Consider the following 144,179-nt stretch of genomic DNA (forward strand, 5'->3'; position numbering starts at 1 on the left):
CATTTCCTAGAGCTGCAAAATCAATATTACATTCTAATTAAATAATGCCTAAAAAAACCTAAGCTCCATGGACTTAATTTATTACGGTAATAACAATAGCTAGAGTATCATTACTTGCCCATGTTCCCCGAGCTTTTGTTCTTAACAGGGCAGCACAAAGAAGACCAGGGATACCTGCATATGGAATGGGATGATTTACAGGGAAGGATCCAACTAGCTTAGGGAACCCAAAACTTTTTAATGGGCAGCAAGGCTGCCCAACATTTGCCCTGGAGAAAAGCAGTGTCCTTATACTGTTCTTTCCTTGAAAAGACACAATTAGTGCCTGTTGCAAGACATGCAGAAATGCAAAAGACCCTTTAACAATAGTCACCTAACACAGTCAAACAACGATAGATATGTAGCGTGAGTGAGAATTAAATTCTCATTATTGTGTGCCTCTGAGATTTGGGACTTATTTATTACCCCATAGTCTAGCATAATCTAGGCTATTCTGAATAGTATATCTATATCTGTTGATTTTATAGAAATATAGACATGAAATTTAGAAATTCCTTAAACTTCCAGAACTATAAGGAAAAATTGCACATATGTAAAAAGCACATATAAACACATTTTTCTTTAGCTAGAAAGCTTGTGACACATTTATGAGATTTTAAAGAGTCTATAACCCGAACAATTCTAAAATAGGCCAACAATGTTTTTATAGCTCCCATGTATAGATATTTCGAATTTCTATTAATGTCTAAGCAGAAAGAGAGTATTTGTTTAAAAACACAAAAGGAAATATACATATATGTGCCAGGAAGATGGAAAGTCCAGAAAGAAAATTGTACTTTTCCTAGTAATAAAAATATTATTTTCTGAGTATAATACTTGATATGATATAAGAATATTCTCTTATATCCAAGAAACCCCCCAAAAGTTTAGATGTTGTGTTTGGAATATGAATGTTTCTTCAACCTCTTACATAATATTTGCTTGGACTGTATTTTTCTCTATCTAAAATGTTTGAGATCACACACATTGCTTATAAAATAAAATGATTGAAACAGAAATGTAAGCCAGTTATTCTTTATATTCATACAAGACAACCAACTTTATCTTAAATTTTCTTGAATTACAGTCAAATTTCTCACTGAAATGGCACTGAGTAGAAGGATTTCTCTTTAAATCTGGAAGTATTTCAATCAAATTAAGAAGTCAAATAATAGCATAAGGTAAATATATGTGGTTAATAAATGCTTTTCCTTACTGACCTTCAATTTAGAATTGAGATGTGTGTGTGTGCATGTGTGTATGTGTGTGTGAGAGAGAAAGAGAGAGAAGGAGAGAGAGATTAAGAGAACACATTTTAAACTCTTAAGTCAAAAAGAGAAAATTTACTTATTAGTGTGTTAGTGCTCCAGGCTCCAGTGGTAGTCAAGTCATCTAAATCAGGGATTGAGTTAAGAAGGCCAACAATTAGGAGAGGGGCAAACAACAGAGTGAATCTCAGAGTTAAAGGGACAAGTCAAGTCAAAGTTTATTAGAAAATGCGGAGACTGAAATTCCATACAGACATGCATTAAGTGAAGATGAAGGGCCAGAGGGAAGACTGACATCAGGGTAACCAGGCAAGCTTTAGCTCCCACTGTCTTCAGGTAGATGGTTTGGAGCTAGGGCAGTGACTGCCTCTGGGAAGAGAGACCAGAGTTGTTTTCTAAAACAGCCCTTGACTCTAGTTCTTAACCCTTCTGCTGAGTGGGTTTAGCCCTCATTTTGAAGCAGCAAAACCATGGAAATTGGGGTAGATCAGGAGTCCTTAATATGGAGTCTTAGAATTTGGAAAAATATTTACTTTTATAAATTTCTAACTGAAATTGAGCATTTTATTCGATATAAATGTAGGCAAAAACCATAAAAGCATTAGTATTAACTGTAATGGTGTCTTTATTAGCAGGAGAAATCAGATATTTTTGTATCACATTGTAGTTGTTGCATCTATTTTGAAATATCTTTTATATTCACGACTACATCCTAATACCTTTTATGATGGATTTTCTTTGTAACTTTGCAATATTTCATTTTACTAATTTAACACTTACATTCTAAGAAGAGGCTTATGGCCTCACTAGACTGTCAATGGGATGGGAGATTCAAAAAAAAAAAAAAAAAAACGGTTAAGAATCTTTTATATAGATGTGTGAAGTTTCAGACTGTTCAAAAGTGTTGATAGTTTTGGAAGTGGGATTGTTTTACCTTCTTAATGCATAAGAAAAAGCATCTACATAGTCATTAATAGTTTAAAATTAACTGCATTCTGGTAAATGTTGAAAATTCTGAATTTATCTTTTGTCAAAGGAACATGTTATTTTTGTGTATGCACAAATATATCAGTAATGACAATTTCAAAATCAATGACAATGTGCACAGTGCCCATAATTATATCAGTATCAGGGATGGGAAGAACTTTGGATCAGGAATTCAGTCTTCAGCAGGCCTCACACTACCTATGACAAACTCATTCTGTAAGCCTGATTCTTCACCTGAGTCAACTGGGCTGCATTATCTCCAAGAAGTCTTTCAGTTCTGTTATTTAGTGATTTTAATATACACTAAATAAGTCATTTGTGATTTAATTAATAACACAATGCATTTAAAAATAATTAAAAAGCTTTCAACTTGATGTAAAATAGTTTGATTCAAAGAGGAAAAATATATATACACATACATTGTTTGACGAGTATCAATGTATAGCTGCAAAGACTGACAAATTTTTAACTATATACTCAACTTATAGGCTGCTTTAAGTGCTATATTGTGTCATTTCATAAAGACCAGCAGCTTTACCAAGACTACCTTTCCTTTGTAAAGATAGACAATCTCTTTAAGACAGACCTCTTCAAAACTTAATGCTTCACTGAATAAGTACTGTTGTTCACATATGTCAAATAGACATTTCCTGGAGTCACAAGATTAATATGGCATTCTAATTATATAATGCCTAAAAAATAATGCCCATAATGTCTCCATGGGAAAAACCTGATTGAAGACTCTGCTAAACGTTATCTATTACCTGAAATTTAAGAATTCCGTGACAATGAAAAACTGCATCTCAGATCAGTAAGTCAGGTCTCTCTCACACCAGATTCTCGATGTTGTTAAATTAAAAATTGCTTCTCAGAAATGCCATGATACAGAATACTTGTAGATTGACCTAGATGAGCAATCAAAATCATCAAAGAAAGGATGAAAAAAGAATTTTAGGAAAACATTTGAAACATTTTCTTTCTAAAATTGACAAAAATCCATTTCATCCAAATGAAAGGCCTCAAAATCTGTTAGCAAAGAAGAGTGGAGTGAAATGCAGTAAATGTATCTGAAATTATAAAATTGTTTTTAAAAGTGCCTTTCTCATTACATCAAAATGCAATTTTCAAGATAGAGACATTGTAACATGACTCTGTGTGCTGTGCTGTGTGTACAATAAAGAAAGCAAAATTAATCCCTTCCCCTGACAACCTCTAGAAATGAAAACCCATTACAGTAATAATATTTGTACTTAGGTCTTGATGTTTTTGTGCTGAATTTGAATGCCATGAAATGATTATATATAGTGGTTGATGGGGACATATGTGCAGATAATTACATAAGTAATCTTCTTTACTTAGGGACAAGGTAACTTTTTAGATTGGATAAAACTAGTTGTAACCTAATAAAACTCTTTAATACTTTTCCGTACTGCTGAAGCTTGAATTTTAGTATCCCAAAGATCAATTAGGGATATTTCACTTTTCACTGGGATCCAAGGACAGAATAAGCCCTGCAACTTCATGACCATTGGCCAGATGCCTATCCTCAAGATACAAGCATCTACTTGACTCATTAGCATCCTTAAAACTGTCAGGGATCTTATAGTGTTGCTCTGCTCTGAAAAGGAAGGTAACCTACAAAATTAAGAAGACAGCCTTTACAAAACTAGTGTTTAAAAATCAGGGTACGTGTCTCACATATAAGAAAGAATTCTCCCTGGAACTGAAATACTAAACTATCCTTGTTGACCCACCTAAGTTATCCTTCCATTTTTCTTTAGCTATGATGACTTTGATTTCGATCTGTGAAATGAAAGTTTCTTAAGACTTTTCACACAATATGTAGAAAAATCTACTACCTTGTTGCCTTCATTTTCTTCATTGTTCCTTCTTTTTATCTCTCTGCAAATTAGCTTGTATGCCTTCATTTGTCAGGAATGCTTACTTTAAAAGTCACCAATTAGTTTCTTAGTAGGATACACTGTCTTAGTATGATTCATTAGCAGGATACATTAGTCTACTTGGCAGCTATTTGCATGTAAATTTCTCACTTTCTTAAAATTAAATAGTTATTTGTTGAATGAATAAATGAATGAATGCTTATACTCTCCTCCTTTACCTTCTCTGTTTTTAAGTGCTTCTTCTCTGCCACCTGATGCATACACATAGTTTTATTTTCTGCCTTTCTAGATGATGCTTAGTTATCTTACTGTTTTCTCTACAGTACTCTTTCCCAAATTCTAGATCTTGATGTTCAAATGTCTGTTAAAAATTCCCTAAACAATTTCATCACCAATAGATTAAATTCAGTATGCCTCCTGATCATCACATTTTCTATTTTTGTTTATGTCACTTATATCTCAGTCATTCAAGCTCAACATCTCAGTTTTTGTCAAAACTTCTCACTTGCCAATTAGACATGGAGTCTTGAAGTTTCTGCCTCTGTATTTTGTTTTGTGTTTTCTTCACTGATAACACTATGGTTCACACCAACAGTGCATTTTCTCTGAGCCTTTTAAGCATGAAATTACAGGCTTAGTTTTCCCCTGAATCCCTGATGCAAAACACGATGTATAGCATACTGTAATTGTTCCATAGACAGTGTATAAAACTAGTAAATTTTCCTACAAAATCTCACCCCTTTCCAAACCACCTTTAATGAATTTTTCTTACTGAAAAGAAGTTTTGAAAATACCCTACTCCAGCTAAAATGAAAACAGAACATTGCAATAATTCTGCATTACTTAATGAACAAAATCCCAAACTCTTTTGTCTAATACACCACAATTTTTCCAACACTAACGTTCTTTTCTGAACCCTAATCCCATTTGTTTTGCTCCTCATTCTGGAATTCTGCTATTAGCTTATTTAATATTTCAGTCCTTACTAAGACTAGAACTCTTACCTAAGTCTTGCCAATCTCCTTTCCAGAGATTAGAACTTTGATTCTGTCTCTAAGGCAGTGAGTTAGAGTTGTACAATTCCTAAGAAAAAAATGCACTGCTAGAATGAACTCCCTAAAAAACAATGGGCATTCCTGTTATCTCCCTTTGCAAATTTCTTTCTTTTCATATGCATCATGACAAGAAGTTACCATAAATTTTGAACATCAAAGTGTATTTGTTCACAAATTGAAATTTGTTTTCAATAAGAGGAATGGGCTTCCCCCAAGAAGGTGAATCTAATACCAGATCTAACCTCTACTCTGCTTACTGTTATTGACAATGTCTGCAGATAATTTTTCTGTTAAAATATTCTAGAATATGTTTCATTTTATTCTTATAACAAATATGGCAAGCTTCCATGTGTTAATTGTTATCTATTTCTTATAAACCCATGGGACTATGACCTTATTAAGGAAAAGGAGTATGTTTTATATTTTATTGAATAATTCACTATAATTTGTACATTAGTTCATATAAAGAGGGTACTCAAATATTTATCAAATGAGTTTTATACTCCACTCATTATCCCTTTTTACCTCATGACACCACAAGAGGGTTGCTACTGTCTTTTTGGCTCTTGACTTAAAGAGAAATTAGGGACAGCTATTCTGGTCATGATTGGTTCATAACTGAAAATATGTCCTAAAATAACCTGATATTAAAAAATGAAGATTCAGAGTTCTTGAAGGTCACAGAGAAGATTGAGAATTATTGATAAACTTTAACATTTTGGTCAATTTTAAGAATAAATTTGTGTTTTATTGGACATTGCTCAATAATGTATTTTAAATTGGGGAGATTTTTATGCATGTGCAAACACAATGAACAAATTGTCCATTTATCTTGAAAAACAAGAATCATGAAATTTTAGAAGCAGAATAATATTTTGCAATAAAAGCTCAAACTTTTCATTTTGCCAAAGAGAAAATTAACACAGAGAAATTTGCACTCCCAAGACCAAAAAAAGCCAGAATTTCAATAGCTGTAAGGGGAACTGAGTGGGATTCCTAGTCAGAAGGGAAAGCACTTTGAGAGAAGTCCTTGAAATACGTATTGCTAATTTCTCCCAGATTGCCATTCTTCTGTTTTTCCTACTAGTTGCACATGATCACTCATCTAAAGACTAGATTTTGAAGCATCCTTTAAAATAAGTATGGCAATGAGATTAAATTGGTTGGGCTTCTTTTCTTCCTGTTTTCATACCTTCCCACCACTTGGGATCCAGATCTAGTTTAAACTGAAAAGGTTAAGCAGAGTTTCCCAATCCCTGGGCTGTGAATCAGTGCCTGTCTGTGGTCTGTTAGGAACTGAACCATACAGCAGGAGGGGAGCAGACAGCAAGGCAACATCACCTCCTGTCATTAGATTCTCATAGGAGCACCAACCCTACTGTGAATTGCGCATGTGAGGGATCTACCTAATGCCTGATGATACAGGATGGAACAGTTTCATCCTCAAACCATGCCCATCCCACCTCCACCACCCTGTCCATGGAAAAATTGTCTTCCATGAAACCAGTCCCTGGTGCCAAGAGGGTTGGGCACAACTGGGTTAAAACAACAATATAGAAGGAAACAGGGAGCCTCTATGAGCTTATGGAGGATAGCTACCTACTTGCCTGAATTGCTTTCTTACACCTGGATTATTGCATAAGGAATAATATTCTGAATGCTTGAAATATTGTATTTTTGGATGTCTTTTGATTGCAGTGTAGTCTGTGCCCTAATATGCCCTCAGGCCAGCTATCCGGATACATAGAACACAGAATTTTAGTGGTAAATGAGCCCTTAAAGAATTCCTGATCCAACCACTTATCTGCTTGCTGATAGATATACAATTAGGCAATTTCATTGAGTACTTGCAAATTCATTGAATACTTCCAAGAGAAATATCTTGCCGACTATTTATCTTGTCATTAACTTACCAAGCTTTCCTCCACTAAAGCATCATGTTAAAAATATATGCCTGTGAGAGCAGCAAATGAAAGTGTACATCACTTAGAGAGAAATTTATGCTGTAGCACTACGTACTGGTCCTCTGAAGCATATATAACTTTCTTCTCCAAAATTAACTTATGTCTTATGTTCTTATAACTGTTTGTTCAAACATGGGATCACAAACAGTTAATGAGTAACTAATTGCTACATAACAGGAACCATGCTTGGACAATATTCTTGTCCTCATGTTTGATTTAAAAAAAACAAAAGTTATTAAAAACAATTAAATTAGCAAGTCTAGTCAACATTACTAAGGCAAAGCACATACTTGTGTTGGGATGTTAAACAGGAGGACCTAACATAATTTGGTGTTGAGAATTCTGAACTTTTTGTTTTGAACTTATTTTTATATGTAAGCTGTTATAGTGGTAAAATACTATTAATTTTGGCTGATCAATGAAATTTTGAGGGCACGAGGAGGAGTGTAAATCAAGACATCATTTTTCATGGTGTAGTGAAAATAATCCTAGTGATAGAGAAAAATAACAAAAGAACTTCATGCACCCTCTTTATGTGTAAGACAGAATGGGGAGGAATCATCGAACCACAACCAGAAGTGAAACAGAAGAACACACAAAAGAAGTTTTTGACTGTCGATCCAGAAAATAATGCCTCTTTCCAAATGGCCCTATCTAAGTTAAGTAAGCAGAACTATATAACTATGTAATGCTTTGAGTGTGTGATTGTCATAACTTTGAGTTTTAGGGTCATTGAAACAATAAAATATTGCGTGTATGTGTGTGTGTGAATGAATCTTATATAGGATGTATCCATTATGATATAGAAAACTCATTTTTATAGATTAAAAATTGATTTCAATAATTTGAAATAACTTATAATAATGAGTTTCATATTACTAGATGTGAGAATTCAGTGAAGGCACTGAATTAGAATGTGACTAAAGGCATATATTGCCTACATGTTTGTTTGAACATTGCAACTCTACCTATTGCTAAGGCAATAGCAATAACAATGATAATAAAGCAGAGAGGAAGAAACAAGTCATTAGTCCTTCATGGTTATCCCTTTAAAGTCATGATATCTGTACTGTAGGATGGTCTGTAAAAATGAAAGAGAGGACAGATGGCAAGGCAGAACCCAGCATAAGTTTGGATGGTATCCACCAGGAGGAAAATGCTTTATAATTGGTAAATACTATAATGAAATATGTTAATTCACATTACAAGGATTTAGAAGTCAAGGCCCATCTGTGTGAAACAAATATCGCCAATAAAGATGTTTTCCCACTTGTGTTATCAAAGGATCAAATAGTAATTTCAATCACAGTTCAGAGACAAGCCATATGTTAAAAGGTCTCTCACATCTCAAAGGCAATAGTGTGTTATGTGGTCATATTTTCAGAAATAATAGGGAAGTTGCTTTCAAGCAATTCTTCATTATTTCCTATTTTCTTTTTCACAGTCTTTTAACTGATCTTATGTGTGTGGTTCTATCTGTTAGTTCACCACAGATTCAGAGGTACCATTGAATCTCTCCAGAATGCCATTGTTAGTTCATAGTTTCTGATTTATAAAGAGTGCAAATGGGATTGATATATTCTGCCCCCACATCAGCCTCTGCCCTTTTTCATTTCCCTTTAAAACATTTCTGGAAGCCTATGAAATCTACAATTATTTCTCTTTGGGCACTTTGCAATACAACTGAAAGTATATTTTGAAACACAGCATTGCTCATGCAAGCATTGCTATTGATTATGCAAAACAAATCTGCCTGTTATGGTGCACGTATTGAAAAAAAAAAAAAAAAAAAAGCTATATTATGTGGACTGTGTTCTCTGTTGATGAAAAACATGTACCTGCTCACAGCTCTGATTCCAAAGGCCCAATTTACTAAAAATTAGTGATCCATCAGATTAATGGGCATAAAGCAATCTGCACTGTTGGCGCCTTGAAATTTCTTGCATCAGTCACCAGATCATGATTTACTAATAGGATTTCAGATCTTACAAAATAGCACAAATCTAACCACATATTAATATTTAATCTGGCATTTTAAGTGCACCTAACAAAAGACCCTAGAGCTGCTGACAGGACCCTAAATTGTGAATTTCTTAAAAGGGAATTGAGCAGGTCCATAGTGATTTCATCAAAAAAAAGAATAAAAAGGAAAAGGAAAATAAATGTGTTTCTAGATTTCATATGTAGACCTCACAAGCCTGGGCTCTCATTTTTCTTAAAAGTATTTATCATGCATTTTTAGGTGCTTTATTAGAGAATCACAAGACTGGATCTAGCGGTTGGCTGCAAAATGTACAATTTGATGACAGCCAATGCATTTTGGTTAATAAATTTTATATTAGACAATTTGTTCCTAAAATAATTCATTGGCACTTCCAAAATGTTGCTAAATGAGAGATGATACAGCCTATAAATCACTTGAATCACCTTATTTCTTGCTTCTAAGTAACTAAATCTGTTCTGTAGTAGTGAGTTGAAGCTTCTTAGTAGGCAAGTGTGTTTGCTTTGCAATCTTAGGTTTACAGCTCTAGATTAACATCAATGCCAAATTCCAGAGATATCCAGATCCATTTCAAATCAGAAAGTGCAAAAGAAGGGAGAGTGACTTTACCTGCTGATGTTATCAATTATATACAATTGTTATATTTAACGAATATGATGAGTATACCAAATAGGTGTTGCATTACTTCCATTTGTTGAAAAAAATCATAATTTATGAAAGATATTTCTGTAATAACAGGATGCCACCTGTAATAACAGAATGTTTATTAGTGCACAAATGAGGGTTATAAATGATGTTGCTTATCTATGAAAAAAACACAAAAGACAACTTATTAGCCAAAGATAAATTGCTCAGCACACTCTCAATGAGATGTTAGGTTTGTCATGAAAAAAAAAAAAAAAAAAAAAAAAAGCCTTTTTATTTGCACAGACCAATGCCTTTACAATCCATTTAAAATAATATACTTGCCACTAGGTGGCTATTTCTGATCAGATCATTTTACCATTTTAATTACATTTTTAATATCCTGGCTGCATAAACAAAGATAAATTACAAACCCTGCACAATCTGGCTGCTAGCTCAGGCATAGTCAGTAATAATATCAGCTTTTGTTTGTGCCTCCTCTAATTAGATTCTGAAATCTAGGCTTTGTCAATCAATAATTTTAATTTTAGAATCGCTTTTTGATCTTGCATTTCATGTTTGTTTGGGAAAATGATCAGTAGGACAAAGCTGATAATTTATGCAGAAACAATCCCTCAGCAGAGCTACATGCACATTCCTCGCCATCAACAGAAGCCTGCAGACTAAGCTTGACACAGGTCTAATTAGCATGCAGATATGTCGCCTCATTGGCAATTCAAATTGCTTTTTTATAATGTACCTCAAATTGTGCTACTCAAACATTGTATTTGATTTCCAAAGCCCCCTGGGCATCCCATAATGTCTCCCTTCATCCTGGGTATGAAGCATTTATTGAACAGTCTGCTGAGACTGGCTGTCTTTTCGAAAACACCCAAACATCGTATTCCTGGGACCAGCTTTTCTTCTTGTCAGAGAGCAACTTGTTCTTCTGCGGAATTCCTTGTGCCACATTTGTAGGTTTAGAGATGACATGCTACCTCATGAGTTGCTTCTCCCACGTGGTTGATCTATAGAGGGCTTCACTCCTGTGCCACTCATTTTTAAAGTGGGGGAGAATGTCTGGTAAGCACACATTAATATGCAGCACATAACCACATCTCTGAATGCCAGTCCTCCATTCTTCATTAAACAAAAATGGCTGGATTGCAGGGATTGTTTTTCCTTTCTCCCACATACTTATGCACACATGCTCACATTTGCTTTCTTGGGCACACCTACATGCACACAACTACATCACGCGCATCTACACACCTATGCAAGATACCCACAGCACATGATTGTCAGGATGGAGTTATGTGTGAAAGTTGTCTGCTGCACACATGACAAATAAGGGGATTCCAGCATACACTGGGGCTTTTTAAAAATTCCTTTTTTTTTTAACCATGCAGCAACAAGTGGCAGAATCAATGGTGTACAGTTATTCAGCAATGTAATTCATTTCACTGGCTTTGGCTCTTAGCCAGATCCGCCATCTGTCTCTAGCTCTCTCTCTCCCCCGCTCTCTCCCTCTCCCTCTCTTTCGCTTGAATTTGTCCTACATTTCGTAATGTTACGTGCCTGCCATCCTTATCCTATGCCAGAGATACAACACCAGTCTCACCCCCATTCCAGCGTGGAATTCTCTGAGTTCGGTGGCACTTGGGATATTCCACTTCAGTGCCATGGGAAGAAAATGGTAAGCAAAAAGCAAAAGGAATAATGCAAAAAAAAAAAAAAAAAAAAAAAAAAAATTTATAATGTTCTGGTATCCAATTGCTCCTGCTTCAGCCTTTTATCGAAAGCCTTGAGATGGATCTGCCTCATCCAGGAAGTTTTCCTGCTTCGTTAGAGTATCTTCGTTTTCTTTATCAGACGCTGGCTGGCACTCCACGCCAGTGCACGGCTCCATGGAATGCCTGCTGTTGGACACTTGCAGAGCTCTGCCACCAAGCAACCTCCTGCATTGGAAATCGGGGGACTACTCCAGGATCTTATGCGTGCTTGCTGTTTGAAGCTGCAGAAAAGTGAATAATCAATTAAGTATTGATTTCTTGTAAGATTTGGTAAATTTCAAAGGCAAGACAAAGAGGATGGCTTAAGGAAACACTGCAGGGACTTGGCGTAAATTAGACAACTAACGGAAGTGCAGAATAAAATAACACCTCAACTGAAGATTTCCTTGGAAGAATTAGCACTAGCTATTGGAAGGCAATGGTGGATTTAATCAAAACAGCAGGCATGCAAGAATTTTACCCGTGAACCAGAAAAAGGAGCTAATTATAACCACCTTTTTAATGGAGCTAATTTGACTGAATGGATGCAAATGTGCTTTATTTATGGATGAAGAAGCAAGCCTTACTGCATGATCTTGGGATCATCGGATCTGCTAAGCTTTGCAGCTCCTGTTACCTTCAGTACATTTTTTTTTTATTTCCGGAGAAGGTATTTATATGTAAACAACAGCTAACCATGCAAAAGATTCATCGGAACAAGATACTGTAGTATATGAGATATAATCATAATTTTGCAGGCTCTCAGGATTTCCTCTAACTTGGAGGTTTTGCAACCTTTGTGTGCAATGGGTTATGGTAAACAATAAATGAATGATGCTAAAGTGTTGTGATTTTTCAATGTGTAGTTTATTAATTTTAGCTTTCTTAACATGTTGATTCTGAATTATTTGCAATAAATCCATATGAAAGAAAGGGAATTGTTGGGTGGGGTTTTTTAATGCATTTGCAGTCTTCTTAGAGATCGGAATGTGTAGGTCCCACCAGCCCATGAGCTCTGTAATTATAAAAGAATGGTAAAAAATTTGACAATTTGAAGAATTGGTTTTATAATGGGAACAATGTGTTACAATCAGTAAAAGGAGACTTGTTATGTTTTCTGTCTGTGTAGAATGTTCTTGAGTGGTTAACTCCTCTGTTGCTGATGAGAAGTAAATATCAGGACTGGCAATAAGCAGAGATTGTAATGACAATGCTTTGTTCCTACGCATCCTCATATTTCAAGCTAAAGTGCATTTTAAGCATTTCCTTCTATTTCTATTATTTTCCTTTCCATTTTTGTTCTTTTCATCATTTTTTCTGTCTTGCAATCTACGTTCCCTGAGCAACCATAGGAACCAAGTTACATTAAGCTTCAACACAAAGACCTTGTAAGAATAATGAATCCTCATTTGCATCGACATTTGTATTCAGATTTGCCAGGCTATAAACTTGGCAGATCAAGCGGAATATTAAGTAGAGGCTTCCATGGTAAATTGTGGCTCTTGAAATTGCTAACTACCCCCTCCCCTTTTTTTCTCTCTCTATCTGTGATGGCAGGTGAAGTCTCATGACTACTTGCTTCTTAAGAAGCGTATTGGCTCCTTCATCTTTCATTATATGATGTCAGTTTCAAGCAGAAGACGGGCAAAGCCAGTAGTAGGTGTTCTAGTTGAAGGTACAAAATGACATGGGACTGGAGCATTAATTCTAGAGTCCATATATCACAAGAGGTGTCTTTAAGTAGTTGAAGCTGTAAGAAAACTAATTCTCATGTGTGGGCTAAGGTTTGATCTTTCTGGTATGTTCAAAATGCATTAACCTCATGAAAGTTCACACTCATTTTTTAAAGCTTCTAAAGGTTGGAGGAGGACCAAGGTAGCTCTTTACTCACAAAATAATTCAGTTACACCATTCTGAGTCATCCTCACTGATCTGCTCATGCCCATTCTTGAAATATTTCAAATGCCTCATTCTATTAAGCCTCCATGGATTGACTGACTTAATCCTGAGTCTTGCTTGATTCTGAAATGGTAAAGTAGGAATAGTTACACTTACTGCAAGCAAACTTTTAAATTCAGCAATATGACCTATAAGGTCATTTCTACAACACAGCCAACAATGGGGTGAAAAATGTAGACTTTAATTTTCATGCTTGGTCCACCCTATGTGATGCCAAACAAGTGAGTAATCGGAAACATTTGTGCATAACTTAATTTTTCATGCATTACCCCAGTGTTTCAGATTTCTGTAAACAGAGCCTAAATCTATGACCTATTAACAAACTCTCACTTCTTGCCATCCCTTTTTCTCTCTAGAACCTTTCGCTAGTGGGGAGCAATAAAACATATTAGAACTAATAAACTTACAATGGACATTTAATCGTGATTTTTCTTTTTATTCTATTTTTTAAAATGTAAATAGAGTAAATGATAACATGTAGACTGAATTTATCATAAAGACATTTTCTTATGGTATATTGCAAGGAACTATGAACTTGTAGTAACTACTATAAGCAACTGACAAGTAACTCTTACTCTAGGTTGAGGTAAAGTTTAATTGTATATGGAAAAAAAATGGAGAATGTTTCATGAAAGATGCTAGAGTTTTTTTTGAAAAACATACCAGCAAATATGTAGAATGAGGAGTCATACTTTATAAGCTCCCATAAACTTGTAAAAATATGTATAATAATCTTTCCATAGTGTACACTGGTATGATATTAATAAATCACAATGCAGCACATTTTAAAGTAGGGTTTTAGCTATTTTTCTTAGTATCAGGGTTTTAAATCTGAGAAGAAAAATGTAAATTATGACTTTTTGGGAAACTATATGCTTGTATTCCACAATCGAACTTTTAAAGAAAATAAACTATTAGATAGTTTGGTACTAAGTACCCCTGTACTGAAAAACAAGAGTATTGCCACTACCTGGCAATATTGTACTTTTATATCTACTCTTTTATGTGAAAAAGGTGGAAGCATGATAACTAGCATCAAGTTGCCTTGATCTAATAATAAAAGTAATCTCTGATTACTATCAGAATTAGAAACAATATTTACATGGAACTCTTTTTCTAGGGTATCTGATGACGAAGTGTAACCATCAGCTTGAAAACACAATGCAAACAAAGATTAGAGACTGACATATTAGTTTGAAACAATGTTGTTTATACATGTGAAACAAAGACATGACTGCATCATTTTTAACCTATATTTGCTGTTTCATATAAATCTGAAATTCAATTGATTAGGCTTCAAAACAATATTGTTTTCTAATAGATGGTATTGATCATTTTATTTTAAAAAAGTAAGAATACATTTGGTCATATTCAAAGAATATATTTTGGTTGTCATTCAAATAAAATTTAGAAAGGAAAAGATTTACATTTATACGTTTCTTCAGCACTGCCCATCAATTTGAAACTGTCTTCTTTAATAAATGCTAATGATTTGGTTGATTACGTTTGTGCATGTACTTACCAAGCAGTTTTGGGAGTCAACACACTGATGAACCTCTATCAAGAAGAGAAATTATAGCATTAGCTCATTTGCTTTCTAAATAGCAGGAGTGAAAATTCTATCCAAAATAATATTAATGATACTGTTTTAGCATCCGCACAGAAAAGCATGTACAATTTCTTATCAGTGTTTTGTAGATATGGTTCATATTTATTGGCTATTATCTCTTCCTTCTGTGTAGGAATACAACTGGGTACATATTTTAAACCAGAAAATCAAAACCAAAACCAAAAACAAACTAAAATGCCCACTTAAAATTGAAGTGTCTCATCCAGGTTTGAGAAGGGAGCAAGCCTATTTGTGCCCCTTGCATAGGAAAATAGCACGATGACATAAGTTCAGGGCAATTTCTCTGTGTTGTCTTTCTGTTTCTATTAGAGGATTTTTTACTAACTGGTCAAAATGCACATTACCATTACATTTTTCCCACCATACCTTATGTAGCCACTGTTATACTAACTAGTAAGGTTGTTAGCCAGAGGAACAACACCCAGAAAACAGGGCGGGGCATTCCAGGGCCAGTAAGTCCTTGTCCTGTATAGATTAGAGAAGTGGAGCCCCATGTGTGTTAAACCGAGAACTTGAGCCTTGCTGAATTTAACATTAATGTGTTTTGTTGGTCTTTTTAGTAGGGTAGCTGAGGGCTTTGCCGTATTTATAAAGCACTCAGAATTGTAAGACTTAGGCCACAACATTTAGAACACATTCATCACTTGACCGTTAAAGTCAGTTTAATATTTTCACTTTTACTAAGAAGGAAATAATCAACAGCACTGTTTTGATTACATTTTCTTCATTTTCTTCTACCCAAATAATGAAGGGGAAATTTCTAGACCTATAAGAATATACATGCATATATCTTTGAATATATAAAATTATAAAAATAAACATATTTATTTAAGTAGTTATATATGAACTATATAAATATATAAAATATTTATGTATAAACAGGATAGATATACAAAATAGGGTAGTTTATTCTCAACTATAGGAAGATATGTAGACAGATATAGATAGATACATATCTATATACATATAGATATTTATATGATGTCAATCTCAAGTAGAAGAAAGGAAAGCCAGTAGTAGGTGCTCTAGTTGAAGATACAAAATGACATGCGACTGGAGTATTAATTCTAGAGGCCATATAAAGATATTTATATCTATATGTGGATAGATAGATACAGATATAATTGCTTTCCTCTCAGATTTTAAATTGTATATACATCATTGCTACTTAGAGAACTATTAACAGTTCATCACTACAAATTCTTTCAATTAAGAATAGAAAATGTGTGTGTACTTATATGGTATATGTATTTGTGTACATATACATGACCAAATGTGTTTGATGGTAAAAATGGATGATATATATATACACACACACACACACACACACACACACAGACCCCAAGACATGAAGAAATCAAAGTAGAAGATAGAAAAAATCCCCAAAGCATAGGATCAAATAAAAATTATTCTCACTTTTGGTATCACCTGACAGTCTCTATAATTAAATAAAAACACAGGCTAAATTTTTATGTTTAAATACTTAGTCTGATCCTTTTATAATTCATAGAAGAGGCCATTCCAGGAATAAATAGAAAGACTTACTAATATTTCAGTAATTTTGAGATCATATGGAATATTGTACTTCAATCAAGAAGAAAAATTCTATGACGATTACAATGACATGAAATAATTAAATTAATGTGTATTTAATTCTTTGTCTTAAGAGTTCCTTTTAAATACTAATTACTTAAAAATTAATTGGAGCAAGATTTTATATGTCATATCTACTTTGTGTTACCATTTGTTACTGTAAAATAATTTTAAATAATCATTCAAATCTTTTTTATAATAGTCTTATTTCTAAATATACTGAAAATTGTTAAGTATAATGATCCTCATCTAGGTAGCTGTATGAAAACAGTAAAAATTCTTATTTTTATTTCAACTACTATCTTCATCAAACTAGACTACATTCTTTCCCAGACACCTGAGACATAAATCAGACATCCCTCCCTCTTTTCTCTCTACAAGGACTTACCTACATCCACTTCAATTTTTTTTTCAATAAAATATTCACCGATTGACTACTGTCTCACCTATTGGACATTCTGACATTAGTAGGCAAGTCCCAATTTCAGGACCCAACTTGAAATGGACAGCCTCTCAGAAAAACATTTTTTTCTAATTTTCTAATTTTGATTAATCTTCCAAGACAGTGGGCTAGGTTAGTCAGCTGTAATGTGGGAAGGGCTTCCTGCCCTAAATTTTAAAATATCACCCAACGAACTTCACAGTTTCCTCTGAAGGTACTACTCATTCTCCGTTTGTTCATATAGGTAATCACATCTCAGCTGAGTCAGTTTCACATCTTCAATCAATGACTGTGTTCTTTACTCCTTAGTTCTCTTTCAAAATGAATTTACCTTCTTCCTCCTTCACTAAACTATTTATCATTTTGAATATTTTATACTGTCCCCTAACCTGTTCTTTTCATTGCTATTAATGCTGAAAAGTGCCCTTTACTTTAGGAATCTGACCTCTTTCATGAAGCTTTACTGAAGAAGTAGCTATAAAATAAAACTATTTCTCCCATTTTCAAACAGCAAAATGTACAGCAATCATGAATTACATGTACATGATATATATTCATTCATTGTCATCTTCCCATATCATCATATAAGCTATTATATATATATATATATATATATATATATATAAAACAATGCAACACAGATGCGTGGAGCCTCTGTTTTGTGTCATGCACTTTTATAGAAGCTTTATGACTATAAAGGTGAGCTAGACAGAGAAGGTAAGCAAACTGTTAAAGTAGTAAACAATATGAAAATCTACTAAGGAAGATATACACAATCTTACAGTTAGACATTTTGTTCATTCTTATGCACATATGGAAGGTCTTTGGGAATTCAAATGACAATTCAAAATGCTACCTAAATAAATCATAAACTTTCTATTCTATTTCCATTTGGTAACCGTGTGGTGGTTCAACTATCCTTAGCAATGACAGCTTAGAACAGACAACTTTACACTATTAAAAATCACTGAGATTATAACAGCTTTTGTTTATGCAGATTATAGTTAATAACATCTATCATATTATAAAATAAAACAGAAATTATATTTTAAAATTATTCCTCCATTAATTTAAAATAACAACTATAAACACATTAAATGTTAACATAAACAGTATACTATACTAAAACAATGATATTTTTCAAAATAGAAAAGCAAGGAAAATGTCACTGTATTATACTTTAGCAAATCTTTTTAACATGGCTTAATACAAGATGCTGAATTATAATATCTGTTGTTACATTTAGTCTTGCAAAATGTTATTTGGGTTGTGGTTATGAAGAAAATACACATTTCCACAAATATATAATTGAAAAAAATGAAGGACATTTTAGCAAACTTTTCAGTTAATTGTAGATTACATCAAACATCAACAAGTAGTCATTTCTTAAAAGTTAGTTGCAACAGGCAATGAGAAACCGTATCAATGAATACTTCACTCTTAGGTTAAAATCTATCATCTATCTTGCATTTTTAATGGATCTTTGACCCATGTATAATTTTGTAGCATCATGAATTGGTCTTCTATTAAATATTGGTTCACTGAGTTATGCAAATTTTGATACATTTCATTCTCTAGTATCAAACAATAATCACATGTATTAATATAACTTCTAGGATCTTATCAGAAATATCATTAAGTATTGGCAATCTGTCATGCTCATGGTGGCAGGTATAAATTCTCCAAAATTCTAATTCTCCTTGAATGTTAAAATCTTATCATTGACAACAAACACTGTGAGTTGTTTCACTTGTTGTAGATATTCAAGTAGATATTTGTATAAAAGGGGCTATTTCAGCTCAAACTGAATTACACAACTCCTTTACCTCAAAGTAGCCATCACAGTTAGTACTTCAGTGTGTAGCACAAGTTCTTTATGGGCACTTCCCATTTTGTCACATAAAGTATTAAAAACATACATAACTAAGAGAAAACATTTAATTAAAGTAGTTGCTTCTTCAAAGAGCAATAACATTATTATTATTTTTGTTTAAGTGGAAGTGTATCATCTTTGCCCAAAATGAAGAATACAATGATTTCTAGCAAAGTTTGGTGCTGTTGATTCATGCTAAAAGGTCAAGACTACTAAGGTTCTAGCACTGCAAGCAAATTTCAACCCAATGAAAAAAAGTAAATAATAAAAGTATTGATATAAAAGTGATTTTGGACCTCAAGGACTCCTTAAAAATATGTCAGGGCTCCTCAGAGGTCTGGGCCTATGCTTTGATATATACATATATACACATATACATCATATGTATATATGTACATATATGTACATATATACATTATACGTATATATGTATATATACACATATAAGGTTCTCATAGTGTACATACTTGTTTATATGTATACATATACATTTTGTTTAATCCTTTCAAAAATTCAATGCACTATCACCATTTTTTAAAAAGAGAACATTACAGCTGCCTTTAATGACTTTTTCAAGGTCAAAAGACCTATAAATGGCAGAATCCAGATTTATATCCAGATTTTCTGAAGTTTAATGTTCTCATTTTACCATAGATGTTAAAAATAACTCTTTCACAGCCTCCTCTAATTTAAGGAACAGTGAACAAGTCCTGTACCGTCAGCTTGTTAGCAAGTCTCTATTTAAACACTATGAGAAAATGATATGTATATGTATAAATCTTATTTCAAATCCTTTATGGCATGGCAGTCCCACATTATATCTATTTCATCCCTGTTCAAAATTGCACTATAATCATGTGATATTCCTCATCATGCCTAGTTTTCTTAACTGCCATAATGATTGATAGCTGATTTGGTCATTATATTGGCTAAAATATCACCAACCAGTTCATGGTCCAGTTATTTCAACATTCAAAATGATAATTTCAAATCAGTGTTGTGATCTGTTCAACTGCATACAGGTCAGCTTTAACTGTGTTGACTAAGAAAAACTTACCTAAATCTTAGGGGTTACAGGAATACAGGAAACAGAAGTTTAAAAAATAATTTCTGCAATTTATGAAGTGCTCTTGCATAAAACTTTTCATGTAAAGGCAACAGAAGCCCTGAATACTAGCCTTGATGCTAACTAGTTAGCTATGTTAAAAAAAAATATTTACCATGGGCCGGGCGCGATGGCTCATGCCTGTAATCCCAGCAGTTTGGGAGGCTGAGCCGGGTGGATCACGAGGTCAGGAGATCGAGACCATCCTGGCTAACACGGTGAAAACCCATCTCTAACAAAAACAATTGCCAGGTGGGGTGGCAGGTGCCTGTAGTCCCAGCGACCTGGGAGGCTGAGGCAGGAAAATGGAGTGAACCTGGGAGGTAGAGCTTGCAGTGAGCCAATATTGCGCCACTGCACTCCAGCCTGGGCGACAGAGCAAGACTCTGTCTCAAAAAACAAACAAACGGCCGGGCGCGGTGGCTCAAGCCTGTAATCCCAGCACTTTGGGAGGCCGAGACGGGCGGATCACGAGGTCAGGAGATCGAGACCATCCTGGCTAATACGGTGAAACCCCGTCTCTACTAAAAAATACAAAAAACCAGCCGGGCGACGAGGCGGGCGCCTGTAGTCCCAGCTACTCGGGAGGCTGAGACAGGAGAATGGCGTCAACCCGGGAGGCGGAGCTTGCAGTGAGCTGAGAGCCAGCCACTGCACTCCAGCCTGGGCGGCAGAGCAAGACTCCGTCTCAAAAAAAAAAAAAAAAAAAAAAAGTATTTACCATCACCAAGCCTTGGTTTCCTTGTCCATATGATGAGAGAGAATTACTACATGATGTTTCTCTTCTATTTTAATATTGTATAATTGTGCATAGAAAAAAGTACACCTCCCCTTGCGCATTCATGATTTTCTTAATTTAAAGTAAGTATTCTTTTCATGCCAGTCTGACTTCACACTCTATAGTGAAATCTTTAAAATCCAATTAATTGCCCAGATTTACAAGTGAAAGTTTTATAGAAGCACTTTATCGGCCTCTTAAACCTCCTTAAAGTATGATGTTTAAAAAAATATACTCAGACACTCTCTGTTTTCTTTCTCTAAATAAAAATGAAATTGTTTTTATAATTGTTTTATAATATTTATTATAAATTTGATAAATGGAGATTGATTTCCTCTTTTAAAGATGAAGGATAATCCATCCTGAAATATTAATAAGAAATCTTCAGAGCAATGTTAGGGTGGGGAGAGGCAGATAGGCAAGTTTTTTGTTTGTTTGCAATTATTGAAATTATAGAGGCAGAATCCTTCCAGAGACAGAAATATAATCACAATTATCTGGTCTGTAAAGAAATTGTTTTTATTTCTGTAGCCAAAGGACAGCAAATTATAGGTATTGGGAGTCCTTTTTATAGAGAACCTTATTTTGTGTATATATAGTATTTGTTATTTACAACATTTCCCCCTTCTATCTAATATTGGAATCAGAGACATCCTATTAGCAACTAGAATGTGTTTTAAAATTAGACTGTGCTCTGAAACCTGGGCTTTGCTGCTTGCAAACTACGGGAGTGTGATCCGGTGTTTTGCCCTTGCTAAATCTTAATGGAAGACAATAAACCAGTTCTCTCTAAGCTACTGAGAGACATGCAGGCAGTATCTTCATGGTCAGGTCACTGCTGTGCCTTCCATACAGCTTACGCTACCTCTGGATGGTGAGAAGGTGGGATGGCACATCGTAGGCAATCAATGCACAGCGGTTTCCCTAGGCTGTTCATGCTATCCCTGAAGCTAAACTGTGAACTTGTAAAACATGGAAATGGCACCTTGATTTGTGGAGTAATGTGGGGACATGGTTATAAAAATATTAACTGAAGATAGCAAGCAAAAGTTTTATAGCCATTATTTCAACTGTATACACAAAACAAGCACTGGGGAGAGGCCATTGTATGTTTCTCATTAGGTGACTGTTCAAATAAGTTAAGGTACATCCAAACAATAAAATACGATGTAGCAATTAAAATAATAATGTAGTACTTTAATGCGTTTATACGGAATAATTTCCAAGATACGTTAAATAAAAAAGCAAGGTGTAGAAGAATGTATATAATATACTCCTATGTATGTAAAGATATGTAGAGTAAGGCTGGGTGCAGTGACTCACGCCTGTAATCCCAACACTTCAGGAGGTTGAAGCATGCGAATCTTCTCATAACAGGAGTTCAAGACCAGCCTGGTCAACATGGGGAAACTTCTTCTATACTAAAAATACAAAAATTAGCTGGGCACACTGGTTCACGCCTATAATCTCAGCTACTTAGGAGGCTGAGGCAGGAGAATCACCTGAACCCGGGAGGCGGAGGTTGCAGTGAGCCGAGATCATGCCACAGCACTCCAGCGTGGGTGACTGAGCGAGACTCAGTCTCAAAAAAAAAAAAAAAAAAAAAAAAAATACGTGTGTGTGTGTGTGTGTGTATGTATATGTATATACATATAGCAGTATCCCTATCTTCCAGGGCACTTTCCAAGACACTGCAGTGGATGCCTGAAACCTTGGATAACACTGACCCCTGTATATCCTATGTGCTTTTTTCCTGTACTTACATACCTATGATAAAGTTTAATTTATAAATTAGGTAGAGTAAAAGATTAACAATCATAAAATAGAAAAACTATAAAAATATACTGTAAAAAATAGTCATGTGAATATGTTCTTTCTCAGTTTCTCTCAAAATGCTGTAATATATTTGGACCTTGAGCTGAAATCACAGAAAGCAAAACCATGAATAAAGGGGAACTACTGTACATGCATTTAATGGAATATGTAAATAACAATGCAAGGATCACAAACTAATAAAAACAGTTGTCTCTGTAGGAAAGAGCTTAATTTTCACTGCATATGCTTTTGCATAGTTTGTTGCTTTTTAAACATGAGTACACTAATTTTAAGATAGAGAATAGTAAATGTTTTGATGTAAAATAGAGATGATTTATGTATTTATAAGGCAAATCCTTGATATACTCTCCACCCAAAAACAAAACAAAAGTTGTCAAAAGATCAATTTGTCATGAATTGCTTATATCTTATAAAACCAAAGAAAAGTTATTTTTAAAAATTTCAACCAACGAATGCATTAATTTAAAACAGACAGAGCTATAAATGCAGAACAGACAGAGTCAAAGTATACTGTCAAAAGGATTGCCAGATAAGATATAGTATTTTTATTTTCTAACTCGGTCAATGCTAATTGCTGGAAGGTGAAAAGTGTTCTCAATTCTTAAGATTATAGAGGCCATTTTATACATACATATATATACACACACACAGAATTATATATATAAATCTTAATGTTTGCATTGAATATATATAATCATTATTTACATAATTACATATAATGTAATATAATATATATATTTGCCATTTATATTTATATGAATGGCATATATATGTCATTTGCCATTGTGTATATATATATATAATGGCTACTTATTTGGCCATTATTTGCCATTATATATATATATATGCCATTTATTTGGTCATATATTTATATTTTATATATATACACACACATATATAATGGCTATACATATATCTATAAAATGGAAATATATATTCAATGTCAAACACATATAGAATACATTGAATATATAATTGAATATATATTGAATACATATATAGACTATATATTTATATATAGTCTATATATATTTAATGTACATTGAACATATACATTGAATATATATAGCCATTATATATCTTTATAATGACTACGTATATATTCAATGTCAAACATTAAGATATTTTCAGGGAGTCCATTTTCTATTATTGTTTAGGTGAAATACAGTATGCTATTTTATTTGGAGTTTTTAAATGATGTTTTCGAAGTTAGACAAAAATAATAATAAAAGATCCTCCCAGGTTTAAGGTATTAAAAGTTTATGCAACATGTAATCTGGCTCCAATCTATCTTTTCAAATTTATATTCCCATACTTTCTTGTTATCCCACTATGTTGCCAACAAATTAATTCTTCCTATGGTTTAGCAAACATGCCTTACCTGCTGAATACTCATTCAGCACTGACTTTTATACCTTTCTACCAATGTTAAAGGGGCTCATGGATCTGAAATGTCAAGAGGCATTTTACTCTAACTGCTTCAGTTAAAAGGTTCTTTTCCTTCTGTGATCTCATTTGCAGAGTGCTTGTTTTACAATACATTCTATTACCAGAATGTGTGCACTTGTCAGTGTCCCTAATGGATAAATAGAAACACCATGAAAGTAGGAAGCAATCATTTCATCCAAATCTTTAATTGCTGCGTGTGCTCCAGCAGCCTGGCCTAGTATCTTCACAGAGGTTATAACCAACAGAGTTCAATAGATGTGTGCGTGAATGGTAATGGATAGTTCAGTTCCTCTGAAGGTTAAATTCCAATCAACTTTGAATCTTTCAAGAAATAGCCACCTCGACTCAACATATAGTAATACCGATTTATAGTTTAAAATAGCCTTTATATTGATCTTCAACCATATTCTTTCCAGGCTAAAGTAAAAATTAAATTCCAAGTGCTTTACTTAATATTTCTATTTTATTTTCTAATTCCTTAATACTCCTTGCATTGCTTTTACTAGCCCCCAACTTCTTCAATTGTTCTTTAGGCTATGGAGTGCAGAGGGAGTATTATATTCTAGTGAATTAAGTCAGTGATGAATGATTTAATTCTTCATGTTCAATGACTTTTGAGTTTTCTCTGACTTTTATATCTTAAAGTATTTCTCTCATATACTGGGTAACAGATGGTAGTAATTATTTTTTAACTAAAACTAAAACATTGGACACTTTATGCCAGACCCTTCTTTGATTTTTAAAAATATTCTTCGGTGGAATATTTGGGAAACCACTAAGTTAACAGTATCCATAGAAGTTGTAATAAGAATAGCTAACACCTGAAAGTTAATTAGTATGTGCAAAGGATTGCTCACAGAACTTTAGCTATATAAATTCAACGTAACATCTCTTTGAGAAGCTTCCATTTAATATGGTTTAGCTCTGTGTCCCCACTCAAGTCTCATGTTGACTGTAATCCCCAGTTTCAGGGGAGGGACCGGGCGGGAGGTGTTTGCCTCATGCGGGAGGACTTCCCCTCCTTGCTTTTCTCATCGTAATGAGTCAGTTCTCACGAGATCTGGTTGTTTGAAAGGGTGTAGCGTTTCCCCCATTACTCTCTCTTTCTTCAGTCAGCCATGTGAAAATGTGCTTGCTTTCCTTCAACTTTCTGCCATGATTGTAGGTTTTCTGAGATGTCCCCAGAAGCAGAAGCCTGCAGAGTCCACAGAAACGTGAGCCCGTTAGAACTATTTTCTTTGTAAATTACCTAGTCTCAGGTATGTCTTTATAGCAGTGTGAGAACAGACTAATACACCATTATTATTCAGATGTTCATGATGAGAAAACTGAAATATAGAGAAGTTAAAAAACACATCAAAAGTCACACAACTGCTGCATGAGGGAGCTGGAATTAACACAGGAAAAGTCCTTCAGAGCTCATGCTCCTAACTTTTGTGCTAACTGGAAACTCATGTTAGATATTAAGCCATTTTTGGCCGGGTGCGGTGGCTCAAGCCTGTAATCCCAGCACTTTGAGAGGCCGAGACGGGCGGATCACGAGGTCAGGAGATCGAGACTATCCTGGCTAACACGGTGAAAACCCGTCTCTACTAAAAAATCCAAAAAGAAACTAGCCGGGCGACGTGGCGGGCGCCTGTAGTCCCAGCTACTCGGGAGGCTGAGGCAGGAGAATGGCGTGAACCCAGGAGGCGGAGCTTGCAGTGAGCTGAGATACGGCCACTGCACTCCAGCCTGGGCGGCAGAGCGAGACTCCGTCTCAAAAAAATAAAAAAAGATATTAAGCCATTTTTATGCCCTGATACTAAAACTGAGCTGTTAAACTCCTTTAATTCTACCACATAGACATTTGATAATGTTTTCCTACACTTTTTTCATATTTTCAAGTCTTTGAGGTAGGATAGAATCTAAAGTCACAATAGATTTCAACCAGTGTTCCTAATGAACACATTTCCCTCACATCATGTAGAATTCTCTCACTTCTGGCACTGCATGTTGATTTTTAAAATAATTCCTCTGGGAGTTCTCTCAATGTACAAGAAACAGAACTGCAACTAGTCTGTGGAAAATGAGAAGTTTATCCTAGGGCCCTAAAATTTAGAGCATATAAGCTTTTAAAATAACAATTTTAAAATGTTACCATATCATTAGCAGAGGTCATGAATTAAAATAGGAGCATTAGTGCCACATCAAAGATGACTGAGCAGCTCCACCTCCAATGTAAGCACAGAATATAAAGATATAATTAATAAAAAAAAATTAAGCAAGCTAAAAAGAAAAAGTCAGTGCTAGGAAATAAAAATAAGAAACTCACAGCCAGAGTTGTAAGTAACCAAGCTCCTATCCTTGGGGTCAAGGAGGATCCTATTAGATTTAGGCTCTAACACACAATGATTGTTATTTTAATGGTCATGTAGGGATAAAAGAGAAAAAATCTTGAGTCTGGGGTGAGGCGGGGAGCATAAAGCTGGAACCTTTGTAGTCTGGATCCATTATCATTCTAGAAAATTAGTAGCTCAGGGAAGTAGATGGGGACCTATCTCTGCGTGGGACCCTGTATGGAATTAAAAAATAAAGTCATTTGAAAATAAACTAAAATGCAAAGCCTATACCATACAAATATGTGGAGTTTGAATTTATATTGCTCAAAATATGGTTATCTCAAACTGAGAAATTAAGATAAAACTGCCATCAAAATATGAAAGCTATTCTTCATTCGGGCCTTAAGCATTAACCATCAACGTCTTATTCCAAGGGACTTAGGGTGGGAAGGGTGAATGAATCAACTCTAATAGAAAATGAATTCATAATAAAAAGAATCACAAACTATACAATAAAATAGACTTATAATAATGAGACAAATAATTTGAAAGATGATACTATACAAATATTAATGAAAGAAACAAAATTGCAATAGAAACCTTAATAACAGTTCACTCTGAAGAATAGAACATCTACAAAAAAATACTGAAATTTAAAATTCAATGATTGGTTTAAACGCCATATTAAATACAGCTAAAAAGTTAATTTGTGCTGGAAGCTTTAGCTGTGAAATTTACCTAGAATGACATATGAAAACTTTGAGAAAATTCGAGGTTATGAAGGAAAGAATAAGTAAAATAGATGGCTGAAAATAAGTAAATATAAAAGATGTGAGAGGAGGCCAAGTGCAGTGGCTCACGCCTGTTATCTCAGCACTTTGGGAGGTCGAGGTGGGTGGATCACTTGAGGCTAGGTGTTCAAGACCAGCCTGGGCAACATGGCAAAACCCCATATCTACTAAAAATACAAAAAAATTAGCCAGGTGTGGTGGCACGCCCCTGTAATCCCAGCTGCTTGAGAGACTGAGGCGCAAGAATTGCTTGAACCCAGGAGGCAGATGTTTCAGTGAGCTGATATTATACCACAGCACTCCAGCTGGGTGACAGAGTGACACTGTCTCAAAAAATAAAATAAATAAAATAAAATAAAATAGAGGAAATATTCAAAGACACAGCACTTTAGATTTCCACACAGATAGAATCATACCAATCCATGTGTTAGATAAGTAAAAACAAATCTACATTCAGATATGTCTAGAGAAACTGAACAAAACAAAGATACTCATCATCAATAGCAGAAGCAATAACAGAAAAACAGTTTTGGCCGGTCATGCCAGATACTCGGGAAGCTGAGATGGGAGGATACTTTCAGCCCAGGGTTTTGAGAACAGCTTGGGCAACACAGTGAGTCCCTATTTCAAAAAAAGGAAAGATAATATAAAGTAAAAAGACATAATAATTTTAAACTCGCAAGAGCAAATGACTACCAAATAATAACTTTACACCCAGATAGACCACCATTCAAAGTTAAAAACATTTTCATACAAAGGGAACAATTTTCTACTCATACCATCACTAAAATTACTAACATATGTACCTCATTAATTTAAAGGGAAAAAAACAGAAGGGGCGGGATGTATGCTGCTTTACTGAGCAAAAACCAAAGCTAAATCTAAATAAACATGGATAAAAAAGTAAAAATCATAAAAATAAAAATCAGATATTTTTAAAATTTAAAGAGTTGAAACTATATAACAATGAGATGAAAGATGGAATAGGAGTAGAGGTATTAAATTTATGGTCCTTTTGTTGCGTTCTCTGTTTTTTCACTGCTGTGTTCTCAGTACCAAGGACACAGTAGATGCTCAATAAATATCTTTTGAATAGATCACTGAACCAAAATTCCATAGTTAAAGGTGACTATAGACAAGATCTTCAACTGCATTCCTCAGACTCTGAGCGCAGCATGCGGTTTGCTCAGGGATCATCTAGGGTGTACCCATGCATGTGGTCTTTGTAGGCAACTGAATTCCTAAAAGTGTGGTGGCCCTTGAGGTTAATCACTCTGATCTGCCTTGAAGGGAACATGCTGCACCTGCAGAATCAACTGGCGACCTCCAGCTGCTGCCGGTTCTGATCACCTGTAGCTTTAACACTGGGAGCAGGTGCTCCCAGTCATGACTGAGCACAGCAAGTGGAGGTCCCACAGCATGGCAGATCTGCCCAAGGCAGAACTCCTCAAATGGGAAACTTTGCTGTGGGACATCCCCACAACCTGGCCAAGCTTTTCTGAACCTCACTATAGACCCAGGCTCTTTCTACCTGATCCTTCTTCTTTCCCTCTCCTCTCAAAGGTATTTTGAGGAGTATTAGACATGCTTTGATGTCTGAGAGCTCTCTCTGCCTTCTCTTTCCTCTTCCAACTCCCTTTTAGTCTTCACAGTGACGTCTACCGGTAAATCTCTTTTATAACCACGTTTGTCTTGATATCTGTGTGCATCTAGGAGGATCCACACTGACATATAAGGCAGAAGGGTTTCTTCTCTGGAGACAGAGGGGACCAGGATGAGGAGGATGGTCCCTTCATCTGAAGGAATAGCAGTCACGAATAAACTGGGTGCACTCAGGGTGTAGACTTCCTGGGGTGGGAAACCTGTGGCATACCTCTTGCACATGCTTTATACCTTGACATTAGCAGAGCTGAGACATCCTGATAAACAACGAAGTTTCAGGGCTATGACTTTCTTATGTATTCAGTCTGTGTTCTAACTTGGGAAGGTGGTTCAGGCCTAAGAACTTTAAAGTCAATTATCATTCTACTTTATGGCAATACGCTATATTACCTGAAAACTCTCATAGACTGACATCCTTCTCACTTTCTAAGATTATTGGAAACAGGTCAGATTTTCTGTTCTTTTCTAAACCTTGCCATCCTTTTGGTGAAATCATATTTGTGAGTCACCCATAAATCACAGTAATCATAAATTACTAAATTTCATGAACCTTACACACTGATACAGTCATTCAGTGCTGTGGTTACATTTGGACCACACAGTATCTCTGATACTTTCAATTCAAATTTCCCATTTCTGAACACAACCTCTGATACCTTCAGCTTGCATCATAACATCTTTATGTCACTGAACCTGTTTTTGTCTTTTTATTACTTCTTGCCATGCACTCTTCTATATTCATTCTACGTATCCACTCCCTACTATCCTCACTTCCCAGTATATCCAGCTTATATGCTATGATAGATCATTTTTATATTTTTAATTCTTTATTTCCTTGAAACATACTGTAAACAACCAACAGAGTAATGAAGTAACACAATGTCAGTAGACAGAGCTACAAAAATATGGGATTTTGGGGGGGATTTTTTTTCTTATTACAATGAGACCCAGCATCGTAGTAAGCATTTAGTGGATCGTAACAGTCACCAGCATAGGTCTCATCCTTTATACAAATAAATGATTATTTGTTGTTGTTCACTACTCTAAGCAATATTATTTTGTTGCATGTATATTTATATGTTGCATTTACACTTATCTTTATTGAAAGACTATTATAAAGTGGACTGTATCAAAATATAGAGTCTAGTGAATAGTCGCATGGAAAAAAGTCTTCAAGTTGTTTCTAAGTTGTAATTTGCTTAAATATTTTTAGCAGTTCTTTTAATTCTTGATTTTTCTATCTACTGTGTGATAATATGCCCGCTTTAGTTTTAAATTTTTAACTCAATCTTTAGTAAAGACTGAATTAGTTGAAATAAATCACTGAAAAGCTCAGCTTTTTTTTTTTAATCGTTCTTTCTTTCACACACTTTGTTAAAGTACCAAAAGTTGTTTTGACATTTTTATAGTTTTATTTCTCTCTGGTGCATTACTGGAGCCGCAAGGATTGAAAAACTGTGAGTAAAGATCTCTCTCGTACTATTTCTTATATGACAAAGATAAGAACATTATCCAAGATAATTCAATATTAATTCATATACATTTCTAAACTAGTTCAGAAAACATGAGAAAACCATAGAAAATGTGTGGTTACTAAAGCTGCTCATCTTAACTTCTTTAAGGTTATTTCATCACATGTAGATGCACATCATTGCTGCAGTTATTAATAAAAATCAGTTTCCTAAAGTCAAGATAACCTAACAATGGAATGATTTTAGGTACATAAATTATCCGGAATTTATGAACTATGGAAACCAGACCTTTCTGCTCTGCCTTTTCTGGCTAATTCACAACAAATAGAGTATCTATTGCTCTGGCTCGTTATGTCCCCAGCCTAGTCTTAAGTAGCTAGCCTGGGAATTAGAAGACTATTTATTTTATATCAATGTCAGAAAATTCTATTTTTTTGGTCTACAAATTATAAAGTTAGTCTAATAACTTTTATAAAGATTATTTGGTAGCACTAATATATACATGAAAACTTTTTTATTTTATTCACGAAGAGTGTATACATGGCAGAAAGAACTAGTAACAGTTTAGAAATAAGAAGAAAATAACAATTTTAATATTTGCTTTGGTAACTTAGTGATTTTTTTTTTTCAAATCTTCCTTTAGGAGAGGAATTATATCCTTATTAAATAAAATAAAGCTGGGGCTCATAGTCAAAGGCAAAACTCCTTACATAAAGAAGGTTACATACACATACAAAAGAAACACTTAAAAGATCAAGTCTTATTCCAAGTTGGTTAGCCAAGAAACATGTGGAACCCAGACTCTAATTTATAAATTAATTCATAGTCTCCTTTGATTCTCATGCCCCAAATCACCCATTTTTAAAGAAGAAAAAGTATTCATTCTGTTGCATTTTCTTCACTATTTGATAGATAACTAAAATAATGTATTAAAAATAGATATTAAGTAAAACCTGTCACTGAAATGTAGTTATTACATATGCAAAAAAAAAAAAAAAAGAAAAATAAAGGAATTCTGTTATCCCAAATAACTGTCTGAGTGGCGTGATGGACTGTGAATAATTTGAGGCCCAAAGAACACACGCACATTCTTTTTCCACTTCTACAACATTTTTATTTTCAAATGCACAGAGTGAATCCCTGCTCAGAGAATCACCAGTGCAGAGTACACAAAACCCAGATGTACTTACCACATAAACCTACTCCTGACTCTGGACGTGTTATTGTAGTCGCAAAATAAATAAACTCAAAGTCTCTCTATTGCAAAAACCTGACAGAGTCATGTCTGAAGAGCCTAAAAAATGATCACTAGACTTAAGAAAAGTGGTAGATCATATGGTGTTTGGCTAATATAAGTAACAATGTGAGTGTGTGTGTCTGTGTGTGTGTATGTGTGCGCGAGCACGCATGTGTGAGAAATCCTCAGAAGCAGCAATTATAAAAGCAAAAGTTTTAAAATGCAGTTATGGGCACATGCATTTCTAGAGTAATTATGTCTTCTATATATATGAAAATCTAAACTTATGTGAGCAGGTTAACAATACGTTTAGTAAATTTTCAAAAATTTTCTAGAGAAAAATATGTGAGAAAATTCTTGTACTTTCTAGTTTGTAAGTTTAGCATGGTATATTTAAACTTTTGCTTCACCATTTTGTCACCTAAAAAATGAGACAATTATGAGTTAATTTTATCTAGTACAAATTAGTTTATAAATATGAGTGGGAGCGTATACATAAACATATGTATAAATAGCCACATCATGCTTGATATGAATTACCTTTTCCCTGTTTCATAAAAATTATTCTCTCATACTATATAAAATCCAGCTGGAAAGTCAGTCTGAGATTTCAGTGACCAGGTAATCTCAACAGAGTATCACCCAGAGACAGTGAGTAACTTTGCGCCAAAAATAGCTCTTGATCTCCTGCTTCTGTGTCCATCAACCTTGTCCCCGGCTATTATTAACCCATTTATGCCCGAGGTTGCCATTTTTTGAACTTTTACATGAGTGAAAAAATCAGACCTTGGTGATAACCTTGAGCAGCAGGATATAAAAAATTCCCACATGCTCAGCGCTCCAATAATGGAACACTAGGCATAAGTGGGTCAATTCTTCCTAAACTTTACCTTATCACTTATTTTCTTTTCGCTAAATGTGAACCTAAGTTAGTAAATGGGTAAGTTGCCGTGTTTAGTGGTAGATACAGACTTTGGATTGTTAACTAGATGTATGGGGAGCTGGTTTTAATCAAGGAAGGGGACACATTTCATAAATATGACTGATATTAATTTAAGCTAAAGGTTAGTAAATAATACTAGTAGGTGCTATGTAAATATTTGCTATATGCTATGTGCTGTCATAAGTGTTCTGCCTGTATCAACTAATTTAATACCTCAACTATGAGGTAGATAATATTACCGCCATCTGAAGATGAGGAAATAGTACAGAGAGAGCAAGTAAGTTGAGTAAGAACCCCCAGCAAACAGTGAATCTTGAAATTAAACACAAGCAGACCAACTCTAGAATCCATGCTCTTAACTATACTATACTGTCTCTCAAAATGAAACATCCATGGAGGTTTTCAGCATAAAAGCTTTCAGAGAAAGTTCTTGGTGGATTTATGGCTCAAAAATATTATAGTAAATTAAATTTTTGACACCCCTAGCCATCCAGTCTCTGATTCCTAGGCACCACCTCGGTCTTCTTGACATTCTGAATGCCTCTGGACCTAAATAGGGACCAATTCAGATAGAAACAGACTGTACCCTCCCTTACCCAAGAAACACCTGTAGCCCTAAGTGAATCCACATGTTTCCTATGATTATGGAATTCAATTCCAGGTTTTCTCTCCTATTTATTTTTCTATAATCCATCTCAATTTTAAAAGGTAAAATGGGACTGGAATAGAGGCAAATACTCAAATGCACAACTAGCTTGTTATCACTGTATTTAAAGACTTAAAACTTTGCAAATTATCATTAGCATTTCCTTTTAAAGTTCTAGAGGAAAACAATACAAACTTTGGGGGAAATACATGAAATTTATATTGAGCAAAGTTCTCTATTCCTATGATTTGCCCAGCTATTTTATTTAAAAATATTTTGGGATAATTATAATATTTTGACATTTACAGGTTTATTATGCGTAGTAGCTTAAAAGTAGTGTTTTCCATAATTAATCAATTAGTTTTGGTTTTATTTGGAAAGCCATTTTGCCTAGTTCTATGTTTTATATTTTTCTGTATCACAAATAAAGTCACACTATCTCTTCCTATATATTATCTGAATTAATACCATATTGACATGTCATGACAAACATGAGACATCGTGAAGCACTGTTTCTACAAAAAAGAAAAAAAAAAAATTTAAATTAGCTGGGCATGGTGAGTGCACCTTGTGGTCCCACCTACATGGGTGGCTGAGATGGAAGGATTGCTGGAACCCAGGAAGGAGAGGCTGCACAGTGAGCCATGTTCATGCCACTGCACTCCATCCTGAGTGACAGAGTGAGATGCTGTCTTGAAACAAACAAAATAGACCTAACCCAGCCTTTAAGATCTTTACTATATAATGGAGAAAGAGGATAAAGTGAGTATTTTGGAGTTTGAACAGCAAGTAGAAATCAGCCATAATTCACCTATTAGGTTTGCTGTGGAGAAAGGGCAAAAGCTCATAACTAATTACCAGATGATGTGGAAGGAAAAATTCTGGTTCAGGTTGCTTATTTCAGACATCTGGGAGGAACCATCCCCACCTTAGAGCTTTTCCTGAGATTTAATATGGCCCCTGTGGCAAGTGCATTACAATTCGCCTTCTCCCTCCACACCTTGCTTCCTAATTCCTCACAGGAATTGTTCCCCAGATCACTTTCCAAAAAAACATCCTGCATGCATTTCTCAGTCTGTTTCCCAGGGAATCTGAACTATGACAGAGGTATTCCTATATAAAATAATAAACACATAATGAAATAAAATATTTAGTTTTTCTGTTTGTTTCTTCACATGCATTCCATGAAGTATTTGAAGCAGTTAGGAAATGTTGGATAAACAACTATGTCAACGACATAGATTTTAAGATTTGGAAACTGTTAGAGAGACTCAGATCAGAATTCTTTAGTCACTGTCCCCTCTCCACCCCAATCTGTGCGTGCACACACATACACACCACCCTCTGTATGGCAGCCAGAAATCAACCCAGTTAAAAAATCTAAAAGACAAAATTAGGTCAAAGATATAATTTTCTTTCTGACTTGCTCTTCAACTTTCATTGCAACTATTAGCGTTGAACAGTTGATTATTTAAGAGGAAATTGAGCTGCAACAAATATTTAAATGTGTGGAAATCATTATCCAAATGCATTCCAAATCCATTTCATAAAATGACAAGCTTAAAATTATAGCTGTACATGAACTCAAACTTAGTGTATGAGAATGCTATGAATTATTATGTGATACGATTATATTGTTGTTACTAACATTGATATTGTCATTCTCTGTTTCACTTCTTTTTTTTTTTTTTTTTTTATTATACTCTAAGTTCTAGGGTACATGTGCATAACGTGCAGGTTTGTTGCATATGTATACTTATGCCATGCTGGTGTGCTGCACCCATCAACTCGCCAGCACCCATCAATTCATCATTTATATCATGTATAACTCCCCAATGCAATCCCTCCCTCCTCCCCCCTCCCCCCTCCCCATGATAGACCCCAGTGTGTGACATTCCCCTTCCCGAGTCCAAGTGATCTCATTGTTCAGTTCCCACCTATGAGTGAGAACATGCGGTGTTTGGTTTTCTCTTCTTGTGATAGTTTGCTAAGAATGATGGTTTCCAGCTGCATCCATGTCCCTACAAAGGACGCAAACTCATCCTTTTTTATGGCTGCATAGTATTCCATGGTGTATATGTGCCACATTTTCTTAATCCAGTCTGTCACAGATGGACATTTGGGTTGATTCCAAGTCTTTGCTATTGTGAATAGTGCCGCAATAAACATACGTGTACAACCAAGTTCATTTACATGGCTAAAGCTTGCCGGTAGGTGGGCAAGATTCTTTTGCTAATATTAATTGTGACTGTCAATTTCAAAAAGTGTGATTATTCTTTAAAAATCTGCAGGTCCAAATCCCTGGATTTTTAAGCAAATTTAAAAAAAAAAATTATTTTATCTTATTTTAAGTTCCAGGATACATGTGCAGGATGTACAGGTTTGTTACATAGGTAAACATGTGTCATGGTGGTTTGCTGCACTTAACCCATCCCCTACATATTAAGCTCCACATGTGTTAGCTATTTATTCTAATGCTCTCCCTCCCACAAGAATCCCCCTCCCGACAGGCCCCAGCATATGCTGTTACCCTCTCCATGTCCATGTGTTCTCATTGTTCAACTCCCATTTATAAGTAAGAACATGTACTGTTTGGTTTTCTGTTCCTGTGTTAGTTTGCTGAGGATAATGGCTTCCAGTTCCATCCACATCCCTGCAAAGGACATGATCTCATTTTTTATGGCTGCGTAGTATTCCATGGTGTACATGTACCACATTTTCTTTATGCAGTCCATCATCGATGGGCATTTGGGTTGATTCCATGTCTTTCCTATTGTGAATAATCTTGCAATGAACATACGTGTGAATGTATCTTTATAACCGAATGATTTCTGTTCCTTTGGGTAAATACCCAAAAATGGGATTGCTGGATTAAATGGTATTTCTGGTTCTAGGTCTCTGAGGAATTGCCACATTGTCTTCCACAATGGTTGAACTAATTTACATTCCCACCAAGGGTGTAAAAGCATTCCTATTTCTCAACAGCCTCATCAGCATCCATTGTTTCTTGACTTTTTAATAATCATCATTTCTGACTAGTATGAGATGGTATCTCATTGTGGTTTTGATTTGCATTTCTCCAATGATCAGTGATATTGAGCTCTTTTTCATATTTGTTGGTCACATGTATGTCTTCTTTGAGAAGTGTCTGTTCATATCATTCACCCACTTTTTAATGGGGCTGCTTTTTTTTTTTTTTTTTTTTTTTTTTGTACATTTGCTTAAGTTCCTTGTAGATTCTGGATATTAGACCTTTGTCAGATGGATAGATTGCAAAAATTTTCTCCCATTCTATATGTTGCCTGTTCACTCTGATGACAGTTTCTTTTGCTGTGCAGAAGATTTTTAGTTTAATTAGATCCCATTTGTCAATTTGGGCTTTTGTTGCAATTGCTTTTGGTGTTTTAGTTATGAAGTCTTTGCCCATGCCTATGTCCTGAATGGTATTGCCTAGGTTTTCTTCTAGGGTTATTATTTTAAGTTTTAGATTTTACATTTAAATATTTTAGGTTTTAGGTTTTACATTTAAATATTCAATCTATCTTGAGTTAATTTTTGTATAAGGTGTAAGGAAGGGGTCCAGTTTCAATTTTTTGGATATGGCTAGCCAGTTTTCCCTCCATCATTTATTAAATAGGAATCCTTTCCCCATTGCTTGTTTTTGCCATGTTTATCAAAGATCATGTGCTTGTAAATGTGTGGTCTTATTTCTGAGATCTCTATTCTGTTCCATTGGTTTGTGTGTCTGTTTTTGTACCAGTACCATGCTGTTTTGGTTACTGTAGCCTTGTGGTAAAGTGTGAAATCAGATAGTATGATGCCTCCAGCTTTGTTCTTTTTGTTTAGAATTGTCTTTGCTTTACAAGCTCTTTTTTGGTTCCATATGAATTTTAACAGAATGTTAAACATTTAACATTTAACAAGAATGTTTAATGGGAATAGCATTGAATCTACAAATTATTTTGGGCAGTATGGCCATTTTCACAATATTGATTCTTCCTATCCATGAGCATGAAGTACTTTTCCATTTGTTTGTTTTCTCTTATTTCCATGAGCAGTGGTTCGTTCTCCTTGAAGAGATCTTTCACTTCCCTTGTTACATGTATTCCTAAGTATTTTATGCTCTTTGTAGCAATTGTGAATGGAAGTTCATTCATGATTTGTCTCTCTGCTTGTCTAATGTTAGTATATAGGAATGCGTGTGATTTTTGCACATTGATTTTGTATCCTGAGACTGCTGAGGTTGTTTATCGACTTAAGAAGTTTTTGGGCTGAGATGATGGGGTTTTCTAGATATAGGATCATATCATCTACAAACAGAGACAGTTTGACTTCCTCAGTTCCTATTTGAATACACTTTATTTCTGTCTCGTCCCTGATTGTCCTGGCCAGAACGTCCAATAGTATATTGGATAGGAGTGGTGAAAGAGGGCACCCTTGTCTTGTGCCAATTTTCAAGGGGAATTAAGCAAAATTTTTCCTAGCCTCCTCTTTTTACTTTTTCATGAATTTTCATATGAAATATTCATATAAAAAGTAAGATAATGTATTTAACTACACTCCAGATAATAATAAAGGGGAAGCTTTAAGAGATGCTAAGAAGATCACCTTTACTATGGAAATCTAAATCTACTGTTGAAAATTTCTCACCATGCAATCAGTTGGATTGTTGCCAAGTTGGGCCAGTTGAATAATTAAGAGAACTTTAAACGGTGTCTCATACTTTGGTGATTTAATAGTAAAAATAAGATCAAATATACTATACTGTAAATGATTGCTCAAAATTTAGCAATTTGGTTGCTTGGGAGTAAAAAACAAAAACAAGGAAAATAATAACAATAGTTACAATAATAATAAGCAAAACCCTGATCTTAATTGAATTTTACTAGACCAGCACTAAGTGACAAAATATCAACATCTTTACTGATATTGTATATATTTGCCCATAAACATTGACTAAGTATCTGCTATCTGCCAGATATTTTAATAGGCAATGAGAGACAAAAAGTCTAATAAGACAATTTCTAGCTTCTGATAAATGATACCATAGAAATTTACAGAAATTTATGTCACCACATAACGATGTCAGTGGGGGCAAGTGCACGGGGTTCACAGATGAGAGACTAACACAGCTTAGGAGAGTTGAAAAGCAGATTTGAGTAGGATGAGTAAGACTTTGTCAGATGAACTGAGAGGGTAGGAATTTCAGCCTACAAAGAAGTGTTCAAAAAGGCAGATTTTTGAAAGTGTGTCAGAGAATATAGGGCAAGGAAGAAGCATGGATAGATATTTTGGAGTAAATTTATGAAAGACTTGATGTGCCTTGCTAAGAGACTTAGAGTTTATGTTGCAGACAACAAGGTGACTCATAAAACTTAAATGAGCTAGGGATATTTAGTGACTACTGAGTCTAGGTGAGAAAGCCAAAAGATGAAAAATAAACAAAATTTTATAGGGTCTGCACAGTAAGGAGAAAGAAAGAAATTTTAAAAAGGAAGGAAGGAGGAAAAAAGAGAAAGAAGGAAACAAGGATGATCCTAGGACTATACAGTCATTACATAAAATTGTGGAATAAAGAAATATACTTCTGTATATAATATAAATCTATCATGTGTATCATGTGTAAAATAAAATATAGATCACATATATTAATAAATGCCTGACATGCACATAGTTCTTTTTTTTTTGGTTGTTTTTTGTGTTTCTTTTTTTGTCCCCATTCCACTGGGATATATAGCTCTTTACAGTTTACAATACATGTTTATGTTTATAACTTTATTTAATTATTAGAGCCATCACAAAGAAAGGCAGTATCTCCATGTAGGTCTAAAAGTTAGACAACTCATGTGGAGCAACTAAAAACTACAAGCACTGGATTCTAAACCCAGCTCTTAGCCCCCAATGCCAGTGTCCTTGCAATTAAAGCAGCAATTTATACACAGAGTGAATGTATTCGAGCAAATTGGACATGTGCATAAATTCAGATTTAGTTTATACATTCAAATATCAAGCAACCTGAGCACAAAGCTTAAGTAAAAGAAGGAGCAAAACCAGACATGAGTACTTCAGTAAACAGAGCAAACAATTCAGAGGTCTGCATGTTGTTTGTTAGGACTCACCTTCTTTGTGGGAATAAAATTGATTCTTCTCTCTTTTTACTTCTCCCTAATTCCAACTTCTCTACACCACGCTTCTTCAGTCCAAACTGATGAAACTTTAGTCCACCAGCACTGCCTCAAAAACAGGACATGCTAAAACACACACACACACACACACACACACACACACACACACACACGAGAAAGATAGCTGAAAGAGTCTCATAGGTTAACTTGACCACCATTTCTTTGATATAATTTAAAGCATGAAGTTCAGGGAGCCTAATGGCTTCACAAATGTGGTACCCTAATTGGCGGGAGTGTTGAGTGTGAACCCCAGGCTCACTAACCTTCCATCCGTGGAGGTTTCCACAGCCTCCAGCCAAGAATCATAGGATATATTCTGCCAAGAAGAAAACTGAAAGAAGGAGAGACTCCCAGCAATGCCCATCTGTGACTCGAAAGGGGGAGGAAGCCGGCCTACTGCAATGTTTCCCAGACTTTTAGATTTCATGGAGCAACAACATTTCAAATAAATATATAAGTTCCATCATTGGGCTGCCAATATTTTAATTTTGCCAAGATAAGACATTTTAAAACAAACAAAGGCAATAGAAATATAAATAACTTTCACCACAATTTCACCTAAAAACAGACATTGCCATATCAAAGTTTAGGACACTCTTACTATGGAATGAAGTCTGCTCTATGGAAAATTCACCTTATTGTGGCCTTTTTTTCTATTTAGCTGAGGATTAATGTATGCTTTATCCTGCACCAGCACTGGGCTGATGGCCAAGATTTAGGAACTACCGTAATATGGGAATAAGCCCTAAACTAAGTATTAGAGGACCAGGCTTTAGTCACTCAGTATCACTCAAAGACTGTGCAACATGGGCCCCAGCTCTGAATATCAGACTAGCTCATTTAGATTTCCAACCAGCTCTAGAATTCTAGCATTCTAGGAAGAGTTAAATATCTAAATCAGACCAACCCTACAGATGCCACCTGAGAACCCAGGGATTTCAGAAAGCTCCTGTTTCCCAGGTCTTGTCCTCTCAAGCCTCAGGGGAAAATTTGGGCAGGTGGGAAATAATAGCTGCTCAACCTAGCATGAAACACTTCACGTAAGTCCACTAGTAGCTTTAAAATCACAGCACAGGAGACAAAAATCAGGCTGATCAGAACTGTTGATATTTAAATTCTCAATTGCCCTGTGCCTTTTTTTCCTGTGGTAACTATGATTTCTGACATCATATTGCTCCTATCTTTGTAGGAAAAAACAGCAACAGAAGAAGGAAAGAGGAAAGAATGGGGAGCAGACACTAAGGTGTAGTAAAAGGAGGGAAATGAAGGCTAAATCTAATGATGTGAATCCTCTTTGAAAGTAAGCCGCGTCAGACACTGCTCTTTACAAAGAGTCTCCAATCTCAGTCTCTGCTGGTACATTCAACCCCTTGTGTGTCCATAACTAAAAAATATAAGTAGGGGGATGGAACAGAACTTTGCAATTCATCAACAGAGGAATCCTATTTCATCCTTCTTGTCCAGGGGCCTGCAGAGGGAGGACTGAAAACCTGCACATTCAGTTAAATCTTAATGAGGCCTTTAAAAGTTACTTTGGATCAAATACAGAGTGAAAGTGCAGAGATGAAACCACAGGAAACCTAGAAACAACAAGGTGGAAGCAGATTTAACTAAGAATTTCCTTCCCTCAGTCTCTTTTAGTCACATCCATAATATAATTACAGCCTAGCATTTGCATTTAATTATATAGTGTTGAGAAACACTCTGAATTTTATAGCAAAGCTGAACCAAAAAGCTTTATTGCCAATAGGTTTTGTAGTTCCAATGCGGGGAAGGAATTGCAGAACAGGCAAATACAAATCTTGGCTAAATAGAACAGAATGAAGATGTTTATGGTCATGCCAAGCATAGACATATTTGCACAAAGTATGGTACAAATAAACAAATGTTACAAATTTGCTTAGGCAAATAGAAAACTCTCAGTAAATGTTAGGTGTTATCATCATCATATTTGCAAAAAATGATTCAAGAATTTTTTTTTTTTAACTTCCATGCCAATAAAATAAAATCTACAGAAGAGTTACTGTAAGGCCTTCGAGCTACCTTTTTAAGGAAAACCCACAGCATTGAGTTGAGCCATATACACCTTCTTTGGTGTTATTCCACTTCCTTTTCTTCCATCCTAAACTCCAGAGGTGTTAAAAAGAGGGTAAGGTCTTTCCTTGGGGTGGATTTTGTGGTACCAACCACAGGAATTTCGCATGACTTTAGTGCCTAAGTAATTGCTATCATGAAAATTCCTGATTTTTCAAAAATAAATGATGCATAAAAGGCACATAAAAGTTCAGTTAATAAGTCCCAACGCGTTCAAGAACATATCATAGCTCAGCCAATGGAACTAGTTTTTTATTCAGTGGAGACCTCTTAAATGCATTGCCTCAGTGCACAGTAAATCTATTCTTTTAGCAGGTTTATTCCTTTATCTGGTAGTCAATTAAATGGCCTTTCATGAAATGTAGCAATGACATACATTTGTGGAGGGAGGTATATTCTTATAACTTGTCTGATTATCTTCAGGCTTTAGCATGTATTATTTATGAGTGTTATTTCTTGAGCAGGTTTATGTTTTCATCAAGCAATCATGAACACATTTTAAGTATAAATATGAGTCGATAGCAACTGGAAACCACCATGGTTTTAACCAGGTTCATTCTTGCACAAATATCTCATTCAATTTTGAAGAAATTGTATTTTGAGAATAAAATTTATTTTGTCATTTTCCCTCCTCACTTTTCAAATTGTAATACCTCTACTACAAAGAAAAGCAATCATCACTGTTGCATGCATTCAACTAAATATTTCTAGCTATAGAAATGCCATCAGCTTATTTCATACATCTAAGATGAACTGAGAGAAAGCTTTTAAAATGCAACAGCATCTATGGTAATTCTTCAACCGAAGAGGAACTTTGCAGAATAAATGTCAGAAAAATGTATCGACACACTTTTGTGGGTGATAGAATATAATCAGATTTTTAATGTTTGGTTGTTAGATTTTGGTTGTTGCTTGTTTTTGTTAAAATTTTAATCTGACCAATGAATCACTTTTTCTGAAATGGTTAAAAACTGAAAGTTATTATTATTCTATTTTTAAAGATGGAATCTTTAACTAGATATTTAAAAATTTATTTCATTCATGAAATGATTGAAATATAAGATGAATCAAGAATTATAATTTTGTCTCTAATCTTATTATTAAACCAGCATTTTAGGCAACCATCCTGTGTTTAATTAAATATTTTTTGAATCATCATTATTTTGGAAATAATTAAAGTAGCAACATGGTTGGCTGGCATTATTTCCTATACTACTATAATCTTTAAGTGTAGGAATTAGCTGGTCTTGAATTAAGGAATATTATGATCCAGTAATGGTATGACATTCTTTTTTATGACTATAGTTCGGGTTATAATGTGACAAGGAAAAGAATGTAATGTTTCCAAAATGACAGTTTCTTAGATTTGTGTTGCCTGAGGTAGTTCAGCTGAACAATAAACTATAATTTGATTGATGGAAAATTGAAGTGGTCCATCTAATCTGCCAGTCTAGCCTACCTCGGCTTGGTTTTGCATGTATGATGATGTATCACACTTTTAGAGATAATGTTGTTTGTATTAGACAGGAGATTTTTTTTCTCCCACATAAAAAAGAAGGACTTTATTTCACAAAAATGATCAAAATATTATGCCATAGATTAACATGGAATCCAATTTGTTGGAGTATAATTTAAATGTAGAAGACTAAATGATATAAATAAAGCCTCAGAATACAGTTATTGGTTGGAGATAAATTAGCCATGTACTGATGGTAGAATTATTAAGTCTGGGGAAAGGTGACATCTGCACGTAGAAAAGCAATCAGACTATAGCTAGTCCACCTTTTTTAAAAAATAAATGCTGCCTTAATCAAGAGAAATCTTATAGGCATGAATTATATTAAGACTCCTAAGCTCTAGAGTAAAAAACGTATTCTTTTGTATTATACTTTAAGTTCCGGTTTACATGTGCAGAACGTGCAGTTTTGTTACATAGGTACCACATGCCATGGTGGTTTGCTGCACCCATCAACCCGTCATCTACATTAGATATTTCTCCTAATGTTATCTCTCCCCTGACCCCCCACCCTGCAACAGGCGCCAGTGTGTGATGTTCCCCTCTCTGTCTCCATGTGTTATCATTGTTCAACTCCCACTTATGAGTGAGAACATGTAGTGTTTGGTTTTCTGATCTTGTGATAGTTTGTTGAGAATGATGGTTTCCAGCTTCATCCATGTCCCTGCAAAGGACATGAACTCATCCTTTGTTATGGCTGTATAGTATTTCATGGTGTATATGTGCCACATTTTCTTAATCCAGTCTGCCATTGATGGACATTTGGGTTGATTCCAAGTCTTTGCTATTGTGAATAGTGCCACAATAAACATACATGTGCATGTGTCTTTATGTTAGAATGATTTATAATCTTTTGGGTATATACCCAGTAATGGGATTGCTGGGTCAAATGGTATTTCCAGTTCTAGATCCTTGAGGAATCACCACACGGTCTTCCACAATGGTTGAACTAAGTTACACTCCTACCAACAGTGTAAAAGCATTCCTAATTTTCCACAACCCCTCCAGCATCTGTTGTTTCCTGACTTTTTAATGATCGCCATTCTAACTGGAGTGAGATGGTATTTCATTGTGGTTTTGATTTGCTTTTCTCTAATGACAAGTGATGATAAGCATTTTTTCATATGTCTGTTGGCTGCATAAATGTCTTCTTTTGAGAAGTGTCTGTTCTTATCCTTTGCCCATTTTTTGATGAGGTTGTTTGCTTTTTTCTTGGAAATTTGTTTAAGTTCTTTGTAGATTCTGGATAGTAGCCCTTTGTCAGATGATTGATTGCAAAAATTTTCACTCATTCTGTAGGTGCTGTTCACTCTGGTGATAGTTTCTTTTGCTGTGCAGAAGCTCTTTAGTTTAATTAGACCCCATTTGTCAATTTTGGCTTTTGTTGCCATTGCTTTTGGTGTTTTAGACATGAAGTCTTTGCCCATGCCTATGTCCTGAATGGTATTGCAGAGGTTTTCTTCTAGGATTTTTATGGTGCTAGCCCTTATATTTAAGTCTTTGACCCATCCTGAGTTGATTTTTGTATAAGGTATAAGGAAGCGGTCCACTTTCAATTTTCTGCATATGGACAGCCAGTTTTCCCAACACCATTTATTAAGTAGGGAATCTTTTCTCCATTGCTTGTGTGTGTCAGATTTCTCAAAGATCAGAGAGTGGTAGATGTGTGGTGTTATGTCTGAGGCCTCTGTTCTGTTCCATTGGTCTATGTATCTATTTTGGTACCAGTACCATGCTCTTTTGATTACTGTGGCCTTGTAGTAAAGTTTGAAGTCAGGTAGCATGATGCCTCCAGCTTTGTTCTTCTTACCCAGCATTATCTTGGCAATGCAGGCTCTTTTTTGGTTCCATACGAAGTTTAAAGTAGTTTTTTCCAATTCTGTGAAGAAAGCCAGTGGTAGCTTGATGGGGATAGCGTCGAATCTATAAATTATTTGGGGCATTATGGCCATTTTCATGATATTGATTCTTCCTATCCATGAGCATGGAATGTTTTTCCATTTGTTAGTGTCCTCTCTTATTTCCTTGAGCAGTGTTTGTAGTTCTCCTTGAAGAGGCCCTTCACATCGCTTGTAAGTTGTATTTCTAGGTATTTTATTCTCTTAGTAGCAATTGTGAATGGGAGATCACTCATGATTTGGCTCTCTGTTTGTCTGCTATTGGTATATAACAATGCTTGTGATTTTTGCACATTGATTTTGTATCCTGAGACTTTGCTGAAGTTGCTTATCAACTTAAGGAGATTTTGGGCTGCGATGATGGGGTTTTCTAAATATACAATAATGTCATCTGCAAACAGAAACAATTTGACTTCCTCTCTTCCTATTTGAATACCCTTTATTGCTTTCTCTTGCCTGATTGCCTTGGCCAAACTTCCAATACTATGTTGAATAGGAGTGGTGAGAAAGGGCATCCTTGTCTTGTGCCTGTTTTCAAAGGGAATGCTTCCAGTTTTTGCCCATTCAGTATGATATTGGCTGTGAGTCTGTCATAAATAGCTCTTATTATGTTGAGATATGTTCCTTTGATACCTTGGTTATTTAGAGATTTTACAATGAAAGGCTGTTTAATTTTGTTGAAGGCCTTTTCTGCATCTATTGAGATTATCATGTGATTTTTGTCATTGGTTCTGTTTATGTACTGGATTATGTTTATTGATTTGTGTATATTGAACCAGCTTTGCATCCCAGGGATGAAGCCGACTTGATTGTGGTGGATAAGTTTTTTGATGTGCTGCTGCATTTGGTTTGACAGTATTTTATTGAGGATTTTTGCATCGATGTTCATCGGGGATATTGGCCTAAAATTCTCTTTTTTTGTTGTGTTTCTGCCAGGTTTTGGTAACAAGATGATGCTGGCCTCATAAAATGAGTTAGGGAGGATTCCTTCTTTTTCTATTGATCAGAATAGCTTCAGAGAAAACAGTACCAGCTCCTCTTTGTACCTCTGGTAAAATTCGGCTGTGAACCCACTTGTTCCTGGACCTTTTTTGGTTGTTAGGCTATTAATTACTGCCTCAATTTCAGAATCTGTTATTGGCCTATTCAGAAATTCAACTTCTTCCTGGTTTAGTCTTGGGAGGGTGTATGTGTCCAGGAATTTATCCATTTCCTCTAGATTTTCTAGTTTATTCGCATAGAGGTGTTTATAGCATTCTCTGATGGAGTTTTTATTTCTGTGGGATCAGTAGTGATATCCCCTGTATCATTGTTTTAATTGTGCCTATTTGTTTCTTCTCTCGTTTCTTCTTTATTAGTCTTGCTAGGGGTTTATTTTGTTGATCTTTTCAAAAAACCATCTGCTGGTTTCATTGATTTTTTTGAAGGTTTTTTTTGTTTGTTTGTTTCTCTGTCTCCTTCAGTTCTACTCCGATCTTAGTTATTTCTTATCTTCTGCTAGCTTTTGAATTTGTGTGCTCTTGCTTCTCTAGTTCTTTTAATTGTGATGTTAAGGTGTCAGTTTTAGATCTCTCCTGCTTTCTCTTGTGGGAATTTAGTGCTATAAATTTCCCTCTACACACTGCTTTAAATGTGTCCCAGAGATTCTGGTACATTGTTTCTTTGTTCTCATTGGTTTCAAAGAGCTTCTTTATTTCTGCCTTTGTTTCGTTATTTACCCAGTAGTAATTCAGGAGCAGGTTGTTCAGTTTCCATGTAGTTGTGAGGTTTTGAGTGAGAATCTTAGTCCTGAATTCTAATTTGATTTCGCCGTGATCTGAGAGACTGTTTGTTATGATTTCTGTTCTTTTGTATTTGCTGAATAGTGTTTTACTTCCAATTATGTGGTCAATTTTAGAATAAGTGTGATGTGCTGCTGAGAAGAATGTATATTCTGTTGATTTGCGCTGGAGAGTTCCGTAGATGTCTATTAGGTCTGCTTGGTCCAGAGCTGAGTTCAAGTGCTGGATATCCTTATTGATTTTCTGTATCATTGATCTGTCTAATATTGACGATGGAGTGCTAAAGTCTCCCATTATTATTGTGTGGGAATCTAAGTCTCTTTGTAGGTCTCTGAGAACTTACTTTATGAATCTGAGTGCTACTGTATTAGGTGCATATATGTTTAGAATAGTTAGCTCTTCTCATTTAATTGATCCTTTACCATTATGTAATGACCTTCTTTGTCTCTTTTGATCTTTGTTGGTTTAAAGTCTGTTTTATCAGAGACTAGAATTGCAACCCCTGCTTTTTTTTTTTTTTTTTTTTTTTTTTTTTTTTTTTTTTTTTTGCTTTTCATTTGCTGGGTGGATCTTTCTCCATCCCTTTATTTTGAGCCTATGTGTATCTTTGCACATGAGATGAGTCTCCTGAGTACAGCACACTGATGGATCTTGAATCTTTATCCAATTTGCCAGTCTGTGTCTTTTAATTGGGGCATTCAGCTCATTTACATTTAAGGTTAATATTGTTATGTGTGAATTTGATACTGTAATTATGATGCTAACTGGTTATTTTGCCTGTTAATTGATGCAGTTTCTTCATAGCATTGATGGTCTTTACCATTTGGCGTGTTTTTCCAGTGGCTGGTACCAGTTGTTCCTAAACCAGTTGTTTAGTGCTTCCTTCAGGAGCCCTTGTAAGGCAGGCCTAGTGGTGACTAAATCTCTCACATTTGCCTGTCTATAAAAGATTTTATTACTTCTTCACTTATAAAGCTTAGTTTGGCTGCATATGAAATTCTGGGTTGAAAATTCTTTTCTTTAAGAATGTTGAATGTTGGCCCCCACTCTCTTCTGGTGTGTAGGGTTTCTGCAGAGAAATTCACTGTTAGTCTGATGGGCTTCCCTTTGTGGGTAACCCGACCTTTCTTTCTGGCTGCCCTTAGCATTTTTTCCTTTATTTCAACCTTGGTGAATCTGACAATTATGTGTCTTGGGGTTGCTCTTCTTGAGGAGTATCTTTGTGGTGTTCTCTGTATTTCCTGAATTTGAATATTGCCTGCCTTGCTAGGTTGGGAAAATTCTCCTGGATAATATCCTGAAGAATGTTTTCTAACTTGGTTCCATTCTCCCCGTCACTTTCAGGTACACCAATCAAATGTAAATTTGGTCTTTTCACACAGTCCCATATTTCTTGGAGGTTTTGTTCATTTCTTTTCACTCTTTTTTTTCCTCTAATCTTGTCTTCTCACTTTATTTCATTAATTTTATATTCAATCACTGGTATCCTTTCTTCCGCTTGATCGAATTGGCTATTGAAACTTGTCTATGCTTCATGAAGTTCTCGTACTGTGGTTTTCAACTCCATCGGGTCCTTTAAAGTCTTCTCTGCACTGGTTATTCTAGTTACCCATTCGTCTAATTTTTTTTCAAGGTTTTTAGCTTCCATGCGATGCATTAGAACATGCTCCTTTGGTTCAGAGAAGTTTGTTATTACCAACCTGCTGTTATTACCAACTTGTCAAATTCATTCTCCATCCAGTTTTGTTCCCTTGCTGGTGAGGAGTTGTGTTCCTTTGGAGGAGAAGAGGCATTCTAGTTTTGGCAATTTTTGGCCTTTCTGCTCTGGTTTCTCCCCATCTTTGTGGTTTTATTTACCTTTGGTCTTTGCTGGTGGTGACCTACAGAAGGGGTTTTGTTGTAGATGTCCTTTTTGTTGATGTTGATGCTATTCCTTTCTGATTGTTAGTTTTCCTTCTAACAGACAGGCCTCTCAGCTGCAGGTCTGTTGGAATTTGCTGGAGGTTCACTGTTTGCCTGAGTATCACCATCGGAGGCTACAGAACAGCAAGTATTGCTGCCTGATCCTTCCTCTGAAAGCTTTGTCCAGAGGGTCACCCACCCGTATGAGGTGTCTCTCAGCCCCTAGTGGAAAGTGTCTCCCAGTCAGGCTACAAGGGGGTCAGGGACCCACTTGAGGAGGCAGTCTGTCCATTATCAAAGCTCGAACATCATGCTGGGAGAACCACTACTCTCTTCAGAGCTATCTGGAAGGGATGTTTAAGTCTGGAGAAGCTGTCTGCTGCCTTTTGTTCAGATATGCCCTGCCCCCAGAGGCAGAATCTAGAGAGGCAGTAGGCCTTGCTGAGCTGCTGTGGGCTCTTCCCAGTTTGAGTTTCCCTGCTGCTTTGTTTACACTGTGAGCATAGAATTGCCTACACAAGCCTCAGCAATGGTGGACACCCCTGCCCATCAAGCTGCAGTGTCCCAGGTCAATCTCAGACTGCTGTGTTAGCAGTGAGCAAGGCTCTGTGGGCATGGGACCTGCCAAGCCAGGTACAGAAGGGGATCTCATGGTCTGCCATTTGTGAAAACCATGGGAAAAGCACGGTATTTGGACAGAAGTGTACCATTTCTCCAGGTACAGTCACTCATGGCTTCCCTTGGCTAGGAAAGGGAAATTCTCCGACCCCTTGCACTTCCCAGGTGAGGAGATGCCCTGCCCTGCTTCGGCTAACCCTCCATGGGCTGCAACCACTGTCCAACCAGTCCCAGTGAGATGAACCATGTACCTCTGTTAGAAATGCAGCAATCACCCGTCTTCTGCATCAATATCGCTGGGTACTGTAGACCGGAGCTGTTTCTATTCGGCCATCTTGGAAGTGCCTCCTAAAAAACATATTTGAAAAATAATAAAAGGACAATAAATATCACTAAACACCTTAACCACATGCAAATTCAAATAACAAGTTGGTAAACAAAGAACATGAGGCTGTGTATAATTAACTGCTGAATATTGATGATTTTTCATATTTAACCATGGCAAATTGAAATTAGCATTCCTTGGTTAATTTCAGAGCATAATTTTGAACAAGATAGTTTTAGTTCACTTCTACTACTAAGAGACAGTCAAAACAACTTTGTGAATTTTGTATACAATTTAAATAATAAGAAGTGTATCCAATTATTTGTCATTAAATTGCTATGAAAATTGAATTCATAGAGAGGTTTTATAGTTACTTAAAATTTAGTATTCCAGATAGGAATATATCTGTAATCAGACAGGTGATATATTTTTAAATAAAATTTGTAGTATTGGAAATTTTATGTGACAATTTCTTCTCTATTCAAGAATGAGCAATGGTTATTAGAAAGGAAACCACCAAAAAATTTGGGGATTCAATATCATTTCTGGACTATACAATTTATCCAAAGTAACATAACCATGGAAACATTTTTTCACTTATCAATTAAAAAATTTAAAATATTTATTAACATTTAAAAAGTCACCGTTGCCAGTTTATTGTGAAATGAGTGCTCATTTAACATGGATGGAAGTGCAATCTATTATGACCTTTCTAGAAAGCAATTTGAAAATGTAAATATCATTACTTGAGTACTTACAATGTTTCAAGAATTGTGCTGTCCATGTATTTACTAGAGTATAAACTTTGTATCAAGAGCCATAAAAATATTCATAACCTCTGATTTGTTAATTCCAGTCTTTAAAATAGATCTTAAGAAAATTAATGTAACATGAGAGAGATATATATGAATATTGATTGCAACACTACTAACAGGAAAAATTGAGGATAACTATAGTTTTCAATAATTATTTAATTATGCTATATTCTTTTGATCACATATTATGATTCAGTCATTGAAAATTATTTTATGTAAAATATTTTATTACATGCAAATTATTTATAGTATGTTAGGTTAGAAATAACAAGAAACAAAATTGTACTCATTACATATATTAATAGCAAAGTATGCAAAGTTAGCATAGCAAAATATTCTAAGGAAACAGTTGGTGGAAACATAATTTTCCTCTTCTTTTACTTTTCTATATTCCCAAATATTTTTTGGTCAGCATGCATTACTTTCATAATTGGAAAAAGTCACGAGCCCTATTACTTTGATTTTATCCATACTTGCTTACATTGGCATATAAGGTCCCTTAGAAGTGAGAGAAAGAGCATGAACTCCAAGGTCAAACAAGCCTGGCTTGAAATGCCAGCTCTACTGCTCTCTAGCTATCTGGTCCTGAACAGGTTATATAAACTCTCTGGGATTCAATTTCCTCATATATAAAAGAAATTCATCAATAACCCCATATAAAAGATTCAAAGATTAGAGACTGATCAACACTAACCTTAAAGAGGAAGAAGGTCCTAGGAAGGGATTCAACAAGAACCTAATGTTTAATGAGTCCTGGAGGAAGAAATGACTGTATATATCTGACTTTTGCAGGATGAGTTGGCTGTATGTATGTGTGTCTGTGTGTGTGTGTGTGTGTATCTCTCTCTCCAAGCAAAAGGTACAGTATGAAAAGGGATAAGAGGAAAGAGACGGAATGATGTAGTCTGGAACTTGCTCCTAACCTCTTAGTATTGCAGAGCAGTAGATGTAAAAGAGGTACCCACTTAGCTGACTGTAAAGCTTGATGTTATAATATTAATGAGATATTCTAATTTAGGGATGTCATTAAATATGTGGATTTTCCCCAAGTTTAGGGATCACTGCCTTTAGACATCAATTTTCAATTATTTTAGTTCTTAAATTAATTTACTTGTCTTATTCTGGAAAACTGTTTAGTTTTCTCTCTCATGGAATTAATAAAACATAATTGAATCATGGAAATTGAGAGACAGAAAAGACATAGCATTATCACCAAGACTACCATCACCTTCAATTGGCAAGAGAAAGGAGATTCATATTTAGAATTTGCCACAATGTTGGATGTCTCCATAACCATATGCACCATGAAGGATTGTTTGTTTGCTCCTATAATTACCCGACTAATACACCTCTCCTTGGAATTTAAACTAATAATCTAAGCAATATTCCATTTTAGAAAATGTAGCATTTATAGTTATTCATCAGTTTTTGCTTCTGCCATCAGAAATCATTCTGGAATTCATGAGAGCTTGCTGATCTCCTTTCCTAGTTATTTCTTTGTGTATATATTTATGTTTTGCATGGGTTTTTGCTCAATGTGTTATGGTTACTTATAATCTTTTATATTTATTTATACTTTATTTGCCTTATTCCAAAAATTCATCCTAAAAGCTTCATTTATTTTATATCTATTACTTAGATTTGGAAATTGAGGTCCCTACTAAGCAGGTCTCACTTGATTTAGCAGTAAAACTTAAAAATAACATTTTTATGGTATAAGAATAATATACCATGCATATAGTTAAAACAACATTGAAATGTTTACATGTATTGAGATCCATATATTTTATTCATATGATGATTGCTGTTTCTATGGTAGACGTCAATAGTTTAAGTCAAGGGTCTATAAATTATAGCCTGCCAAATCAACCCACTGCCTCCTTTTGTAAATAAAGTTTTATTGGGACATAGTCATGCCCAATTTTTTTTGTTTTTTGCTTGATCTATGCCTGCTTTTTTGTTACAATCTCAGAGTTGAGTAGTTGCAACAGAACTACTGTTGCAACTACTGAAGTGGCCCACAAAGCCAAAAATATTTATGGTCTGGTCCCTTTCAGAAAAAAAAAAAAAAAATGTGTCAATCTATAGTCTAAGTAGTCAATACTGTTTTACTACATGTTAATTGGTATGAAAGTTATTTTTGGAGGCATTAATTTCAACTTCGGTAATATATTTCATTATCAAGATACTAAGTGTATTTGCCTGTTCTCGCATTCCTATAAATACCTGAGTCTGGGTAATTTATAAAGAAAAGAGGTTGAATTCATTCATGTTTCTGCAGGCAGTACAGGAAACATGATCCTGGCATCTGCTTGTCTTCTGGGGAGGCCTCAGGAAACTTACAACTATGGCAGAGAGCAAAGAGGGTGTAGATGCTTCACATGGCCTAAGCAGGAGCAAGAGAGAGCAAGAAGGGAGACGCTACACACTTTTAAACAAAGAGATCTCATGAGAATTCACTCATTCTCATGAGCACAGTACCAAGGAGGATAATGCTAAACCATTCATGAGAAATATACCCCCATGATCTACTCACCTCCCACCAGGCCCCACCTCCAACATTGGGGATTACAATTCAATGTGAGATTTGATGAGAATACAGATCCAAACCATATCACTAAGTCATCTTGAAAACTGTTACCTCTTATAGAGTCAGAATCACTGCAATTGGGAATTGAAAGTAGCTATGTACTCAATTAAAAAGACATGTTTGGGCAAACCAATAGTTAAAACATTTCCATAGCAGAACACCACTTATAAAAAACCCAGCTCATCTAAAAACCTAAAGTTTATATATATATATGTATATTTATATATATATATCTAAAACTTTGTGTGTGTATGTATAAACACATATGTACATATATAATATAAAACATACCTATAGAGAGGCTAACACAGAGAGAGATAAAGAGACCGAGAGAGCTCTTATGAAAATACAGAGCAGAAGGTCTGTGACTCTACCTCTCCACCTTCCTGCCATCCCCAGGACAACTTTTGATTTACAGCAGTAAAATTCAGGGCTCTCGAGACTATAACATGTCACTCACTAGTACAGAGTTTCCATACAAGAGTTTACCATCAATTTAGTCTTAGCAATACTTGTCATGCTTCAACCAGACATAGTTTTCATATTGTCATTCTGTACAATACCTCTACCGTTACTTCCTTCACCAGTCACTCTGTCCCTACCTATATACCTCCAGTCTGCCAAAATAATCATTTAGTGATAAGATATATTTTCAATCTCCCTTTTTCAGTAACTTCTAACTACTTTTACCAGAATTCACCCAAAACCATGTGTCCAAACCTTCATATTTCTGCTATGCCTCTTTGCTACTACAGAAATAAACAGCATGCAAAGCTCTGTTATGTACAACTATGAAAATTAGTAACGAATAATTTATTGACCAAAGCATTAAACACTAAAGTTTCAAAAAAATCTAAAGTTTTTGCCGATTGTTATCTGTGACAAATTCTTAGACATAGTTAACAAATCTGCATCCTTTTATCCTAATGTCATATTTTTAAAATAAAAAGCTTATGACAATTTTCCAGAACACTCTGGGCTGGTGTAATGGTTTTAAAATTGTTTCTCATAATTTCCTTTGGTGACTACACCCTGAGGACGCCAAACTGGATGTTGTGAATAGATGAAGCCATGGTGGAGGAGAAGGCAGAGGTGTGAGGCATATCTCTCTGGAATATTAATTTTATTTATAGACTTTTTTAAAGAAAAACAACTTACCAAAAAGCACCCATTTGCATGTAAAACAACATTGGGGAGTAGAATTAGAAATTCACATTAATTTATAGGAAAACTCAAGGTGAATAAGCCTTATTGACTTTGCCTTCAGACTTCTCACTTGCCCACCAATTCTTCCCCAGCCCCACTAAGAGTTCATAGTTTGCCTTTGTAGGCACTTTAATGGAAAAGTTTGCAAAGGACACCTATATTAAAAACATTTTGGCCTGGCACGGTGGCTCATGCCTGTAATATCAGCCCTTTGGGAGGCCGAGGTGGGTGGATCACCTGAAGTCAGGAGTTCGAGACCAGCCTGGCCGACATGACCAAACTCCATCTCTAATAAAAATACAAATATTAGCTGGGCATGGTGGAAGGTGCCTGTAATCCCAGCTACTTGGGAGGGTGAGACAGGGAGAATCGCTTGAACCCGGGAGGCAGAGGTTGCAGTGAGCTGAGATCGCACCATTGCACTCCAGCCTGGTGACAAAGTGAGATGCTGTCTCAAAACAAAACAAAACAAAAAAATTTATATTTTGTACATACTGGCATAATATGTTCTTCATTTCCAGCTATGTGAGGTGATCCTGGTCAAGTCACTTAGCTTTTTCACCTCTTCAGCAACCTTGCTTTTTAAAGAAGAAAATATAATAGTATGATTGTCACAAAATAATTAAGATACTAAGCTGTCATGAAAAACTACTGTCTGGGCAGCCCACCTGTCCTTCACAAGGAAATAAAAATTAGAAAGAAGATTTACAGAAACCATTTTTGGAGCCCAATAAGCTGAGAATTTTGAAAAAGACCAAATTAAAGGAAAATCAGGTTATAAGTAACATCCAGCCAAATCCTCCATCGGGCTTCCATTGTGTGCTCCTACCTTCTATCAGAAGCCACTGCAAACTATATACATTTGTGAACATTTACATTCTAAAAAGCATATGCTTGCTCACCAGTATCACATAAAAATAATTTATGCATACATTTGTATACTTAAAAATGCATGTAACTAACATCTACCTGTCATATATTAGTGGATGGTGTCAGTTCGCTTTTGGCACAGATACATAGATAGAGAATCACACCAGTGGTTTTAATCTTTTAAGTACAGGGACTAACTGAACATCTGGAAGTTTTACAGAGCAGGGATTGAACGTTGCTGAGTTAAAGAAGGGCTCCTATTTTTCAGCACAAAATAAGGCTGACACAATAACATTTAGATAAGCAATTTTTTGTTAATTTTAGAAAACTTATGCTCTAAAGCAATTCAGGATTTCTGTGTTTGTTGATATTACCTTTTAATGTGACAACCATGACACCATTTTCCAAAACAGATGGATTAATGTCATTTTAAAAAAATTACTTCACCTAGACAGGTGTTTCCTGTGTATGTTTGACATGAAATTAAACATAGCTCCAGATGTTCTGTTTGTAGCAAAGCCAGTTAATTTTATTAGAACATTTAATCACAGATCAACAGTGTACTAGAAGGGCAGGGAATGTGAAGCAGAGATTTAACAGAACTTCCTAATGAATTGTGAATTAGTTTATAGAGGGAGATACAGAAGAATACAATGCTGCTTATGTGAATCCCATGGTGTATTGATTTGAGTTTGTTATTTTTCTGGAACTCTAATACTATTCATATTTAAGAGCTTCACTAAAATTGTGAAGCGATGTGTGTGTGTGTATGTGTGTGTGTGTTTGAGTTTGAAATTGACAATGCAATAATTACATAGTTACTTAGTATGAGTAGAGTCTTTTTTTTTTTTTTTTTTAAGTCCAACATTGTGCTTTATTGTCAACACTACTTCTTAGGCATGAGTGAGGCTGGAATTCTCTCATGGGCCTCAAAGTGCATTGGGGTGTTGCTGGTATTCACAGAGAATGCTCTGCCTACCACTCACGTAGTCAGGAGACAGCAGGTCAGAGTTCTGTTATGCCAAGTTTAAACATCATTATATGCCTCGTTATTTTTCCTCTAAGATTAGCTATAGATTTCCCATTAATTATAACATCAGGTTGATTCATCTTTAATAAAATAAATCTCAGTGAACTGTCACTGATTTCTTGACTAAAATGAAAACAAATGAAGAAAAACCAGTTCCTGTCTTTGTTACACTCTTATCAAATTTGTCTTTGTATCAGCCTGGTCATTTCAGAGGCAGAGCAAAATATTCATAATTTTCTACTTTGAAATATTAGTGTGCCCATATGCACTAATAAAAACTTAAAGCCTTGCTATGATTGATGTTTTTTGTTGGCCCGTCACCTCATTGTATAGAAGTTTGTTTTAATGAGTTTCTCTAATGAATATTTTATATTGCTACTTGGATGAATGGCATATGGTAAATGCAAGGTAAATTACAGCTCTTTAAATAAATATTTTTCATAAATTATTTATTTTGTGATGCCTGTATTGGTAAGATGTCATGTCAGATAAAGATTGGAAAGTATTTACTGTAATACTTATTTGTAACTTGAAGAAGTAAAATTTTTTAATTATTAACAAACCTCCAATATATCCATGAAACTTATAGCAAAATTAGCATAAACTCTATCACATTACAAATTTGTATAGACAGCTTCCATTCTATAATGCAAAAATAAAATGATCTCTTATGTTTGTAAAAATTTTTATATAATACTATGAAAATAAGGGAGAAAAGCTATTTTTATAAGGATAAAAAGGGAACTTGGTAATGACCAAATTTGAATGAGATTTAATGTTGACGATTATCCAATCTCTGAATTATATTTTTAAAAGAAGAATACAATTATTTTAATGAGTAACCATGCAACATTTTTTATAGTATTCCTTATTTTCTTTGGGGATATAGTTGAGTGAATGGATTTTTCATCTAATAAATATTAATAGCTACTATTTATTGACTGCCTTTTAAATATTATCTCACTAAATACTCAGGATAACCATAAAATTGTGGTTGTATTATTTCTGTCTCTACATATAAGAAAATTAAGACTCACATGGTTAGGAAATAATAAAGATTTGAACCCAGCATAGATTGGCTGCAATGTGTATGACCTTCCAACTGAATCAGCAAGGTCCAAAAATATTTTATCTCTTACAGAACAATTACATATGGGAAAAGCAAATATTCCCTATTCTTGCAGTATCTTATTATTAATAATAGTAACAGCTAACACTTAGCAATTACACTGTGGCCGACATTAAGTGCTTTGCCTATATCAATTTACTGACTCCTCATGATAATGCTAAGAGATAGATATTATCATGACACTCACTATACAGATAATGAAAATGAGGCACAAATCATTTAGCAAACTTGCCTAAGGTCACAGAACTTTTAAGTAGCAAAATTAGCATTCAAACTCAGACATTGGGCCAAAGTCTGTGTTCTTAATAATAAAGCCTATCTTGTTATACTGAAGCATGTTCATGTGTTTATCTCTCCCCTGAAGTTACAAGTTCCATACAGTCATAAATGTATCTTATGTGTTACCCCTATACATATAACATTGCTTGGGAGAGAGTAAACACTCAACAAATATTTGTTGGACTCACCAGTATCTACTGTTTACATATATTTTCAAAATTGATTTTCTCAATATTTTAACTCCAAAATGAGAAAAAGTAAGCCAATGCTAACAGTTGTGTTCTGAAATTAATCATGTGTGGGTCCACCCTTGCTATCCCCAAATTAAATTATATTATAATTTATATGTAGAGATAGAACTGTTTGGGGCAAAAAAGAAAATATAATTTATACTACCTGCAGTTTGGCTATACTCATTCTCTAATTTATTTATACGTATGTGTTTGTGCTGTCTTTGTGAACATTTGAGGTTCTACATTGAATACCTTAAACACATTAGGATAGAGGATATATGGACCTGGTGATAACAATTATATTAAGACAAGAAGTCACATCTGATCCTTAGAATGCTATGCATAACACTAGTTTAAAATAAACATCTTAAAGTAATAAAATATAAAACGATTTCCTTAAAATGTTCGGTAAGGTGAAACATCATTAAAAATTAAATTAGTATGATCCATATGAAATTACTAATATTAAATGGTTTTTAACCTACAAAAAATGGCCATTTTATGTGGTTCAACCCAATAGGAAACTGAGTGCCAACTTTTACACCATACTTGGATTACCAGTTTCAGCTTACAACACAGTATTCATGTTATGTTAAACTACGCAAGGTGCAATTTAATCTCTCTTTAGTCATCAAAAGGGACATGAAGATTTTATAGTAGTTTTAGAGATATCATTACCAAAAATGTACTTTTAAAAAACTATTGTAAGCATACAATTCAACATTTCCAATTACTCTACTATTGACCTGATTTTAGAAAAAAGAAATTTATGCCACATATTTTTTACCTTTAAAAATTGTTATGGGTACATAATAGCTGTACATGTGTATGGAGTACATGTGATATTTTGATATAAGCAAATAATGTATAATAATCAAATCAGGGTAACTGAGACATCTATTACCTCAAATATGTATCATTTCTTCCTATCAGAAACGTTCCAAATCTACTCCTCTAGTTATTTTGAAATATACTCATTGTATGATTTTTAGTAATGCATAGACTACTTCCTGCAAGAGCTGAAATTTTACCTTTTATTGTCTGCAAGTTAATTCATAGACCCAAATGTAAGCAACAGCCATCAAAAACATGTAGTTGGCAACATATTTTCAAACATATTGATTCTAAAATATCTAGAGAAACACAAAGAATTCATCCATATGTTGCTTTTTTTTTTCAATTCTGACAGATGGCATACTTGAGAATAAATGAAAACAAATGCCTAAAATCAGAAGAGTTCTTATATCTTAATTGCAGCTAACAATATAAATGTAAAATATTATTTAATTTATTTAGATTTAAATTGAGATGCGAGGAAAATACAACAAATTGTCACTGATTATGAAAAGTGGGAAAAAGAAGCAAAGTGAAGGTTGCAGCACTTTAGAAATGACATTTACCCTCCTGTTCAGTGGAAAACATGTTAATTGTTTTGTGTTAGACTCAGACAAGCCACGCTGGTAAGTCATGTTTGAAAAGCTTCATTGAGATGCCACTTTCACTTCTCTGAAAACAACTTTGTAAAATACTTTTGCCTTCTATGCTATTTATTACCACAGATTTTTTATTTCTCTTACCAAATTTTTACTTAATATCATTTTATTGTTGTCCCAATGATCACATAGTAAGATAAAATATATATAAATATAATGATTAGCAAAGCAGTTGATATTTGTATATTATGTGAGCCCTACTTGAGAGGTAGGACATTTTTCAAATGACTTGAGAATGTTTTAAAATGATTATTTCTAATAACTATGTTGAAAGTATTGGTACCCATTATACATAAACAGACAAAGATGAACTCCGAAAGTAGCAGCTGGAAAACCAAATACATACTATATGCTTGTGAAAGCAGGCAGAAAGGCTATCAAACAGGACAGAAATAACGAGTAACTACTGCCAAGATCTCTCACCCTTGTAACCTGTTCTTTCTTTCCAGAACCACAATCAGCCCTTCCCTTCTTGCCACATTTGAAACTGAAAGAGAAAATGTTGGCAGACTACAGTGAACAGAGGCAGCATCAGTGCTCAGTAAGGATGGAGAGAAGTGGTATCGGTGGACAGCACTGCCTCTATCTGAGGCATCATTGGATTCTGAGTCCATAGGGTTGGCTGAAGCAATTTACTGCTTTGATGCAGGAGTGCAGGGGTTTGGGGCATGCAAGAAATAACTGTAAGAATGAATATATATGTTCTATATGATATCACAGACATGATTATATTATATATACCTATATATTGCATATAATATTACAGACATATATTACACATATAGAGAATATATATTTTTATGAGTGAATAATATAAATATATATACATAATACATAATAGAAATAAATATATTAATGCTAAGTGACCAAAGATCCAAATTTTGAAAATTAAAATGTGTGGTTTATTCCATAGACTAGATGGATGGGGGATGTCAAAATAAGTGCTTAAGTAAAAGTGCTTAATATCAAATAAAACTGACTTTCTGTAAGTTATCCATATTTACCAAAGAACAGATTATTTGTTCAAATCCCCGGAGTAATACCATAGAATTAATATATAAGTACCATCTCAGAAATTTTGCGACGTATTTTTTCCAACATCACTACATAACAAAAGAAGCTTTATTTTATAAGTAGAAAATTCTAGCTTGAGACATCTTATATCTTTCAGAAACAGCCATGGACAAATAAGTGGTAAATTTTCGGGAGGGGAGAAGAAGGAGAAGGATGTAAATCAAAGTACTTTGACAATCACTGCCTTCAGACTTTCTAAATTATAGTGGTAACTCAATTGTTGAGAGGAGGGGGCAATATAGAAATTACCTGGGAACTCTTCTCAAATTATAGGCATGCTGTCATTGTCCACACCCTCCCACATCATTCCCCCAGGAAAGTATTGCTAATAAAAAGTATGTCACACATCACCCAGGTGTTTGCTGGGGGCTGGGGGTATAGGGAGCAGGGTAGTAGGTATTGAGAAACCCCAGCAAATCACACTGCAATTCCAAAGACTGTGATTTTCAGGTAAAGGCCATGTTAAAACTTAAACTCCAGGGCAGGGTTTCCTAACCTTGAACTACTGACGTTTTAGGTGGAATAATTTGTTGTTGTAGGGAGCTGTCCTGTGTGTTGTAGGATATTTAGCAGCATCCCAGCCTTCCACCCTCTAGACACCAGTAGCCCCCTGCCCTCCGCACACAGTCAAGACAATAAAAAATGTCTCCAGACATTGCCAATGTTCTGCTTGGGAGTGTGGGGTGAGGAAGGGATTGCCCTCTGTTGGGAATCACTGAGCCGAAAGTATGTGTGGTGTAAACAGGGAAAGAAGTGTTGATTTAAATCAAGCAGGAGACATCTTAATAAGATATATATTCATCACAATTGGTGAACAAGATAATAATTGGGGTGTCATAGTCAGGAATAAAAGGTTTTAGAAAAACAGCAGCAGTGTGTTTTGTCAGTATTGGGAAAAAGCAAGTAAACATAGCTGTGTTATGGTCTTCTGTAACTTTGAGAAAAAGGTGCTATTTTTAGGACACAAAGTTTTCTCTCTTGGGAAGGACAGGAGTGCCAACATTTCCCTGAAGAACATGCTCTTTGTCAATTAAAAAGTAAAAATTTGCAAAGTCTTTTTTCCCAGAAAAGTAGGCATTATGAAGATATATATCATCCTTGTGTGGAAACGGATCTGCTTATTGAAAACAGACTTGTCATTACAAGGTACTGGATCACCGTAAGCTTTTAACAGACCTAGCGCTGCAAGGATTGTCAGCCACACTGTGCTCCTTTGCATAATTTCCTTATATTTACCATTAAAAATAGTTTGAAGTATTAATAATTCATTAAAGAAAACTTCTAGAAAATATAAATATGAAACGATGCACAATTTTACTAGAAATTAATACAATAAAACGTTTTAAACACTATTAAGGTCTGATTTTCACCAGCTGTTAGATTAGACAACACAGTATTTTATTGATTCTAAGGTACTTTCAATTAAAAGACATAATCATGATTTTATGTCATGGAGAAAGTAAACGTGCTGCCAATTAAACTATTACATGTCATTGGTTATAAGACATGTTCAAATTTTGGAGCTGCTAAAAACGGGGGAAAAAAAGAAGTGCATCCGAGAATCAATGAAATCTGCACTTACAAAATTGAAACAGTCCAATGCTGACAAGAGTGTGGGAAATAGACTTTCTCCTACAATTTTGGTGGCATTGTAAATTGGTACAGGTTTTTAAAAAGAAATTTGGTCTACCTTATTACCTAGGATTCACATATCCAGGAATCTAACCTACAAAAATGAATATAAACCTATGCAGCAAAACTGCACGTTCTATATTTGTAACTCAGAACTTAAAGTATAATTTAAAAAAAGGTGTAAGAGATAAAGAAAATGAAACACTACATAAAATGGTGTGTGTGTGTGTGTGTGTGTGTGTGTGTTTTAATGGAGTCTTGCTGTGTCACCCAGGCTGGAGTGCAGTGGTGTGATCTTGGCTCACTGCAACCTCCGCCTCCCAGGTTCAAGTAATCCTTCTGCCTCAGCCTTCCAAGTAACTGGGACTATAGTCGCAAGCCGCCACGCCCAGCTAATTTTTGTATTTTTGGTAGAGACGGGGTTTCACCATATTGGCCAGGCTGGTCTCAAACTCCTGACCTCAAGTGATCCACCTGCCTCGGCCTCCCAAAGTGCTGGGATTATAGGCGTGAGCCACTGCGTCCAACCCATAAAATGGATTTTAAAAATTAGAAACAACTTCAATGTCCACCAATAGGTAAGAGAATATATACATTTTAACATACACTAAATTGCAATTTTAAGCAGTCATTTAAAAACAAGGTGGATCCAGGCTGGGCACGGTGGCTCCCGGCTATAATCCCAATACTTTGGGAGGCAGAGGCAGGCAGATCACTTGAGGACTGGAGTTTGAAACCATCCTGGCCAACACAGCAAAACTCTGTCTCTACTAAAAATACAAAAAAATTAGCTGGGTGTGGTAGCACATGCCTATAATCCCAGCTATTCAGGAAATTGAGGCATGGAAATCACTGGAACCTGGGAGGTGGAGGTTGCAGTGAGCCAAGATCATGCCACTGCACTTCAGCTTGAGCGACAGAGTGAGACTGTCTCAAAAAAATAAATAAATAAAAATAAGGTGGATGCAAACATGTAACTTGGGGAAAACGTTATCAATGTTAAACATAAGCAAGGAATAGAAAAGGGATATCACAGAATTCCAATTTTTTTGTAAAGACAATTTTTAAAACCATCTAATTTTTTAACAGTTGTTACTTTTAGAAAATTGAAGGAAAGACGTTTACTTTTTTCTCTATATGCTTCTCTATTTAAAAAATGTTAATTTTATGACAATAATTATAAACAAAGTCAAGTACAAGACGAGGGGCAGAAGAGTGAGTATAGTATGCTACCATTTAACTAAGTAGGTGATCATCTATATACATATATGGTGTATAATTGTGGAGCATCTCTTAAAGGAACTCAGAATGTAGTAATAACGCTGGCCATTGTGTTGGAAAAATAGGAGGACTAGAAAACAGCAGTAAAAATGAGACGTTTTTTGGACATATTTTAATACACTTTGTAATATTTTTACTGTTTACATGCATTACCTACTTAAAAACAAAACAAATAAAAATTTAAAATATTTTTCATTTTATTTAAATGTGTTTACTTATCACCTGGCATTTATATGTCTAGCTATATGACTTCAGATATTGTAATGCTTGTTCTTCCGTCTGGAGTTTATATGGTTGGAGAAGAATACAGAAGTTATAAATAAGTTTAGCAAGAGTAGTGTTGCAGTGTCTAGACTCTAGCACCTGAGTTTCAATCCATTAATATTTTTCAGCAATGTGACCTTGGGCAAGTCACTTTCTATGTGTCAGATACTGCTTTAAACATTTCACATATACTAACTTTGCTTAGTCCTTATTACAATGGCCAGGCTTGTTATTACTGTGGTTTTAAAGATGAAGAAACAGAGACACTACCAGTATCCCACACCATATTGTAAGAAAAGCTGGAGATGTGAGATGAGGAAAGCAAGTGCTATTTCCATCTGGAATGGTTCCTAGTCCATGGAGACTCTGGCTTTTCTTATCCTCTAGGAAGGAAATTCTGAGCCTCAGTGTGTGGTAGGGACTGAGTAAGTGTGTTGAATGAGTGCCTGCCAAGGGCCCAGTTTTATCCCAGACCCCAAAGGAAAGGACAAGACTTAAGAGAGTGGCTAATATCTGAACAACTAGACTTGATTTAGGTCTGTGGTTCTTTCAGGAGGTATCTCAGCACCTGTTTTATTAACTGAGGATAGATGACCTCATTGATGTATATGGGCCAAAGTCCTGGGGCTGTGGAACTGGTAGAGGTGGGAGAATCCATTTATCTTCTAAAGAAGTTTGTTTCATTCCAAGCTCCTGATTGTGTTGTTTTAAGCATTTTAGTTGCATCATTAGCAAGTAAAGACCGCTTGCATTCATTTGGCAGCTTCATTAGTCTTCCAATAATTCTTTGAGATAAAATTTGTTATTCCAATGTAGATGCCCATAAACCTAAAACACTGAGAGATTAACTAATTTGCCCAAGGCCATATAGCTAGCAAGACTCGGTACCAAGATTCAAACCTTCATCCACCTGGCTACAAAGCCAGTGCATCTGTGCAGAATCATGTGACCCAGGAATGCTAATCCAACTCGTAAGGTGCCTCACGTGGTTCCCAGATTATAGCAAGAGTGGGTAATATCTAGATCATCTAGGACATGTATTAATGCAGATTCCAAGCCTCATCTCAAAATTGCCGAATCAATGTTCCTGGGACTGAGGCCCATACTCACTATTTACACCAAGCTACGCTCCAGAGGCATAAACTATTCAAATGACTACAACTTCCAGAAAAATATTATTTTCTCATGGTTTGTATTTATTAATGATATATATACATAACATTTTATATGCACACACACACTTATGAGTGTATATGTTATACTTACTTAACTATATTCCATAATTATAATTACAGGTATAGAAAAATATATCTAATTGCATTTTTTAAACAAGAAGTATAAAATTCGTGCATTATATCAGGTAGATAGGTTCATTTTGCAGCATATCAAAAACTTATTAGACAATACAATACATTAGGAAAAAGTAAAAATAACATTTTAAGTGGAAATGTTTGTATTTTATTCTGCACTGCTTCGTATATTCCTATGATGGACCAGAAAAATGCAGAGGTGATTTACCATGTAGCCTCAGCTTAGTCATTTGAACATCTTTATTTCCACCGATCAGTTAAAATATCATGCAAACAATATTTTCAAACATAGTCTGTAAACACTGAAATACATATCATGCCTTAACAAATACCAAATTTCCTCTCTAGAATGCTGCTTGATAGGCCTTGCAGAACCCTGCATACATCCCTCTGAAAGCTTTACATCGTTTCAGCAACAGCCCCTCAAATCTATAGCTGAGCTTTGTTCATGTCAAATTCGAAGTTACCACTGAAAATTAGATAATTGCATTGAGTGGCCATAAATTGTGCATTTAAAAAACTGTTTTTTTTTTTTTTAAGAGTATTTTGAGTCCAACAGCTCCCTTTAATGCCTCTGGACACTATTTTCAGAACTCATTTGTTTGAGGGGTTTTTAATCTGAGGACATTGAAAAGTTACACCCGCTGTGCTGTCGTCAATCACGCCAGGAGGAAAAATAGTGGCATGATTTGTTATCTGTTATTCCCCTTGCTGTGGTGACTGTCTCCCAGTGCCAGCTCTGTCCTTAAGGCCATCACTTATAGGGACCACTGTCTGTCAAAACCACAGCCAACTTTGAGGGCTGCCTTTGTTGGAGCAGACAAATGAGTATGACCTTTAACAATAAAATAGGCACCTACTGAGAAAGATGAAACAGCAGCTGAAATTAAGAACACCATATAGCCATTTCAAACACTTGAGAAAAGTTAGAAGTTGAACTAAAACTTAATTATAAGAGTAAATGTGGGTAGACGTTGTCAATAATGAAACAGACATGGTCAGAATTATCGATTTGACGTCTGGACTAAAACTTCATCCAGGAATCATCCTACCTTTCATTAATTATAAATGGTATTGATGGAGTTTATTTAAAAGGGAGTGGGGGATTAAATTATGGTAGCTAAAGATTTATCAAGTGGTGATTTTTTTCAGTGGATGCAAGAGATGTGCAATTTGTTTATGAATATTCTAGAAGAGCACAGAAAAAAATAAGAAAACATGAAATCTTTGATTTATACTAATAGCTACTTCAAACGATTTGCAGCAAAGTGCTTATGCCTGGGTTGGTATTGGCTGTGAACTGGCCATTGATATTTTGTAGTGTTTCAGAGCTTAGTGTAAGCATTCCAGGCATTGCATTGTAAAGACCACAGCACAGTTTGTGGTTTGAAAGGCTCTTGTAACCCAACCTGGCAAGTGGTCAGTGGAGACTACATTTCACAGAGAACACAAATCAATCTTATTGAGCACTTTTCAAGTAATATAATATTCTGCCTGTGACAATAATGAAATTAGTCTATGGATTTTTTTTATATATTGAAATGTCATTTAAATATTTGATGAAATACAGTACTTTATAAATATGCATATTGTTCAGGTTTTACAATACTAATTTTATTGATTTTTATAGAGAAATCATTGAGAATAATTTCAGAAAATCCCTGTTATTCAAAGTTAGTTATATTTGTTAATTTAGGAATACAGTGTATATTTTTGAAGTAAAGAGTTCATGGATTTCCCACCTACAATTCTATCAGTTCTCCTGTAGTATACATTTAGGTTATTCCCCTGTATTTCCAGTTCTTCTCTTCCTTCAGTTTATGGTGGGGGTGGAAAGGAGTGAACTTCCCCATCCCCTTGATATTCTTTGGCCAATGAAACATGAGTGGAAGTGATGTATTATTTCCAGGCGAATGCATTCATTTATCCTTGGGAGACTCCAAGCTGTGTCTTCCCTTACTATAGAGATAAAGGAGAAAACCTATGTTGAGATTTTGGGTAACTTGGATAACTAAGAATGGAAGACAGATGCCTGAAGGGTCCCCAGGGCTTCTGTGAGGGAGAAATAAACAAAGTATGTTCAAATACATTGAGATTTGGGAGTTGCTTGTTACTACAGCATAAATAATCTTGCTTATCCTGACTAATATATTCTGTTTTTTAAAATTTCTAAATTACCAAAATGCAATGCTATCATGACTTCTCCTATATGATCTATTTGCATATGTACATATGTGCATGTGATTATTTTAACATGAGATATTTTAGATCCTATGTGTAACTTTTCTACATTCCTGACAACTATGTTCCTAGCATCATTTATGTGTGTACTTTATGAGTTTAACTTGAGTTGGTTCACCCCATAACTCTTCTAGCCCAAAATACAATCACAATACTTTTCAAAAAAGAAAGGATCTAAGGTCTGGGTTCTAATCCTAGAATTGGCTGCACCTGTAATAAGTCCAGGGCTCACAATATAACCTTGAGTACAGAGGTGTACATCATCAAAAGTCCATAGAATTTTTTTATAATCAAAAGCCTACACCAATGTAAAGACCCAAGTTTTTAATAGGTTTGGAGTTTCAATTGTAACCCCAGTCTGAAGTGGTTATCCTTTCAGCGTAGGGTTAAAAAGCTTTCACAAAGCACTGCAGGGAACATTGGATTGCCCTCACCTACATTGTACCTAGCTTGGGATGGATAAATACAGTCTCATTCTCTAATGTTCCCGACTGTCTCTAGGAACACTAAATTTTAAGAGAGAAAAACATGAATCCTGTATTTCAAGAGAGGTGGAACTAAGCCATTGTTAACTCCCCTTAAAAAGGATATTCAGTGGCTAGTTCAGATTGCCCCTGAGACACCTAAAGCTGCATTAAGTACTTGTGAAAGTGAAAATCCACTGGGAACCCAATTCCAGTGTTTAAACCTCAGCATGAATAGTAGAGTTCCTAGCAGGGTGCACTTTTACATGTCTTTATAAGCAGATTCAAAACTTACTGTATGCAGTCAGGCTACACTATTTCTATTAAGCTAACGCTGACCATAGTCTTGAGCAAAATGAGCAATCCAAATCTCAAACATTATGTAATCTTTATAAAATTAGAGGGAAAAGGCTGATAAGTATCTGAAAATCCAGAATCTATACATTATATACCATTTAGTTAATATTTGAACCACAAAATATTAAAGAGTTAAGCACATAAAATCTCTAGGTTCCTATCTTCCTACCAAACATGGCATAATATAAATCCTCAAAATTTATTTTAAAATATATTGGGATTTGATTTTGAGTAGATCATTTATATTTTAAATAAATACTTCCCTCAGATAAGTACTTTATAAATGTACAACTTGATACAATTGTATGCAATGTATGAATAACCATTTGGTAGCATAAAATGGTTCAGAATTTACTTAGTATATAATATAAAATATGGGACTATATAATTTTAAGTTAATAGCATAGATGCACATATATTTATTTTAAAACACATGTCTAAAGGTAACCAAAGTTTGAAGATTTGAATTATTTCCCCCGAAAAGTAAAAAGACTTAAGCATCCTTCCTTAATTCCATACTTGTTCTCCATATTTTAAGCTTATATTTGAACAGTCTAACAACTATTTTACTAGCAACTACTGATAAATTTGCATTTCATTCAATATTGCTTCGCAAGTGTTTGTTCTGCTTTAAAGTTTGTTTTAAACACAGCATCTTGATTACTATTTGACAGTAGAAGGTGAATCATGAGATATTTTAGATCCTATTAAAATTTTTCAGGTCAAGTACAGGTGATGGAAGAATAATCACTACAGGATCTTTATTGTGTATGATGGGACCACAAATAAACTTTGCATCCCTACTCCCAACTTGTTCAGACTTGATTGAAAGCTAACGGGTGAGCTTGCATATTGATTTCCACATACAAGCAAAGAGGTAAAATAACCCCAGCTCATTAAACGTACCAGTGTGGTGGATGAGTTGGCATGTTTTATCTTCTGAAAATAAAATTAGCTAAATTGTAGACATATGGTAAGGTTGTTAATGGGAGAACAGCACAACTAGATGTGCCCACCCTATGGGTCCCTGTTTGTTAGCTATTCAAGATTCTACACATTGATTCTTACACGTCTACATTTCCCACTTGCTGAAGGGACGTTTGCTTTTGGTCTTGAACACCTTCCTTTATTTTCTAATAGTCACACTGCTTTCAAAGTTTGGTAAATACTAAATTTGTTGTTTGGACAAAAAAAATCTTTTTTTGGAAAAAAGAATATATAAAAACTTTATGAATGGACATATTTTATAGATTATGTGTGAAAGATAAATGCTATGAATCTACATTTCACGTCTAGCCATTAAGGAGACTAGGTTTGCCTTTGATTTTTTAAATGTACTATCAAAATATAACAAAAGCTGCCCATTTATATAAAAATGAATAATTGAGCTCATTGTACCACAAGGACCATATTCAGGGAATACTTCCTCTCTCCCTAAAGTGTTCCTACATTTGTGGGGTGTGTGTGTGTGTGTGTGTGTGGTCTTTATATTGGTCTACATTTTATACTAGCTTTTTTAAAAAAACGTGATACTTAAGTCACACACTTCAAAGATGGCCACTGATTAGATAGAAAAATATTCTTTGAAACAATATTAAATGAAAAAAATATGAGATTACTGAATAAAAGCTCACATCACAAATTACTTTGAAGATTTAAAATATTTCAAAGTTTAAAATAGGCATTTATATCTCTAAATCACAGTTTAATCCTCTTTAAATAATATGTATATATGTGTGTTTGCATGTGTGTGTGTATGTATAGATAGATTATTGCTAGATATATATTTAATGTTAAGATATAAGACAGCCGGGCGCAGTGGCTCACGCCTATAATCCCAGCACTTTGGGAGGCCGAGGCGGGCGGATCACGAGGTCAGGAGATCGAGACCATCCTGGCTAACACGGTGAAACCCCGTCTCTACTAAAAATACAAAAAATTAGTCGGGCGTGGTGGTGCGTACCTGTAGTCCCAGCTACTCGGAGGCTGAGGCAGGAGAATGGCGTGAACCCAGGAGGCGGAGCTTGCAGTGAGCCAAGATGGTGCCACTGCACTCCAGTCTGGGCGACAAAGCGAGACTCTGTCTCAAAAAAAAAAAAAAAAAAGATATAAGACAAAAAATTTCAATAACAGTATTTTTACTTTTCTCTTAAATTTACGAAAACTTCTTTAGGAAGTTGTTTACCTTTGTAATCATAGACTTCACATTTTCACTTCACTTCCCTGTCATCTATCTCTCCAATATGATTCCCTCCTCATCTTACCCTACTCTCAAATAAATGCTCCAATACTCTGCTACATTAACAAGGTGATTATTACAAAGTCATGTATGAGCTGCATTCAAAAGCATGAGAGTCCATGTAGAGCATATCTGAGATATCAGATACACCTGAAAAATATAAGTAGAAAGGAATTTCCAGATACATCTGAAAAACGTAAGTATAAAGGAATTTTCAATGAAATATAAAGTGACTACAGGGAAGCCCTGTAGGTAGACAAAAATAATATAAAAACCCAACTCTTTCTATTTCAAGGATTTGCTTTATCTTTTTTGCTTCTGTCTTACCCCTTTCACAACCATAAACCAACCCTTATTTCTGTCCTAGGTGACCTGAGTTGTGCTTATAACCAGGGCACTGTTCTGCAAGGAACCTGCTCTGAGGCTTCCTTGCATAATCTTTAGGATGAATTCCACATAGTCGTCACAGTGACAAAACCCATGTTCTCCTACATTGGAGAGAAGCATCTGATTAGATGTGGGGACTTCAGGCAGAGACTGCTGTCTGTCTTCCTAATTTTGGATACGAAGTTAACTCCTGGTACTTAGAAAACAAATGATTTTAAAAATAACTTCAACCTCTAAAACTCTGATCTTGTTCAACAACCAATGCTTAAAGAATCACAGAATCTCGGAGTTCAAAGGAATCTTCAAAGACACTTTTCTTTTTCTTTTTCTTTTTCTTTTTTTTTTTTGTTTGAGACGGAGTCTCGATCTGTCGCCCAGGCTGGAGTGCTGTGGCGCGATCTCGGCTCACTGCAAGCTCCACCTCCTGGGTTCACGCCATTCTCCCGCTTCAGTCTCCCGAGTAGCTGGGACTACAGGCGCCCGCCACCAAGCCTGGCTATTTTTTTGCATTTTTAGTAGAGACGGGGTTTCACCATGTTAGCCAGGATGGTCTCGATCTTCTGACCTTGTGATCCACCCGCCTCGGCCTCCCAAAGTGCTGGGATTACAGGCGTGAGCCACCGCGCCCATCTTCAAGGATACTTTTATCACCTTTAGCGCATCACTGAAATACAGAAGAGACACCCAGAAGACCTAATAGGACCATTGCCAGCACTACAAAGGTAGATAATGGCAAACTCAATTTTTTTCACCACCAGATTAAATGAGTCAGAAAATCAAGCTCGTGATACAACATTATTTTTTAAAGTTAGATATATTGTTTTGTTTGCTCTCAAAATATTGATCAGAATAACAATCACAATGGACTTTTTAAGGGAGAAAGAAATATAGAAAATGTTGACACATCTGTTAACTACTGGTTATAGGAAGTGTGTTAGATAAAGATGTATTGAAAGTCCTTTATCCAGTTCTTACAGATTTAGCCTAGAAGCTGCAACTAGCAGCAAATAATTTCATTCCCCTTCCCTTTGGTCATCTTTGGCAAGTTCTAACTCTTAAATTTAACCCTATTCTTAAAAAAAAAAAAAAAAAAAAAAAAAAAAACACTATTACAGGATTGGCTTAAAATATAGACAAAATGACAATAAAGGGCCATGAACTACAGCTTAATATTGAAAACACTGCCTCAAAGAACATGCAGTGTTCTTATAAGTGCTCCTTATTTCAAAACACCAACCATTTTGGTTTGAAACTTGGAAAAGGAACAGAACCTTTTCAGCCCCTGCATTGACTTTAGAATCATATCATTATTAAGCATGTTTAACTTCCCATGGAGAATTTGTTAATTATTTAGATCCAGGTTAAGTATATGGAAAAAGGAGCTTGTTGCTATTGTCCTGAAAACCATTCAAACAAGCTACAAATTTTCATGAGGCTGAAGCACTCTTTACTTGCAGCACTAATTTATTTTAGTACATGTAGTGAACCTTACTCTTTTCCAAAAATAATTTGAATCAGTACTTACAGAGAAGCAATTTTTCATCATTTGTGGGGAGAAGAGTGGGTTTTAGACTCCATTGAGAAACTGTCAAAATGCACTTTCACCTAGAGATACTATCTACAATTTCAAAAGTTTGCCGTTTTTGGAACTTCATTCATTAGCTACATATAAGTGACAAAAATTATTTTTGAAATCTACCTCCAGTACTACATGATTTACATGTATTTATGGAATTAAGTCAATGAATGAATCATCATAAGATGTTTACACAAAGTTTGACAGGTAGGGCTCAATTAAGAATAATTTGTATTATCATTAACACATTATTTTATTTTTGCAGGGAGTAGAAAAGGATTCTCTTTAAGATTTTATTGACATTGCATTGAATATATACAGCAGTTTGGGTAAAATTGTTATTTTTAAAATATTGAATTTTCTGATCAGTGTATATACAATTGCTCTCCATTGATTTAGATTTTCCTTAATTTTCCTTTGCAATGTTTTGTAGTTTAAGGAAAAAGTTATGCATTTTTTCATTAATTTTTTTAACTTTTATTTCAGGTCCAAGGGAACATGTGCAGATTTGTTATATAGGTAAATTGCACGTCACAGAGCTTTGGTATACAGATTAATAAGCGTAGTACCCAATAGATAGTTTTTCAATCCTCTTCTTCCTCCCTTCCTTTACCCTCGAGTAGGTACCCATGTCTTTTGTTTGTATCTTTGTGTCCATATGTACTCAATGGTTAGCTCCCACTTATAAGTGAGAACATGTGGTATTTGGTTTTCTGTTCTTGTGTTAGTTTGCTTAGGTTAATGGCCTCCAGCTCCATCAATGTTGCATCAAAGGACGTGATCTCATTCTTTTTTATGGCTGTGTATTATTCAATGGTGCAAATATACCAATTTTTTAAAATCTACTCTACCATTGATAGGCATTTAGGTTGATTTCATGTTGTTCCTATTGTGAATAATACTGTGATGAACATACACGTGCATGTGTCTTTACAGTAGACTATTCCTTTAAGTATACATCCAATAATGGGATTACTGGGTTGAACAATTTTTGCTTTGAGTTCTTTGAGATATTGCCAAACTACTTTCCATAATAACTAAAATAATTTACATTTCCACCAGCAGTGTATAAGCATTCCTCTTTCTCCACAAACTTGCAAAAGTCTGTTATTTTTTGACTTTTTAATAATAGCAATTTGACTAGTGAGAGATAGTGTCTCATTGGGGTTTTGATTTGCATTTCTCCAAGGAATGGTGATCCTGAGGATTTTTTCATATGCTTTTTGGCCACATATATGTCTTATTTTGAAAAGTGTCTCTCCGTGTATTTTCCCACTGTTTAGTGGGGTTGGTTTTTGCTTGGACATTTGTTTATGTTCTTTATAGATTCTAGATGTTAGACCTTTGTTGGATTCATAGTTTGCGAGTATTTTCTCCCATTCTGTAGGTTGTCTGTTTATTATGTTGGCAGTTTCTTTTGCTGTGCAGAAGCTCTTTAGTTTAATTAGGTCCCAATTGTCAATTTTTGTTTTTGTTGTGTTTGCTTTTGAAAACTTAGTCATATAAATTATTTGCCCAGGCCAATGTCTAGAAGAGTATTTTCTAGGTTTTCCTCCAGGAATTTTATAATTTGATGTCTTACATTTAAATTTAATCCACCTTAAGGTAATTTTTATATATGATGAGAGTCCTTTTCCTACTGTTTTCAACAAATTCAACTTTGTTGAAGATCAGATGGTTATAAGTATTTGGTATTATTTCTGGACTCTATCCTGTTCAATTGGTCTATATGTCTGTTTTTATATGAGTATCATGCTGTTTTGGTAGCCTTGTAGTATAGTTTGAAGTTGGGTAATGTCATGCCTTCAGCTTTGTTCTTTCTTCTTAGGATTGCCTTAGATATTTGGTCTCTTTTTAATTCCGTGTAAATCTTAAAATATGTTTTTTTGGTTTTTTGTTTTTGTTTGTTTGTTTGTTTGTTTTGTTTTTTGTTTTTTTTTTTGTTTTTTTTTGTTTTTTTTTTTTACTAATTCTGTGAAGAATGTCATTGGTAGTTTGATAAGAACGACATTGCATCTGTAAATTGCTTTGGGTAACACGACCATTTTAAAATATTGATTCTTCTTATCCATGAGCATGGAATGATTTTCCGTGTGTTTGTGTCATCTTTGATTTCTTTCAGCAGTGTTTTGCAATTCTCCTTGTAGAGATCTTTCACTTCCCTGGTTAAGTTGTATTTCTAAGCACTTAATCTTTTCATGTCTATTGTGCACGGGATGATGTTCTTGATTTGGTGCCCAGCTTGCATGTTGTTGGTGCATAGAAATGCTACTCATTTTCATACATTGATTTTGTTTCCTGAAACTTGCTGAAGGTGGTTATTAAACCAAGCATCTTTTGGGCTGAGACTATTGAGTGTTTTAGATAGAATCAGGGAGTCAAACTATTCCTGTTTACAAATGGTATGATTCAGGGATAGCTTGACTCTCTGATTCTATCTGAAAAAGCCCACAGATTCTCTGGGAAAAAACCCTGCAAACTGTTCCTGTTTGCAGATGATATGATTTATAAATAAAGTATGTTATTTTAAATACATATTTATACATATTTTTTAAATAAATATTAATAAAATATTTATAAATAAAATCACATCATCTGTAAACAGGGATAGTTTGAAACACTCTCTTCCTATTTGGATGCTTTTTATTCCTTTCTCTTTCCTGATTGCTCTGGTCAGGAATGTCAGTACTTTGTTCAAAAGGAGTGGGAGAGGGCATCCTTGTCATGTTCCAGTTGCCAAGAGGAATGCTTTCAGCTTTTGCCCTTTCAGCGTTATGTTGGCTGTAGGTTTTCCATAGATAGCTCTTATTATTTTGAAGTATGTTCCTTCAGTGCCTAGTTTATTGAGGGATTTTAACATGAAGGAATATTGAACTTTTTCAAAAGCTTTTTCTGTTTCTATTGAGATGATCACATGCTTTTTAGTTTTAGCTCTGTTTATGTGATGAATCATATTCATTAATTTGTGTATGTTGAACTAACCTTGCATCCTAGGGATAAATTCTACTTGATTATGGTGGATAAGTTTTTTGATATGCTGCTGGATTTGGTTTGCCAGTATTTTGTTGAGGATTTTTGCGGTGATGTTCATCAAAGTTATTCATCTGATGCTCTCTCTTTTTGTTGTGTCTCTGCCAGGTTTTGATTTCCCCTTAATTTCACTATTTGCTTAGCAGTCATTCAGGAGTTGGTTGTTTAATTTCTGCGGAATGGTATGATTTTGTGGCATTTTCTTAATATTTCTATTTTTATTGTACTGTGGTCCTAGAATATGTTTCGTGTGTGTGTGTGTGTGTGTGTGTGTGTGTGTGTGTTTAATTTGTTTAGGATCATTTTGTGGCTGATTGTGTGGTCGATTTTAGAGCATGTGTCATGTGCAGATAAGAAGAATATGTATTTTGTTTTGGGGTGGAGTGCTCTATAGATGTCTATTAGGTCCATTTGGTCCAGTGTCAAGTTCAGGTACTGAATATCTTTGTTAGTTTTCTACCACTGTGATCTGTCTAACATGGTCAGTGGGGTGTTGAAGTATCCTACCAGTATTGTGTGGTTACCTAAGTCTCTTTGTAGGTCTCTAAGTGCTTGCTTTATGAATCTGAGTGCTTCTCTGTTGGGTGCATATATATCTTAGGATAGTTAGGTCTTCTTATTGAATTGAACTCTTGACCATCATGTAATTCCCTTCTTTGTCTTTTTGATCTTTGTTGCTTAAAAGTCTGTTTTGTCTGAAATTAGAATACCAACTCCTGTTTTTTTTCTGTTTTCCATTCATTTGACAGATCTTTCTCCACTCCTTTACTTTGAGCCTATGGGGTCACTGCATGTGAGATAGGTTTCTTGAAGACCACATACTGTTAGGTCTTGCTTCTTTATCCAACTTGCCATTTATTTAATTGGGGCACTTAGCCCATTTCCATTCAAGGATAGTATTGATATGTTTGGATTTGATCCCGTGATCATGTTTTTAGTTGGTTATTATACAGATGTGTTTGTGTGATTGGCATGTAGTGTCACTGGTTTATATACGTAAACATGTTTTTGTAGTGGCTGGTAATAGCCTCTCCTTTCCATATTTAGCACTCCCTTCAGGACCTCTTGTAAGGCAGGTCTGGTGATAAAGAATTCCCTTAGCATTTGCTTATCTAAAAGGGTTATTATTTCTACTTCACTTATGAAGTTTAGTTTGCTGAATATAAAATTCTTAGTTGGAATTTCCTTTCTGTAATAATGCTGATTATAGGCCTCCAGTCTATTATGGCTTGTAGTGTTTCTGCTTAAAGCTTCACTGTTAGCCTGATGAGGGTTCCCCTTTGTAGGTTACCTGCCCCTTCCCTCTTGTTGCCTTCAACATTTTCTTTAAATTTGACCTTGGAAAACCTGATAACTATCTGTCTTGGAGGTAGTCTTCTTTTGTAGTATTTTGCTGGGGTTCTCTAAATTTCCTGAATTTGAATGTTGGCCTCTCTAGTGAGGTTTGGGAAGTTTTCATGAAACATGTCATGAGATGCTTTCCAAGTTGCTTGTTTTCTCTGTTTCTCTTATAGGAACATCAGTGAGTCATAGATTTGGTCTCTCTACACAATTCCACTTTTCTCAGGTCTTGTTCATACTTCTTTATTACTTTTTATGTATTTTCAACTGACTGCGTTGTTCTGGTGAACTTGTTTTCAAGTTCTGAGATTGTTTCCTCAATTTGGATGAGTTTCCTGTTAATACTTGCAATTGTAGTCTGAAATTCTTGAAGTGAGTTTTTCAACTCTATCAGGTAAGTTAGTTTTTTTCTTCAAATGGCCATTTTGTCTTCCATCTCCTGTATTATTTTACGTATTCCTTAGAATTGTTGAATTGGGTTTCAACTTTCTCCTCAATCTTGATAATGGTTTCAGTCTACATTCTGAATTCTATTTATGTCATTTCAGTCATTTCAGCCTGGTTAAGAATCGTTGCTAGGGAACTAGTGTGGTAATTTGGAGGTAAGAAGACACTCTGCTTTTTGAGCTTCCTGAGTTGTTGTGCTGGTTCCTTCTCATCTTTGTGGGCTGAATTTCTTCAATTTTTGAAGTTGCTGTTCTTTGGATGGGATTTTTCTACTTTCATTTTCATATCCTTGGTGGGTTGATTATGGTATAAGGTAGGTTTAGTTAATTGACTTCATTTCAGGAATATTTTAAAGGGCCAAGACTCAGCTCAGCACTCTGGGCTACATGTCCTCACTCTGTGGGGCTGGTATAGGGACCTTTGCCTTATTCTCTGTTCCTGTGACGTTAGGATCCTGTTGCATAGGAGAGGTCGAGGTGTTCCCAGACTTCTGGCCACAACACTTCAATGGATGATATCAGTCAAAGCAGTTTTTTGGGTGGTAGCGGCAGGATCCAGGCTCATTCACAAATGCCAGCAGCAGCAGTAGCATGCAGGACGCATGCTCATGATCTCGGCAGGGCATGGGCACAGGGCTACCAGCCTCTGTGCAGGCTTTGGCTGTGGGAGCAGTGGTAGCATAGTGTGAGGTGGAACCACTAGCATCTGTCTGCACATTTGCACTGACAACAGTCTTGGTGTGGGGGCAGGGCACTGGTAAGTGTGGGGCTGACAGCCTCTGTGCATGGGTTTTCTCTGGCAGCAGTGGCAATGCAGAGCCACTGGCCTTTGTGCATGCATTTGCACCAGCGACAATGGTGGTGCAGGGCAGGGGAGTGGACGCACTAGTCCCCATGTGCATGTTTGCACCAGCAGTGTTGGTATGGTGAAGGAGAGAGCAGGGTGTGCTTATACCATCAGCACAGTGGGTGTACATGCGCACACACACACACATGAACCTCTTGCGGAGGAGAGATGAGGTCCACCTGTGCACACATGCACCAGCAAAGTAATGGGAGCCATGGATGAATGTGTGCCAGCAAACAGGCATGAGAGAGGCTGCTGTGGGGAGAGGGTGTGAGTGGGCTGGTGCATATTGATGGAGCTCTCCAATGGCCAGGTGCATTTTGTCAGTGCAGCAGTTCTCATGCAGGTCCCCAGGAGTCATCCCAGTTGGGCATCCAAGGCTGCACTGCAAGCCGGCACAGGCAAGCTAGGACCCTGGGAGAGACCAACAGACAAGGAAGTGCTCAGGTTGGACTGGTCCCATCTCACTGGCAAGAATGCCCGGCTATCTTCAGGTCCAATGATTACCCTAAGGTTAAAAATTTCCTAGGGGAGCATGGTAAGCCTTGAGGGGTTGGTATCCCTGGCCATGCTCCGCTGCAGATGTTCTCACATCAAACCCTCTGGGCTCTGCACAGGTTGGAGTCTGGCCCCTACCAGCTCTCTAAGCAGCTCTCCATGCCAGCTCAAGTGTCTATAGGGATTGTGGGGTCTCCTGCTGCCAGGATTCCAGGGGTCCATGGTGAGAACAGGTTTCTCCTTACCTGCTCAAGTCACCCCTTCCCCAAGAGTCCTTGGGGGCCAAGAATGAGTGTGCAGTAGCCCCGTGTAGGGTTCCCAGTTTTCTCCCTCTTAAGCCCAGTGTCTATGTCCTCCCTCTGTCTGCTCTGAATACCTTCCCTTTGAAGACCTAGTGGGAGTGCACCAGTCTTCCTGATGTCCCAGTCCCTCAACGGCAGATGTTCCTCCTGGCTGCGTCTAGTCCACCATCTTGCCTCTGTTCCCATATTTTCTTTAAAGACATAAGAAAATTCTTCCCATTCAAATACAAGAAGTCTATTCTAAGTTGAATATGAAAGAATACACACACACACACACACACACACACACACACACACACACATATATATACATACTACCAGTGGTAAAAGATATTGTTGACTTTTAACCAAATACTCATAAATCAAAATACAGTTGGCCCTTAAAGAACACAGGTTTGGACTACATGGGTTCACTTACACATAAATTTTCCTCCAGCTCTGCCACCTCTGAGGCAGCAAGAACCCCTCCTTTTCCTCCTTCTCCTAAGCTTAATCAACATGAAGATTGTGACGATGAAGACCTTTAGGATGATCCACTTTCACTTAATGAAATATAAGTAAATATATTTTCACTTTATTTCAATTTTCTTAATACCATTTTGTCTAGCTTACTTCATTGTAAGAATACAGCATATAATTCATATAACATACAAAATATATGTTAATCAACTGTTTATGTTATCAGTAAGAATTTCAGTCAACAATAGCCTGTTAGTAGTCAAGTTCAAGGGTTAATTGTAACCACAATAACAACAAAAGCATTTGTTCCGTTTTTAAGATATTCTAGATTTCATCTTCTTGAGAACCTTATGAGGAACATAATACTGTACAAATATCTCCATTATACATGTGAGTGAATTAAAATTTGAAGAAGTTAATGTAGGGGAGTGAAAAATGGCTTCCTTCAAGTCTTCTAGGTTCCTTGGCTGGAATATGAATTAAATTGATATAAGACATAAGATTAACAGGAGGAAAATATATTTAGTGATGTACACATGCATGGGAGTTCCACAAAATGAGACTTGAAGAAGGATCGGATGACTAAAGCTTCTATAGCATCCTGGGCTACAGAAAGGAACAGGGACTTGGGGCTTCTGGGAGGTGGTGGCACAAGTCATGGGAGGCTGAAGGGAGGAGTCCTGGTGAATACACACCTTGTTATGCAGATTAAAGCCTCTCAGGTAATGGAAACTATCAGGATCAGTGCTAGGTGAATAAGGGTAGGGGATGGTGTAGGAAAGTGAATCCCAGGAGGAAAAAAAAGGTTCTAAAGCAGCCAAGTGCCCCCTAAATGCCCACCCTTTTGTTCTTAGTCCCCAGTGCAGCCTCTGTTCCAGTTAACACCTAAAGCATGCATGTCCTGGAACTTGCCTTCAAATTGTCCTTGTGGAGGTGAAGATGGCTTCCCTGCTCTAATTGAACTAGGCTACAGTTTCATAACCTGTCTGCACCTCTCCAGTGGTATTAATTAATTTGTTCAGAATTCTATTTATGAATTAATGCATGAATTTATTGAGCATCTTCTTAGTAGTAAAGGTCAAAGGTAAAGTCTGTGGGCTCATTACATAAGTAGATGGACAGTCATGTGAACCACATAATATAGTGTGACAGTACAAGAACAAGATACGTAACAAGAAGCAACCGTAAGGAAAAAAAAAAAAAAAAAAAAAAACAATGAACTGGGAGGTGTTGGGGTGGAGAGTCTGGGGAAATTTTTACTAAGGTATTAGAAACCTTTGAGGTGAGTGTTCAAGATAAACTTAATGTTAACCCAATCTCTGCAGTGCTGCCTGATCCCTATAAGCCTCCCAAACTCCACAATGTTCAGCTAGCCTGTAGCATACTAAAATGTGAGCATTTGCTTAAAAAGCAAAACTAAGAAATGAATGAATTGGGTTTACGTTTATTTTTGTGGGGACAGTTCCAGCTTCTTACAAAAATGAAGTAAGTGCAGCAGAAATGAGTGTTTGGGATAGATCATGGAGATCATGGTAAATATTTTACCCTTCACCCTCTGCCTCCAAAATGTCTATAGCAGATACCATTTAGCAGCAGCCTGATAATTAATATTAACCAGAGTAGTTACTTTTTCTTAACACAGACACCTGACTCGGTGTTCTGCATATACTCATAATTCTTCAGAATAGGTACTAGTCACCCCATTTTAGATGTAGTTAAGGACATTTTAATTCAGGGACTTGTCCAGGTCACAGTAAGTGCCTGAGCAAGGATTGATTGGGCCTAACTTCTGTTCCTTGTGCACACGGAGAGGAATCTCCATATTCCTAGCTGCAGCAGCTGCCAACAATGAGATGTGCACTTCCCCTCCACAAGTACAGAAGAAAACCTGAGCCAATGCCATTGAGTTTTGATAAATGTATACTATCTCATGGCCAAATATTGCAAAATGCCCTCATTTAAATTAAAAGCATGAAACTAATGTCATGTTTTAGCAAGATATTTAGATCTATTCCCTCTCCCTCCCTGCAATAAAATTAGGGCTGTCATTTATTGCCATTGACAAAATCCTTATCTTTCATTAGCAAGTAAATAATAAACTGAATTCCTTAGACATGACTTCACAACATAGACATGGTGTCTTTATTTACAAAATTCCTACATACAAAGTAGTGAAGTGGGACTCCTTTCCTAAAGGCAACCTAACAACTATTGGTTCATCCACAGTTCCATCAAAGGAGGGATCTTCCTACTGACCAGAAGACCTGAACAGCCTGAGAATGATTCCTTTCAACTCTGAGAGAAGAAGCTACAGATGAAGAACAAGTAGGATGGTGAAGTGCTTAATCAGTGGCTGGGCAATCAATAAACACAACAAACAGGTCAAAACCATTGAACTGAATTAAATTGACCTTATATCTTTGGAGAAAAGCCTAAAGACAGACAGAAAGAGAGCAGGCTGGCCAGGCATAGTGGCTAACATCTGTAATCCCACCACTTTGGAAGGCCAAGGTAGGTGGATCATCTGTGGTCAGGAGTTTGAGACCAGCCTGGCCAACATGCTGAAACCCTGTCTGTACTAAATATACAAAAAGTAGCCAGGCGTAGTGGTGGGTGTCTGTAATCCCAGCTACTTGGGAGGCTGAGGCAGTAGAATTGCTTGAACTTAGGAGGCTGAGGCTGCAGTTAGCAGCCTGGGCAGCAGAGTGAGACTCCATCTCAAAAAGAGAGAGAGAGAGAGAGAGAGCGCAGGTTAGGGTTGCATGGGCTTGTCATAGCAAAGGAAATCCAGGAGTTAAGAAATTTTAGATGATAGCTTATCAAAGACCAGTTAGAGATGTATGCGTCTTCAATGTAAGGAGGCTTCAACAGAAAGAAAAATAGTATTGTCTGTATGTGTATAGTGTTTGTGTATACAGAGAATTTTCTGTGCCCTTTTCCTTCTCACTCTGTTTCCCTGTCTGTTTGTTCTTTTTCTCAGCCAGTAAGCATAACCAAGTTTTCTTTTACTATCAAGCTCCCATTCAGTTTTGTTCTCCTCCTTCTCAAACTTTCTTACTTCTTGTTCTCTGCTCAATGTGTAATTTGTCATTGTTCTGCTGAACTTGCACTGTTGACTCCTTAATTGCTTATTTCTCTAATTGTAGGTATAAGAATCTTGATCTACAAACTCAGATGTACAAGAAATATATCACAATTTAATTTAATACATTGATTCTTTAAATCTACCTAATTCTAGTTATAAGCCATATCTTACTTAGCTCTTAAGATAATCAATCTCCATCTTGCAAGATCCTCCAGGACCTTGCACTGAAGAGATCTTTAAAGTCTTCTGTGACGCTGGTTAGAGACAAGCAATTTCATGTTCAAGCTGACATGGAGCTTTTTAGTGCAGATTCTCTGATGCTTTGAAATCATTTACTCCTGGGACCAAGACATCATTTTTGAGAATGAGAATCTTGTATCTAGGGTTCAGCATCTCTGACTTCATCCATTCTAAAGTGTAGGATCTCCACAGAACACCAAACAAGGCAGGGAGCAGGGTGTGTCTACTGAAGGACTCACCCACCTTCCCCTTTTAGGAATATGGTGGACATGTTCTCATTGTCTCCTTGTCCTCAAAAGAATTCCTCACTTTTGCTCTTATTTATGGTATCTACCATGATCTAGGCTTTCGGGAAAAAAAAAAAAAAAAAAAAAACCTGTGAGAAACTTCACTTCAAGTGGCTCCTCTTCTTCCCTTAAAACTTGCTAAGACTAGAAACAATACTTAGCATTGGCATGTGGAAAAAGAGAATTCTGTAAGAATAAAACATTGGCTAATCCCACCATAAGTTATCCTACCACAGAACCTATTGAGCACTTTCTTTTTTGTCCAGGTAAACTTGACCTAATTGTTCTGGTCACCCAAAGTCCACAGTTTACATTAGAGTCACTCTTAGTGTTGTACATTCTATGTGTTTGGATAAAGTCTTAATGACATACATTCATCATTGTAATATAATACAGAGTAGTTTCACTGTCTAAAAATCCTCTATACCCCATCTGTTTCTTCCTCTTTTCCTTCTATCACCTAGAAACCACTGGTACTTTTTATGATCTTCCTAATTTTGCCTTTTACAGAATGTCATGTAGCTGAAATTATACAGTAGATAGCTTTTTAAAAGTGGCTTCTTTTACCTAGAAATATGCATTTAAATTTCCTCCATGTCTTTTCATGGCTTCATAGCTCATTTCTTTTTAGTGCTTAATAATATTCTATTGTCTGAAATCAACTGTTTACAGTTGATTTATCCATTCACGTATTAAAAAACATTTTGGTTGCTTTCAAGTTTTGAAAATTATGACTAAAGCTGCTATATACAACCATGTGCAGAATTTTGTGTGGACATAAGTTTTCAACTCATTTGGGTAAATACCAAGGAGTGTCATTGCTGGATTGCATGAAAATAACATATTTAGTTTTGTAAGAAATTGTCAAACTGTCTTCCAAAGTGGCTATATCATTTCACATTCCCACCAGAAATGAATCAGAGTTCCTGTTGCTCCACATCTTCACCTACATATATCATTGTTGGTGTTTTGAGTTTTAACTGTTCTAATAGGTATGTAGTGATATCTCATTGTTGTTTTAGTATGCATTTCCTGATGGCATATGATGTGGAGCATCTTCTTACATGTTTATATAACTCTCATATATATTCATCTCTCTCTCTCTATATATATGTATTTTTACAGAGTTGTCTGTTAAAGTCTTTGGTCCTGGACCTAATTTTGATGTTGAATATGATAGAGCAACCTTTTTTTTTAAAAGGACTTTGGCCTTTTGTCTGCAATACAAGGGCATTCTCCTGGTATTCCCTAGCTATTCCGACGTTTTCTTCTCTATCTCATTTATATTAAATACTTCCCACTGACTCCCTGACTTTTGGTTTTCTCAAGGTTCCCTTGACAGCTTTCCCTGGGAGGACTCACCCACAATTATGGTTTCAACTACCATTATCTCAATCCCTGTGTTATCTAACTCAGTACATTTTATGCAAATGCTCAAGCTGGAAACATAAGAAATATTTTTGACATCTTTGTCTTCTTCACCCTCACTCCCAAACCTCTTTATCAGAATATCTTGCTAACTTTCCAGCTCAATCGGTATGCAAATGACTCTTTATCTCACTTTCATAATGTACATTTCCTTTGAGAACATTCAGCTCTATTACATAAGCATCAAATATAAATCATAGGCAAAATGTTTAATATGTTTCAAGTACAAATATGAACCCAGTAAGCTAAAGCTTGTAAGGCATGGGCAGAATTATTCAATATGTCAAGGGTAAGTTAAGTATACAACATATAAAGCATAAAATAAGTAGTTAGCAAGTCAAGTATATATGTGTTAAACAGAGAGAGGAATGGCAGGACCACAAGATACTGAATATTCCTCAGGCACTTGAGACTAAGCCTGCAAGAGGCACTAAAATTTTCAAAATGTGCTAAATATACATAACACCTAGTAGTCATGAGATCTTAATTCAGTTACCTATTGATTAAACCCATTCTGATGCATGTGACCTTCAACCAAGAAACACATATGAAATTCCTGAATGTTCATCCAACTAATTGGCAAACTGCAACTAACTGCACATACTTCTCTTTCAGTATCTTTGATAGAGGTAGTGTCTGCTATTGATTCAGGGCAACTTCTGTCCATGATTCACCATCAGCAAGGGAGACTGATGTGGAAGAATGAGAGAGAAAGAGGAAGAGAGGGAGAGTTAGAGAGAGAGAGAGAGAAGACATAAAAATATTGAATACCCCAAAAATTCAATTATGTGGTTCTTTACTCAACTTGCTCCCTATTCTAAATGTGTTATTTTATTCTTTCACTTTCCCCATAGTTCTGCTTGTGTGGTTTAAAATTGACTTAATGAAGTGGTGATTCAGCTTCCACTGTGAGAAAGACTCACAGTGGAAACTGAATCATTGCATCATTTTTTTTTTACTTGACACCATCTTGTATCAACATCCTAGAGCCTCTTTCATCACTCTTCACTTTAGCCTTCCAGCTCACCTCCGTTACCTCCATTACTATCTGCCCCCATTCATCAGTCAAATGACAGCCAGACTGATCTTCTTAAGATACAATTTGACCATGTTCATTCCAAACACTACTGAACACTTAGCACGTGCCAAGTATGATGCAAGGTCTAGGGATAGAGCACATACAGCTGTCTTCTCTATCACAGGTTTAGCTTTAGTGGCTTTGGGGTAAGGTAGGGTAGAAAGTAAGGCTTTATTTACCAGGTAACAAATAAATAATCACATAAGTAATTTGAAAATTTCAATTTTAGTATGTGTTATTAAAGAGAGGTAAAGGTTTTAAAACAGAAGTAACAAATAAAGATTGAGAGGAAGATTGGGGAAGATCTCCCTGAGGAAGTAAGCTGAAGGGCAAAAGAGAAGGAATTAACAAGAGGTAGAGAGGGTACAGCCTTCTAGCTGAAGGACTAGCAAATGAAGGAGGTTGAGAGCCCAAAGGAATATAGCACACTTCAGAGATTGGCAAGAAAGCCACCGGTGCCTTTAATTCATTTTACTAGAAGCTGAATGGCCTGAGATGAGGTTATAAATCTGGATAGAGAGAAATCATGCACCCATTTTAAAGATGTTTACCTTTATTCTAAGAGCAATGAGAAACCATAGAGCAGTTTTCAGCACAGAAATGACATATACTGATTAATGTTTTAAAGGTTAGATTGAGTTTTGCTTGAACCAGGGCAAATGGAGAGAAGTTCAGTTGTGGATAAGCCATTGTCAAGCCTGAGCAAATGGTGGCCTTGCTTAGGCTGTGGACAATGAAGAAGAAAGTGAATGTTTGCTTTTGAGATTTAGCTTGTATACTTAAAATTCTACAGAAATCACCAGTGAATAAATATTATTGATGAACCCATTTCTAGCAAGAAGGAAAAAATGTTTAAAACAAAAGTATTATTCTAATTGTGACTTACTATAGTATGATACAAAGCAAAATAGTTCTCCTTATCATCTCCCCACATGAAGACATTTTTATTTTATGTAACTTATCATTGTTTGGTTCATTCACTTTAATCTATTGGAGGGGATTCCAAATTGTCTACAGGATTCCACCGTCTCCCTTCTTTAGCCCTTTCCCGTTAAAACTAATGACTACTTAAAGTCTACAGATCTGGTCTTGCATAAAAATCACAGATGACTCTCATTGCTTAAAATGCCTTAAACAATTTTAAAAGCTTATTTTCAGGCCGGACGTGGTGGCTTATGCTTGTAATCCCAGCACTTTGTGGGTGGATCACAAGGTCAGGAGATTGAGACCATCCTGGCCAAAATGGTGAAACTCCATCTCCACTAAAAATAAAAAAAATAGCTGGATATGGTGGCACACATCTGTAGTCCCAGTGACTTGGGAGGCTGAGGCAGAAGAATCGCTTGAACCCAGAATGCAGAGGTTTCAGTGAGCCAAGATCATACCACTGCACTCCAGCAGCCTGGTGCCTGGCGACAGAGTGAAGACTCCATTTCAAAAAAAAAAAAAAAAAAAAAAAAAAAAAGCTTATTTTCAACTTGCAAATGAAAAATAGAAAAAGACATGAGAATCTCTGCATAGAAATGTTTTCCTCTAAGCAACTAAATTCCTTTTATTTCCTCTCCCTATAATCTCCATTTCAAATCTGAAAACCCCACACACCCCAATTGTGAATCTTTGATTTATAAAACTGAGAAACTTCCACAATCTAGCTCTAAGTTACATTAAAATAGTGTCATCTTCTGCTTCTCTTCACCATGCCATCCTACTCGCTTTTTCCAAAAGAAGCACTATTAAATTTCATCTTTTATTCCCCCAGAATGGTTTCTTTCACTTTCTCTCTAGGTATTAAAAAACCTACTCATCATTAAGTACATAGCAATTGCTAAATTTTTTGACACCTTCCTCATTTTTCTAGGCAAAGTTTTTTTCCACACTGTAGTATGTTCTTTTCTGTCATGTAATGACCTGTGAAGGTTTGCCTTGCGTTAAGCTTATTTCTGACTCTGAGAAAAATATGAACTTTCTGAGGAGGAAGGATGCTTGTGGTCTACCCTAGAGCCTAGTCCATTGTCTGATATATAGTGTGTGCTTGGTTATTTTTATAAACTCTTTTTTTTTTTTTTTTGAGGCGGAGTCTCACTCAGTCGCCCAGGCTAGAGTGCAGTGGCCCGATCTCGGCTCACTGCGAGCTCTGCCTCCCGGGTTCACGCCATTCTCCTGCCTCAGCCTCCCGAGTAGCTGGGACTACAGGCGCCCGCCGCCACGCCCGGCTAATTTTTTTGCATTTCTTAGTAGACACGGGGTTTCACCGTGTTAGCCAGCATGGCCTCGACCTCCTGACCTCGTGATCCGCCCGCCTCGGCCTCCCAAAGCACTGGGATTACAGGCGTGAGCCACCGCGCCTGGCCATAAACTCTTTTTTTTTTTAATCTTAATGTTTTTACTTTATCTTTGTGAGGAGAAAATTGATGATGGGTCTCTAGCATTTGTGTACTTCTTGTGAGTAGAAGCATGGACTGTCTGCTCCGGAATATCTTTGCAGGGATATTTGGATAACAAACAGGTGGAAATTAGAGATAGTGTCTCTCTCAGAAACCAAGGATCGATCTGTTCACTGATGTAATAATGATGATGTCTCCCTCTGGGGTCAAGATTAGGCAGGCTTACTGCCTCTTATAAAAGATATGGCTTCCCCAAACTCAGACTGCTCTCCTAGAACACAACCCACTGTGTTCACAGGTATCACCTGACCCTGCTTGCTTTGACTTTTGGGAACTGGAGCTCAAGGAACTGGAACAAAGGCTGAGACTCCGGATGCTGCTATTGCCGTCAGGAATAAAATCCTTTGTCTCTGATCCTGGAGTCTCAGGTCTTCTGCCAGCTTCTATGAGTCCATAACAGATTAACTTGTTAGTGGATAAGTAGGATAAAATCTCAGACCCTTTATGGTTCTTGACAATGACCAGGCCACCAACTGTCATCCCAGATTCTGTCTCCTTTTGATTTTTACTGGAAACAAGCCAAACATTAAAGAGGTAACATTGAAGACAAAAAAGAGAATTTTCCTGTGTTCTCATGCCTGGAAATCATTAATCTTTAATCTGTGGGAAAGACTATAAATCAATGGGGACTGACACTTCAAGTTATAAATGACACTGCCTTAATATTTCAAAGATACTGAACCTAAATGTCTTCTAAATGTACAGGACTGCTCCAGTGTGTAGAAAGTTTAATTCTAACATTTTGAACATATATTTCTAAAACTATTACTTAGCACTACATTGATGACAAAAGAAATATATCTTAGGCTGATAACACATGCTACTTGGGTCATATTCCCATTTTATAAAAAAGATAAATATATGTTGCCAAACCAATGTTTTATTTTTGAGATGATATATTCTATCTTTATCAATACTAAGCTGATTGTTAATCTACAGAAAGTGTAAATTTTTTAAAAGTAGAAAAGTAGTGTCTTGGTCTGCTTGGGCTGCTATAACAAAATACCATAGACTAGGTGGTTTAAACAACTGACATTTATTTCTCACAGTTTTGGAGACTTGGAAGTCCAAGATCAAAATGCCAGCTGACTCAGTTTCAGGTAAGGGCTTCCGTCTTCTCTGGTAGACCCCAGTTTTCTTGTTGTTCTTTTCACATGCTAGAAAGAGAGAAAGAGTGCCAGCTCTTTGATCTTTTCTGATAAGGGCACTAATCCCATCATGAGAACCTTTTACCATCATGATCTCAACTAAAGCTAATTACCTCCCAAAGGCCCCGTCTCAAAATAGAACCACACTGAGGGTGGGGTTTCAACATACGAATTGTGAGGAGGCACAACTCAGTCCATAGCAAGCAATATAGTGTTTATATTAGTAATATCATGCTCCTACAATGAAAATATTAACATCTCTTCTTCTAAACCTAGTCTATATTTGCAGTTAAATCTAAAATGTTGGTAACACTGAGTTACAAAGTTTTTTTCTCTTCTTTATTCTATAATTTTTGTTATTTAAAAAAAACTGCTATGAAAAATATTTTGTTTTACACTTACATTTATTATTTTTAAATACCAACAAAAACATGGTTGTAACTTTTTACTTAGATATGTTTTATAAGAAACTATTCCATGATAGTTAAAAAATATTAGACAAAGTGAACACAGAATATGTTTGTATGCCCACAATGGTCCTAATTGATTAATATTTGTGAACTAAAAGAAAAAAATAAGGCCAGGCACAGTGGCTCATGCCTGTAATTCCAGCACTTTGGGAGGCCGAGGTGGGCGGATCACAAGGTCAGGAGATCCAGACCATCCTGGCTAACACGGTGAAACCGGTCTCTACTAAAAACACAAAAAATAAGCCGGTCGTGGTGGCAGGCGCCTGTAGTCCCAGCTGCACGGGAGGCTGAGGCAGGAGAATGGCGTGAACCCGGCAGGCGGAGCTTGCAGTGAGCTGAGATCCTGCCACTGCACTCCAGCCTGGGCGACGGAGCGAGACACACTGTCTCAAAAAATAAATAAATAAAATAAATACATAAAAGAAAAAAATATATTCAACCATCACTTTACACATTTGTAATTGATACATTATATGTACACTATTTAGGCAGCTAGTCCTATCTACTTTGTCTAATATTTCTCATCAAATTGTATCATTTAAACTTGCAAAATTATCACAAGCAGGGAAAGTAGGAAAACATGGGAACCCCTCACCCAATTTCAATAGTTATGAACACTTGGCTCTTTAGGAAAAAAAAAAAAAAATCTATTTCCTTTATAATCCAGAATGAAAAATTTTAAGAGCAAAATAGTAACATTCCTTCTTAAATAATTTATTAAAGGTAAGTTTTGGTATATTGGCAGTTAGAAAAGGTGTGGGCCCGAGGAAATAGAGAAAAAAATGCTGAGAAAAAAGAAATGTTTCCAATGGATTGTCATTTCCCTCATTTTGATAGTTTTAAAGTTAGTACTTGTAGTAAATAGAACTTTATTGAAAACGTAAAATATTTCTCATGTTAACTATCTCATATCTTGAAGAGGTATTACCAACTGCTAGATCATTACAAACCACTTTTTCCAAAATAAGTCTAATTCATTCTGTATTAGTTCATTCTCTTGCTGCCATGTAGAAATATCCAAGACCAGGTAATTTATAAAGAAAAGAGGTTTAATTGGCTCAGTTCTGCATGGCTGGGGAGGCCTCAGGAAACTTACAATCATGGTGGAAGGCACCTCTTCACAGGGTGGCAAGAGAGAAATGAGAACCTAGCGAAGGGGTGAAGCCCCTTATAAAACCATCAGATCTCATGAGAACTCACTTACTATCACAAGAGAAGCATGGGCGTAACCAACCCCATGATTCAGTTACCTCCCACAGGGTCCCTCCCTAAACAGTTTGGAATTATGGGATTACAATTCAAGATACAATTTGGATGGGGACATAAAGACAAACCATATCCCATTTTTTCACTCATTATCAAAATAAATATCACTTGAAGATCTACTCTGACCCAACTGTTTTTGAGAAGCACTGAGCTTACTGCATTAAAAGAGACAAATTCTAGTGCAGAAAATACTTTTTCTTGACACCTCTAATGTATTATGTGTTCCTTTTTTAATCATAATATACTTACAAGCAAAGTTTATTTTTTAAATTTGAAAATATGTTACCTGTAGGCCAAATCCCATCATATATTCATTGTGTGTAGCTTTACTTAGTAGGCAACCAATGAACATATATTGAAAGGGTTATATTTTTAATGCAAATGAATATAATATCAGGGTTTATATCTCACATTTATTGTGCTGTATCATATGCTCATTTCTTCAACTTTAATTGAGATTACTAACTTTTAGCTTCTTTTATTTATAGAGTCAAAAAGATATAAATATTCCCATGACATTATAATTTTAATTCCATCAGTTTCCCCTAAAAATAAACAATCTTATGATTTTAGCTTCTTAAAATTTTCAGTTTTATGATTTTCTTTTAAATCAAGACCCAAAACTTAACCCAGCACATCCAAAATTCTTTCTTTATCCTACCATATGTTTTCATTAGAAACCACAAATAATACAATGATTATAAGAAACTTGTAAATAATGTTATCACAGATTACCTCACATATGAAAATAAGTGATTTACTTATGTGGTAGAGAATAATAAAAACTAATTAGTACAAAGATCTATGCTGTTCAGTGGAAGTTTTCTATAAAACATATGTTCAATGATTTGTTTTGTTTTGCAAAAAGAGATGGAAATGAAATCATGGATCTGATTCTTTCCTTTACTTCATACCTAAACAAACAAATGGAGAATTAAATAACTTTGTAAAAATTCCAGGTGAAACCTTTCCTTCAGTAAAAGTTGATCTTGGAATACAGTTAACCTAATTAGGTAATATTGTTCTCTATATATAGCTTTAATTAATACATAACAAATATTCTCTAACATAGAACATACTGAGAGTCCTCAGGTTACCTGTAATGATGACTGTGCTGCTCTTAAGGGATCTTCTCAAGTGTGACAACACATCTTTCAGGTCTTCATTGCTTGGTATGGGGGGAGTGACTGCCTGGAATGTAAAGTACTTGTGGCACAACTTGAAAATTGAGAAAAAGAATAATTCTGTTGCTGTATTTGGTCACAAATTTTATTAAAATGTATGTCAAATGCTATTTTTAATTACTTCTCTATTTCACTGTGATTTTTGGTTAAGACTATCATTTTGTAGCAAAGTCACTCTCTCCATCTTAAGAGTTATGGCACAATTGTTTGGTGCTATTTATTAACAGAAAATAGTCATCCATGAAATAAATAACCTGCTTATCTAGATAAATTGTCATCTTTTAAATGATACAGATGATCAGCGACTGGACTGTTTTCATTATCAGGAGAATTAAAATGGAAGAAGAACATTCAAATGGTGTAAAGTTGTTAGTGGGAGCATTTGATTCTCACCTCTCTTCCCCAGAACTATGCTTGAACTCTAGCTTCCACCAGAAAAAAATAAAACTTAAAAAAAATCCTCATGTTATTTCAAAATACCTGACATTATTATAGATATCTGCGTATTATTTAATGCTTGAAATCCATCATCTTAATCCCACTCCTTTTTTTCTGTTCCCACATCATTAAGGAGTCTCTAAAACTAGGGAACCCCAGATAAGACACACGGTGCCATGGATCTTTCTGCCAAACCAGTGTATATACACTGCAATTAGGGAACCAAAAATGTAATAGATGCTCAAATAATGTCCTGGCAAATTATACCTGCTTGATGTTGATTGGCACAGAAATGTCTACAGCAGTAGTTTTCAAACTTCAGAGAGCATCAGAATCACCCAGGGATAGAGGCAGGGTGATGCTGAGGCTGCTGGCTCACGGATTACATTTTGAGAATCTCTGGGCTAGAGTAACAGAGGCGCTGAGAGGTGGACATCAAGAGTTACCCAATACAGTCATGTGTAGCTTTTAGATAATTCATGGCCTTAAGCCCCAAAACATCAAGGTGGTGGCTAGCTTCAATCTCTCCAAAAGAAAATATAGGATGACGAGTGGAATGAGTTCTTTGCTGCTGCAACTGATCTTGAGGCCATAATTGATACTCATAAGCTCCTTTCTTCACCACATGTTCTAGATGTATCTCACTCTTGGCCAGCATTTAAGCAGGTCAAGTGGTATGACTTACCTGGTAGTATGACTCAGCTTTTCAGTTCCAAAAGAGTTAGAGGCCTTTGTTGCTTTACCTAGTCAGGTATGTTTTTATTTTTACCCTCTGGAATCTGCTTGGATTCACTCTTGTCTTCAACCATGAAATGGCTTGTTTTTGTACTAGTCCAAAATATGCCTCATAGAATGTAATAATACTCAATTTGTTATGGACAACCCATTGTTGTCCATGGTCAGGTGTTCATTCTTTACTGGGGCCCAATGTCATTCCAGAAGATACACCAAATGCTAAGTTTTCCTATTCTTGCTCCAAACTATAATGGTTCGCACTGTGACTCTTTTAGGGTATGACAGGGACATCACACAATATCCTCATCCAACAGATACCTCTGGCACCATCCAATTTGCTGAGTAATACAATCCAAGTGACAGGGCAGCGTAAACCTCAGCCTGAACCTACCTCACAGTTCTTTCTTCCTGTGGGTCCCACTCAAAACTAGTAGTCACCAGGTGTGTAGACTGGAGCAGAATTACCATACGCAGTACATGGCCTCCAAAATCCAATGAGGCCCATCAATAATCCATGACTTTCTTAGTTTTAGGGGATGCAAAGTTCACACCTTCCCCTTAATTTCTTAAATTGACAAATTAAAATTGTATATATTTATATGTTTATTATAATACACTGTTAGCTTTTAAATATATATATGTTGTTGAATGGCTCAATCAAGCTAAGTAACATGCACAGTACCTTCCATACTAATCATTTTTTTGTGTGTGTGGTGAGAACACTAAAATCTACTCTTAGTGATTTTCAAGATATTATATATACATTGCTATTTACTGTAGTCACCATGTGTTACAATAGGTTTCCTGAGTTTGTTCCTTTGTCTAACTGAAATTTTGTATCCTACGCCTGACATCTTCGGAATTTCCCAACTCCCAGTCCCTGGTAATCACCAGTCTACTGTGTCTGGCTTATTTAACTCAATATAATGTTCCCCAGCTTCATTCATATTGTTGCAAATGACAAGATCCCCTTCATTTTTAAGGCTGAATAGCATTCCATTATATATATTTATAACATATATTATATATAATTGTATATGTAAATTATATATAATTTTATATTATATATCATATATGATATATATGATATATAGAATTAAATATATATAATTTTATATTATATAAATATAATATATAATTCCATTATATATAATATATATTCCATAGAGTATTCCGTTATATATAATATTTTATATATAATATATAACATATATTATATATAATATATAATATTATATAATGCATTATATAATATATATAGTACCAATGGAAAATGGAAAATTATATTTAATATTCTATATAATCTATAATGATATATTATATATAATATTTTATATATATATATATTCTGTTGATGGACTCTCAGTTTGAATCCATAACTTGGCTATTGGCTGCAGTAGTGGTAAGAACAAAATCTACTTATTATGGTTTTTGGTGACAATCCACAGCATCTAATACACAGTATCACTGCCAGCTTTGGGAACCTTACTAGAAAGGTCCTTCAGAATAATTTTGCCTATCTTTGTCCAACATGCCTCTCGGTTCTGGCCCAATTTTCAAAACTGATTCTTTTGTTTTATTGAATTTTTATGAATTATGCATAGTCTTTCAGGTTATTTCTTCTTTTATCAGTTAGCATTGGTTCTTGATCAATACATGAAGATTCAAGAAATATATTTTTTCAAAAATTAACAATATTAATATATTTTTCTTTTTTCTTTTTCTTTACTCTACTTTAAGTCCTGGGATACATATGCAGAATGTGCAGTTTTGTTACACAGGTATACACGTACCATGGTGGTTTGCTGCACCCATCAACTCATCATTTACATTAGGTATTTCTCTTAATGCTATCCTTCCTTTAGCCCTCTACCCACTGACAGTCCCGGTGTGTGATGCTCCCCTCCCTGTGTCCATGTGTCCTCATTGTTCAACTCCCACTTATGAGGGAGAACATGCAGTGTTTGGTTTTCTGTTCCTGTGTTAGTTTGCTGAGAATGATGGTTTCCAGCTTCATTCACATACCTGCAAAGGGCATGAACTCATACTTTATATGGCTGCATAGTATTCCATGGTGTGCCACATGGGAATGAGTTATACTAAAAGCAATAGCTATGTAAGAAAAAAATTATAGATTTGAGTTTATAATTAAAAACACATTATGAACAAAGTTGAAAAGAAAGTAACTAACTGAAAAGATTTGCAATGATGAACAAATTGTTAGTAACCTGGATATGTGAAAAGATAAATGAACACATAACTACAATTTTTAAGTGATGAAATACAAATGATCAATAAATACTTGACAAAAGTCTTTACCTCATGAGTAATTGAATAGATGCAATGAAATTATATTTTTAACCTTTCATAGTGCTAAAATGCATAAAAATATTTACTAATATTGTCAAAGAAACCTAGAGAAAAGTTCTTTTTTAAAAAACAGTGCTGAGGAAGTGAGAATAGCTACAATCTTTCTGGTCATCAACTGAGTTTTAAAAACCTTAAAAATGTGAATACTTTTTTTATCTTTATTTTTTTATTTTTATTTATTTATTTTTATTATACTTTAAGTTCTAGGGTACATGTGCATAATGTGCAGGTTTGTTACATATGTATACTTGTGCCATGTTGGTGTGCTGCACCCATCAACTCGTCAGCACCCATCAATTCATCATTTGTATCATGTATAACTCCCAATGCAGTCCCTCCCCACTCCCCCCTCCCCATGATAGGCCCCAGTGTGTGATGTTCCCCTTCCCGAGTCCAAGTGATCTCATTGTTCAGTTCCCACCTATGAGTGAGAACATGCGGTGTTTGGTTTTCTGTTCTTGTGACAGTTTGCTAAGAATGATGGTTTCCAGCTGCATCCATGTCCCTACAAAGGACGCAAACTCATCCTTTTTTATGGCTGCATAGTATTCCCTGGTGTATATGTGCCACATTTTCTTAATCCAGTCTGTCACTGATGGACATTTGGGTTGATTCCAAGTCTTTGCTATTGTGAATAGTGCTGCAATAAACATACGTGTGCATGTGTCTTTGTAGTAGAATAATTTATAATCCTTTGGGTATATACCCAGTAGTGGGATGGCTGGGTCATATGGTACATCTAGTTCTAGATCATTGAGGAATTGCCATACTGTTTTCCATAATGGCTGAACTAGTTTACAATCCCACCAACAGTGTAGAAGTGTTCCTATTTCTCCACATCCTCTCCAACACCTGTTGTTTCCTGACTTTTTAATGATCGCCATTCTAACTGGTGTGAGATGGTATCTCATTGTGGTTTTGATTTGCATTTCTCTGATGGCAAATGATGATGAGCATTTTTTCATGTGTCTGTTGGCTGTATGAATGTCTTCTTTTGAGAAATGTCTGTTCATATCCTTTGCCCACTTTTTGATGGGGTTGTTTGTTTTTTTCTTGTATATTTGTTTGAGTTCTTTGTACATTTTTTAAAAATAGAGTTTTATACTTAAGAGTGTAGACTTGGAAGTCTACCCTTGGAATTCAATGTCACCTCTGCACTTAAAGAATATAGAATCTTCAGCAAGTTATCATACTTTGTTAATTCTAATATGCATATTTAAATATTTCTCATAAATGAATTGGCAGTACTTGTTTTTATTTTTATTTGTACATAATAATGGTGTTTCATACACCAGATGGCCATTTCAATTCCATTAGGTGCGGTCTTAGCTTCTTTATGCATCAGTATCTTAGCATCTTATACAGGTAGCCAATTAATATTTGTTGGAGGAAAAAACAGAACAAAAGTAATCATGAAGCAGCATGTACTTTTTAGAGTTGTTCTGAGAATTAAATGAATAAATGCATGTAATGCAAGTATTGAGTGAATGCATTTAAAGCACTAAAGTATTATTATTGTCATTCTGCAATCATACTCCCAGAAAACTTTGCTTAAGAAGTAATTAGAAAAAGATGTATGCATAGGTATATTCAACACAGTGATTTGTATAACAGATTTTTTAAAAGAAATAATTATAATATATGACAATGATTGGTTAAATAAATGATGACAATAAATATGGTAATCACATATATTTCTAATAAATATGTTTATGTTTTTACGGAGATATGTTCAAAGTAGATGGTTATATTAAAAAGCTATGCACTACATCTATAAAATTAAATAACTTTGTAAATAAATAGTGTACATATATATGCATGTAACTATACTTAGAAAAATAATTGACGTAACTGTGTATATATATTATACACACAAACACAGAAAAAAATATTGAGAGATTTTCAATTAGTCACATTTTATGCAATCCTTTTTTTCTTTGCACATTTAAAATTTTATCCCATGAGCCTTCATTACTATATTTAATAATAACAGTAATTCAAGTAAGTAATTTTTACAAGTTACTTGTGTGGTAAGAAATATCTTTGGCTCAATTTGGCAGGAAAGTAAATTTGAAAATCCATTCATGGATCTTAACAGTAGGAAATGAACACATTCCTGTGTTCTTACAGTACCTGATACTGGTGACCAATTAACATTTGTTGGAAGGTGAAATAAAACAACAGTAATCATGAATAAAATAGTTGATAAATTGGAAAATTAAAATTTTCACAAAACAAATTTTTCAAAAGCAACAATACAGGAAATGTATTTGTGATTGTGAATAAATAGTATACTTACATACCAAACAAAGGCACTGTTTTAAGAAGAGAAATGGTAACTACAGACATTTTTATTTTAACATCTATGTGGTACAAACTCCTGTACAGTCAAATATGATATAACATTTACTTTTACATTTTTATAATAAGCATGTAGGCTCTGCCTTTATGGCATTGTAAAGAATGCTGATATAAGAAGAATTAATATAAACACATCAAATTCTAATATCATTCCTTCACTGCCTTGCTAACATTTATTTCATCCCTAGCAGTAGCATTAATTTTTTAGTCATTGAAATAATTATCTAGTTTTATTTTTAAAATATTCTTGATAAATGTTTTGCTATCCATATTTGTCATGTATCTTAGGTAGTGGTTAACCTATTTAGTGTCAGAGAAATTGTAAAAAATAGCAAATGTAAATATGGAATGAGAAGAGATCATTGAGAAAATATTGCCTTTTAAAAAATTTATGATGCTGTGGGAAATCACAAGGAAGTCAAAGGATTTAGTAGATGAAATGTATCTGTAGTGTTACTTATAAGAACAAAAGGAAAAAGTCTCTATATCTTATCTCATGTGTTTTAATATATTTTACATACCTTTGTATGTAAAAAGATTGAAATTTTCTTTATGAAATTGAGATGGGACACAGATTTGTCAATCAGAGGCTTCAAAGAGGACTTTGTTTATTGTTCATTTGTTTTCTTTTTCATTTATGAAATACTCATTGAAGTTGACTGTGTGCCAAGCAAGGTGCTAGGTATACAAGAAAAACAAGACAGACATTATTTTTGTCTTAGCTGACATCATGTTTCAATGGCACAGTCACACAGACGTTAAACAAGTAAACAAAGAAACAGCACAACTGCAGATTGGGTGAGTACTCTGAAGTATCTACATAGTGTGCTCTCATAAAACTAACAGCAGGGGTTGTGAACCATAGAAATAATGTTATAGAAGCCCTTTTGAAGAATTTAAAGTTAAACTAAAGCCTGAAAAAGAAGAAGTTATCCATTCAAATTATCAGGGGAACAAGGCTCAAGGCAGAGAGAACAGGAAGAGCAAAGATCAAAGTTGCGAAGAACCTGACCTGTTCTTGGAATTCACAGAAGGCTAATCAACAGTATAAGACCAAAAATGACTCGATACCTATTGATGGAAGGACAGAGCTCATGGCCCTTTCAAGAAGACGCGATAAAGTTTGAAGATCTTTTTTTTGAATTTAAGAAAGGTTTCATTAAATGAGTCCATATTTTCACATTTCTACCTTCTTTAAATTTAAAATATGCCTTATCGGATATCCAAACGAAGAAAAAAAAAAAAAAGGCGAGATGCAAAGCTGTATCTTCCATTTTTAGATGCAAAGCTGTACAGGAAACTGAAAATAATACTTCTCCCAAGGAGGGCAAGAAGGTGACTCGGGAAAGAGATAGAAGGATGCTTATTGTTCAGAGCAGCATTTTGTACCATAGTAAACTTTTTGTCATATACTTGGATTTCATTTGAGAAAGAAAAAAAAAAATTTCATTATGGAGACTCAGTCCATACTTCCTTAATTTCTTTCTGATATCCCATTGGTTTCTTTCAAGATAAAGGAGCATATACCAAAAAGGCTTCAGTGCAAAACAATAGAGATATAATCTCCCCTTTAAAAAGTATACTATTCTATTAGATATCCTTCAGAATTATCAAAGTAACATGATTTACTTTCTTTTTTATATGTGTTAATGAGAGCCAAAGCAATCTTGAATAACAACAACAACAACAACAACAACAACAGCAAAAAGCTAGAGGCATTACATTATGCAACTTCAAACAGACACATAGACAAATGGAGCAGAATAGGGAACCCAGAAATAAAGCTGCATATCTACAGCCATATGATCTTCAGGAAAGTTGACAAAAACATCAATGGAGAAAGGACTCCCTACTCAATAAAGGGTGCTGGAAAAATTGGCTAACCACATTCAGAAGAAGTAAACTGGACTCCTACCTCTCACCATAAACAAAAATTAACTTAAGATAGATCAAAGACTTAAATGTAAAACCAAAAATTATAAAATCCTAGAATAAAACTTAGGAAATTCTCTTCTAGACATTGGCCTAGGGAAAAAAAAAAATATGACTAAGTTCACAAAAGCAAACACAACAAAAATAAAAATTAACAGTTGGGACCTAATTAAACTAAAGAGCTCCTGCACAGCAAAAATAAAACTATCAACTGAGTAAACAGACAACCCACAGAATGGGAGAAAATATTTGCAAACTATGCATCCAACACAGGGCTAATACCCCAAACCTTTAAGGAACAAAAACAACTTAACATACGAAAAACAAATGATCCCATTAAAAAATAGGCAAAGGTCATGAATCAAGACTTCTCAAAAGAAGACATACATGTAGCCAACAAACATGACAAAATGCTCATCATCACCAATTTCAGAGAAATGCAAATCAAAACCACAGTCAAATACCTTCTCACACCAGCCAGAATGCCTATTATGAAAAAAGAACAGATGATGGCAAAGTTGCAGAGAAAAGGGAGCACATATACCCTATTGGTGGAAATGTACATTAGTTCACTCCTTGTGGAAAACTGTCTGGAGATGTCTCAAGGAACTAAAAAAGAACTTCCATTTGACTTAGCAATCCCACGACTGAGTATATACCCAAAGGAAAACAAATAATGCTACAAAAAGACATATGCACTCACATGTTTATCACATTATTCACTGAGACAACAACATAGAATCAGCCTAAGTGCCCAATAACGGTGGACTGGAAAAATAAAATGTGGTATATATACCATGGAATACTATGTAGCCATAGAAAAGAATAAAATAATGTCATTTGCAGAAACATGGATGCAGCTGGAGGCCATTTTACTAAGTGAATTAAGACAGAAACAGAAAACAAAGTATCGCATGTTCTCACTTGTAAGTGGGAGCTAAACATCATTAACACATGGACATAAAGATGAGAAAAATAGACGCTAGAAACTCAAAAAGGAAGGAAAGAGAGAGGGAGTTAAGAGTTGAAAAACTACTTACTGTGTACTATGTTCACTATCTTGGCATTGGGTTCAATAAAACCCAAACCTCAGTATCATGCCATATGTCCGCATAACCTGCATAGTAAGTATCCCTGGGTCTAAAATAAATTTTTAAAAATTGCTAATAAACTCCTAATCATACAATATCAATTATTATAATAAATTCAGAAAAATCACAAGTTCTTCAGTTGAATCATTATGAAATGAGAAAGTAGAATTAGATGACTTACAGATTCATTGCAGTTCTAAATTGCTGATTTTTGCAATTCATCTATTCATTTACCATGTATTTCCTGATTCATAATATGAAACAACACTGTGCTAGGCATTAAGAAATCAAAGATATATTCTATGATAGAAATTGGTAGGGTCTCCCAGTATGTGTTCTGTGCTTTTATACTTGTAGTATTTTGAGTGGCCAAAGATTGACAGTTAATATAAGACTTTATCTCCCAGCTTCCAGACAAATGTGATGGAAGTGAAGTGTTTGTGTTTTGAGTGCAAACATATGGAAGTGAACTCTAGTCCAATTTGAGATCTCACACCCATCCCTCATCTTTCCCCTTTTCTGTCACTGGCTAAAATACTGATGTAATGAAAAATAATTTTAACTTCATGAAACATAACATACGTTGAATATAAACAAATACACATTTTTCAGATTGGCCAATTTCAGAATGACAGAAGGGAAAGAAACTGTCCTAGATGACAAGATGGAGCGATAGTTAAAGGATAGTAGAGGAAAAAATCAAAGGAGCTATGTCTTCACATTGCAGAGTTGACATGTCAACTGTGAACTGCTTATATCAGATGGATGAAAGAAAACTGATCTTGTTTAAGTTATATGATTACTTTTGTCCACTTATTTGTTTTGTTTTATGAACTTAATTGTAGCCTAATATAGGATCCCTATATCCCTTTTATTTCTTTTAAGTCACAATCAAGAGTTAGAGAAACATGTTAATAAATGATTGCGACATAAATTGACAAGTGATTTAATAATGGTATAAACTGAGTGTTCCAGAAAAGAAAGATCAACTCACTCCAGTAAACATAATCAAGAGAACGTTTACAGAAATAAAGTGACATTTAGCTGGGTCTTAAAGGATAAATAATATTTTTCTAGATATAAAAGAAGATAAGGATATTCCTGGAAGAGAAAATAGAATATAAAAACCCCAAGTCATGACAAGACATATCTTGCATGGAAACTATTGGGAAGTTCATTGTGACTGACATTTGAAGTGTATAAGAGGAGAACGGCAAGAGATGTTAAGTTGGGTGAGATTCCAAAAACAAATCAGTTTGGTCTTTTTCCCTCAGATAATGTGGAGCCTCAGGAAGACTCATAAACAGGAGAGTGACACCATCAGATTTGTTTCTCAGAAGTAATCAGAAAGACAGAGAGATTAGAGAAGAAAGATATGTGGAAATGAGATTAATTTTAACTTCATGGATTGCATATAACTTGAATAAGAAGACATACATTTTTCAGGTTGATGATATAATTATTACGAATATGCAGGAAAAGCAATCTTAACCATCTTCCTTGCTTATGTTATGTTTACATATTAAAAATACTCGTGGATGCCTATAAAATGTAATAAAATTATTATTAACAAAAGTAATCAATATGAATTAAAACTATGTATATTTTGCACACATATATGAATGAATGTACATATACATATATGTTTATGCATGCATGTGCATATCTATATATAGAGCCAGAGAAAGAAAGATAGGCAGATATAATTAGGTTTCATATGCATGTTTATATATGGATATCGTTAATAAGTGAATTTCCAGGAAAAATTTACATATGTTATTATCTCTGTGGGAGTAGAAGACAGAACCAACCTAATAATTGATCTGTTCTGTCAGATGAGCATTCAAAGAGAAGACCAATTACACTAAGGCCAAATTATACTTTTCAATTACACAGGTGAATCAATCCAACTCAACATGTCAAAGCATAAAATAATGTTTTAGAAAAGACAGGCAAGATACTAAATTTCCCTACCCATTACCTAGAAATAAGTACTACTCGGAAGAGTAAAATGTCATTCTGTCAATATTCTTGAGCTTATGAAGGTTTCTCAAGCCCATCCATCAAGGTGCCTTCTATTTCACTCTGAAATACTTTCCTAAAATGTATTGTCCTGTGAATTTTCTTTGAAATGTTTTTGAATTAAAGAAAATAGGACAACAATAAAATAATAATATACAGAGACTCATCAGTGTTCCCAGTACGTATAATCTCATTTTTTTCTCCCTGCATTTTGTTTCATTTTAAAATCTTCTGAATTAGTGTGTGATACATAGAATGTGGTTAATGCAGTGAAATATGCAATACCCAAGCAAGTAGGTTTTTTTAAAAAAAACAACTTGCCTATGTGTTCATGATATTGTAATGCAAAAATAGAGGGCACTATGGAGAGAGACGAAACAGGAAAAGTAGGTTGGAGTAGACCATGCAGAGTTTTTAAACCCACTTAATGTTTTCATTTTTATTGAAAACAATGGGATGCCAGTGAAGGGTTTTAAGCAGAAGAGTGTATAATCAGATTTGCATTTCTTAAAGGATCTCTCTGTCTCGACTTCGGAGAATGAATTGCATGGCGATAAGGAGAAGGAAGGGCAGACAGGAAGCTACAGCCCTAAGCTCTCTGGTAGGGAGAAAGTGGTAGCTTCAACTAGGTTGTGGTAATAGCAGAGAGAAGTGGACTTGTTCTAAAGGTATTTAGAAAGTCACATAGACAAGACTTTATGAGTCACTAGATAAATTAAGTGAGGAATAGGCAGAAGTTGAGGATAATATTAATATTGTACATTAGTATGGCAATTTGCTATTCACAAAACTTTTCAAAATTATTTCACTAATTCTAACACTAAGGAAAAAATGAAAATTGTTATGGTTGCTCAGTTTTACAAAGGAATAAACAGAGACCAAGAGAAGTTAAGCAATCTAGCCAGGGTCTTAGACACTTGTTAATATTTGGAGTTTATACTTGAACTTAGGAATTCTTTCTTTAATTTCAGGTTACTGTCTACTGAAAACCCACCAATCTGATCTTTTATGAGAAGCTACTCCCTGAAAAGGCCTTGGGATCAAAAGTGGGTACTAATTTTTCTACTCATCTTTCAATTCCAATCTCTCTGGGCAATGAGCCCAGTTGATTTGTTAAGAGCTTCAAAGCAAAGAAAGACAAGGTCATAAGCCACAAGCATTCAAAAATATGGGGAAAACAAGACAAACCAAAGAAGAAAAAAGAAACACAGAGAATCCTCTGTCCCACAGTCAGCTCTGGGAGGAGTCATAATTGTATATAGTTAAATTATACTTAAGTGTTACGTCACCAAAAACTGTAGAAAGATAATAATAGAAGTGAACTCCTCTCTTAGCAGTGAGTTTAGATTTCAGTTATTCAAAGCATTAGTTTCAGGCATATGGGCCAGTGAGTTTCTTACACAGTAATAAGTGGTAAATATGATAAGCCTTTTTACTATTATCACAGTTGTTCACAAATGTTTTTGAAATAGTGAATTGGCATAAGGGCAAATTGATGCACCAGAATCCAGCTTAATGAAATTGAGGTGAAAAAGTACCTTTGGGTGTACCCGGACATATGGTCACAATGCTTCCCCATATTGTCTTACATGGAGTGATAGAGATAAAAGTAATTTTTGTGATAAGGCAGAGAAGGAAGCGGTTGCCTGAGATAATTTTAGTAATTCTGAAAATATTACCTAATAAACTTATGACCCAATCTAAGAAATAAAATATGGTTAATGCATTTGAAGCTATTAGTATGTTTCCTGATTTGATCCAATTGACACCATATAGTGGTATCACTATTTTGAATTTTGTGTTGAATATTCTCTTGTTTTTTACACTTTTACTGCACTTGTATCTACTTCTAAGCAATATGTCATTTTTTTCTGAGTTTTGTATTTTTAATTCTATCGTAATGTACCATCTTCTCTGATTTGCTTTTTAAATTCAGTTTCTTGCAAAATTCCTCAAAACAGATCCTAACACAATTGTGTGCTGTGAAATTAGCCATGAAAATCCACCAACCTAAAGGAATAAGACAACCAAAAAGAATTATGATGATGCTTAAGAAACAGCTCTTGGCCGGGAGCAGTGGCTCACGCCTGTAATCCCAACACTTTGGGAGGCCAAGGTGGGAGGTTCACCTGAAGTCAGGAGTTCGAGACCAGCCTGCCCAACATGGTGAAACACCATCTCTACTTAAAAAAAAAAAAAAAAAAATTAGCCTGGCATGGTGGTGGGCACCTGTAATTCCAGCTACTCAGGAGGCTGAGGCAGGGAGAATTGCTTGAACCGGGGAGGCGGAAGTTTCAGTGAGCCGAGATCATGCCATTGCACTCTAGCCTGGGCGTCAGAGCAAGACTCCATCTCAAAAAAAAAAAAAAAAAGAAAAAAAAAAAAAGACAAGAAAAAGAAAAAAAGAAAAAAAGAGAAACAGCTCTCACCCAGTCAGAGATAAATGTATTCCTTGTCTTCCATCTAGCCATAGACCATAGCATGGTCATCCCTTGAACACTGAAACTCCTGAGTAAATAAAGGATTAAATTTGGTCTTTATCAGCGTTGGGAATTGTCTTAAAGGGAACCTAACCTTCTATCCTTTGTTTTCTTTTTAAATAATTTCAACTTTTATGTTAGATTTGGGGGTATATGTGCAAGTTTGTTATTTACATGGGTATATGGCATGATGCCGAGGTTTGGGGTATGGATCCCATCACCCAGGTAGTGAGCATACTACTCAACATGCAGTTTTTCAACCCATATCCCTCTTCTGCACTACCCTCCTTAGCAGTCCCCTGTGCCTATTGTTTCCATGTTTATGTTTGGGTGTACCCACTGTTTAGCTCCATTTATAAGTGAGAACATGTGGTATTTGCTTTTCTGTTTCTGCATTAATTCACTCAGAATAATGGCCTCCAGCTCCATCCATGCTGTGGCAAAAGACATGATTTCATTTTTTATGTCTGCATAATATTCCATGTACCATATTTTATTATCCAGTCCGCCACTGATGGACACGTAGGTTGACTCTTTATCATTTTCCCAGTGAATAAAGCTGTGATTAACATATGAGTGCATGTGTCATTTTGGTAGAAGTATTTGTTTTCCTTTGGATATATATCCAGTAAAGAAATTGATTGCTAGGTCAAATGGAAGTTCTATTTTTAGTTCTTTGAGAAATCTCCAGGCAGTTTTCCACAGGGATTGAACTAATTTACATTCCCACAGTGTATAGGAGTTCCCATTTCTCTGCATCATCACCAGCACCTGTTATTTTTGCCTTTTTAATGATAGCCATTCTGACTGATGTGAGATGGTATCTCATTGTGGTTTTGATTTGCACTTCTCTGAAGATCAGTGATGACAAGCATCTATTTTACATGTTTTTGGCCACATGTATGTCTTTTAGTGAGAAATGCCTATTCATATCCTTTTACTATTTTTTAGGGTTTGTGTGTTTTTTGCATATTGATTTGTTTAGGTTCCTTAAATATTCTAGATATTAGACCTTTGTCAAGGCATAGTTCGTGATTATTTTCTCTCATTCTGTAAGTTGGCTGTTTACTCTGTTGATAGTTTTTTTTGCTGTGCAAAAGAAGCTCTTTAGTTTAACTAGGTTCTAATTGTTAATTTTTATTTTTATTGTATTTGCTTTTGAGGACATAGTTATAAATTCTTTGCCTAGGCCAATGTTTAGAAGACTATTTCCTAGGTTTTCTTCTTATAATTTGAGGTCTTACGTTTAAGTTTTTGATCCAATGTGAGTTAATTTTTGTAGGTGGTGAAATGTAGAAGCTCACTTTTATTTTCCTGCATATGGCTAGCTAGTTATCCCAGCACCATTTATTGAATAGGGAATCTTTTCCCCAGTGTTTGTTTTGTTTCAACTTTGTGGAAGATCAGTTGGTTTTAGGTTATGTGGCTTTATTTCTAGGTTCTCATTCCATTCCACCGGTCTATGTTTCTGTATCAGTATCATGCTGTTTTGGTTACTGTTGACCTATGGTATAGTTTGAAGTAGGATAATGGGATGCCTCCATCTTTGTTCTTTTTGCTTGGGATAGCTTAGACTATTCAGGCTCTTTTTTAGTTCCATATACATTTTAAAGTAGTTTTTATTCCATGAAAAATTACATTGGGAGTTTGATAGAGATAGCATTGAATCTGTAAATTGCTTTGGGCAGTACAGCCATTTTAACAATATTGATTCTTCCAATCCATGAACATAGAATGTTTTTCCATGTATTTGTTTCATCTCTGATTTCTTTCATCAGTGTTTTTTAGTTCTCCTTGTAGAGATCTTTTACCTCCTTGGTTAACTCTATATCTAGATATTTTATATTTTGTGTGGCTGTTGTAAATGGGATTTTGTTCTTGATTTAACTCTCAGCTTTAATGTTATTTGGTGTATAGAGCTGATATTAATTTTCATACATTGATTTTGTATTCTGAAACTTTACTGAAGTCATTTATTAGTCTAGAAGCCTTTTGGTGGAGTATTTAGGATTTTGTAGTAGAGTATTATATCATCAGAAAACAAAGATAGTTTGACTTCTTGTTTTCTTATTGGATGCCTTTTATTTCTTTCTCTTGCCTAATTTATCTGGCTAGGACATCCAGTACTATGTTGAATAGGAACCTAACTTTTGAAAGCCTAAGCCGAGACTTGAGAGAGGAAGTGGAAATGGTCTGTTTTTTTCTGAGGGTTACTGGGAGCTATCCCTGGTGCTGCTCCAGAATCAACCTCTCTAACACCAATTTTGGGCTGTTTGACCTCGATAGAACATGACTACTAAGCTGAGCCAAATTAAGCATCAACTGTTTGAGCTAATGAATCTTACTAAAAATTTAACTTCAGTTTTTGCAAGTGATTTTCATATGGCATGCGCTCTGTGTCTCCACCACACTTCTTCCTTTCCTGTATTTGAGGACCACCTCTTTGAGCACCACCACCACCAGCAATACTATAACAACCATATCTCAAAGGCCTCCTATCTCCAGACACTGGCTTATTATGTATATTAACATCTTTCCTGCTACAAAAGAAAAAAAAAACCTGTATAATTAATATTGTCATTTCGTTTTACAGAGAAGAAGCAGGCTTAAGAGTAGCTAAACCAAAGTTAAAAATCTAAAAGCATCAGGGCTCTGACTCCAAAGCTTGAATCACTCCCCTACTTCTTTAATTGTAAACTGCCTGAACCACACTACTTTCTGGAATCTCTAAAACTCCTGCCTTTTCTTAGAACATGTATATATTAGGCCATATTGTACCATAACACCATTAAAAAAACTTACTTAAAACAATAGCTAACACATATCAAGTATTTTATACATTCCAGACACTGTAAATATTTGCATGAAATTCTCACAACAATTTCATGAAATATAATTTGATACTTTCTCTCATTTCACAGGTCGAAAACTCGAAGCATAGAGTGGAATGTCAGATACCAAGATTCAAACCTAGTCATTTGATTCCAGAGTCCACATTCTTAAATAATATGCTACACTGACCTTTATTATCTTTAAACATTATCTTTATTTAATGTGTTCCATAGAAATTACTTCTCAAGTGTTCCTAATTTTATTTTTAAAAATAATAAGGTCATGGTATCACTATAATATAGTTTTTTTAAATTAACTTGAGAGGTAATGTAGTATGATCAATTTCCTTAATGGCCTTTTAAACTAGAATTAATTATTAAATATTTTAATATTACAAATTAACAGGCAAAATGGTGAAAAATCTAACATCTGGTTCTTAAAAGTAAGTTGAAATATAAGATTAGATTTGAATGCACATGGAAAAATAGGAAAGGCAAATAATACTATATCTGAAGATCTTTTAGTATTATCTGGTATTTTTCCTTTCATTTCAAAATTGTTATATTCTTTTTAATGACTTCAAATGAATTAGGAAATGTCAGGCTTCTAAAAATCAAACAGAACGTCAAACCAGTAGATTTCATTCAGGGCAGTGGGAGTCTGTTCGGTTGTTTCCTCTTTCTCCCTCACTTTTAAAAATCCTCAATCACTGCCATTTCTCTTCTCAGCTTTCACAACACTTTACAGGCAGCTGAATGAAAGGGCAGAAGCTTCCTCTGAAACTCCTGTTATTTCAGCTCTAAAATCAGCTGAAAAGGATGCCCTCCCCAGAGACAGAAATGCATTCCCTCCATCATGAACCTGCAATGCCCTCAGGTTGTGGCAAGGGAGAAGTTTAGCACTTGAACCTAGATAATGCTATTTTTTTAATCAAAGTGCACATTCTTGTTTCATATGGCCTGTGGTACAATTTATTTAAAACAATATGGTGAATCAAAGAAGGTAAACAATAATAATAATATTAATATAGGAATAGCAATGTGTACGTAAATAATACAGGAAAACACATGGCCTCAGTACCTTCATGAAATGGTACTTCAATATACATATTTCTTATACAGCTTTATGCATGAATTCATTTCTATGGTTTGCACTTCACTGCTCTGTTGTGTCACTCTACCAATAAACCTATACATCATACTGAGTGAAATATATTCACAGTCCCTTAACTTGACAAAAAAAAAAAAAAAAAAAAAAAAAAAAAAAACCAGCAGTGTGGTTTAGGAGAATGAGCACTGAACTAGAAGTGTGAAGACTAGATAGAACTTGAGTCCCATCCCCAGCACTTTTGGGCTCCCAGATGTTGGGTGAGTTGTGCATCCTCTTTAAAAATCAGTCTGCAAACCAATGGAACATCTCTGTCCACCTCCTAGAGTTCTTGTGGTAACTAAATAAGGTAACATATAAGGGGGCGTTCTGAGAAAATGCTGTATATGAAAGGGGATTTTTTTCTCACTGTGAATTTTTACTGCATTTTTACTTTACAAATTTACAAATTTTACATTTTCTTGAATTTACTTACCAGCAAAATAGTTCACTGCTGGCACTTATTTGTAATCTATTGCTATGGGAAGTAATATGTTTATCTGAAAATTTTGAAGATTCCTAGAATTTCTTTACACTTGTTATATTTTAGGGGGAATAAAACAGTATAGCTTAAACTTGAATTATGTCTTTATTTTTCTTTAGTGAATTATAATTTCATATCTAAATACTGTTATTTTTGTACCAAAACAAATTAACAAAGCAAAAATGTGAAACAATATTAATTGACATTGATTGTTTTTATTCATACCATATCCCCATATCCTATCTATTTGACTATGGATGTCCATCTAATTTAGAAAATCACTATCTAACCTGTTTCATTTTACCAAATTGTCTTTTTTTAATCATTTAGGTTTTGAATGTTTTCTCCTAAGCTTTTGAATCCATGCTTACACAATTGCACTGATATTATTTAAGTTTATAGTGAGTTGTTCAAAGTCTCATGTTTGAAAAGAGAGGCTTATTTTAACCAAACATATTGACTTTTAATGCTGTCAGAACTCATTTTTTCAATATATTTTTCTGTGACATTCACGATATATAGAAGCATACAAATCTGTACAGAATTATAAAACTTAAATATTTTCTAAGCACACATGATCCACGTGCCACGTTACAATTGTAAATTAAGGTCTAGTATGTTGCAAAAATCAGCCTTCCATACCACAGTTTTCCTCCCTGAATGTGGCAAGAGTCAGTCAGTAAATATATGTGGTCAACCTCAGATTTGCCTCACTGGGAGTTCACATGTATTTTTAACTGCCTTCAATTGTTAATGTATTCCTCAAATGAGATGCATCACCTTGAAGAATGACTTTTTGCCCTCTGGGAATAAGCCAAACAAGTATTTCATTCGCTATGATAATCAGTTCTACCTTCAGCAACATATAAACCCCAATTTAATAGGCACTGGTGATTAGGTTTAAAGTCAGAGCGTCATCACTGTCCACTGTGAAAAATAATAAGAAAAAATACAAATTATAATGAATTTGCCTTCAGGAGGCCTTGTTAGACATAATGGGACCATAACTATTTCACGATATAGTGAATAAATGTTTTTCCTACTCATTATAGACACTTTTGAGTCACCAATTTTCAGTGATAAGAAAGATTTCCTTTAACTCATGCTAAAGATATCTTAGGCCATTTGTTTTGTCCACTTAATGTGTAACAGTCTTGAAAGAAAAAAAGGACTACTTACCATAAAACACTTATTTAAATCTTTTAAAATGCTTAAAACCATATAGAGCCATTCAAAGCTATAGATAAATTTAATCTTATCCAAACCTTCCACTGTCAAATTTATCTAAGACTTTTCTCCAACTTAAACTTTGCATTGAAATAAAAAAAATTGTACATGACATTATGGAAAATAACAAATCAACCCTTACATCAGCAGCTTAGGTTGTGGACAGTAAATGATACAGTGGTTCCACTTTCTTGGAACTGAGTAGCAGAAGAAAATGAAGAAAGATACTACTGTACTACTGACAGGGCAAGGATGATGGGAGCAGGCTAGCATTATGAATGATATGTTAAGTGATGGGCTCAGATGGAATCATGGGATTGCTGCTGTCTTTTGTAGAAGCTGATTTTCATTCTTATTGTTCACCTCATAAGACTCCAACATATGGAAGGGGGAAGGGAGAGGAGCAGCTACGTGCACATGCATTCCCTATACATATACATATTTAGAAATATTGTGAATATTTGTCCAGATATACAGAGTGCTAGGAAAAATACCTAATGCCAGAAATGTGTATCTTGTCAGCAAGGTTTATTAGTTTAAATATTCATGTATTTCCTCTGCATTCTTCCCTGTGAATTGAAGACTCATATTCCTTTTTATTTGATAAAGTCAAAGACATATATATTTTCAACTCCAATGTAAGTAAAATAATAATTCAATACTCTATAATAATCTATTGAAAATAATAACAAAAAAGCATTATAGTTTGCTTTGATGTGCTTAAATATGAATTCTACATATTTCTTTCTTCAAGCCAATATACAGTACTTGATTCATTTGGTTGGCCTGCGGTGTGTGTGCGTGTGCGTGTGTACTTGTGTGTCCATATTAGCAGGATGAAGGTAAGAAGGGAGGGGTGAAACATAGACCAGCACTCAGAGAAAATAATTGTTACATGATCCAGTATATTAGAAAGACATGCATAAAATTAAATATATGTGGTGTCAAAGGGTTCATTTACTAAGATTTTCTTTAATTTTTATTCCTACACAAATCTGATTAACTCAGAGCTCCCTTAAATACAAATTCTTATGCACCAATGCTTAAATTTATAGCATAATTAACACTATAACTTGTTATAAATTTCTGGGTCCCCAAAAATTACAATATTGCCAGCAATTTATTTATTTCTATATATTGTTCAATCCAAATGAGCAGCCTGTGTATAAATAAGGCTATTTTTTTTTTTCAGAGAAAAAATATAACAAGCATCACTAATCCAAAAAAACAAAAATTCAAGTGACTTTCTTATAGCCTGAGCAATTGTGGTTTATAACCTTCAATAAATAGATACGGATTACCATGCTAATTGGGGAGAAAATTTTTGAAAACTATATAATAATCAGTTCATTTACCAAATTTTAGGTAACAAACCATCTTTTTTTTAAAAAACAATAAACATTTTAACAGTTACTTTAGGCGGGTCATGAATAAGTTTTGTAATCAGCAAATATAAATGTCAATCCGAAAACTAATTTTTACTTGAGGATGGACAACATTCTAGTTATAAAAAATGTCCTTAGACGTTTGAATGGAAGGTAAAATGAGTGAGATTTAAGGAAGGTGAGAAAACAAGCAAAATGAGCAATCAGCAGACTACTATAATTACTAAGCTTTCGAAATTGATGATAGAGTTATACAGTTGTTAGTATTATGGTACCCTACAGATTTCATTTTCTTGGGTATAGCCCAGCAGGCATATTCAGTGACTCCCCCTCTACTACTCAGCTCACCCCCTGAGGGGAAATGCCACGTGCATTGAAATCAAACGTTTTCCTATCAAGTTCTCAACTAATGGCTTTCCTAGGAGACCCAAGCCTGTCAGTCATCTACTACCTATTTAGACATGTTAAAACAGAATTTGTTGTTTATTTGTATTTCATTGAAGTGAGTCTGTTTTCTCATATTGAATTTGTATCCAAACCCCAGGTTGTCAATACTGCTTAGCTAGGGCTTCTGTTTGTTTTTTTCTCTCTGCATGTAATCCAGAAAAAAATGGTGCTGTTCATGCCAATTTCAACCCTTCTATAAATGTATAGGGCAGTGTATTAACTAATTGTTTTAAGTCACTAGTGCTAATGACAAGAGCTAAAAATCATATTTTTTCTATTGAAAACTGTTTTGTCGAAATCACAATTTAATATACTAGAGTCACAGTTCCACTTAAGTTTCTATATGGAAAAAATAAACGAAGGAAAAAAACAGATGTCCAATGTTGATACCAAAAACTAGGAGCATCATTTTAATATAATTATTTTCTATGTTATTTGAAGCATGTCTCTTTTCCTTAGAGAAAAATGAAGTAATGTAAAGATACATACTTGACGAGATTGTGATTTTTTGGTGGAAACATTATATGTGTGTGTGTGTGTGTACACACATGTGCATAGATAGATATTCCTGTGCTTAGAGTCTCTAAGTTAGTTTACTTGTGTTTAAGTCTAAGTGTAAGTATTAAGCATTCCATAAAAACAAGAACTCTTATGTTTGATATGCACTTCAAAAGCCTAAAATGCCAAAGAAAGCCCTTCCTTAATTATTGAAGAAGTGTCTGTAAAGGAAACATGAGCAAATAGCATTTATGCTTTCATCCCCAGTAACCTTTTATTGTCCTTTTCTTCAGATGGCCAAGTCAGTATATTTAATAAAGGCAGCAGCAACCATCAAAGAAGGCAGGGCTCTAATAAATGGTCCTGATTAAAGGCCCTGACAGGGTATGAACTTTGCATAAATTTTCTTATGGTGTCAGGCTAGGATACTGATTGAAAACTCATTAACATAATCACACATTTAGAGGAAATGCTGTAATGTATCAACAACATTTCCCTTAGTGTAATAATTTTAAGAACATTAAAATGCAAATGATAATAAGGAGCTGTGTTTAGTGATGTTCTGAAAGCCTGATTATTCAAATATTTAGTATGAAGTATGGAGCTGCGTTCAGTAATACATCTACATGAATTCAAAATTTTAATCTATATATGGACTCCAAAGTCCTCTCTGGTCTTACCAACTATTTTCCCAGCTCATAGACACATAAAATTAATAAAAACATTTGGCTTCAGTATTACAAAAAAAGTTAAAAATTTTTAAAATGTAACTACTTAAAAAAATGAATGTAAGATGCCAGCATCATTTTTCTCCAATTAGGAAAAAACTATTGAAAAGTAGTTAGCATTTTTAATTCGATATGATTGTGCTTTTGAAAATATGTTGAAGTATTTTTAGTGTCTTTTTGCTTGCTTTTATTAAAACGTATATAAAGCAGCAGAGAATGTGGCAGGTCACAGCACTGCTATCCCTTAATGCTAATTCTTAACAATAAAAGAAACACTGCCCTCCCCCCACACAAATAGCCATAATTATGTAAAGAATGACTGCTTCAGACTGATGACTTTCAATATGCTCAAGTCTAGTCTACTGGTATAAGAGGCCAGAAAGGTCAACAGTAATTCATAACTGCTATAAAATTGTGTAGCATCCCAGGGCTTCTGCAGGATGCTGACATTATCATGAGTCTTCTGCTGGTTTGTATATGTAAATTTGTGATAGGAAGTGCACTGCTTTTACCGTATCACATGCAGAGCATCAATCAAGCAGTGGAATACATCAGAGTATTTTCATTACGCCTAGTTATTTACTGCATCAGAAGAAATTACCCTGGCAAGCCAAGCGGCCTTCTCTGGGTAGTATGATACGACCAACCAGGCTTCAGCTCAGGAGTCTTGTAAACATTACAGGATTAATCTCACAATCACAATCATCAATCTTTCCTAGTCCTGCCTGGGTGCAACTGTGGAGATTGGTAACCAGGCCATGTGGATTTAAATTTAACCCTGAGCATCAAAAACTAGATAGTCAGACCTAAGCTGCATATTGCAAAACACCTGTTTTTTTTTTTTTTTTTTTTCCATTTTGGTTGAGGACAATAAATAGAAATATAAACTGAGGCATTTTAAAATTATATTTAATTTGTCACTTTCATTTCAGTACATGCTTGGGAAATTAGAATTTTTTTAAGCCACTGTTTTTCAACATCAGCTATAAGTGAGAAATGAGAGACCACTTTCTATTCAGATAGACACATTTCCTGTGTGACAATGTGGATACCACAGGCAGCTCTGCAGAACTGTGAGATGGGGACTTCTCCTGAGGTTTGGGGACCTGATCGAGCTCCTCTGGCATTAGGCCAGAGAAGGTTAAAGCTCTGGGGAGTAATAGAGTCAGCCCCTAACCAAGAGAGTGTTCAATGTGTCTTGCTGACTCATAAAATGACACTGGCATTGATTGCTAAAACAACTGCTTGCTTACCCGCTTGCCAAAGGAAAGAAAAAAAAAAAAAGAAAGAAAAACCTGTCTCCCCTTTCCTTCCCTCCCAACAGAAAGGAGGGGGGAAAGAGATGGGTGAGACAGATGGGCTAAATGAACATTCTATCATTTTAAGTTTAGCAACTGCACAGAACATAGCCTATTCTATTTAGATAATGAAAAAGATAATGTACATTCATTTTTGAAAGTCAGGTGAAAACCATGATGATAATGATCATTTTTCCATAGTCAAGAAACAATAAATATATAATGAGCAGGTCATGTATAGACTGCCTGGGAGTTTAATTTGAACTGTGACCTTTTATTATTATTATTATTATTATTATTATTATTATTATTATTATTATTTTGTCCAAAGCACTTTTTCCTGAACACAGAGCACAGAGTCAATTTTTATTTTCTTTCTCTCTCAATATCTTGCAGGCTCCCATCTTCGAATAAAAATTGCAGTAACCATAAAGATATGCCTTTCCCTTTCTTTCAATAAGATTTTCCAATCTAGAAGCTTGTATTCATCCCATATATAAAAAGTAGATATTTATTCTATATGCTTTAATCCCCAGTTGATTTAATCAGTCCTATAGGTACTTGTCTCCTAGCATTGTATGATTACAGTAAAAAATATTGTGTGTCATGTATTGAGAATTCCATAAGAGCTATTCATCCCCACTCAAGTGATTATTTTTATATGGCTTTCTTGATCATATAAAGGTTAGCTTTAAAAAATACTGAAAACAATAATAAATAAGATTTCCCAAATAAATCTCATGACAAAAGAAGAGAAATTCACCTTCAAGTGATTGCAATGACTGAAATCTTAAGGCTCTTGCTTCTCTTTTCCTTTCTTTTGTGTGGTTTTGTTTTATTTTTTGGTTTTGTTGCTATTGATAATAGTATGGCTTTTTGTTGTTAACATTTTTTGTGTATGCTCTCTTCAGGACTAGCTTTAAAGTAGCTATTATTTTGATGCTATGTTTTTGCTCATAGAATTTTGGCTTCCCAAATCCTCCTTAACGTTTTGGGTTCTGTATGTGAGCTTGCAGGTACAAGCGCATCGTGAATCTTTCACTTCTCACGAAATGTGAAATAACATGCATGTTTCTGACTCTTGCAGTTATAAAACCAAAATAGACATTCTGCTCTGCTGTTATTTAAGGGCACAGTGTGTTATATGAAACTAGTTATGTTTGTAAAATTACTATAACGTATGATCAATTGACATTGTTCAAAGCAGGAAGGCTGGAAATGCAGTTTGTGTATGTGCATCACTATGGCATCAGTTTGAACAACCTCTGGTACCACTTTTTGTGTGTGTTGTTATAATATCCTGCCCGGTGTTACGTTTTGCTAAAGCTTTGAAACAACAAATAACTACTAGATATTCGTGGTGAAGATGCTAGAGCAGAAAAATGTTGGTGCAGTGATCATTGGAATGGTAGACAGAGAAGAATGCAATCCCCTGAGAGGAAGGCAGAACAGTGGCATATTCCGCACCATAAGTAGCAAGCAGGAAAATCCTTGGATTTCAGAGTCAAGAAACATGGGTTTGATTCTCATCTCCACTACTATCTGGGCACATAACTTTAAACAAATCATTTTACTGTTGTCAGTTTCTAGCATTTTACTTTTCATTCATTTCCTCAACAAACCTCAACTAGACTCCTAGGCGTTGTACCAGGTACAAAATACTGAACTAAGTTAAAAATACTTGGTCTTAGTCTTTAAATAATGAAAGCAGTTGGTGTGTGTGCCAGGAACTGTGTGAGTGCTTTATACATCTTTTCATGTTTAATCCATGCATTATCCCAACCCTAGAAAAAATTATCCTGAATTTATATGGGATAATATCAAATCTTAAAGAGGTTCAATAAGCTAGTGGGAGAGGTAAGATCTGAACGCAAGTCCATCTAATATTAAAAACAGTGTTCATAATTTTGAAGGGCATGTCAAAGAACTTTACCATTTTACAAAATTTTAGTGAGAATCAAATGAGAAAGGTACATGACAGAATGTTATAAATCGTCATGTACCATACAAATGTCTATTGTCATTACTCTTAACATGAACATAACAGAGAATTTTCCTCACATCATTTCCAGCCTTAATTATCCCCACTTGAAGATCTTGGACCTTCCCACATAAATTATAACCACAGACAAAAAAATGTTATCTATATAAACAAAATACTGTCAGGGATTCCCTATCAGCATTTCTAAGCTAGTTATATGCATGGCCCCTTAGTGAATATTAAACAAATAGAAACCCAAGTAAGACATTTTTTCTACATATGAAAATCTCTGAAAAGCACAAGTCTAGTGTTTACATTAGCCCTGGAACATCTTTAGTAATTCCTTAGGCACTTTAGGGTTATCTACCAATTAAGTGAGAATGGTGACATTAATGTAGCACCTGCAGATCTTATACATGTAAAGTGTTTTTCATTCAGCCAGAATCTTTAATTTAATGTTGATGCCATTTAACACAAAATTTTCCTCTTTTGAATAATTTTTGTATTTTTAAATCACAGACAGGGCTATGTAGCCAAAACATATAAGATTAATGAAACACACTAAAAACAAGGAAACCTTCCAGTGTCTCATCTTTGCATAGTTTACACTGTCCCTACTACTGCATATTTGTGTATCTTTATAAAACAAGGTGATTTGATGAACAAAGCAATACGGCTGGATTTTTAAAATGAATGACTTTCTTTGTTAATACAACCACAAATTTATAGTTCAATTTTAATTAAGTTTTGTCAAATTTTGGTGCCCCATTTTTCAATTTCTCGTGTTCGATGAGTAAAATTACTTACCTCAAGTTCTTTATATGAGAAACAACATGAAATTAAGGAATGTTTTATTTAGATATTAACAAGACAACTAGTTAAAAGGAATTTTTTTAAAAAAAGCACATGATGGTTTTATCCTTGTTATTTTACATCTGAAGCCGCAAAAAATAATTTGATTATTTGGGTTTTAGTTAAACTAGTGCCTATAGATTTAACGAAGAATGGTACTTAAGCAATTCCATTCTTAGCATATCCCTTTTCAAAGTTAAATGAAAATAATATTACTTTATTTAAAGAAAATAAATATTAGCTGCTGAAAATTGAGGAATCTTAACAGTTGCTAAAAAGTATACAGAGATATTCCAGACTTTTAAAAAGTTATAATTATCTTCACCTTCAAAAAAACTATCTGTCTTTTAAAAAACATCATTAGAGTGCATTATTCTAATTAATGTTGAAACTTCTGTGCCTTCCGAATACTTGCAAATGACCAAAATCTTGTCATACAAGGTTAATAGTTATGCCTGGTATAATTTTCAGGTAAGTTCTAAATGAATTTTTCATCATGTAAGAAAGCATGCCACTAAAGATAAAATGTGTTTCAACTGATATTGTAACAAATTGTGTGGAAATATTAATTAAAGTTTTAACTCTTCTTAGCCAGCGTAAATATGTGCGATTGGTCTTTATGTGTATAATATTTTGTTGATGATATGTGTTCATTAGAGTTCATTCTATAGTACAAACTGAAAATTTCTTCACTGAAAGATACCTATAAATATCTTCCTTGAATCTTGTTCACTTTTAATATCTTCTATTTTCTAGAAGCAGTTATGAGAAAATGTGCATAGATTTTTCTCTATATTAATTAAAGCACCAGATATTTATAAATACATACATAGCACCTACTATTTGTAATAAAGAACACAAATTTTGGATTTGCTTATAGAAAATATGACATAAAATAAGAATAAAATAATGCTATCATAACTCTTTTTTCTTTTTCTTTTTTTTTGAGACAGTTTCCAGGCTGGAGTGCAATGGTGCGATCATGGCTCACTGAAACCTCTGCCTTCCGGGTTCAAGCGATTCTCATGCCTCAACCTCCCGAGTAGCTGGGATTACAGGTATGCACCACCAAGCTTGGCTAATTTTGTATTTTTAGTAGAGACAGGATTTTGCCATGTCAGCCAGGTTGGTCTCAAACTCCTGACCTCAGGTGATTCCCCACCCACCTCGGCCTTCCAAAGTGCTGGGATTACAGGCTTGAGTCAACACACTTGGACTATCATACCTTTTTTTGCTATGCAAACTACTTTGGAAATGAAAGATTTTCTATTGTATGCTACTGTTCTCACTTTCAAATATACCACCACCAGTGTAGATATATTAGAAGTGAAGTAATGACAACTTTTCAAAGATTACATTATTCTGATTTAGTGACATACCCTGCAGGCTTACTTTTTCTAACAAACTTGCCTGGACATCATTCAAAAGTTTATCAAGGACAAATTGGATTGTGATTTGACCTGATATTAAGTAATAAAATTTATAAATGAGTATATAAAAACTGATCAATTCATTTGGAGACATGAGAATTTCTGTCAACTTAGGGCTTTTTCCATTTAGTTAACACAAAGAAGGCAATAACATCCTATATGAATGAAATTATCCATCCTCTAATAAAATGATGGCCAAGTGATAACAGTGAAGTACAAGCATTTAGAACTTATTTATAATTACATACAACCACATATGTGTCTATATATTAAAGTAACTAGAGCAGTCAGTTATCTTAAAGACAAACAAGATCATGAAATAAATTTTCAACAGCTTTGTAGTTTGTTGTTACATAGCAAAGGGTATTTGTTTGTCATATTTAGTTTCAGTATACCTCCAAAATTAAAAGTACACATACATAGATACACATGCACACAAACACAATTCTCCAATATTAAAAAAATAGCTACTACATATGCATATATTTGTTTAACATTATATCTTAAAGAAAACTGAACAGTTATGCATGGCAAAACATATCAGGTGAAATCTATGAAAATTCACAGATTACCTAAAATGCTAGGAGTTAATTATAGTCTGCTTTCCCTGGCATGTCAGCTTGATTAAATTTGGAGTTCGGAGATGAATTGGCCCAAATTCATTAGTGTTCCCTGGGTGCAGATGTTGGTCAAGGTCAAGCGAAGCACATTGACTGTAATGCTAGAGAGGAGGGGGGAAGGGATTCCAAAGAAGGTAGATTCTTAAAAGGTCTGGGGTTGCAGCAAGAAACTTTGATACTTTTTAACTTAATAAATCTTGACAGCCTAATCATGGCTAAGCCTTTGCAGTGTTATTGGTACAGATGGCAAAGCTAGACATATTTAAAGAGATCTCAGAAGCTAGTAGCAAGAGAGCACTGAATCCAAATGTAGTGTTGGGCTCTAGGAGAAAGTGAAAGAAAGGAGGATAAAAAGCTACACGGCATTTCCATCTCCTGACATCTCCAGCAGCCTCAGATACAAAATATGATAAGGCTCCTGCTGAGCTAATAAGCCCAACAAATGTCTGTGTCCGTGAAGTAGATGAAGTGGGATCAAGCAGAGGGGGCTGCTGTATGAAAATAAGCCAGCGCCCAGGGTATAATGGCACTAGAAAAAGCTACAAGGTCAGGCTGATGACAGAGACACCAGTTAAGTAGAGACCCCATCAGTAAGAAAGGTTTGCCTGCTGGATCCAAGACATAACCATTAAAATAAAATGAACTATCCATTTAAAGAAAAGAAGAAAATGAAAACACTCTCTAAGGATTTTATTTTTATTTGTTTCTCTTATATGGCGACTACATCCTTTTGTTTATTTACATACACCCTACCCAGGATAGAAACTAAAGTATTGGGTTGAGGGGTAGAGAATTACAAATAGACATACACTGCAAAATGTCATTAGATTTGTTGGTTCTGCGCTATGATTTTAGTGGGTTCACAACCTATGCTAAGCAGTATTTGTTTAATCAAATACTGCATTAAGATGAACAGAACAATGAATGGTTCTTTATGATCCACAAGTTTTCCCAGAGAAAAAAATTCCTAGGTGAAACATAACTTAACTCTGAAACTTCTCCCTTTCTCTGTTTCCTTTTAACCAGAGAATATATTCATTCATTTTTGGTGTAAAGTAATACATTTTTCAGTAAAATATAGAATTGATTGAAGTTGCAATTGTATGATTCAGAACAGCAGAACTGACAGAGGTGCCATAAAAGCTTCTGTGCTTGGCTCTTGACAGCATATACACATAGGATGATGAACCTCTTGGTTTTTCCCAGACTATCCTGTTTTAGCACTGAAAATCCCCATGCCATGCAAAACCTCGCAGTGGTCACTGTACTCCCATGGCTGAACCAGTATTTCCGAGGTAAACTATATCAACTCGTGTGGTGAATCTGACTGAGTCTAGGAGAAAAAGTGTGTAGTAAGGGAGAGTGATGGGTCAGTAGACAGACAAGCCAGATGACTCAGGACAAGAAACACTCATAGACTAAATCATCCAGGTTGGTTCTAGCATTGATCAAATTAACTTTATTATTCCCAACTCTTTCCATTGTATCTTGAAACCATTACCTTTTATTTACACACATTTACACACACATACACAAATGAAGTATATAATAATTAAAATGATATCTGTGAACTGTAATTACTTTTTGTTTTTCCTAATGGTTTAAATGATCCACCTTGACCTTAAAACCAACCATGGAAAGGCCACTTAAGGGCTAATTCATTCTGCAGCCCATTGTCCAGGTGAACAAAAACAATCACAGATTAGAAGAAAATTACAATTACAATGCTTTTCTTCAGATGTATGGCAACAAAAGCCAGCACATTGAGAATAATACTTAAGAATTAATATTACAAATCTTTTTTTACAGCTTGAAAAATGGTTTTGCACAATCTTTGCTTTTTTATTTGAGTAATAATTAGACTCTGCTTGAATTTTCAAGTCTGTCACATTAATACATTAATTCTTAACAGATCATGTCAACTTCATAATATCTGTGAAGCTTTGTTAAAAGGTGAAAAACGTTTAAACACCATGTGAGGTGGTTCATTAAACATTTAAGAAAGCTTTGAAATTCTGACAGCATTACCATGGAAGATCAGATTGGGTACACTTCTAATATTTTTTTAAATCCATCTTTAGTTTTCATTTCATACAAATGCAAATGAAATACTGGTAAACAGCTTAGAATGAAATTTGGAGATATAGTCCTGAAATACCACACCATTGAATTTAGAAATAAAAACTTTTTGACTTTAAGATAATTATGGTAAAGATGAACAGATGATGGATTGCCAATAGTTGCTTTTTGCAGTTGTGGAGATTTTTTTCACAAGCTATAATTAATATCTCTTACACATCTTCCCAGGATTGGGCAGGGGGAAGGGGGAATCAAAAGAAAGCAACTATTGTATCCACTTTTTCAAGTTTAGTTATTTCTTTTTTTTTTTTTAAAGGCATCAATAAAACTCATCTCTGATTTCCAATAACATATAAAACATGTTTAAGGAAGTATTAATTTTCAAAAATAATGGTTGCCATAAGTTTCCAATTCCAATTGTTCTTATTGAAGTTTACTTCAGGATTGCTGGAGAAGAGCTTCCTAGATTACTCTAACATTGACTGAAAGGTCTGTCCATTTTCCTCTGGCTATGCTTATGAGATCATCCCTACAGGTTATCCATGAAAGTGAGATCTGCCCATAAGAGGAAACATAGAATCCTTAACCTTCTTCCTGATATTCTTATGCCTTTCCTCTAATTTATTCTGTGCAAAGCAGAAGTTGCTTTAGGAAAATGAAAGTAGTAACTTTTACCTGGAATAAAGGGCAGATTAGTGCTGACATTGCCACAAGTAGTACTAAGAAAGATAAAGAAAGACTTCAATAATTCAAGTGTTTAATAAGTAGAAAGCACCATGCAGATAGTACTATTAGCTTAGTTCAAAGAGATGTTATGGGTAAAGGTGATAAGCAAAAGCAATAACATTAAGATTTTGTTTGGTACACAGATCAGAGACAATATGTAGTATTTAGAGTGTATTGAAAGTACACAGACTTTTCTGATATAATTTCCAGTCAGAAACCTGTATTCCTTATAGCTGGTATTCTTTGCATGTTTTCTTGTTTAAAGAAGTATTTTACAGATGACAAATATCAGTATTATTAGTTTGAGTATTGTAGATAAATATGGAATGAAACATTAAGTATTTCATTTCAGGACAATATTATAATTAAGCTGTGTATGGCTCATTATTAGTTTTGTCGAGTTTATTAAGTTGAAATCTATAGTCTTGGAAACTTACATTTATCTCCTAGTATATTTTTTATTACCAAAGATACAGGATATACATAATTAAATTTAGCTTGCAGAAAATGCAAGAAATCTGGAAAGAGTATATACATATGACGGAGATGTTCAGGAGCTTGTAATCTGAAATCAAGAATGGAGTCAAATTCTAGTTATGAAACTTACTGTTTGAGCAATTTTAGATACACTAATACCCATATGTTCTTTCTAGAAAATGAGAAGCATAATAGTATTTATTTCAGAAGGGTTGTGGAAATATATGTTTCGCTATCAGACAGCAAGCTTCTTTAAGGCAGGGGCCATTCATGTTGTAACTTTGTGAACTGAGGATACATAAGAAGCGTAATTATAAGTAAGCAGTAGGAGCTCCTTGGAAGAAATAAATCACATCATTCTCTCAATATTAAGTTTTTAAGATAATGAATTAATCCTTTCTCCAGTTCCTCAAACTGGTTACTGTTCCCAACTTTCTCGTGTTTCTCAAGGGTAGCAATAATTTCCCCTGGGTAGATTCAGCCTTTCCTTTCATTCTTCCTTATCTCTAGTTCTCCATCTTCACTTCCTCTCTTCTCCTTTGTCTCCTTCTTGACTACTACCACCAATAAATAAATAAATAAAAATAAAATATAAAGTATACTTATTGGCCCACTTACTTGTGAAGTCTAGAGATATCTGTCTTTATGAATGGCTGGATCAAGGAAAGCAAAGATTATCATCAAGCACGTACTTTCTCTCTGTCTTGGACCAGCTTTTTAACAGGTTATCTTCATTTCTTTATTTTTTTTTTATACTTTAAGATATAGGATACACGTGCATAATGTGCAGGTTTATTACATATGTATACTTGTGCCATGTTGGTGTGCTACACCCATCAACTTGTCAGCACCCATCAACTCATCATTTACATCAGGTATAACACCCAATGCAATCCCTCCCCCCTCCCCCTTCCCCATGATAGGCCCCGGTGTGTGATGTTCCCCTTCCCAAGTTCAAGTGATCTCATTGTTCAGTTCCCACCTATGAGTGAGAACATGCGGTGTTTGGTTTTCTGTTCTTGTGATAGTTTGCTAAGAATGATGGTTTCCAGCTGCATCCATGTCCCTACAAAGGACACAAACTCATCCTTTTTTATGGCTGCATAGCATTCCATGGTGTATATGTGCCACATTTTCTTAATCCGGTCTGTCACTGATGGACATTTGGGTTGATTCCAAGTCTTTGCTATTGTGAATAGTGCCGCAATAAACATACGTGTGCATGTGTCTTTATAGCAGCATGATTTATGATCCTTTTGGGTATATACCCAGTAATGGGATAGCTGGGTCGTATGGTACATCTAGTTCTAGATCATTGAGGAATCGCCAAACTGTTTTCCATAATGGTTGAACTAGTTTACAATCCCACCAACAGTGTAAAAGTGTTCCTATTTCTCTACATCCTCTCCAGCACCTGTTGCTTCCTGATTTTTTAGTGATTGCCATTCTAAATGGTGTGAGATGGTATCTCATTGTGGTTTTGATTTGCATTTCTCTGATGGCCAGTGATGATGAGCATTTTTTCATGTGTCTGTTGGCTGTATGAATGTCTTCTTTTGAGAAATGTCTGTTCATATCCTTTGCCCACTTTTTGATGGGGTTGTTTGTTTTTTTCTTGTATATTTGTTTGAGTTCTTTGTAGGTTCTGGATATTAGCCCTTTGTCAGATGAGTAGATTGCAAAAATGTTCTCCCATTCTGTAGGTTGCCTGTTCACTCTAATGGTAGTTTCTTTTGCTGTGCAGAAGCTCTTTAGTTTAGTTAGATCCCATTTGTCAATTTTGGCTTTTGCTGCCGTTGCTTTTGGTGTTTTAGACATGAAGTCCTTGCCCATGCCTATGTCCTGAATGGTACTACCTAGGTTTTCTTCTAGGGTTTTTATGGTACTAGGTCTAACATTTAAGTCTCTAATCCATCTTGAATTAATTTTCGTGTAAGGAGTAAGGAAAGGATCCAGTTTCAGCTTTCTACTTATGGCTAGCCAATTTTCCAGCACCATTTATTAAATAGGGAATCCTTTCCCCATTTCTTGTTTCTCTCAGGTTTGTCAAAGATCAGATGGCTGTAGATGTGTGGTATTATTTCTGAGGACTCTGTTCTGTTCCATTGGTGTATATGTCTGTTTTGGTACCAGTACCATGCTGTTTTGGTTACTGTGGCCTTCCAGTATAGTTTGAAGTCAGGTAGTGTGATGCCTCCAGCTTTGTTCTTTTGACGTAGGATTCTTTTGGCAATGCGGGCTCTTTCTTGGTTCCATATGAACTTTAAAGCAGTTTTTTCCAATTCTGTGAAGAAACTCATTGGTAGCTTGATGTGGATGGCATTGAATCTATAAATGACCTTGGGCAGTATGGCCATTTTCACGATATTGATTCTTCCTATCCATGAGCATGGTATTTTCTCCCATTTGTTTGTGTCCTCTTTTATTTCACTGAGCAGTGGTTTGTAGTTCTCCTTGAAGAGGTCCTTTACATCCCTTGTAAGTTGGATTCCTAGGTATTTTATGCTCTTTGAAGCAATTGTGAATGGAAATTCATTCATGATTTGGCTCTCTGTTTGTCTGTTACTGGTGTATAAGAATGCTTGTGAGTTTTGCACATTAATTTTGTATCCTGAGACATTGCTGAAGTTGCTTATCAGCTTAAGGAGATTCTGGGCTGAGACAATGGGGTTTTCTAAATATACAATCATGTCATCTGCAAACAGGGACAATTTGACTTCTTCTTTTCCTAACTGAATACACTTTATTTCTTTCACTTGCCTGATTGCCCTAGCCAGAACTTCCAACACTATGTTGAATAGGAGTGGTGAGAGAGGGCATCCCTGTCTTGTGCCAGTTTTCAAAGGGAATTTTTCCAGTTTTTGCCCATTCAGTATGATATTGGCTGTGGGTTTGTCATAAATAGCTCTTATTATTTTGAGGTACATTCCATCAATACCGAATTTATTGAGCGTTTTTAGCATGAAGGGCTGTTGAATTTTGTCAAAAGCCTTTTCTTCATCTATTGAGATAATCATGTGGTTCTTGTCTTTGGTTCTGTTTATATGCTGGATTACGTTTATTGATTTGCGAATGTTGAACCAGCCTTGCATCCCAGGGATGAAGCCCACTTGATCATGGTGGATAAGCTTTTTGATGTGCTGCTGAATCTGGTTTGCCAGTATTTTATTGAGGATTTTTGCATTGATGTTCATCAGGGATATTGGTCTAAAATTCTCTTTTTTTGTTGTGTCTCTGCCAGGCTTTGGTATCAGGATGATGTTGGCCTCATAAAATGAATTAGGGAGGATTCCCTCTTTTTCTATTGATTGGAATAGTTTCAGAAGGAATGGTACCAGCTCCTCCTTGTACCTCTGGTAGAATTCAGCTGTGAATCCATCTGGTCCTGGACTTTTTTTGGTTGGTAGGCTATTAATTATTGCCTCAATTTCAGAGCCTGCTATTGGTCTATTCAGGGATTCAACTTCTTCCTGGTTTAGTCTTGGGAGAGTGTAAGTGTCCAGGAAATTATCCATTTCTTCTAGATTTTCTAGTTTATTTGCATAGAGGTGTTTATAGTATTCCCTGATGGTAGTTTGTATTTCTGTGGGGTTGGTGGTGATATCCCCTTTTCATTTTTTATTGTGTCTATTTGATTCTTCTCTCTTTTCTTCTTTATTAGTCTTGCTAGCAGTCTGTCAATTTTGTTGATCTTTTCAAAAAACCAACTCCTGGATTCATTGATTTTTTGGAGGGTTTTTTGTGTCTCTATCTCCTTCAGTTCTGCTCTGATCTTAGTTATTTCTTGCCTTCTGCTAGCTTTTGAATGTGTTTGCTCTTGCTTCTCTAGTTCTTTCAATTGTGATGTTAGAGTGTCAATTTTAGATCTTTCCAGCTTTCTCTTGTGGGCATTTAGTGCTATAAATTTCCCTCTACATACTGCTTTAAATGTGTCCCAGAGATTCTGGTATGTTGTATCTTTGTTCTCATTGGTTTCGAAGAACATCTTTATTTCTGCCTCATTTCGTTATGTACCCAGTAGTCATTCAGGAGCAGGTTGTTCAGTTTCCATGTAGTTGAGCGGTTTTGATTGAGTTTCTTAGTCCTGAGTTCTAGTTTGATTGCACTGTGGTCTGAGAGACAGTTTGTTATAATTTCTGTTCTTGTACATTTGCTGAGGAGTGCTTTCCTTCCAATTATGTGGTCAATTTTGGAATAAGTGTGATGTGGTGCTGAGAAGAATGTATATTCTGTTGATTTGGGGTGGAGTGTTCTATAGATGTCTATTAGGTCTGCTTGCTGCAGAGATGAGTTCAATTCCTGGATATCCTTGTTAACTTTTTGACTCGTTGATCTGTCTAACGTTGACAGTGGAATGTTGAAGTCTCCCATTATTATTGTATGGGAGTCTAAGTCTCTTTGTAAGTCTCTAAGGACTTGCTTTATGAATCTGGGTGCTCCTGTATTGGGTGCATATATATTTAGGATAGTTAGCTCTTCCTGTTGAATTGATCCCGACTTTGACGAGATGAGAGAAGAAGGCTTCAGTCCATCAAACTTCTCAGAGCTAAAGGAGGAATTACGTACCCGGTGCAAAGAAACTAAAAATTTTGAAAGAAGAGTGGAAGAATTGATAGCTAGAATAATTAATGCAGAGAAGGTCATAAACGATGTGACAGAGATGAAAACCATGACACAAGAAATACGTGACCAATGCACAAGCTTCAGTAACCGACTCGATCAACTGGAAGAAAGAGTATCAGCGATTGCGGATCAAATGAATGAAATGAAGCGAGAAGAGAAACCAAAAGAAAAAAGAAGAAAAAGAAATGAACAAAGCCTGCAAGAAGTATGGGATTATGTCAAAAGACCAAATCTACATCTGATTGGGGTGCCTGAAAGTGAGGGCGAAAATGGAACCAAGTTGGAAAGCACTCTTCAGGATATCATCCAGGAGAACTTCCCCAACCTAGTACGGCAGGCCAACATTCAAATTCAGGAAATACAGAGAATGCCACAAAGATACTCCTCGAAAAGAGCAACTCCAAGACACATAATTGCCAGATTCACCAAAGTTGAAATGAAGGAAAAAATCTTAAGGGCAGCCAGAGAGACAGGTCGGGTTACCCACAAAGGGAAGCCCATCAGACTAACAGCAGATATCTCGGCAGAAACTCTACAAGCCAGAAGAGAGTGGGGGCCAATATTCAACGTTCTTAAAGAAAGGAATTTTAAACCCAGAATTTCATATCCAGCCAAACTAAGTTTCATAAGTGAAGGAGAAATAAAATCCTTTACAGATAAGCAAATGCTTAGAGATTTTGTTACCACCAGGCCTGCCTTACAAGAGACCCTGAAGGAAGCCCTAAATATGGAAAGGAACAACAGGTACCAGCCAGCCAGTGCAAAAACATGCCAAAATGTAAAGGCCATCAAGGCTAGGAAGAAACTGCATCAACTAACGAGCAAAATAACCAGTTAATATCATAATGGCAGGATCAAGTTCACACATAACAATATTAACCTTAAATGTAAATGGACTAAATGCTCCAATTCAAAGACACAGACTGGCAAACTGGATAAAGAGTCAAGACCCATCAGTCTGCTGTATTCAGGAGACCCATCTCACATGCAGAGACATACATAGGCTCAAAATAAAGGGATGGAGGAAGATCTACCAAGCAAATGGAGAACAAAAAAAAGCAGGGGTTGCAATCCTTGTCTCTGATAAAACAGACTTTAAACCATCAAAGATCAAAAGAGACAAAGAAGGCCATTACATAATGGTAAAGTGATCTTCGTTTCTTAGGAAGATTTCCATCGTTGTTGGCAAAATGACTAAAAATTTAGGTTGGTAGAACTGTGTATTACTCTGTTAGTCTGTTCTTATGCAGCTAGTAAAGACATATCCGAGATTTGGTAATTTATAAGGAAAAAGAGATTTAATGGACTCACAGTTCCACATGGCTGGGGAAGCGTCACAATCATGGTGGAAGGCAAAGGAGGAGCAAAGGCACATCTTACACGGCAGCAGGCAAGAGGACATGTGCAGGGAATCTCCCCTTTATAAAATCATCATATTTCATAAGACTTATTAACTATCACAAGAACAGCATGGAAAAGACCTACCCCTATGATTAAATTACTAGGTTCCTCCTACAACATGTGAGAATTATGGGAGCTATAATTTAAGATAAGATTTAGGTGGAAACACAGCCAAACCACATCAACTTGTATTCTACCAGCCTAAGTTCCGCTTTATTTTGCCTCCTGGCTGAATTCTTTAACTGCAGACATTTTTTTTCTTTAACTCATCTTTTGTCTTTATAAGATTTATTTCTCATTCATATATCTGGACTCATGCATGAAGTGTTTATAAGATGCTTATTTCTTTATGCTGTGTTGGACAAAGTCAAAATTTTCTAGTGAAAAACAGTTTTCAAGATTCAGGACATAAACCAATGAAGACACATTTTTTAGAAGCACACATGGAACTTTATTGGATTTCTGTAGGAAATTTTTAGTTTAACCAACAAGAAACATAAACTTAGCTTTTATCATCAAACCTTATTGTTGACTCATAACTCTATGACTCAGGTCACTCACTTACCTTCACAAGATTTCATTCCAAATACTTTTGGCTGTTCCCAGAAATCATTGATTTCTTACAATCTATCTCCAAGGATCTTTGGTAGGATGCACTATCAAAGAAGCCAATTTTTAAAAAGGAGACTTCTACATTTAGAAAGAATATTAGGATAAGTATAATGCTATCCAAGAGAACTGTTCTCCAAAGGACAGTATGTAGTTAGATATATAAATGGTGATAGTTAGGATGAAAAATCAGTCATAACTTTTTACATATTCATATTTTGAGTATAAATTTGTAATACATATGTATGGGCATCCTTGTATATAAATACACATGTACATGGAGGGAAATATTTTCTGTGAAAGTTAGGAAATATAAATTTGATTGGCATATAATTTCATTTTATCGATCTGTCAACTAAAAATAGAGAGCTGCCTTTAGCTAAAGATACCTATTTCCCCTGTGCTTTTTGAGTATGGCCAGGCATCAAACCCAGTACTTTACCTGTCATATTGTGATTCAGGAAAGACTTGCCTTTTCTTGGTCATGTAATTTTAGCCCTTAAGGAATTCACTTATCATTTCATCATTAGTGGTACCTAAACTCCGGGAATACTGAGTGAGTTTGGCAAACTAATTGAAGGATGCAAGATTATGAGATTATTTCTGGACATATCATAAGCAAGGTTTCTTACATTTTTACTATAGATTTCTATGTTCATCCTGTGGTGAGTTTTCACTTTAACCAAAATTCTTCAACAGAAAAAAAGCAAACTATGAGCAATAGTTAAAAAACAAAGACTGGCCACAGACTAAGAATTCAGCTTTCAAACTTAGTAAACATATTTTTCATAGGGATCTAATAACTTCTCACTTTTTAAATATTTTAATAGACACTTAATATTCCAACTTGCCAGAATATGAAAATGTAAAGATCAAGATCAATGCTACAATGCTCTCAAAAGCTCAACATAGAATGCAGCATATTTACAGGGTGGCCTCAGTAAGCTTTTCAAAGTTTTCTGTGTTTTCCATCTTGTGTGTTTCTCAATGTAATACATGGACACAGTTAAAAATCAAGTAGCAATAAAAAGCTCATCATAGAAAATAGTAGCTCTTTGTTCCTGTGTTCTCTGCTCCTAGTACAATCCATTATTTTCATCTTCTTTGTTTTATCTGATTCTTTTAGTAATTACATATAAATTTTTAAGCAGTATGCTAGTGCTACTGATTTTTGGTTTATTAATTTAGTCACTATCCTCTACAACTGTGTCTTCCTGATAAAGCTATGTTTAGTTAAATAAGTAGACATGGTTTAAGTTATTATACTTATGTAAATATTATTCACTACAGAGCCAAGTAATGTACTATCATTAAATCTGTTTTTTAGTATAACTCTTTGCTATTCCTGGAATAAATGAATGTTTTGGTGTTTGCAAATACTGGCACACATTGATGCATTTCGGTACTGTGGAAAAATCTTGGGTTTTGAAATTAGTAAACTCACATTTCAGGTTGGCTGTGTTGTTGCTTGTGACCTTTGGTACGTTCCTTAGACTGCTGAGCCTTGGCAATTATTTCTGAACAACAAATGCTGCAAATCAGTAACTTCTTTGAAGACTACCTATAGGAAGTTTTATTTTAAATAACATGTGTAAACATCTACCTTTATCTTCGTCCTTGAAATGTGTGTGCCCTCCACTTTGTTTCTCACTTAAAAACCATGAGGTGGGTGAGATGGAATTACTAGCACAGATTAGGAAAAAACTGAGGCTGAAGAGCACTAAAAGATTTATCCAAAGAGGCCTAGTGGAAAACAGCTCGACTGTAACATTTCTAATTCTAAGTTAAGAGCGCTTAACCCCATGACATGCTGAGGTTCCATCAAACCAATATACTATTGGTGCCAAATTTAAACCTCTGAAACTAAATTATGCAAAATTCCATTCTCTTAGTTAGTTTGGATTATGGGGGTGGGGGTGAGTCTAAATTTTTTTCCTCTGTTTACTCAAGCCTTGTAGGAAAATTCTTAACATAGGCAGTCAATGTAAAAATGTGAAAGATTGGTATAGAAAGTAACACACTATTATATAAAGTCCCCAGGGTGCCATAATCTGGCTGTTAGTTTTCTGCTGTATTCTGTATATCTAAAGGCTCCTTTGTGGCCATGAGCTTGAAGATGTAACCATACTATTATCAAACCTTAGCATTTCTCATCTTGTAAATTGTCATAAAACCAACGTACTCTCAGGCTAGATATTTTAAGTTAAAACAACTATTCTAGGTACTGGGAACATATAAAAAACCAATTATTTATAAGTCTGATAATAGCTTTATTATTCTGGCTATAGTCCTTTCTATTTTTTCACCTCATCCTTATTAGTGACTCTCCATATAATGAGAATATCAGGAAAGCTTGAAGAGCTTTTAAGTTATTAGAACCTCTCCATGCCATTCTAAACATCAGTATGTTTTCTTTTCCTTTTGAAAATTCACTAATTTCTATAAACCTTAGCACCTTTCTTTGGCCTGCTTTCTACAAAAATTATGTTATTAACCATCAACTCATTAACCAAGTGGTTATTCTCACGTTACATATGTGTAAAAGTGAAATGAAGGAACTAATAAACAGCATAGTTGGTGTACAAATACAGAAATTTTAATTCTGTGTCTGATAAGTTTTACACTTTATGACACTCATTTTGTTACAAATATTTGAAAGCATAAAATAAAAAATAAAACAGTATCACACACCCAAATACATAGACCAGGAAAAAATTGTCACCACATTAAAACTATGGTCTTAAATCCTGGGTTATTCTGGATTTGATGACCTTATGGACTGTGGAGATTCGAAAGGACATTAGCCTTTGATTCTTGAAGATCCTTGTACATATGCCTACCAGATCGAACACCTCCAATGATGAGACTTCAGTATTTTGCAAGGAAACTTACTTTGTCTTTAGACATACTTGTCTGTAAGAAAAGTTCATTGTCTGAACATTTTCTGAAATATCTTCCTGTAAGATACAGTCTTTGATCGATCACTTCTTCCTCAGAAACAACACAGAACAAATCCAGTTTTTTTCCCCTACATAATAGCACTTCAAGTATTTGAAAACAATTCTTAATTTTCCCTAAGATTTTTCTCTTTTCCAATCTAAACACTCCCAATCTCTTCAATTGTTTCTCTTATGATATATTTTAATTTTTTCTCACTATCCTTTTCTCTTTCTTTGATTCTTTTTCTGTTTGGCATAATCTCTTTCAAAGTGTGGCACACAGAGTTAAAGACACTACTGAAATAAAGGTTTTCCAATGTCCCACAGAGCATAACTATCATCTCCCTTCTTCTAATTACTATACCTTCATTAATACTGCCTAAGACCACACAATCATTCAGGAAGCACAATCACAACACAGTGCTAACCTAACATTCTAACATCCACGTGATGGACCGCTGGACTCTTAGTTCTTGACCTCAAATCCAGTGATAATTTTTTTTCTTCCCGTTTAGTCACCATCTGCCATGGTCACATTCTAGACTTTATTGTTACTGGAAATTGTGAAGCTGTTGAAACTTTAGTGTAAAATATCTCACTCTAGTCACTACATAAAATATTTATTTATTTATTTATTTATTTATTTATTTATTTATTTACTTTATTTATTTATTTGAGATGGAGTCTTGCTCTGTTGCCCAGGCTGGAGTGCAATGGCAAGATCTCAGCTCACTGCAATCTCCACCTCCCAGATTCAAGCAATTCACCTGCCTCAGCCTCCCAAAGTGTTGTATAGCTGGGATTACAGGCATATGCCACCACACTTGGCTAATTTTTGTATTTTTAATAGAGATGGGGTTTCACCATGTTGGTTAGAGTGGTCTCGAACTCCCAACCTCGTGATATGCCTGCCTCAGCCTCCCAAAGTGCTGTGATTACAGGCGTGAGCCACCGGGCTCGGCTCCCACATATAATCTTACAAGTTAACTTGCCCTAACGACCTCGGTGTTACATTCTAAAAAAAAGTGAACCCCTTTATTCTACTTTGTTTTCACCATTTAAACATTTACGCCTATCTTTATGCCCCTTATTCTCCAATGTGGAGCTCATTTTCTGTCCTGCAATCATTCCCTAAAATATCTTCAATTCCCTTCCTACTCTCTTCTTTCATAATGTTCCTCTGGCAAATCACAACAGTAGATGAGCTTTACCGTTATTTTGAGTACTGGAAACAAAGTAGCTGGCAAGAAATGTTAATAGTACCTTCGTTGCTTCATAATCAGAAAAAGAAGAACAGTGGTCCGCTTAAACTACATCATAGGTTAAAGACAACATTGCCAGCAGAGGTTAAATAAAACATTTCCAGAGGCCTCTACTCTTCTGGATGGGCATTCTTTGTTAGGTCTCTTTATCCATGATTTGGAGTAAATGAGAAATGATTAGAAATTTATCCCCCACAATAGGCTCTATAGCAGATTCTACCACAAACAAAGACTAGGTTACATAACAAGTCTTTAAATTCTCTTGTGAAAGTTGTGCTAAATAGTAGAATTGCTGTAGATTACTTACTGGCTGAGCAGAGAACTTTCTACACAGTTGCTGATACTTCTAGTTGCACATGGAGAAATACATTGGGTATTATAGAGACTCAGTTGTAGGGAATTAATGAACAGGCTGCTTGGTTGAAATGAGTAGACTCCCAATCTAACTCATTCTTTGATCTATTTGATTTTAGTTGGTTTGGTTGATCGGGACCATGGCTAAGGAGCATATTCGGAGCTCTTGGAATTATCCTCCTGATAGACATAATAGTCATCTCCCTGGTGCAATGTATTCTCTCAGAAGTTTTAAATGTTTCCATGTAGCTATCTGCAGAATGTTAAATGGCCTTTCTTCAACAAAAACGGCCAAAACTAAAATGTACACTCTAAGGACACAGTAACCTATGAATGACCAGAAACCCAAAATGATGGCAACTGAGAGTGGAGCTAAGGCCCCAAGTTTTGGTTACACTCTCACCTAAATGAGAACCTGACCAAAAAAGGGGAATTGTTAAACAAAATTATGGCAGCCCATTGTTTTAGACTGAGTTTGTACAGTAGGCCCCAACACACCAGACCATACCAAACCAAGACCAGTCACTCAGCATTACATAGAGATATTTGTGCTGTCATGTTTATTGCAGTGTTATTCACAATAGTCAAGATGTGAAATCAACCTAAGTATCTGCTGATAGATGAATAAAGAAATCACACACACACACACCTACACACACGTGCAGACACACACAATGGAATGTTATTCAGTCTTTTAAAAAGTAGATCCTGTCATTTGCAAAAACATGGACAAAACTAGAGGACATTATGATAAGTGAAATAAGACAGACATTGAAAGAAAAATACTGCATGATTTCACTTACATGTTAACATTCTGTAAGTTGAATATGTAGAAACAGAGAGCAGAACGGTGGTTACCAGGAGTTAAGGGGGGAGAAAAATGAGTAGATATAGGTCAAAAGGTACAAAGTTGTAATTATATAGAATGAATAGGTCTAAAGATCTACTGTATGGCATAAGGGCTATAGTTAAGGACTATTGTATTTCATACTGAAAATCTACCAAAAGAGTACTGTTTAAGTGCTCTTACCACACATCAAAAAAAGGGTAACTATCTGAAGTGACGTATATGATAATTTGCTTGATTGTAGTGATCATTTCACTATATATATTTATATCAAAACCTCATATTGTGCAACTCAAATTTATGCATTATGTATACATTAAATGTATACATTAAATGTATACATTAAATGTATACATTAAAAAGCGCCAAATTTATAGAAAATAAAGAGACCAGAGATCATCTATGCAACTTCTTGCTTTTTTTTTAGATGGAATCTCACTCTGTAGCCAGACTGGAGGGAAGTGACGTGATCTTGGCTCACTGCAACCTCCACCTCCTGGATTCAAACTCTTCTCCTGCCCCGGCCTCCTGAGTAGTTGAATTACAGGCGCATGCCACCACACCTGGCTAATTGTTGTATTTTTGGTAAAGATGGGGTTTCACCATGTTGGCCAAGATGATCTTGATCTCCTGACCTCGTGATCCACCCACCTCAGCCTCCCAAAGTGCTGGGATTATAGGCATGAGCCACTGCACCTGGCCAACTTCTTGCTTTTCTAACACACAGCCTTAAAAGTGTCAGGTAGATTAAGAAATGTTTAAATATATTTTTGGAAAATTCCATATTTCCCCTTAGGAATTCATTTTAACTCTTAACGAACCTCATAGTTAAAAGTTCTACTTTATATCAAGCTTAACTCCTCGTGCTGACATAAACTGTGAGTCTAATTTTACGTGTTTTTTTTTTTTTTTTTTCCTCGGTCATAACATGGCACGCATACTACAAGGCTTATTTTGACAAACCAAAGTCTTGCTTAAATGTAAAGCACCAGAGCAATTACAAAAGGCTAAATATTTTTATGCTTAGTGTATTAGCCAGCTTGGGCTGCTATAACAAAGTATCGTAAACTAGAAAACTTAAAAAACAGACATTTATATTTCACAATTTTGGAGGTTGAAAGTCCAAAATCAGGGTGCCAGCATAGTTGAAGTCCTGTTCTTGGTTTGCAGACAGCCATCTTATTGCTGTATCTTCACATGGAGAAAGGGCAGCTAGACAGTTCTCCAGCTTCTTATAAAGGCGCTAATCCCATTCATGAAGGCTCCACTCTCATGACCTAGTTATTTCCTAAAGGCCCTGCTTCCAAATGCCATCACATTAGGATTAGGTTTCAACACGTGGATTTTGGGTGGACACAAGTATTCAGTTCACTGTACTTCACAACTGTGGTATTATTATTTTCCTTTACTATCCTGTGCCTTTAGACTAAACAATCTCAGTTTCTTAACATATCTTTTTTATCCTTAATTACAACTTTGAATTACACATTCATGATTGTCACTCCATTAGGAATCCCTGTTCATAGGAAGGCTGAATTAGAAATACATTCATGTTACTACTTTCAAAAATTGAAAAATCAAATTCTAAAACTACTGATTATAAAAGTTACAAATGTTAATACCCTAAGTCCTGGGACCACAGCGGTGAAGTAGCAACTCTCTCCCTTTTCCAGCCAAATGGCAATTATAATTGTATAAACCAAACACTCTGACCCTATACAGTTTCCTCCAACCCATAGCTACTTGAACAGCTCCAACAGAGTTGTGGAATCACATGAGCTTTGCACTCTCCCTCATTCATTACATTTATAGTCTAATACCTCTTTCAGAGAACCTAGATATCACTGTGATAGACATTATGGAAATACTTAGCCATATTTGTCAGGTGTCGTGGAAACATTCAAGAAATTACCAATAACTTTAGAGTCAGTGGCAGAAGAAGAAAAAGCACTGTGGTTTTTAAAAATAATGTTTTTAAAAGATCACATTACGTCTATGAAAAATGGAATTGTGTCTACAAACGCATTCCAGAACTTAAAGGTTTATTATACAAGGTATCATACAAAAGTACATATTTATTGAGGTTTGTATAAGGAATTGGTCACTTACATTTGACATGTTCTTATATAATGCATTGTGAGTCATGGAAGAATATTTTATTAAGAAAATATAGGAGGAAATAAGACAATTTTATTTTTAAAAACAATTTTTTGAAACCAGGATATTTGGTTATTTTCATTTAAGTTCTATGGCTCCTGATGGGTAACTGAAGTAAGAAGTACTTTAAAATTCAGTTTTGAGATTATTTTGTTTTTATTTGCTGTCGTTAGAAAGCCTATAATGAGAAAAAAATGCAGACATTGGGTAGTTACTCTCAAAGAGATGTGCTAATGCCTAGCCAAGAAAATGCGATGTAGCCGGGCGCGGTGGTTCATGCCTGTAATCCTAGCACTTTGGGAGGCTGAAGCAGCTGAAATGCCTGAGCTCAGGAGTTCAAGACCAGCCTGGAAAACACAGTGAAATCCCATCTCTACTAAAATACAGAAATAATTAGCCAGGCATGGCAGCGTGTGCCTGTAGTCACAGCTACTCAGGAGGCTGAGGCAGGAGAATTGCTTGAACCCGGGAGGGGTAGGTTACAGTAAGCCGAGATCGTACCACTGCACACCAACCTGGGTGACAGAGAGAGACTCTGTCTCTAAAAAAAAAAAAAGAAGAAGAAAAGAAAATGTGATGTTGCCTAATAAAATATCTTCTTGAGATTTGGGCACCTGGTTGATAAATACACATATATATATGTACACGTGTAACTGTAAATGTGTGTATGTGTATATGAATACATCAGTAGTTTTGTGAAACAAATAATTAGATGCACTTTGGAAATAAAATATAAATTGCAGATTTGTTTCAGAGCTTAGGATAACAAAACATAGATACAGATTTTATTTAATCTTAATTTTCTATTTTTTCTTCATAGTATCTGTTCTTAATGGAGGGTTTCAAAAAAACCAATAGATCATTTTAATCGGAATGTCTCAGCCTTAGATTACTGTCAGAAAATAGCTAGTAAAGCATACCGTATGAAATTCTTTAACAAAAAATGATTATTTGTTTGAAATAAGTAGGTTATTGTTTCTAACAGTATTTAGCGATTAAAAGTCGCTCCAGAACAACTTGTATCTGTGCTCACTCAGCAAAAAAATAAAACTCCATGGTGTCACTGAGAGGCTGTCACTGTTATTGGCATTAACATGATGTAGATGCAATAAAGATAACCATTGTTTATTGAGCAACTAGTACGTGTTAGCCATTTTGCTAAGCATGTCACATACTTCATGCTATTTAATTCCTGCACACCAATCCTGCAAGTTACATACCATTGACAGAGGGCTTTGAAAATGTGGCTAAATTGACATAACAGTAAATATCAGAGGCAAGATCCTGACCAGGTCTGTTGGACAGTAAAGCCTGTGTTCTTAACCACTGCACTTGGCAGTCTTATTCTAAATGAGAATCAAACATTCATTCTCTACTTTGCCTGTGAAAGCAAGACCCACGTGTTATATATCTTTTTATCTCGAAAGTCAAGCAAAGAGACTGGCCCATAACAGGTGCTTGTGAGCAAATGATAAAACGAGTACACCAGGGTCATCAACAACTAAAATTGGGATTTTATTCTCCCTCTTAGCTCAAAAGGATATTATGTTGCTTGTGTTTCAGTGTAGACAAAAGGTGAACTTCTCTGTTCATGTTCCTGTATTCTCTCCAGAAGTCAGGAAGTGTGTGATTACCATCTTTACATGTTAGCATCTATCAACATGATTATTGAGATCTCAGCAGCATTAACCTGGGCAAGTTTCAGCTCTTTCCTTCCATGTTTGTGATAAACTTGTACAAAGTGTGTAAGCAACTATTTAATTATTGAGAACCTTCAGATTCCAATTTAACAAACAGGAATGATACACGAAATTTTTTAATGGTCATAAGACAGTTTGTAAACTTAGAATCCAAATTTGTACAAATCCCAATCAATGTATAAAGATGCAGTTAAGAGTTAACAGCCTACAGGAGCAAATTTTTTGTTCCTGTAAAAAACTTTGAATAAATTATCTGCTTTAAACTCTATCAAAAAATCCTCCTTCCTGTAACTAAAAGGAATTTAAGAACTTTTGTCACAGGCTTGAATCAACACTGGTAATTATTCACATAACCAGCACATAAATACAGTAACATAGCAGTGAAAATTAGTACAAGCCCATAGTTCAAATTTGAAGGGGGAAAAATATATGGCACAGCAATTTCTTAAACACAATTTTAATGTAGTTCACTACACACCAAATATTGTTATTTTAATGCAGGACCTAATGTTCTACTAGAAGTAATGAAATACATTTTTTTAATTATGATATTATGTTTATTGAGGAGCTTCTCTATGCCAGGATATTATCAAATTATCTTTAATCCTTAACAACACAGAAATATAAATATTGTTAACCTTGTTTTACAAAAGCGGGAGCTTTAGCTCAGTGAAATGTTGTTTTATTTTAGAATCACATAGTCAAAATCAGGATTTGCACTCAGGATTATTACAAAGTCTATGTTCTTTTTTCTTTGCAGAACAAAACTCTTAACATGAGGTGCAAGCTCCTTGGGCAAAGATTGTAGATCTATGTTGGGCAAAAGAATAGTAGCAGATACATGTATGACTTCAGGGGTAAATCTCTTAAAATTGTATGCAGAATAATATTTATGTATGGATACTTTCTTTCTTGAGGGTTTATAATTTTAACTAGATCCCAAAGGGTTCTGGGATTCAAAATATTGTAAGAACCCTTGATTTTCACCTCACTACATCCTTGCTGTGGGACAGATAAACAACTTTCTCTACCTTGACAAACAGTGGAAAACAATTTCAGAGTCATCACATACCTCAGGCTGTAATTGTAGCTAGGATTCAGGACGTCATACTAAAAATGGTGAAAGCTGCACCATGAAAAGTGAGCGGACGGAATGAGTTTTTAATGGTGAGAGCAGAAGAGACTGTGGGAACTAAGGCCAAGAAGTATATGCAGGCAAAGATTAGAAATCCTTATAGCAGCAGAGGCAGTGAGTGCTCTGTCTTACATGTATGTGCCGCTCCAAAATTCCTATGTTGGTTGGGCCTTTGAGAGGTGATTAATCATAAGGGTTCCACCCTAGTGAATGAGCCAAATGCTCTTATAAAACAGCAGAAGGGAACTAACTAGGCTTCTTGCCTTTCTACTTCCTGCATGTGAGGACACAGCATTCACCTATTTTGCTGTCTGGCAGAAGTCTTTACCACAGGTAATAAAAGCACCACCTTGTAAGAAAAGAGCAACCCTCACCAGACACCAACTGTACTAGCACCTTGGTCTTAGACTTTCCAACTTCCAGAACTGTAAGGAATAAGTTTCTATTCTTATAATTTACCCAGTCTCAGGTATTTTGTTATAGCAGCAGGAGCAAACTATGACAGAAATCAGTCAACACTGAACGTGGTTGCTGTTATAACAAATACCTAAAAATGTGGACACAGCTTTAGAATTGGGTAATGGATAGCGGCTGGACTATAGAGGCTAATCTGGTGTGAGCTCAGAAAAAGAAGAGAGCTGTAAAGAAAGCTTCAATTTTCTTAGAGATTACTTAGATGCTCTTGATAAGAATGTTGATAGAAATATAGATGGTCAAGGCAATTCTGATGAGATCCTAGATGAAAATGAGAAATAAGGTATTGAAAATGGGAGGAAAGGCCATCCTTGTTATAAAGTGGCAAAGAACTTGACTCAATCATGTCCATGTTTTATTGTTTCATGTAAATCAGAAGTTAATGATGATAAACTAGGATATTTAGCAGAAAAAATCTCTAAGCAAAGTGTTGAAGGTGTGACATGACTTCTCCTGACTGCCAGTAGTAAAATACAAAAAGAGAAAAGCAAAATAAGGATAGAATGTGTAATCAAAAGACAAGCAGAACTTAGAAATTTGGAAAATTATCAGTTTGGCCATGTTTTTAAAAAAGAAAGAAAAGGCATGTTTAGGAGAGAACAGTGAGGGAATGGCCAAGAGTCTGTTTGATAAGGAGATCATTCTAGGTGGAAGGAAGCCAGATGATATTTACCAAGACAATGGAAGAATGACCCTAAGGCATTTTGGAGATATTTGAGGCTGCCACTTCCATCATAGGCCCAGACTGCCAGGGACTTGAGGGCAAAATGGTTTCAAGGGAGGGGTCCAGGGCATCTGTGGGATCTCAAGGCCAGATGCCCAGTTTTACCTCAAGGCTCTGCTCCCTGCATTCTGGTGCAGAGCTCCTTGGCCACCCACCAGCTTTGGTTTAAGTGTGCCCCGTGCAACTTGGGCCACTCCTCTAGAAGACACAAGTAATAAACCTTGGTGACATCCTTGAGGTGCTGACTCTGCAGGATATAAGAGCTGTGCAGGCATGGCTACCTCCACTGCAATTTCAAAGGATGCCTCAGAGAGGCTTAGGCCCTGAATGGAATGCTATTGTCTGAATGTATGAATCCCTCCAATGCTTATATGTTAAAACTTAAACCCCAGGTGATAGAATTGAAAGGTGGGGCCTTTGGGAAGCAATTAGGTCATGGGAGTTCCATCCTCTTAAATGAGATTCATGCCTTTTTAAAAGGCTAAAAGAAACAAGTCATGTTTTTTGCCCTTCCACTTTCTGCCACATGAGGACAGGGCATTCACCCCTCTGCCATGTGAAGACACAACAACCAATTGCCACCTTGGAAGCCGGGGGCAGTCTTCACTGGATACCAGTCATGCTAATGCCTTGATTTTGGACTTCCAAGCCTCTGTAACTAAAAGAATTAAATGTTTGTTCTTATAAACTACCCAGTCTCAGGTACTTTGTTATGGCAGCCAAAGTAGACCAAGACAATGAAAGAATCAGAGAAGAAAAACCTTAGAACAGGAGCAAAAACATGCAGTAGCATAGTGTTGCAAAAAGCACAAAAACAAAGCATACACACATGGTCCCAGACTTATGATGGTTCAACTCAAAGGTTTTCAAGTTTAGGATGGGGTTGTCAAGGCATTAAATGCTTTTTTTTTGTTTCTGATATTTTCAGTTTACAATGGGCTTTCTGGAGGTAACCCCATTATAAGTTGAGCATCTGTAATTAGAAAAAAAATAAAAAAAGAAGAGTACTGGAAAATCAGAAGTACTGTTTGTGAGAATTTCCAGCAAGGCTAGCAAAACCCTAATAGAAATACTAGGGGATTGCAAATCATTCACAATTTTATAAGTAGTAAGATGTTAATGGGTATAGACCTGAGATACCAATTTGGCATTTTCCAATTAGGATTGGAGGAAAATAAAGATGCGCTATCAAAGTAAAACTCACATTTCTATAGTTTGTGTGCACCCCGTACTCATGCATATGCATTCTTATTCATTAAATGTATTGACCTTAGTAACTAGAGTCAATAGAAATATTATGGCAATAAGGTATTAATAAACTTATTAAAGTGATTCATACTTAAGAAAGTACTCTTAAAAATATTACCCCATTGGATTCTCACTGCAAACCCTGAATATGAGCCCTCATCTTATTGTTCTTTCACTCCAGTAAACATCATTATCTTCCAAATCCTGTGTTCCACTAATAAACTTATTTCCCTTCAAGTATAGGTATTCTGCCCCAGTTTTCAGATCAATCCTAATTTGAAGTAGAAATTTATTTATTTATTTATTTATTTATTTATTTATTTTATTTATTTTATTATTTTTTTTTTTTTTGAGACGGAGTCTTGCTCTGTCACCCAGGCTGGAGTGCAGTGGCCGGATCTCAGCTCACTGCAAGCTCCGCCTCCCGGGTTTCCGCCATTCTCCTGCCTCAGCCTCCGGAGTAGCTGGGACTACAGGCGCCCGCCACCTCGCCCGGCTAGTTTTTTGTATTTTTAGTAGAGACGGGGTTTCACCATGTTAGCTAGGATGGTCTCGATCTCCTGACCTCGTGATCCGCCCGCCTCGGCCTCCCAAAGTGCTGGGATTACAGGCGTGAGCCACCGCGCCCGGCTGAAGTAGAAATTTATTTTATTGCTTTAGCTTATTTATCCAGTTGCCTTGCCGTTAAATCAGCAATAAAATGTCCTGGGGAAAATTCGAAACTTCTCTAGTATTTCCTAGGCATCTATCCTAAGATGCATCATTAGATTAAGAGAGTCTTGTGTGCAAGTCCACTGCAAATACACTAGATTGCATACCCCAAGAGGCTTCTGCATGCATCTCAAGGTCAGAAAGATTTATTGCAACATTATGTCTATAACCTGAATGGCACCACTTTGCTCTTGTGAGTCCCCATTTCAGTTATGGAAACCTGCCTCTGCCATAATACAGTGTTTAGAATCTTCCTTCATCATCTGTGGCTCTTTCAGCTGCTAACTGCCTGCCTTTCCAGCCTCTTTGTTGTATTTCTGTTGAAACCTACATCACAACACCACTACTGTTTATTTGATAGACCATGTCCAGTAACTGTGTTAACCTGGAGGCATCACACTTCTGCCCACCATCCTGGACCTCCAGTGGCCTCCAGTATCTGGCTCCATTTCTTCAATACTTGGGCTGCCCTGGAGCTAAAAATTGATAGGGAAGATGAGAAAGTGAATCAGGATGCTTTGATGAAGTGGTGTGGAGATGAAGTAGAAGGGAGGAGAGGCTTAAAATAAATATCTTAAAATTGCTTATTGATATCATTGACATAATTTGTTGAATTTCTTTTTAATGAGTCATAAAAGGAAACTTGGTCATTGCCAGTGTCTAAG

At 35.4% G+C, this 144,179-nt stretch overlaps 1 long non-coding RNA gene across 1 annotated transcript; it reads left to right on the forward strand.

Annotated features, from left to right (window-relative positions):
* Positions 1 to 14,013: 14,013 nt before the first annotated feature.
* LOC104682271 lies at positions 14,014 to 109,219 on the forward strand. The gene is made up of 6 exons (XR_750675.2): positions 14,014 to 14,135; positions 40,724 to 40,834; positions 81,288 to 81,386; positions 94,605 to 94,699; positions 103,612 to 103,686; positions 108,042 to 109,219. It is a non-coding gene; the product is annotated as an uncharacterized LOC104682271 (long non-coding RNA).
* The last annotated feature ends 34,960 nt before the right edge of the window (positions 109,220 to 144,179 follow it).

This window comes from Rhinopithecus roxellana, chromosome 9 (assembly GCF_007565055.1).
Source record: "Rhinopithecus roxellana isolate Shanxi Qingling chromosome 9, ASM756505v1, whole genome shotgun sequence".
Taxonomy (NCBI): domain Eukaryota; kingdom Metazoa; phylum Chordata; class Mammalia; order Primates; family Cercopithecidae; genus Rhinopithecus; species Rhinopithecus roxellana.